The sequence below is a fragment of the Aplidium turbinatum genome, chromosome 8 (assembly GCF_918807975.1).
Source record: "Aplidium turbinatum chromosome 8, kaAplTurb1.1, whole genome shotgun sequence".
NCBI lineage: Eukaryota > Metazoa > Chordata > Ascidiacea > Aplousobranchia > Polyclinidae > Aplidium > Aplidium turbinatum.
The window spans coordinates 21243933-21388111 of record NC_137479.1 but is presented as its reverse complement, the minus strand read 5'-3'; the positions used below and the strand labels follow the sequence as shown (position 1 = coordinate 21388111).

Sequence of the window (144179 nt, the reverse complement as noted above, 5' to 3'; positions counted from 1 at the left end):
ATATCAGAACCGTTGGAGCCTCATCTTGTTCTGCATAAAAGTGGTATGGGATGCTTATATGACTTTCTATTAGCTGTATTATAGTTGCTATTAGCATCCCTACAATTGAATAATTAAATTAACGTTATCCTTCAACTAAAAAAGCTTCTTTGCAAGCTTAATCTTGGCAGTTTTGCACACTGAATAGGCTTTGAACCATGTATGCACTGCAGGTCCAGGCACCTACATTGACACTGTGATGTTTCTGCTTACTGAATATTGAAATGTCATTGTCTAAATTATCCACCCACAAGGTGCTGCTGAATGGAGAGCTGTCCACAAAATAAGTTGCTCAAGTGCACACCCCTAAAGTTGAACCATCATTGCCTGATCTTGCCATTTCTTTACTCAAAAGTTGAGAGCAATCAATTGGCTTATCGGGGCATACCACATATAGAGTAAAGGGCCACTGTATTATAGTTTTTTACTACTTTGTTGAATGTGAATGTTGTTTATTCAATTCATGTGTTTTTATTATTAATTATCATATTCCTAATAATCATGAAATTAATTAAGTAACCTGATTTCTATATTTTTTTTTTATTTGCAAGTAGATAAACTGAAAGAGTTGAATTCAATTGATTAAACTGCTATTATACGATTAGTATATATATAATTAGTCATGCTTTGTTTCAGGTTTCTCAAAAGTGATTCCATAAACACTGCTGCCATTTATTGTTTTTCTGTTTGTGAGAAACAATGTCCGATCCTATAATGTTGCTTAATTTTGTATGTTTATGATACAACATAGTAATAGTAAAATCAATCATTTATTAGTATATCAATTAATCATCTTCATTATTACTTAGTTTCATCCTTGGAAAATATTTTAAACTGGTATAATATGTCAACATAGTGTATATTTGTGAAGGAGCGTTTTTCCGCGGCTATCAACACAAGGCTGAGCAGTGTGAGCACTCACTGGTACAGCGAACAGTTGCGATTCGCTAACCATAACGATGTAGCTTCCACGTGAGCCATTTTTGTTTTTCTATTAGTATATGTACTATATATTTTATATTATTTCAGCTTGTTGATAAATTTTTCAGAAACTGATACAAATGATGAAGCTTCACAAATTCGACCACGACGAGACATGTATGGTTCATATTTATGGGAAAGAGCAGGCAACCCCACTAGATTGCAGCAGCTCATTGACGAGAAAATATCACAATTTGTGTTGCATCCCAAATCTTATGATGAAGACGTTAGTAATGCCGTCATGGAAACTGAAGTGAAAGCTACAGCAGTAAGTGATTTGCATTGTACTGCATTGCTTTAGCTTCCATTTCTTTCAGCTTTACCACCTAGGGTCAAGTTTGTATGGTTGTCGGAATTGTTGTTCATTAAGACTTGCGTCAATTATATTACGTGCAACTATGTTCCTCCTTCAAAATGATTTTAAGTTAGTGCATTAAAACATTTTAATGAAAAATGTGAGTGCTTTGAGAAATACAATACTCAGTCAATTTATAATTACGTATTAAAAACAAAAATTGATTGTAAAGGAGATGGCGTATATATTCATAATGGTGTAGAGCAAAGTTTCTCAATATGGGGTGCTATGAGTCCCCAGTGGGCTACTGGGGACAAGTTTTACTCACAGGGTTAAGTTTATAACCAATTGTGTTAACCACGTATTTTTGACTGATTTTGATGGGCTTGTTGTTTTTCATCCATTGTGGCACACAAACACACAAATCATGGTTTGGTGCTACTATGACGTGAGGTCTATTGCCTTATGTCACCTGACCTGCCAATACAAAAAGAAAGCAGATGAGAGATGAATCACGCACTCACAGTAGTAGACTTCACGCTACAATAGCACCCTTAGTTTTAGTTAATGAGCGGAAGGCTGTTTACAGTATGTATAATGTCCGGAAGCCATAAGTCACGAAAGGTTGAAAACCACTGTTGTTAAGTTTAAAGATATGGTTAGGAAAACCTACATACCATTTAATCTCGGATTATTGTTTCTAGGATAGTGTTGTGAACTTCCTTACGGTCTGTCTTCACATTATTCTCAGAGATAACAAACTGGTATGTTAACGCTCCTTGTGTGTTTTGCTTAACAAAACCTCAGTTGCTATTGGATTTCATAACCGCATGATAAAACCATAAAAATAAAAAGCATGAAAAGCATTATTGAATTTTGTTTGAGCTTTTGAATTTAATTGTTTAAATTTTAATTGTTTAAAATTAAACAATTTTAATTGTTTAATTCAGAATTAGTTGTTTCTACACTTCCTCGGGTCTTTTGTTTCTTTCTATTAATTATTAAAACTTATACAATTTAGCTAAGTCCAGAAGCTAAATGGCAAATGTATTCCTGCGTGGAATAACTGACTCCTTGAAATATTGTTACACCTTAAATAGACGTGTAACATATATTTCGAGCTCTTGTATATTCCAAAGGTAACTTATAGGTCTAGAAGATTGATTCAGAAAATGTTAATGTGTGTACTTTTTTTTTATATCATATAACTTTTTTTCGCGTGTCATATTCTCATTGGATGATGTCAACTTCATTTCATGATAGTGTAATAATGCACATTCAACATAATTGGTAAAAAATAGTCTTATCTTTCTTACTAAGATAACTCATCAATGGTAATGGCCGACTCTCCAATTGTTATTTCAGAGAAAGTTGTCAGAGGCAGCGAATCAAAGAGAACAGATAAAAACAGCTATTGAGGTAAACATCTATGATTTCGTTTAATGACCTGCCTCACAACTGTTGTTGGTAATGATTAACATTGTTTCATGCGGTGTCATCACCACTATTTCTCAGTCACCATTCTCATTATGTATATACGCACTTGAAAAAGAATAAGGCTCACACCAGACAACAAAATCTGTCATTTGAACCAATGCAAAAATAATGGATTTTTCTGTCTGGAACAACACCACTGATTCAGCAACAAACCATTAAATTTTTGTTACGATTCCAAAGAGCTTTGTATAAAGTTTGGAACTGAAAAATAACAAAAACAAACGAGAAATATCACCATAACCACCTCATTAACTGACTGGCAGAACAACACGGAGTGTAACACACAAACACAGAAATGCGAAATTCGTTGTGAACAAGAAACAAAAAAAGAGTCGCTTGGAGCAAGGCAACCAATTACGCAGAAATACGACAACTTGTTTTACACAAATATTAATTGATTATTGTACTACAGTCGGTGTCTTGTGCAAAATCACGTGCTTCGTTTGCATGCAATTTGCACGCGTTGCTTTTGTCACTTCTACACAGGAAGTTGTGAGAGTAAGGACGCTGTTTTAAGATGAGAAAGTCTAAAAAAAAGATTGGTAACATTGCTTCACATACACAGACATGTATCACACGTATCTCCTATCGATTTCATTCGCCAATTTATATCATTAGCTGTTCGTATTGTTTTGCAGGGGTATGTTCTCCACGGGATTTATAGAACCTTAACCAATCAATTGAATGACATTCTGGCGTGTCAGGTAGGATTGTTTTGTCATAATGCGTGTACATTGTACATATAATCTTCGAATTGAATCATTTTGTAATTTCCTAAATCGCGCAAGTACTCGAGTTGTATGTTCCAAGACTTGTAACTTAATCTACGTCCATTCGAGTTCACAAAATATTTGTGAGTGCTTGTTCTTTCAGAATCTTTGTTAATTCCAATTAGTGATAATTTTTCGGTCTACTAAAGTTTGATTGCCAGGGCACGTTGCAAGTGTATGCAGTATTTGCTCCGCAATAATCATGTTGTTTCAATGTGCCAGGATAGCTCTTTGAACAAAGTGACGAGAAGTCTCTCTTCCATCACGCTCGGTGATCTTGGTGTTGGAGAACATTTCTGGTATATATGTTAAAAGTTCTTAATAAATTGAGCAAAAACCTATTCTATTTTTTTTCTTACGGAATTTTTTTGTTAACATGTCATAAGTTGTGGCGAATAACATTTTCAAATGAAAACTGAAGATTCGAAGAAAATGAAGGGGTGTACCAGCAAACATCTATAGGATTGGCCCATGATACAAGAGAAGGATCCACAGAGGATACAAGCTGATATGCATAAATCAACAAGTGAATAAAAATTCATTTGAATAAATTTTATTTACTCGAAAACTCTAAACCTTAGGTCGTCCGTGCCTCGTGCAAGAAGAGAATTATCTATGATCAACCGATACAGAACTCCTAAGGAAAAGCTGACAGCTTTGCAAAATGCAATCGCGTGTTTATCATCCAAGCCAAAAGATCGTTCTCTATTGCCGGGTATGTATTGCCAGCCACGAGTGTTGCTTTCATTGTGGAATAGCGTCAGTGGACAGCACTTTATTGTGCAGCAGTGCCATGCGTACTTCAATGTCTGACACCACACATATTCTATCACCCACTGAATTGATTCGTCATGTGTTACTTATACCTTGCTTTATAATATATAAAGTATATAATTATTTAGTAATGTTGTTGCCCCAACTGCCAAGGTCTATCTTCAAGCGAACTTTCGATGGTGATTAAGTTGCCCCGCCAGACATTATTGTAGATTTCACTAATGTAGATACAGGCGACCTGTTTTTGCCTGACGCTGTAGTAGTAGAGGTTTGTACTAGGTTAAGAACACAGTCATTTACTATGACGAGTCAGTGTGTCGTTGTTTTATCTACATTTGTGAAGTAAACAATGATCATGCTGCTAAAAGCGAGCGAAACTCGATCTATTGCATTATTGTAACTACCTAAGTTTGTTCATGTTGTGGTCAGGTCGCTGATTTGTCGAATTATTTCACATCTGGTTTCATTGCAGTCGAAAGTCCATCTACTCCGGTGGAAGACAAATCGATAGGACAGGATGCCGTCGCCATGCACAGCCGATCAAATGGTAGCCCGAAACCCAGACACCAAAATCCGTCTTTTTACATTGATTCAACATCTGCAGACGTTGAATCAATGTCAAAATGACGGATTTTACTGTCTGGGAAGTTGTCATCGTTTGTTAAATTACGTTAAGCTTACATTAACATGTTACTTTAATTTCATAGCACTGAATATGAAAACAGTTTAGTTTTCTAAACGTTTTGGGCCCGGGTCATTCCATGCCAAATGAGCAAATTTTTTGGAAAAATTACACTACATGTCATAGATTTTATTGAAATTTGGCATACTTGTAGATGTCAAAGAAATATAAAAAATGCAAAAAAAAAATTGAAAAATTTTAAACATTGGTGGAGCTACCGGCATTAGAAAAATCACCATTTTTGCCTGTTCCGCTTCAGTGATTTTGTCCAATTTGTTATTATATTTCTAATTTCTTAACCTACGATCATACAATTTGGCTGAAAATTGCTAGACAGATATTTTAAGACCCAAGGAGTCCAAAAATATAGATTAAAAAGTCGCCAGAGAAATGCTTGATATGATTATAGAGATTTCAATTTGCTACATGCATTTTTCGGAGGCCAAACTTTGGGGGCCTATAAAAAAAATGGGTATTATATAAAAATTAACAACTGAAATTCACATGTTTTATACTTATACCAATACTCTTTCATGTCAAATAAAAAATATGAATTAATTTTGGTAACTACTATGATAAAAGCTAAATTTTCTGACTTGCAAATTTTGAACTTTTTTACACTCATTGTTCAAGATTTTTGTCTATGACATCACAATTTACATTATTGCTTGTTGATGACATCACAATTTACATATTGTTTGTCATGACAATTGTTATGCAGCTCATGAATGAATTGAATACTGGTAATGCACTTTAGTGTTGTAGGCCATGCATTATTCCTAACATGCTCATTTCTCAACAGATCTTGCAACCAGGAAATATGCTTTTCCCACTGTTCAAGTGTTCAAAGCCCATCTATCTGCTTGAAGCAGAGAAATGTCAATGTTCATAATAAACATGTTGATCTGTTTCTGCAAGTCCACCAATGTCCACAAACCCACTGCTTCGAGCAAAGTGAATTTTATGGCACTATTTCTTCATTTTTTTCCAATGTCGCATTGCTGTGATGAATAATTGTGTTATTGTAAAAGTAAAACTAATGTAGTACTAATAGGACAAGCTAAAATTGCACACTAAACCTAAGTGCATTACCAGTATTCAACTCATTCATGAGCTACATAACAATTGTCATGACAAACAATATGTAAATTGTGATGTCATCAACAAGCAATAATGTAAATTGTGATGTCATAGACAAAAATCTTGAACAATGAGTGTAAAAAAGTACAAAATTTGCAAGTCAGAAAATTTAGCTTTTATCATAGTAGTTATCAAAATTAATTCATATTTTTTATTTGACATGAAAGAGTATTGATATAAGTATAAAATATGTGAATTTCAGTTGTTAATTTTTATACCCATTTTTTTTATAGGCCCCCAAAGTTTGGCCTCCGAAAAATGCATGTAGCAAATTGAAACCTTTATAATCATATTAAGAAGTTCTCTGTCAACTTTTTAATTTAATATTTTGGACTCCTTGGGTCTTAAAATGTCTGTCTAGCAATTTTCAGCCATTTTGTTTGATCGTAGGTTAAGAAATTAGACATATAATAAGAAATTGGACAAAATTACTGAAGCGGAACAGGCAAAAATGGTGATTTTTCTAATGACCGTAACTCTATTAATATTTAAAATTTTCCAAATTTTTTTTTTGCATTCTTAGTATTTCTTTGACATCTACAAGTATGCCAAATTTCAATAAAAGCCATGGCATGTGGTGCAACCCATTTGCTCATTCGGCATGGAATGACCCGCTGTTTATTTTTTGATTAAATGCTATTTTTTCTTAATGAAATCTATATCATGTCAGACTATTGTCTTAATTTTAAAAGATTCCGTATTATGATATATATACACGTTTCGTTGATTGATTGATTGATTGATCAGCTAATATGTATTAAGTGTACGTTGTTCAACACGAATAAAGCGTACTTTGCTCTTATAGACAGTGCAGCAATGTCAACCGACGATCTTTTACCGATTCTAATTTATCTGGTCATCAACTGTGACGTGCCCAACTGGCTATCCAATCTTGCATATTTGAAGCATTTCAACTTCAGCAAATCCACGCAAGATAAATCATGGTTTGTGCTGTTGTAGCCTACTTAAGTTTCAATAATATCTGGGAAGAAACTGATAGTTCAAGAAAAACATTTTTTTTAAACGATTTAAATTTACTTTCAGCAATTTCATGCTCTAAACGTCTAAAGAGTTTAAACTTATTGGATCCGCACAAAAGTGAAATTTGGCTGTCGAAAGGTCATTCTCCTTTTTATTTCTTTTATCAACATTTGTTTGTGTTGAAAAAAGAAATGTAACCATAGTTGTAGCCAGCGGCCGATATAATCTATCATGTTATCTTGTCAGGTTCTATATTGCGACGCTAGAAGCTGCGTTGGAACACGTCAAACATGAAAGCATTGAAGTATCAAAGGTAAATTTTTCCACAATTACTACTTCACGACTCACGTACTAGTAACAACAGTGACTACAATGTAGGCCACTACCACTCTCAATAACAATTTACTTGACTTGCGTAGTATATTTGACTACATACTACACCTTGACAGTTTTTGTACACTCTACTGATACTTCTTGCTTCCGTATTTATATTTTTACCTTTTGCTTGTTTAGATTGGTTCTTTCAAGAAGCAGAGTTCCTCCGACGAGTTGGAGCACTTTTTTAACGTAAGTTTAATGTTCTAATCAAGTATTTTCAGCTACCGTACCAGATTGTGTTGTAAGATTAGGATTCATTAACTTTGAGTTCCGTTGTCTTGCTTTACACAATAAGTAACTGTTGAATTAACATTTGTATCATTGCATTGCTGTATATGCAAAAGATTTTGCATTCGGCTACGATTGCAGTAACATTGGAAGTTGGTATGGTCCAGTGATTATTGTCTAGTTTTCACAAAAGTAATGTCCTTTTCCCACTTGCTCAACAAATGTCTGTATGTTTCCAGATCCTAAAGAACGGCGAGATTGATTTACTCAAACGCACCCTGCGACAAGCGGAAGCCTTTCGCAGCCTAGAGGAGCATGATAAGTGCCACCCTTTGTGCGAGTGCAGCAAGTGCTCACAACTGACTGAAAGGTAATAGTTTGGATCTTTATCTCCACTTAAAGACAAGTTTGTTTTGTCAGTTACTCTTTCAGTCGTATAGATTCACCTAGCTCTGACTCGTGTAGAAAAGCTAAAGTGTGGTAGGTAGATCTTAATTTTATCTTCCACAAGATTTTTACTGACGGTTTTGCAACGACAGAAAACTGACCGGTACCAGTCGACGGGATATCAGCATAGCAAGTCGAGATGAAAAAGGAAGAACTCCTCTGCATATCGTGGCCATAACAGGTAGGTGGTTGCTTCCCAGCGAATCAAATCTGTCCTTTTTACATTGATCTGAAGACGTTAAATCTAAGGTGGTGAAGTTGGAAATTAACATTTTGTCACTTTATCTCAGGCAAGCATGAGCTTGTTGACGTGCTCGTCAGTTTTGGAGCTGATTTGAATTCGTCCGATTATCACGGAGCTACACCTTTGCACTTGGCGGCTCAAGAAGGCAATCAAAGTGTCATTGTACGTTTTATGTAGTCGTTCAATTACTAGTTATATTCCAGGCGGTCATGCTTAGGACAAGTTCGTGATTCGGCAGAATAGAATAATGTTTACATTCACTGCGCTTTTACGATCGATGTAGACAATATGTCGAAACTTTGAACACATTTACATTGAGAATACAATTATTACATTAGTTGTTGATAATTTGTTATTTCAAGACAAGTATTCTCTTTTCACACTTTGTTCACTTGCAAAACATGTTCGACAAGATATTATTTACATTTTCTTGTTCAGTTTCTTCTACTTCACTACGGTTCCAATCCCAATGCAGAAGACAACAACAACAATACCCCTCTACATCTCGCCTGTCTTGGCGGGCATGAAACAGTGAGTGCTGTAGCAATAAATTTTAATTCCAAGAATTGTATTTTAAATAGTTGTGGTTACTGTGTGAAAGAACTTGTGAATGTTATACCGTGTTATGTATAGATTCAACTTTTTTAGCTGAAGTTGTTCAGGTGAAAACAACCCACAACGCAAGAAGTTGTATTCACTGAATTGCTTACCAGAAAGTTTTGTTAAAGCGTAGTCTTCCCCTAATGTACGTAATAACAGCATATGTTCATGGTTAGATTTGTGCGGAGGCTTTCATATAAACCAAAATATATAACGTCATTTTTTAAACTGCAGAAATGCCAAAAGTTGATGTTATGTTCAGATTTGGCAAATCTTTGCATGATATTTTTCTAAGCTTTCTTTTATGGATTGTAATCGTAGGCCATGGTTTTATATTATCCTATTTTATTCCGTTTTCACCAACATGTCGTTGGATCACTGAGTCCTTATCATATTATGCTGATTGATTGGGATAGTCTTTATTCTCTGATTCAGAAAGCTTCATCTACGAGGTGGCTTTCACAGGCACACGTGCCCTAATCGCAAGCAGCCGTAGCATTGTAGAACTCTAGTTTTTCTTTGATTATGCTTTGCGGTTGATAAGAAAAAAATGCGTATTTGTTTTCCAGTGCGTGAAAGCATTGCTTTACTACGATCCTGTTTCAACCGTTGTGAAAGTGAACGCGGTCAATGACGTTGGAGACTCGTCTCTGCACATAGCGTCAAAGTGGGGTTATGGTGGGTAGTTACCTTGCTAATAAATATCAACGAACAGTTTCATATTTGCTTAAAAGTCACACTCGGATGTTTGCTTGCAAAGCGTTGTTGCGACTAAATACTCTAGTTATCAAAGTATCTTTGGTGATGTTAATATGTGTGTTTTGACTGCCTTTATTCAGCCAGCAAAACTTGCAATTCACATCATCTTAACGTCCTTCACAATCGTATCAACATATCGCCAGGCATTGACATTGAAACGGTTTAAAAACGGCAACTTTCTTTCTGTGGGCAACAATCTCGCATTTTCCGTTACTCCAACAAAACTTCACCTTGTATTCAGTCAGCATCGTGATATCGCTGATGGAGTACGGTGCTGACCCTCATCTTACGAACAAGCGGAAAGTGACTCCATTCAACATCAGCCACAACTCGAAAGTGTCACAGGCGCTCAGGAACACTGACGTTAATAACCCTCGACTTGATGGACCGGTCAAGGTGTTGTTTTGAATGTGTTTCAACGTTGAATGATTAACTGCTGTAAATATTGAATAAATCCGATCAATTTTAAACGACATTGTCGATGTTGTGTAGCGTTATGCAAATTAGTATTTTCAGTAGTTTGGTTGAAGAAAATGTCATTGCTACACTGAGTCACCAACCATAAAAAGCGCGTGTTTTCGCATTCATTTGCAGAAGTCCATCCAACACACAAGTTTCATGCCCAACAAAAGTACCTCGAAGAAAGTCGTGAGACCTCTGATAGTCGCAAAGCCTAATCTTCTGTCTGACGAAGATAAAACGTACAAACAGGTGAACATTGTCAGCGACATTGAATCCTACTTTCAAAATTGTTCCTTTTTACAGTAGTACCTCGACCGTCTGAGCGAAAGAACGAATGGCTTCCTGTATCAAACATATGTTAAAGTTTCCAGCTTGAGAATACATTCTTAATTCGAAATAACGTGACTTTCCAGGTAGAGAAACTCCTCAGAGCAGTAGGTGACAATGACGTCAACATGGTGTCGTATGTTTGCGGGTGGGATACCAACACAACTGGTCACACAGACAAGTGCCATCCGCTGTGTCAGTGCTTCAAATGTCAACCTCCATCGCAGGTTAGCGCAACAGCACTTTCCAACCTTACTATTGACGCGTGTACAAGAGAATGTTGGTTTTGTGTTTGTTTATTGTACAAAAGATCATAAAAGCATTTCTTTCTAAAGGGTTTTCTGAAGTGCTACAAATCTTTGAATGCCAAATCCCCCATATCTTAATGTAATATCAATGTCTCTTGAAAGAATAAAGAGGATCTCTTTCTCCATTTTGCTTCAAAAAGTCTGGTCTTTAACTCTTTATCCCGGAAGACGTATTTTTTATTGGGGGGTTTGCAATCAAAGATCAAATGTAGGACTTCGAAAAAAAAATTGCATTTTGAACCAGCCAGCATTTTAACCGAGCCGCCCTCTATGATATTCTTGATGATTGATGTATAGTCTGGGTCACTAGTGTCGATGTCACATTTTATTGATTTTGTTTGTTTAAATTTTTTTGCTTGAAAACTTCGCGGCTCAAGAGTATTCAGAATTTATGAATTACATTAAATTTGTCTTTGAAGTTCTGTGTCTGAAAAACTGTAAGAACCATTTTTACAGCCTATTTTTTCAAATGTTTAAATTCAACAGTTTATGTTACATTTCTGTTGGAAAGAATGACTTTGCCAACCAATTGTGTTGTTTATCAGGAAAAGCATTTGACTCGTCCATTGATGAAGCGAATAATAGTTTTATAACTTTTTGTAAACCATGAAAGAAAATTTTATTTCTGCTGTATTGTTGATAGGATGTGTGCCTGCACGCCAACTCGACCGACAAAGAAGGGTGTTCACCATTGTTGCTTGCTTCAAAGCTGGGGTATTTGGAGATGGTTGAATTGTTGCTGAGTCACGGAGCAAAAGTCAATGTGAAGACCAAGGAGAAAGCGCACTCGTGTTTGCATCTTGCTGCTCAGTATGGACATAACGAGGTATGGTGAATGAAGCATGCAAATTTTATAAGGTTAATCTGTTTGATATTCAGAAGAGGCTTGTTAAACTTTTTAAATGTAAAATGGCTGGATGCTCTTACAATGTTAGTGGAGTTGATGTAATATGTGTTGTCACGACTGATATTCATTCAACTGTGTAATCACATTTTTAGATTTTAAGCAAACTGCTGAACAAAGGTGCAATGCCTGATGCCAGAGACACAGACGGTAATACACCAATCTACATGTGCGCTATGAATGGCCATCTAGATTGCACAACAACGCTGTTACAGGTACCTTAAGTTTTCTTGTACAATCGCTGCATAGTTACTGCTGATTATTTTATTTACCAGCTTTTGTTCATTAGAGTGTCAGAATTTTTATGAGTCTTGATCCCACGATTAGAATTAGATTTTAACTTCAATAGAAACTTGTCGAGGGTTTAAATTAAAAATTGATGGGTGATTAAACTTCTGTTGATAGATTGCTTGAAGACTGCGCTCGTTAAAGTGCTATTGTCAATAAACTGTTCCATTTATTAGCTACATGTTTATTTTTTTAATTCTATACAGCTTTCTCTTATTAAATAGAGTTTACAGAGAGTCTATGGGGTGCTTTTGAACTCAGGCCAGGATGATGTTGAGCACCCGACAACTTTATATAATCACCGCTTATTCTTTTGCTATTGTCCGCTGGCATCCGAACCACTTTGTTGGCGACAGCCCCAGCTTTGTTGGGGATAATTGTCTTTTTCGTTGTTGATTTTACTTGTGTTTTTTCCTGCTTTAAGGTTCTATTATATTTAAGGGGTTTCGCATGTTTGTTTTTTGTTGCCCGGACAGCTCATTCCCAGACAGCAAATCAACCATTTTTTACAATCATTCAGCGTCTGCACACGAATCCTTGAGTGAATGTAAAAACGATTGATTTGTTGTCTGGGTTAGCACTGGGCCCAAATTGTCCTATGAACAGTCTTGCACTCATCATCCTCTCAAATAAGAGGATAGACATGATGCATCCACGTAACTCGCAACTACTGTATGACTTTCAGCATGGCGCTTCAGTGAACCTTCGCAATCATCGAGGGGATTCCCCACTTCATGAAGCCGTTCGGTGGAAGCATAGCGACACCGCGTGCTTGCTTATTGCCAATGGAGCGTTGGATTACTACCAAAACAATAAAGGATGTACTGCCTTGGATATGTCAATTGATGTAAGGTTTTAAAGAAACGGCGTAGTGAAAGTATTCAAAATTGAAACAAGATTGTGCATTCACAGATCTGTTTATTGACCTTTTGGTTGGATAACAATTTCAGATATTTTTAGAAGCGCGTTTTTTTAAAAAACATCCATTGTTTTACCTTGTACGTGATTTACAAAAAAAGAGACAGTTTAAATACTGGTTTGATATTTCAATGTTGATTTGCAAAGCTTGAATTGTCCGTCACATCAGTTAAAAAATCTGTCCAACTCAGATTTGTTTATATCCACCAGGAGAAATTCCTGGCCAGGGTATGTCCTCTCCTTACCAGCAGGTTTCTTGAAATTTTGATTAATTTGCACAAACAGTTGATTTTAAAAGCAACTATTTTGTCGATGAATAAAAGTCATGTGTGTGAAACAACATATCAATTTTCAAAATATCAATTTTACTTGTGAAATTTAGGACAAGGAACTCAACGATTGTCTGACGCGAGCTTTGAAGGAGCATGAGAGTTTTTCTGGAATCGAATCTACGAATAATGAACAATTGCAAGGGAATTCAACGAATCAGATAAATGAAGACGTCGTTCATTGTAAAAGCTTAAACAAGTCTGAAGCTGATGAATTGATTGCGGACAATTTGTATGAATCTTTTCAGAAAAGCGATACTCCGTCCACTCCGCCGATGATCGAGGAAGCCATTTTTGACGATGACGAAACAAACTTCCATTTTGCGAACGTATCAGCCGAAAACCTAACTTTAAATTTACGTCAAAACTTGAATTTGGATCTCACAAATGAAATTTTCTCCGGTAGCCTTTCTGACAATGATTCGGTTTTGACTGATCGAGGTCTTGGGGTATCTTTCCCAGAAACTGGAATTCATTCATCTGTAAAAAGCGAGCAGTCGCACGCCAAACCAAATACTGTGCATCCAGCACACAGTTCAGGGGATAGCAATATTCTCGCAACTTCAAATGAACTTGAAGAATCAACTATCCTACCAGTTTCACCTGTGAATGACAATCCACCTGGGGTTGGCAAGACCTCAAAGTCCTCAAACATTGTACTGCACGTATTGCCTCATGTCACGGTGGCGAGCAACCTGTTTAGCAAAAAGGTTGCTCCGACATTTTCAAAGTCTAATTGTGATGAAACGAATAACGTTGAACTTTCAAGCAATTCTGAAGGGAAAGCTTCATATTTTGAAATTTCTCCAAAAATACCTGATTACGTTTTGGGCAGCACACCCAAAAGTGACATCACTAACGAAATAGTAGAAGTATCGCAAAACGAGATACCTGTAGTGCAGGTGATTGAAGAGAATAAATTAGCGCAGGCGGACAACACTTATCTTTCATTGAATGATAAAAAGCTTCGATAAACCTTGGAACAGTTTGAAAAAGTTGGTGCAATTACTTTCCCTTTAAAAATAAAAGTCTCTTCAAGCTGTGAAGGTGAAAGCAATTAATTTTTTTAAATTCAAAGTTGAATGCAGGTTCACAGCTTGCCGTACTTCTGGTGCTGTTGATTGTCTGGGAATGTTTATCGAACTTACATGACGAATATTTTGTTCATTAACTTAATTTTGAATTCTTGATGAAATGCATGATTTGATGACTCGACACCATTGGCAAGTCTGCTTACTTCTTATTATTAACTTAATACTATTAGGATGGGTTGAGCCGGTGAGATGGCGCAGCGGATAAGGCGTTGTCTTTCCAATAATGAAACCCGGTTTAAGTTGATTATTAATAAACACCGCTCACCTCTACACAGGGTGTAATAAATTAGTTGGGCATAGTTACTGAAAGAAAGGCGGCCGAGAGAAAGGAACTGGCCACCCTACTCTTGTGGGTGTCGAAGGCCTTGTGTGATGAGAACCTTATCTTTTCATTCCCCAAAGCTCAGTAACTGAGTGGGACTATTTTTACCTTTTCAATTCTGTTAGCTTTGTTTGCACTTTGTTTAATGATTACATTGGGCACTGATTGAAGGATGTTTCTTACCGTTTCTTGTCCGAAAGTTGCATGGTAGTTGGGTAGTTACCACTAAGTGTTCGTAGTTAACGTTATAATCACTTCAAGTGAACATTATTTGAGCATTATTTTTCTGCATTGCAATCTCTGTAATTGTGTTCTGTTTCAGTGTTGTCGTCCGTGGGTGTTTGTTGAATACAACAAGTAAATTTTAACAAAACGTTCTAATGTAGGCTACTTAAAGTACGTCACATACTTTTAGTCAGATGTGAATGGTATTGCCGGCCGCAATTCTTTTTAACTGATTTTACTAAACGATGTTGTTTCAACGCCCAGATTTTTATAAAAGAAAGTGGTTGAGTTGCAAAATGAACGCATTGAAAGAGGTAGCTAGCCTACCTAGTGAGAAATGGGCACGTGACACCATATGATTATGAAAAATATGAAGTTGTGCAGAAAATAGTTGTGGTTGTTCAACTGCTCTACAATTTTCTTGGCTCAGTGGAACATCTTGCTGATGTGCACCTGTCAAGACTGCACTTATTTCTATTATACACTATAGTGAAATTGTTTTCGGATATGTAGATCAATTTGTGGATGGCGCAACGTATAAGGCGTTGACTTTTCAATTATGCAAACCTGGTTCGACTCCCAGCTTCAGCTGGTTGTTGAAAACACCGCTCACCTCTACCTGGGGTGTAATGAATGGGGTGTGCATAATTGCTGCAGGAAAGGCGGCCGAAAGAAAGGAACTGGCCACCCTACTCTCCTTAGTGCCGAAGGCTTAGTACAATGAGAACCTTATCTTCTCATACCTGACACTTGAATCAAGTATGGGACCACCTTTACCTTAGATCAGTTTCTGAAAAATTCATGTAGCTTATTTTTTAAGCTTATAGCTTACAATCCAGTTCGTTTACTGTAGCCTATTCAATTCGTCACCTCTTTATCACCACGGCAAATATTTTGTTCAGCGATTTTGTTTATTTGCATGTTTGATTTACAGTATTATTGATTAATAGGGTCGGTCAACAAAATTTTTTCTTCCAAAACACGGCGGCAACCCTCTCAGATTATGAGGTTGGTCCTAAAAACTCCCCCAAAAAAAATTTGAGCAGGTTTGTTCAAGTATTCGCCAAGCAATGGCCATTTGAAATTTTCAGTATAGGAACATGATGGACCATATGGGAAAACGTATGTTAAAAAAAAAATTTTTTTTTTTGGGAGGATTTTATCTGATTTTTTTTATCTCTATGCCCTTGCTAACATCTAAAATAATTATTTCTGACTGAAATCACCACATATCTGATATCAATCGATGTTAAAAAATACAAGAAAAGTTTAATTTGATTAAAAAATAGTAGCAATATTATGCCTATTTTGTAAGGGCAATCTTAGTGGAAAGCCTGAACACCGCGTCAAGGTGTTGCTCGTCATCCAGGTTTCTCTTATTTGCTGTTACTTCAGGCAAGGGAATCCTTTTTACCGTTAACATATAATTGCGGTGATGAGGCAAACGAAACTGAACTAAACTCCTGTTGTATTTTTAGACATGTACATAAAATAATGAAGCAAGAAGGTCGCAGTGACAAATAGACTGTCGACATACAACGTAGCAGTAACAATAATAATAGTAGCCAACCAAGTTAGTGAAATCAATTTACCTCTTGTACTTACTTAACTCTGTACAAAAAGGAACGCAATATATATCCACAAAGAAACGCAAGGCATGCAACTGAAAAACGTGGTACAGAACGCTTAATTGATTACGACGCGCAGTGCGGTAGTATTCAATTCCAACGTCTGTAGGCCTACCAGAAAACGCTGAAGGTGATTATGCAGTGAGGCTGGTCACAAGTTACATAATCTCAACGTAAATTACATGGCGACTATAACAACTCCCAATACGTCAATAATTACATCTTGGAGGATGACAATGTGGCTTTTTTGAAATCTGGATAATCCGCCTTGCCCTTTCTACGCAATGAAGAATTACATTTCTTTCTTCTGCATCATGGGTTAAAATCCGTTTGTACTCTTCCATAATTCTCACTCCTCGTTCTGCCACATCGTTTACAACTTTGATACTCTGTATCAATTTTTCTAACCTTTTATAATTCTGAAACTTCGGCCATCTTTCTACTGCATACTTCAAGAAACCAATGTCTCCCATACTGAATTGTAGCCTATAAAACAATAAAACAGATCTTGCGCCAACAAATTCATGCAATTTTGTGTCAGCCGAGACCGAAGGAAACACTGGCTTTTGTGGAGCCAAATGAACATTATGATTTTTTTGGTAGTCGTGATACACCTTGTAAGCAAGTATTTCTTTATCCTCCATGGAAAGCTGATGTGAGCATAAAGCGAATGGTACCAGCTCTTCTGTCAAATACCACATGTGGCGCGTGAAGGCTTGTACGGCGACATTTGTAATTTCTGAGAATTCAGTTACAAAGGTATACTCAAGCATTTTCTTATAAAAACGTAAATCATTGACAGCCGCTTCAGAAGCAATGGGACACTGGAACCAATAAGGAGCATAAAAAACAGCAACAAATTTTCCGAGTTGTTGAAGACCTTGCAAAATATGTGACTCCAAGTTTAGTTGGTTTTGCAACAACAGCATCTTCAATGGTGTTGACATCCACCTTGCTCGGTGTTGCGCTCCAGGCCGGCGAAATGGAAACTTTGCAAAGGTTGTCTTATCAAGATAAAACAGACACAAGTTCAGTAACTCCTCATAATCATCACGAGGGATGTATGCACTTGAATCTGATTTCAACTGAGCTAATTTAATATTTGAAAGTTGAATGTCAGTTTCCCACTTGACAGAATCTGATATGAGATGGACGGTCTCAGCATCCAGATCGAGAGTAGGCCAATTTCTTTTTAAAGTTTCAAAGAAATCAACTTTGGGACCACTGGATGCTCCAAAAAGATTTTTGAAAACATTTGACAAAATTACTTCCAGGCAATGATGACGACAAGCAGTCCATAAGAGCGGGGTTTCCATCAATGCCTCCAACAAAATACAAGCACCACTAAATTTCCCAGTGTTTGATGCTGTAGTATCAAAGCACATCGCCACACACATGTCTTCAATTTGCCACTCACTTAACATCTGCTTGATTGCTTGAGCTTGATGTAATCCTGTTCCTGATTCTAGTGTCAAAGCACCTAACAGTTTTGTCAAATTACCATGGCTCGAAAGTATAGCTATGTGCTCTTTATGCTCAAAATCTCTCCCTTCCTTTAATAATTTTTCATCCCAATGAATTGTAAAGAATTCGTCTTTTACATCTTCCTTAAATTTCTGTTTGATATTTACAATTCCTTAGCCCGGACGAATCTGCGAGATCGCAAAGTGGTACTTTTGCTGATTACAAATTCGTCAACATTGCCATTTGATTCTCGTATTAAAGCAGCCAATATATCATTCAAACCATTGCTAGATATTTTATGTCGGTCTGCAGCCATTACCACCTGTGGCAAGGATGTAATATTCCTTGGAACATTAAGATTAACATATTGCGGCTTGGCCAATGAGGTACTACAGCAAGGTTCTTCATCTGAAGCTGAATTAGATTCAGCCTCACTGCTTGAAATTCCAAACAATTGACCAGGTTTGGAAAGCTTTGTCGACTCAGTAAAAGACCTGGACAACCTGTTTGCTTCAGACTCCTCCAATTTTCTTTTTCGAGAGATTTTATTCAACAACTGATAATCCCTCGATCCAAATGTGAATTTCCGATCACCTCGTTGGTCCAGGATGAAGGCATAATCCTCTTTGCTTTATTTTTCCTTTATATCAGGTTTCGCAATGTCGAACAGCAAATTCAGGGTTGTCACAAATGCCTGTTGCTCCCGTGTCTGAATGGTATTAGATGTTAAAATTTGTTCCTTCCGTGCCAAAGCAAGTTTATGCCGGTCCAGTAATAAATTTAATTTTTTTTTAATTGTTGTATTCGATTGGAAACAGGTGTATTTGGCTATTGCACCTTCAGACACCTTTTTCCAAATCAATACAACCGCCAGACATGTTAAATTAATTGCGGTTTGTTTGTTGTTCTTCAGAATCTTGACATAGTAGAAAATCTTTTGAAGAACATCTTTGTTGGTTGGAAGACATAATGGAGAGAATGGTTCATCCATTGGCTTTCCAATGTATTTAACGTCCACTGCTTTTGATCTTGTTGCCATTGTACTCCAAACTCAAAACTAATGTTAGGCTTCAAGCTTTAGTAGTACCGTAGACTAACTTGTCTAATGTCTGCAAAACAGAAACGGAACAAAATGGTCAAGTTAGCAGTCTTAAAAATGGGTGTTGAATAGATATTTGGTTAAATAAAATTACCTTAACAGTCAAAATGAGTATTTTAGATGTTAGCAAGAACACAGAGATAAAAAAAATCAGATAAAATCCCCCCCAAAAAAAAAAACTTTTTTTTACCATACGTTTTCCCATATGGCCCATCATGTTCCTATACTGAAAATTTCAAATGGCCATTGCTTGGCGAATACTTGAACAAACCTGCTCAAACTTTTTTTGGGGAGTTTTTAGGACCAACCTCATAATCTGAGGGGGTTGCCGCCATGTTTTGGAAGAAAAAATTTTTTTTGACCCACCCTATTGATTAATTATAGCACCATAGATCAAGGGTGTCCAAATCCGGGCCGCGACACGTTTTTGTATGGCCGCGCTTGTTTTTGCACAGCGTTTTATTTTTAGCCCGCAGACACACATAAATCATATTAATTCAAATTGCATTGTTTTTGAAACAACTGACAATAGAGAAATTTATCATAAACGGAGCCCTGCACAACACATATTCCAGCTTTTGGGATGCCACTGTGGGGATGTTGAAACAAAATATATGCAGCAGTCCTATAGCATCTCTTGCTAGCGAATTCAACGACCGCTTTCGAAATTTTGTCGTAATTGAAACGACTTTATTGTTAGCCACGTCTGCTTTGTCTGCTTGGACCCTATCTGCGCGAGCAATTCCCGCCTGCGTAATATTTTATGCTTGTCTGCCACTAACCTTCAACCAGACTTGACCTGGGTATTGAAATCGCCAATTTCATTCTTCACACCAACACAGCTGTGTTTTGCAAAGTTTCTGGATGTGTTAATTTCTCATGGAAGAGCAGATAACTCAAACAGCCTAACTTATTAGTTATATCCCATGACAGCTTATGTGAGCCTATCTAACAAAATACTTAAACCTGCAGATTACGTAGTTGTATGAAAATGACTTAAATAACACAATATTATTGTATAGCCTATAGGTCTATACTCTATCTATACTAGGCATCTTTACTCGGGTAGGCCTATCCCATTATTCGACGACTTTTTAGGAAAACTAAGCTTTGGCCATCTTCTGAATGAATTTTTAACGCTGAATTTAAAATTAAGTTATTTATTCATTATGACGTCATCTTGAGGTTTCACTCAGCGGGTTGATGCAATTTTGGCCGTATCTCGAGAACGGTAAAAGATAGAGAGCTAAAACTTGTAGCAAAATAATAGCTACATTTCAACACATGGTTAAGCGCTAACTGTGACAGAAAACGAGTTATTGAGAAAAAATGGCCTTTTGTTCACTTCCGTTTAATTCAACCGACTAATCCAATTTACAACTATATTTGGCAAAGTCAATAGACCTTTTGCATAACAAACCAACAGAGCGTGACGTTGGAGTCGTGAACGACTAGCCGCTGTTCACAATGCTGTGCGATAGGGTTAGTGGCGTAGTTTGCAGGCGAATAAATTGTTTAACGTTTGCTTGAGCTGTTGTTTTGAGGTCTTTACAGGCGTGTATCAGTGTTTCAGTATAATTTGCCAGAAAATAAAACTCTTTTAAGTTGTAAACTTAGGCTACAGAAGTGTAAACCTTCGACCAGTTCTTTGCTGTATTGGAAGCGATCTTGCCAGGCAAAGATAGGAAGAATTTCTTGTATTATACAGCTTCAAAAGCTAAGCATGCAAATCAAAATATTGATGCAGAACTTAATGACGAGGCTACTTGATTGATTGATTGATTGAATTTTTATCCTCGGACTGGAAAAGCTTCTTGCAGAGCTTAATCCTGGCAGTTTCGCATACTTGTAGAGGCTTTCAATCACTGACGCAGGCCCGGTCACCATGATTGACAGAATGAAGTTTCCGATTGTTGAAGTCTTGTTGCCGGAAAACTATTCCATCCATTAGCTGCCGCTGAATGGAGAGCAGTCCTTAACGTGCGTTGCTCAAGTGCACACCCCGAGAGTCGAACCAGCGCCGCTTGATCTTGAAACTTCTTCGTTCCAGAAGTGACGCGCTAACCAATTGAGCTTTCGAAATACCTCAAAATGCTGCAGGAGCACTGCATCTACATAGATTAGCGGTGGAAGATTGAATTTTTGCTGGTGTGGAAGCTTCGCCTGGGTTTGTTTTATACAGACTTAAAGCACAAGGTTTGGTATTAGTTCTGCATTCGTATTGTACTGTACACCGTATTTTTCATTCATGAATGCACCTCATGTATTTAAGGTTGATTAGTTTGAACATATTCCCTCATCGTGACGTTATCATAGCAACCATGAAGCCAGACTTCAAAAAAGACTACCCAAGCACCATAATCATCATCGACTGCACTGAAGTAGGCCTACGTCTCGAAACACTGTCCTCACTTCACCGTCAGTCGCAAACGTACTCGAACTATAAAAGTACAAACATTGCAAAGGCATTAGTCATTAGTGGGAGTTGATCCAAATGGGGGTAATATGTTTGTATTTCAGTTGTACACTGGTAATGTGAGTGACAAAGAAATATATCAGAGGAGCGGATTTTTTCACCTTTTGAAGCAGAAAATAGCTGCTAATGAACTGCACTTCATGATGCTGTTATGGCCGATAAAGGGTTTCTTATAGAAAAAGACTTAGCCTACATGGTATTGGTCTACATTTGAATATCTCACCGTTCCTAGGTAGAAGGCCTCAAATGAGTGAGGACGAAGTGTTGAATAAACGAAGTATTGCACGCCATCGCATTCATGTAGAAAGGACCATAAAAAAAATCGTCAATTTCACATCTTCGAAAGGAAAATACCAGTGACTATGCTTGGTATCATCAATAAAATGTGGTTGGTTTGTTGCATATTATGTTATGCAGAATGAAAATAAAATGTTGCAAGACAAGGTGCCACTATCGTAGTCCATAATTCCCGATCAAAATGCACACGCTTCACAATGGCGTCCTAAATTGCCTTTCCTAGTCTGTTAGCCAACACTATGATTAAAACGAACAAGAATTGAAGTGTGCCGATAATCTACAACAATTCATAAACACAAAAAATTTACTTTCACCTGCCACCGACCTCACGCTTGCTTGCAATAACAAGAAACGCCTTCATAAACCGTAGTAAACCAGCGATTCTCAACCCTCAGACTCCGCGTAACTCAAACGTCACGCTCTGGTGATTTTGAATGTGCAAAAGGTCTATTCGCATTAGGATTTGTAAATTGTCAAATGCAGTCTATTATTGACAACCCGAACTAACGAAAATAAGATGAAATGAAATTCATAAACTACCGTAGCCTACCTCTCGTCATAAAGTAATCGTCACGCTCAGCAGTAGTCTGCTGTCATCATCGTCAATCATCCATTCATCGTCTATCAAATATTTGTCAGGAAAATAAAACAGGAGACCCTGCAAGTTGGTAAGCGCTTGATTTCATAAACGAAGAAACTTAAAGATCAAGCAACGCAGGTTCGACTATCGAGGTGTGCGCTGGGGCAACGCATTCCAAGGACTGCTCTCCATTTAGTGGCACCTGGTGAATGGAATAGGTAGCCACTTTAACAAGTCGAAATTCTGCCACTGCGAATGACTACAATGCAACCGCCAACCAATCAGAACATGTTATAAGAGGCTACCGTCCAGTTGTGACCCTTCTATCACTCATCCAGAGAGTTAATGCTTGTTTTGAACTTTATTTGGTAATTACAGAAGAAAAAGAGCAATAGCAGTGGTGGGAATCGAACCCGCGTCAACGAAATGACTACTTTCTAGCCCTAACCCTTAAGCCAACAAGCTGACAAAAAATCCATCACTTAATTTGCTTTCTATCATCTTCTTTTCTCCATTTTTTACGTCACTTAAACCGTAGCTTATGATTGGTTGGCGGTTTCATTCTAGTCAAGTTTAGTGGCAGAATTTCGACTTGTTAAAGTGGCTACCAATGGAATAACCTAATTCAAAAACAGCATTTCAACAAATAGCGGAAACTTTGCTTTGTCAATCTCGGTGACAAGGCCTGCGTAAGGTCAGTGGTTCAAAGCTTTTACAAGTAGGCCTAGCCTAGCCCTAGACTATGTAAAACTGTCAGAATTAAACTTACGAAGAAGCTTCCTCAATCAGAGGAATGAAAATTCAAACAATCAATCAAGTTAGATCAAATTTTAACACTGATCAATATTCTCACTCCTTTAGCCTACTGTAGATTACAATTGGCTCTGCCTGTAGCTTACATTGATGTGTGACCTTCCTGGTAAACTCTTTTATTTTGTCGCCTATTTTGAACTTTACAATACAAATGCAAAATAATAGAAACAGCCAAAATATTTGTTTTTGGTTTTTTTCTTCGTACGTACGGTAGCCTATAAACCTTCTTTGCCATTCCAAGGTTCGAGGGGCTTTGCCTTTCACCACCCTTGGCAGTGACGGCAATTCGGTCTATACTGTAGAATGTAGATGTTTAAGCAGGTGTCGAGCAACCACTGAAATGTGAATTGATTTGTCATCCAATAGACCCAAACCATTTCGCGCAGTTACAGATGGTGTGGTCTGGGGCAGAGATGAGCACAAACCGGAGTGCATCCGAATCGGAAGCCGGTTTTTGGTATTTTTAGAAAAACAGGATCTGGATCAGCAGTGCCAAGTATTTGTGAAAACAGGAGCCGGATCAGGATTTTTTTCAAACAGATTGATTAATAAATCTAAGCACCCATGCACCAATGGGGAATGGCCTCTTCCTCCTCCTGTGAATGTGGTGCCGAGGAACAGACCGCAGACCACATTATCAATGACTGTTCCATCTTCAAGTCACCTAACGGAGTGGAAGGTCTGCGTGTCATGGACGATGAAACCAAAGACTGGCTGCTCTCTAGTAGCTGTCCAGTGTAGTCCGGGTACATCGTGAATCTGGGGTGGTATTGGTAAAAGGATAGACCCTCGGTCCCAGAGGCTCACACGAAGACGACGAATAAATCTAACTTGAAAACAGATCCTCTTCTTCTTGCTTATGAGGATGTGTATTGGATGGTCTTCACTGGTTGTTCTAAGATGTCAATTTTAGACTTGGTCAGGCCTTCCACATTCAACTGCAGCAAGGTGATGGCTTCTCATATGACAACCGAAGTTGCCCGCCCTGAACACCTATTAGATATGAATGGCGCATGCTCTGGGTCGGCATCACTCTGTACAGGATGGAGCTCTGGGAACTACAATTGCTGTCTCGATTTGTTGTCATTCGCTTGACTGCAAGAATCAATTACCAGGGCTCACCACTAGGAGGTTGACAACTTGAGCCCTTCATAAAAAAACCTTAATAATAAATAAATTGAATTTTAAAGTGGCAACTTCACTTTGACAATCCTCGACTTCAGAGTTGCCATGTTCACGGTATTCCCTTCTAATTGGGTTCCTTTTGATCTTCGCTGGCGTTTTAATTTTCGATTTGGCGGGTAGCGATTTTTTGGGTTCTTTTTTAATATACCATTTTTTAAGTATTGATGTTGCATTTTTATTTATAACAAGTTTTCAAAATATTTACTTTTGCAACCGTGGTTAATTTTGATTTAAATGCGTACCGTAACCGTACGTATAAAACATGTTTTTTTGCCAACCTGAGTAAAATATTGAGTGCTGAAGGTTTAAACTAGTCCAAACTTATACATACGGTGTACAAAAATCAGGTTGTCAAGCATCAGTAGTCACTAGTCATCTCTTAGACCATGGTTGGGTGACCGCCGGACCAGTGAGTTCACTCAGGGTTACCAGGTTGGCTTTTTTCAAGCCAAATTTCTCAAATCTGGCTCTTTTTTAAGGCCTTTGGCTGGAAGGTTTACGGTTTGGCTTTTTTTTGTAATTTGGCTTCTTTTTGGCTTTTTTTTAAGTTTGGCTTTTTAACCAGTTACGTTATAGATTTTTTTTAAAGTTTTTAAGTAGGCTACTGAACATATAGGCTACATCTGCAATTTTTCTCGTTGGTAATTCCGTAAAATCCTGACTAAGTGTGAACATCCCAGACAGCAAAATCCGCCATATTTATGTTGACTTAACATCTGCAGACGTTAAATCTGTAACATGTACCATGTTTTTAAATAACAAATTTATATTTTAACATTTTACCGAAATTCATCATTATTGCAAAATGCATTTCAATGCTGCAAATTCAAAACCTAACGTTCTCATAGAACATAAGTCAAGCTTCCTGTTAACAAACGCCACTCACACAGAATCTAGCTCAACACATCTGTATTTCTAATGCGACATAACTATGAAACCGGTATAGCGTTTCCCTTGATTCTTACGATAGCTATTATTCATGAAAAGGCTCTACCGGGATATTATGATATAAGCGGGGAATTGAAAAATGCAAACACTCAGACTTGGCATTCGAAATTAGACTGGCAAAACGAACGGACTGAATTTTAGGAGGAGAAGGTTAAATTCACGCCGGGAGAATGTCACTCATCCGACACCCGTCTCAATAAACTAGATTAGTTAGTCAATTTTCTCAACTCCCCGAATACTAAAACTTGTAATATTGATAAACAATAAAATGTATGATTCTATTTAATTCGTTTGCTTTTTTGTAGGAAATCATACCCCTAGACTAGACAGCCAGAAGCCTAAATTATCTTTTTAATTAGAGACAGAGAGCCTCAATATCCTTTTAAAATATCCTTTTTATTTTCCTTGTAAAAAATAATACGACAGTAAGTTAGGCAAAACCCTACACTAAGGGGCTTCACACACGCGAAACCCTACAAATCGATGTAAAAATGAAGGATTTTGCTGTTTGGGATGTAGGCTACCCTATAGGGTGACTACTGACCAGCCTTGTTTAACTCTCGATTGTCTGGAAAGTAAAAAGCTAATGACGGCAAACATGTTAGATGAAACAGCAGAACGTCCATCAAGGAGATGAAGCGTCAAAGTAGATGCGTTTCTTGGCAATAAAGGTCTAGAACAGTTTTGCAGCTCTAAATTCAAAACGGCTTCTTCAGCTGTTGGGTGTAGATGAAGCAATACTTTCGAAGGATCCTGCTCATTGGACTGAATATGGTGCAATTATTCAAGCTTTACACATAGCAAAGGGACTTTCAGCAGTCAATGACAGAGCAGAGAGAGGAGTTGCTGTAATCTAGGATTTTAACAAACCCAGACTAAAGATGAGGTCCAACTTCAGTTTCTTTTGCAAGTTGTTATTGAATACAGGAAACTGTTTTCCAAATTGCAACAAGAACAATATTGTCGATAATATTATCGCTTCTCGCAGTACAGATCAGAATTGCATTTTGAAATGAATATCGTCACCAGTGTTCCCTAAGGTTCAAAAATTGAGAAAATAAACGAAATTCTGTAGACTGTTTCGTGGTCATAAAAAAGATGGTGAAATAAAGATTTGGACAGATTTCACGAGTCCTAATTTCTTAGAGGGAACACTGATCGTCACATATTTTTATAGAGCTAATGCTATCATACCTTTTATGTTAAAATGTGTTTTTTCTAAATAACCGCTTTTCTACTTAAGATAGATGCATTTAATGTTCAGAAAGCAGATAGGAAACTATGTTTTCTGCATCTTTTGACACAAAACCGTAGCCTACAGTATCTCTATCTCAAGTGGTTTTTGAGATATCCAGATTTGGTATTTTGAGGGAGAGCACAGTAGCCTACTTTAGGGGGGAAGGCCACCGCCACCCTTAAATCAACTACAAATTTAAAAAAGTTTGCAGGAGTTATTTTTTCTGACAATCTCACCATTTGAAAGGGTGTCCCAAGTAATATTCAATTTTAAGAGCCACCCTTAATGTACACGAAAAGTGAAATCGTGCAAGACTCAACTCTGATGACTTGTAATTTTTTTCAAATATGATTCATGATTTCATGCCAGCACCTAATTTTTCCGCTTATATGTTTGGGTGCACCTTGCAAGATGAAGAGTGTAATTGCCCCTCACGTCCTAAATTGTATTATAAGTTTATTTTGAATGTGCAACAGTTTTCTAAAACAGGCTTTCCAGGTCTTCAATCAATATTTCACACTCTTTTTAAGAGTGCTAGATTTCTTACTGTTTAATTGATGAATATTTTGAAGAGCCTTTTCTTAGCCAAACATACTTTTGTTCTGGCTATGCTCTCTGCAGTGCACCCTATGAGGTAAAAAGTGCTTTGTACTGTTAATTCGTCCATTTAATAACACCAAGTATGTGATGATAACTTGTTTTTAGTACTTGATAGTCATGCTTTGTTTGGCTTTTTTTTGGCTCTTCTCAAAAGATATTTGGCTTTTTTATTTTCATTTTGGCTGGAGTGTTAGTCAAGTTTGGCTTTTTTTTGAAATTTTGATCTGGCAACCCTGAGTTCACTTATCACTGGTTCTCTCTCTGAACGCAAGCCGCACAGGACAAATAAAACTCACAAGTATGAACAAAACCTGTTTTTCCAAGCGTTTGGTCATTTTAAGTGTACGTAAAATACAGAGTTGCTTTGAGTCCTTTTTGGACTACTTGCAAAAATTTGCACCCGTAAAACTTTACCACTCCAGTGAGAGGACAAGTCATTTCAAAGCAACGTCTGCTGCAAGTTAGAACAGGTGATGTGTGTAACCCATGCGTTCAATAGTGTTGACAATTCTTAATTGAATCATCAGCTATGTTGATATTGTACTGAATTGTCTTCTGTCTAAGTAATTTTTGCTGCTGTTGCTGTGTATGTGCAACTATATGGACATTCTTGTCTAACACAAATCAATAATAGCCTAATATTATAATTACATAACATGGAAATCTGAGATAAAAATGAAAACATAAGTCCAAGAATTTGTTATAGCAACATTTACTTTTTGAAAACATGATCCCAAGAATTGTTTTGCAACTATTTCATTTCAAAATATATATATACCGGTATACCAGTAATAGCAGTCAGAGTTTGCATTTTACAAAATTTTCGAGTTGGATTCGGAGTCTATTTTTAGTCAACAGTAGGCCTATCTGTGTTGATGTCAAAACTATGTGACTCCACTCATCTGTGGTTTGTTCCACCTTGCCACACTCACAGATCTCACATGGAGCCATCCCCTGTTTGTTGATATAAGTCTAACACCAGTATGCAAGTGGTTGAGCTGCATCCAGGTGTTTTCATAACTGGGAAAAGTATTATCTAAAAGTGTTTCGAGTAATCTGACTTGGCTAAAAATCTAACTTGATTTAACCCAATCAGGATCCGAAAAAATTACTCATCCGACAGAATTTGAGTTTCAACTTTCTAAAGTCCTGAACAATTTAGAGAAGGCTGGCTATGTTAAGAGTGTGTGCACGCATTTCGTATCAACTTATTACCCTTTTCGGTGACAAAGCATTTGTGCGTTTATTGTTGAGTCTAACATCGTATTTAAATTGCCTACATTCTTTGAGAATTTTTTAAAATTTCAGAGTGCTGGTGGGAAGAGAGCAAGGAGATTATTTCCTCAAGCAATAAACTTCACTCTGCATTGTTATACAGACTTTACATTAACTGTCTTAAAAATTTGAATTGATTTACATAATGTCTGATTTCGAAAAGCAATGTGTGTCTGTTTATGAGGAACTTTCTCAAGCTCCATCTTTGGAAAAATTAATTGTATCTAAAAATAAAGAAACTGCTGATACTTTCTACTGGGAAGCTTTTTGGTCTCAACGAGACATTCCACGAAATTGTCCTATTAAATACAAAACTTATGGCTTCATCAACCATTCCAATGAAACACTTGTGAACACAAAAAGTTCAGCTGCCACTGAATTGAATGATGAAAAAATAATAAGTGTTTCTTCATCAGGAAAGCTTAGAGCTGTAATAAGAGAATGCAAAATCAAAGACGAGAAGCATGATTTTTTGGAGATTTGGAATTGTTCAAGAAAATTAAGAAATATAGATCTCACTGATCAAAATAAACATGGTGTAGTACATACAAATGCTGCATTTTGCAGTTTAGAATGGTCTTATGATGACAAAAAGATTGCTTATATTGCTGAAAAGAAAATTCCAAAATCCAAGTCTTTTTTTGCAAAATGCACTGAAGAGACTGAAAGTTCTGGAAGGAAAGGTGAACAGTTTCTTTACAGAGAAGATTGGGGTGAACAGTTAGTTGGAACATTTTACCCTACTGTATTTGTATATGACATTAGCAGTGGCGATATCACAGACCTTTCATCAAAATTTCCAGAAAATGTTTGTATTGCTGAAGTTTTATGGTCTGCTGATAGCAAAAGCCTGTTTGCTTTGGCTTGGCATGGTTCTCCATGGAAACTTGGCTTGATTTATTCCAAAAACCGTCTAAGTTCCTTGTTCAAACTGAATGTTGATGATGATGAGTTAAGCGATCTGACAGGTGGAAAAACATGTGTTCATTCTCCCACATTTAATCCAAGTTGTACAAAGTTATTCTATTTGGAAACTGTGCCATTTTCGACTCATGGTCAATGCTCTAAAATGATGTGTATTGATGTCACTAGTACCGGAAACGGTAATCCAAGGATAGTTATTGATCGTGTTGGAATGGCTCAAGATTCCTCTCATTTTCAAGGTTTGTTCATTGATTCTATTCCAAAGAAAACATGGTTGTCAGATGGCAACCAAATTATCCTGCACAGTATTCATCGGAGTAATATTGCATTGTTGGGTGTTGATGTGACAACTGGTAACGTGGAAATTTTAGAAAATGAAGGTGTATGGAATATTCTTTGTGTTTGTGATAACATCTTGTTTGTTTCTCACTCAACCCCAAACAAGCCAGCTACCCTTAAAGCAGGAAAATATTGTAATTCCAAGATTGAGTGGAAAACATTGGATACACCTTTTTCTCAGCTAGATGATATAACATGGTCCATACAAAAACATGAGCCAAAGCTTCAAAACAAAGATTACCCTGATTTAGATTATGAATCTGTCTTGGTAAAGCCAAGTGGTAATGCTCCTGCATTAGGCTTGATTGTAAATCCTCATGGTGGACCACATATTTGCTATGCTGCTGGGTTTGATCTGTTTTCAGCATGCTTTTCCAAGCTAGGGTTTGCTGTTTTGAGAATAAATTACAGAGGATCATTGGGATTTGGGCACAATAATGTCCTTTCTTTGCCAGGCAATATAGGAACACAGGATGTCAGCGATGTGCAACAAGTAGCAGAATCAGTTGTAAAGGATTTAAGCATTTCTCCTGACAAAGTATTTGTGCAAGGTGGGTCGCATGGAGGATTTTTAACTCTTCATCTTGTTGGACAACATCCTGAGTTTTATGTTGCTGGAGCAACAAGAAATCCTGTTGCAGACATTTCATCATTGCGTTCCACTAGCGATATAATGGATTGGGCTTATTGCGAAGGTGGCTGTGATTTTAATTATGGAGTTGTGCCATCTCCTAAAATATTGGAAAAGTTTGTAAAGCTTTCACCAATTGCTCATGTATCTCAAGTGAAGGCGCCACTTCTTTTCATGATTGGAGCACAAGATGTTAGAGCTCCACAACAACAATCAATTGAGTATATTCATGCATTACAAGGACTGGGAAAGAAAGTGTGTGTAATGAAGTATGAAAATAACAACCATCCAATATCAAAAGTTGATGCTGAAGCCAACTGTTTTGTAAATATGGCTATGTGGTTTCGTGATAGGCATAAGGAAATATAATCAAACTACAGTGTTGTTGTTTTTATTAAGTTTATCATGTTTACCAAGTACTAGAATAATTTAATTGCCTGTTGCAATTGTTTGGACATGTCAAATGTCTTGGTTTGGACATGTCAATGTCAAATTGTTTGGACATGTCAAATATAAATGCAAATGTATTGCGTTTATAATGTATATATATGCTGATATAATTATATAATATATATAATTAAAACAATGAAAATTAATAATACTACAAAAAGTGCTCAATGCTAAGCAAAAAGGCAAAGCAGAGCGCATTAAATCAAATATAATTACAATATAATTATATATATACATAGGCGTCGACTTTTCAAAAAACCTTGGGGGGCGAGAAAGGTGATGACGTCATTACCATAACGCTATTTTACTCAATTAAAATAGTCTTTGATTAAGCTTACTGTTTATATTGACACCTAGGTCGCAAACCGAATTTATTAGAACTGCTGCTTGAAACGATTAGTTTTACGCATACAGTAGCCTACGTCTAGTAAAAATTTTGATATTGTTAGCTCATAATTGGAACAGTTGGAAAACAAGCCGATTTATTTCCTTTTTGTGCAAGTGAATAGCAACGATCAAGACAGTGAAGTTATATATTACGAAATAAAACGCAAAAAAATCATGATCTCAAGCAGACTGGAAACCCGCAGAATGGCCCGTTTTGGTGAGTCCGATTCGGTGAGTCCGATCCCTTAACGGGGAATTTTTTTTAAATTATCGGGTACCGTAGCCTAATTATCATTGCCGTTTTAAGGTTAGGGGTTAGAGGTTAGGAACTCACCGAATAGTAGCAGACCCGGAAACCCGCTATGAGTTTTATAGCTTCGTTTTGCTAATTACTTACCTTCAAAGCGTTAACAACGGCAAAGTGTTTTCTCTTATGTTTTTTATCTAAAGTCATTATAGTCTTTTATCGAATCCCGAATAGGTTGAAATGTTTGCAAGTGATTTTTACCTCAAAAAGACAAGTTCAACTTATACACGAGACAAGCTCGGCGGTTTTCAAAATGAACACATTTTTACTGTGGCAAAATCATTGCCAACGTAGATTACGGAGTGTGCAATGGCGTCGGTGGAACTAATAGTTTTGAATACGATTATTTGCAGTGATTCAATCATTCAAACTTAATTTTCAAATGTAATGATTTCTATCAATTTTAAACTTTAATTTTTTTATTTTTGCGTGTAGGATATATATAATCGTTCTAATTACGTGTATAACATTCCATGATCATGGAAGTCGGTGTTAAACCTTAATGGCTGCATAAAACAATGATGTCAGGTTAGTTAGGTGATAATAGCGGTAAGAGACGTTGTTAATGCAAGCAATATCTGCGACCAATTTAAACACCTTTTCTTTTATCGGTTTTCGATTTAATTCTCACACATCGTGAAAAAAACAATGCATTCTGTTGAATCATAATTGATCTCACAGCGGGAAGACCTCTGCGCGTCTAATTTGGCTGGTTTACTTAATATTGCAGTGATTAGTTACGTGACTATTCCAGCAGCGTAAGTTACTCTACCTTCTACTTTGAAATTTCCATACCGTATGAGAAAGCCATGCGATCAGCTGCTGTTTTGCGGGCAAGAGCAACGTAGGCTATATTTCGCTTTCGGCATTTGTTAAGTCGGTTTAAATGATTTAAATCTCTTTCGCGAAGTGTTTTATCTTTGAAACACCACTTGTAATCATAGGCGTCAAAATAGGGTCTGCTACTATTTGGTGAGTCCGATTCGGTGAGTTCCTAACTTCTAACCCCTAACCCTAAAACGGCAATGATAATTAGGCTACGGTACCCAATAATTTAAAAAAAAATGAAAAAGTCACCGAATAAAGACCGGACTCACCGAAACGGGCCATTCCGGTCGAAATAGGGTGGGCCGGGTGGTCGGCGCCCACCCTGTCGTGAAGCGAGGGTGGTCGGCGCCCACCCTGCCGTGAAGCGAGGGTGGGCGAAATATGTTTCACGCACCCTGTCTTCATGACACTTATGAAGAGTTTGTTACAATTATTTCTGTTTATGTTAGATGCTGAATTATCCAATCAACTGCAGCGCAACTTCTTGTTTTACGCTATGTCTCTCGCTAGGTCTACGACAGAACAAAGCAATTCCGCAACAGCACTGCGTTGAAAAAAAGGCGTTTGGGCACGATTTGATATCAAGCCAATACGCTGTAAAACCGCCGAACTCATCTCTGTCTCTCTCTCTCTCTTGGGACGTCGCACGTTGAAAACCTGTCTAGAGCAGAAAGCGAAGACAATTAAAATCTGCGTGGCCTAGCTTTTTGTGGTAATCGAAATTGCACTGACAAACGTGTCTGTACTTGAAACGCTAAATCGGATGCGCGCGTTTACCGCAATCTTCTCTTCTAAAAGGACTTGTCGTACGTTTCCTCTATTTTCATATTGAATACCGGTATCGTCGCGGTTAGAAACGAAAATCAGCATCTGCAAACCATTTTCGGTACTCACTGCATTGTTGTTTCTCCGGCAACTGCCACACGCTGGTAATTCCTGGTGAGAGAAAGCCACGTTTGATCTTTTCCCCGAATGGTCTCCTTTCGTTACGCCACAATCAAACTTCAATTCTGGGTCAGCGTAAGGGAATGTGAATATGACATCATAATGAACATGACAATAAAATAACCGATACAAACTAAAGACGTACTGAAACAATCGCTTTTTACAAATCTTTCCTCACAAACTTGTTGCTGGGTATAAATTGGGGCACCGCGCGATGTTGTCATTTCATCATTGAAAAGTTGAACATGAAGCAAAGTCAAACATCTATTCGCGCATTCTTAAAACCAGCTTCCAAAAGGCGTCGAGATGATAACGCTGAAGAAGCCACGTCCAGCACGAATGAACATAGAGATGACATTGATGAAGAAAGCAGTGCTTCAAGGATGGACAGTGGTGAAGTCTATGTCTCAGGCAATGCACCGGTAGTTGTAGAAGACAGCATGAGCCATGGATCTCTACCTGCTCCATTTGACGTTAGCATGCTGCCGGATCAGCTTCCGGCTCGGGAAGGTCGTTCGTTGCAAAGGAAGCTTTTTTACGAATTCCAGTGGATGCGTCTTAACCCTGATGGTAGGCCTAGCCTACTTGTTACTGTAGCTGCTGTTTGTGGGTCTCGGAAAACATTTTGCGACAAATCCGAAGGCGCCAGTTTAAATATAACAGGTCATGAGTCACACGCTTTTTAGGTCGCAAAAGAAAACATGAAAGTTTAGCAGCGCTTCCCAGATAGAAAACCAACCGTTTTTACATTGATTCAACGTCTGCAGATGTTGAATCAATGTAAAAAATGGTTGGTTTGCTGTCTGGGTTGCTTAGTTTAGCAGCGCTCATAAGATCGCATGGCGCAAGAAAGCAAACATCAAATCTATTAAAGCTTAATTGCTGCAGCGACGCTAAACACAGTCTTTGTGAGAAAGACTAACCATTGCGAATTTGCGAACATACACATTGAATGAAGTCTGTTTGAAAACTCTCGCCCACCCAGAATTCCTCTCTTCTAAGAAAAAATCGACGCCTATGCTTGTAATAACCATTTTTGTTGCTCCGAAACCATAAATTTATGGGGGTGCTGGCCCCCCGGAATTCGGCGCGTATGTATATATATACTATATAGTTTATGCATTAATTATTTAATTTGTCGTTGCCAACAAACTATCTTGTTAAAGTTTGTTTGGGTAACTGAAGAAAATGCTATAAAAGCATTTTCAAGTTTGAAAGTTATCAACAAAGTCATTAATTTTGTTTCAGTTGTATAAATACGCATTCAACAATTAGTTCAAACAAGAAAATTTAAGTATTTTAGTCACATGATTTGCAAATATTCTATTCAAAGACAACTAACACTACTGGATAGATTAATGAATGGAAAACGTAATAGTGGCAGAGCACCACTAATTTGGACTAACGATCTTAAAAACTGGTCAGGACTTGACAAAGCTACAATATAGAAATATCCATAGGCGCCCCCTTTTCAAAAAACCTTGGGGAGCGAGAAAGGTGATGATGTCATAACCATAACGCTGTTTTACTCAATTAAAATAGTCTTTGATTAAGCTTAGTGTCTATTGTTTATATTGACAGTTAGGTCGCAAACCGAATTTATTAGAACCGCTGCTTGAAACGATTAGTTAATGAAGGCAATATCTGCGACCAAGACCATTGAACACCTTTTCTTTTATCGGTTTTCGATTTAATTCTTACACATTGCAAACAAAACAATGCTGTTGAATCATAATTGATATCACAGTGGGAAGACCTCGTTGAAAATAGCGCGTCTAATTTAGCTGGTTCACTTAATATTGCAGTGAATAGTTACGTGACTATTCCAGCAGCGTAAGTTACTCTACCATCTACTTTGAAATTTCCGTATCGTATGAGAAAGCCATGCGATCAGCTGCTGTTTTGCGGGCAAGAGCAACGTAAGCTGTTTTTTGCTTTCGGCATTCGTTAAGTCCGTTTAAATCAGAGATGACGGGCCGCATGTGGCCCGTCAAAGAATTTTGTGTGGCCCGCAAAACAATTTGACAATCGCTTATGCATTAAAGACAAAAGACACCTCAAAGCTGTTTTATGCCTTTGTAGCGGACAGGATATAGTTTAGCGTATCCGCTCATACCTAGCTGTAGAAGCTTAAGCTACAGCGACATTCCGAGCGCAGTAATCACAGAGAATGATCGAGAACAATCAATGTACTGTAGACTTCTTGGTTATATGTATGCTTTTATTGTAGAAAGGAACTTCACGTCACCTTATAACTTAGGAGGTTGCAACCATCTTGATTGTAATCGAACACAATTCACCACAACCAAACTGGAGCCATGACTTTTATATCCCAGCAAAAAGAACTTGATTACAAATTGAACACACTACAGGCCTCGAAATTTGTACTTTTTTCCGGCGGTCATGCATGTCCTATCGGACTGGCCCTTTCAGCGGACATTTAATATCTCAACCGGACATATTTTTTGCATGTAGTAGAGTTTGCACGAAATCACACTACAGTATTGTGTAGTCATGTTTGTAGAAGATTTTCTACAACAGAATAACTCTGCAATGGTTGATGGCTTAATTAACCGACCTTGAAGTATACTGGAGCAGATTGCTTGCAAATAAATCATAGCGTTAATGACAGTCGTGTAACGACGCAATAAACGCAATTGAAAACAACAATCCAAATTTCCTTATTACAAAAGCAACTACGATCACTTATTCCGTGGTTTTTGCGTTATAGAATCGTTGTGCCAAGCGATTACTGCCGGCGCGGGGTCGTAAATCTCCAGCTCAGGACCATCCAGACAAATCCGCATTAGTGACTCAATAGTGTTAGCCCTCAATAGTGTTAGTGTTAACTAAGCTAACTAACACAATAGTGTTAGTCTAACACGCTCCCTTCCGTGCAGAAACTCTATTTCTATCAGTATCAGCGTGAATAAGGTCGCCACATTCGCCTAAGCACGTGCGGAACCCAGCCGAGACTTGCTTCTCTGTGACATTTCTTTTTAACAAACGATCAATGTAACGCAATAATCCTCATTGTTAAAATTAGAATACACAGTCCTCGAAATTAGCGGCGGCACACGGCAATTGCCGTGGTAAATGCCGTCGCAAACGTCATAATGGCCATTCTGCTACGGCAATACAAATGCCGTCGCAAAATGAGCATTTAATTCGGACAAAAATTGTTCAAAATTTCTTCCTGTTTGATTTACTCGCAGCGTGAGTTTAATCAGCAGAAACATCGCACCAAGACCTCACCTCGGACTATTTTACTTGCTGTGAACACTCACACAGTCTTCAAAATTAGCATATTTCTACTTCGCAAAAACGTTCACGAGGCCAAACGGCAAAAGTTGAAATTGCCTCGGCAATTGCTGTGAACGTTTATTACGAAAAAATTGTACCAAAACATGTAAAACGAGAAGAGAAAAAAATAATCGAATAGTCTATCACGACCGCACTGTTTGATTTGTTGAGATGTAATAATACGAAAAGTAGCGATCAACGCGATACGCACGCTGTTATGGTGATTCACGTTATAACTCATTGGGGGGAAAAAGTAAGTTAATTTTGGGTTGATTCAACGTTCGAGTCAGCACAAATCGATTTAATTTTCCCAGCGAGTTATATCGCGCAACAATGCCCAATAAGAAATTTACGTTTGTTTTACATTAATTCGATATCTAGCGACGTTAAATTATCATGAAATAACGTTAATTGCTCAATCAGGTACCCATAACAAATCAATAGCTCCCTGCGAGAAGATTGCCTCGATTTACGTATACAGTACACTAACATAATTTCGGCACAATTAGGACACTGCGAGCAACACAAAGTCTGTTTGATAAACTAGTCAGAATCGGAAACATCGGAGGATGAGGTTGTCGCGTCGTCACTGGAATACTTGAAGACGTAAAACTGCCCGTTCATGAACGCGCGATGCCACATGATCGGAAGCATTACTTTTCTTTACTGCCGAAGAACCATTTATCCAATTTTGTACCACTTTTTATATTCGCAACGACACCGGTCAAAAATAAGCATTCCCTTCGATGAAAGAATAACTTTTGCGTAACAATTAAGCCAGTATTTATAAGGAACTTGCAAACTTTTTACAGTTCACAAGAGCATTGTCAGCGCATAAAATAGCTTGCGTGATGCTCTTGGCTACCGCCGTGTGACAGACAATGAAGAAGAACCGCATAAAATTTCGTTTGATTAAAGCATACGGCAATTGCCGCCGCAATCCAAGGTTTGTTGATTTGGCGACGGCAATGTTTTTGCCGTCGTAGATGGCAGCTACTTTCGAGGGCTGAATACATATCCTGCCGAAAAGTTCAGATAACTTTATTTCAAGGCAACATTGCAAGGCGTTGAAATGATGTAAAAATGGCTACTTTTGCCATCAGCTCGTTAACCACGCCACTTTAATGTGATCTTTAAAGCAATTGCCTGTACTATTATTGCTTCAGCTCCGTATTTGTTCGCGTTAAACAAACAATTGTAACAATTCAAATTTAAAATATATTTTTGCTGCATTAGCTCTATTTTTGTCAAGAATTTTGCGGCGGTCATTTATGACCGACCAATGAGTCGGCTTCGGCAGACATTCGAGGTCATTCCGGAGGTCATGTCCGCCATGACCGCCGGAATTTCGAGGCCTGCACTAGAAATTATATCACTACTGGACCAACCATGGTCTTCCAATCGCACCAAAATAACACCTCTACTGCCCAAAAAATTATACTATTACTGGTAGAATTGAACGCTAGATGCGGTATACATAGTCGCTGAGGCATCAAGCATCTGCAGGCTATAACGTTGAAGAGACGAAAAACTACGCATATGTGATTGAAACTGCTGGTGCAAGAATGCGTTTAGCTTATTGGCATGCAATTTCTTGAGTGGCACGCAAATTCCTAATCACGCTTCAGAATCCTGAAGCACAACTGCATAATCACTTGAATTCCTGGGTAGCGTTACATATATGCAAAAGAACGACAATTTCACGACGGTAACAAACGTTGAAAAGACCTAAGGTGAAACGCAAAGCGCTACACCTTCACTGGTACACCTTTCCTTTGCTATTTCTTTGCCCTAAACACTAACTTTCAGGGTTTAAAGTTAGAAAATAGGAAAGCTATAAGGTAAAGTTGTGAAAACACTATTCACCAACTTCACCTCGTATTTTTGGTCAATTTTGGAATTTTATCTTGTATGTTTACCAAAGCAAGAGTTTCCAAACTTGAGAGCTCACACTCTCAAATGGTCATCTGTTTTCGGCAGCATGTAGGCTACCTATGCGAACATCAGTTTTTTTCTAAAATGCACTTTACAAAAAGTCGTTACAGGTCGAGGCTGACAGATGAAAATGTTAGTATGCAGTTGAGAGTTGCCACATCGTCTGTTCGACTTAATATTGAACGCTTGGTCAAGCAAAAAACTTTCCAAAAATTCCACTAAGCAAAAAAATTTAATGCTTCAATGTTATTTTTCAATATTTTATGCTTCAATGCTGCATTATATAGCTTCAGCTGCATGAATCGCATGGGCTTTTGTTTGTTGTTCGAAAAAGTAATTTTATTAACTGATTTGTTGTTTCGGAGCATAATAGTCGAAACATTCAGTCAACTTGTACAAAAGGGATACGGTAGAGCTAAAAAAAGAAGAAATCATACTCATATGAATGCAAACGCTTCGAAAATTAAACTGTCGTCATTATCAGTGCAAGTATGCTACTGTTGCTCTATTCTTTTTGCTCAAGTTGATTTGTTTTTATTTTTACCTGTTGTATGTTTCGATTCTGCGTGAGATAACTTCAACTGTGTGGAAGAAGAACTGTGTGGGTTTTATTACTTTCATATGCCGTTTGTTACTTTTCATGAATAATATCTTGAGTCGCTTCTAAAAGATTTCATAGTAGGTTACGATTAAAAAGTTGTGTGGCTCGATAACTCGGGTCTGCTACTATTCGGCGAGTCCGATTCGGCGAGTCCGATTCGACTAGTCCGATTCGGCGAGTTCCCTATTCGGCGAGAGCCCTTTTCGGCGAGTGCCCTATTCGGCGAGTTTTTGAAATTTTTAAAAGGAAATTATCGGGTACCGTAGCTTTATTATGATTGCCGTTTTTACATCGTTTTAACGTCGCTAAACGTTGAAATCGTGCAGAAAGGAATAAAAATACAATGTTTGAACTATTAAATTAAAATTCGTCATGTCAGTTCAGTTGTTTTTATTTCTGACCATCATGTCAAAAACGATTTGTTCCACGATTTGTTCCAAGAACCCATTTAGCATAGCATTTCATTTGTACATTGATTCAACGTCTGAATACATTATCTTAAAAATGCAACGTATCGTAGGGCTTCTGTGAATGTTTCTCAGTTTCAACGTATCCTAGTCAACAAAAGCACCCTTTTCTACACGATTTCAACGTTTAGCGACGTTAAAACGATAGGCCACACATTTGGTTAGCCTTTTCATTCTGTTACTACAATGTAAAAATGAACTGTTAGGCTAACTGGGTTCTTGGAACAAATTTTTGCTGGTCGGGATAACTAGGCTACGGTAGCCTACCCAATAATTTCCTTTCAATCTAAGCTGTAGGAGTGTAGGTCACACATTTGTTGATCCAAACTAATCATTTTAACCATAGGCGTCTAAGCCGTGGGGGCCAGGCCCCCACGCGTATTTCCGCGTGGGAGCAACTTTTTATGCGGCATTGATACATAAAACAATAGATGAACTAGCGATCGGCAGCAGAAAAACATTTTTAAATGCAAACCGCAACAGCTTCGCAGTAAATAATCACTAGAACGAGTAGCGATGCTACAATCCCATCCCAGACAAAAAAAGCTGTCATTTTTACGTTGATTTAACGTCTGCAGACGTTGAATCAATGTAAAAATGACTGATTTTGCTGCCTGTGACATAGCAAAAATCTACCATTTTGCGTCGATTCAATGTCATCAGATGTTGAATGCACCCAAAAACAACATAATTTGCTACGTTGACGCAGTGTGCGTTTAACTTAATGCGCTTGCAAACAGCCTCCTGTCGCTTTCGAAAGTTGAAACCTCTGCAGAGAATTGTCGCCGCAATGAATCGCTTGCTGTGAAAATGAACTTGAAGTCTCGGCCCGAGGAAACCACTAACCAACGTAACAAGGGCTGGTATAAACCGCACTGCCCAGTGCCCACAGTCGCACAAGCGGCATAATCAACACAACAACGGACTCGCGCAAACTGCATGGCGCACACACGTCCGTTGCTATAGAAACCCGATCAAAGGCGGGGAATATGCGCATCTTTTGTTTCATCTGCAACACGAAAACGGGCGTATTACAGCAAATTGAAACTTGAAAGCTGGTCAGCCATAAGTTGCGATATTGTAGTGAAAAGGGAGCAATGTCAAGTCGAAAACTTAATCAAACGTCTCTCTGTAACTATTTTTCAAGGGCTGTTTACGGATGTCAGCAACTTTTAAATTTATTAAAGGTGACGTGCTGTTGAATTGATGTAAACATGAATGATTTTGCTTTCAACAGGTATATTTTCAAGCATATGATCAAGTTAGTATTTTCATTCCATTTACAGTATACCTTTTAGTAAACCTTTTCGTCTCTTGTTTCATGCTAATAAATCTAGTTCGTTGCTAAACTTTATGTTGTGCTTAGCTTAAAGAGTCGCAGTCCATCAACCGCTAGCCAACGCAGACGCATAGCATGTGTTTTGGTCGAGCTTTGTTTATAATAATTAACGGTAGGTCGAACGTAGCGATAACTCCGAGTGTGGCAATAAAAGCAATCCTAGTGTGACGACATAATTACGTCATCCATCTGCGTGACATTTCGCCGAAATTACCTTGCTGCTGATGAAACACGCTTTCGCCCCCACGGCCAAAAAAATAGTTAGGCGCCTATGATTTTAACTATTCAAAAGTACTAACTTATAGACATAAACATTATTTTTTTTGTAACATTTTCTTCGTTTTATTTTTCCTTCATATCTTAAATTTTTCTGAAGGTGATGCACTGATGCAACCTTGCCAAATTTCTTTCAACTCAATAACTTACTTCGGTCACAAGCACGTTTTAACGTTCGCGTTTTGTCGCTTCTACCTTTTTCTACACCTTTGCTATGTTGACGTGAATTGTTTTTGATATCATGATCAGAAATAAAAACAACTGAACTGACATGACGAATTCAAGCACGTTTTAACATTCGCGTTTTGTCGCTTCTACCTCTGCTATGTTGACGTGTATTGTTTTTGATATGATGGTCAAAAATAACTGAACTGACATGACGAATTCAGGCACGTTTTAACGCTCGCGTTTTGTCGCTTCTACCTTTGCTATGTTGACGTGTATTGTTTTTGATATGATGGTCAAAAATAAAAACAACTGAACTGACATGACGAATTTTAATTTAATAGTTCAAACATTGTATTATTATTCCATTCTGCACGATTTCAACGTTTAGCGACGTTAAAACGATGTAAAAACGGCAGTTGTAATTAAGCTACGGTACCCGATAATTTCCTTTTAAAAATTTCAAAAACTCGCCGAATAGGGCACTCGCCGAAAAAGGCTCTCGCCGAATAGGGAACTCGCCGAATCGGACTAGTCGAATCGGACTCGCCGAATCGGACTCGCCGAAACGGGCCATTCCGCGATAACTCATGTGTAATTGACAATGTGGCCCGCGACCGCAAAAAGGTTCGTCACCCCTGGCTTAAATGATCTAAATCTCTTTTGCGAAGTGTTTTATCTTTGAAACACCACTTGTAATAACCATTTTTATTGCCCCTCAACCATAAATTTATGGGGGGCGCCACCCCCGGGAGTCGGCGCATATGGAAATATCTCACAGTAACAGAGAAATTTGACGTTTCATTGCCTCCAACCCTCGACAAGAGGAAAGAAGTTAATGAAAATGATCTATTTCGTGTCAACGCATGGGCCAATTCTGTGCCTCCAATTGGGTGACACTGTTTCAGAGAATCCACTTTAGAAATTGTCATTTAAAGATGACCATTTCGGTAGACATTTGCTGTTATCGTATATTTCCAGTATATGGTTTAGTTCAATTATTTTAGGTTAAATAATTTACTGTGCAAAAGTGTGCATCATACACCATGTCTGCCTCACACTGAGGATCAGTGCTTTTCAACCTTTCTCATGTAATTTACTATCCTAGTTATCGGATATGACTGAATGTACGCTAGGGTGGCTCTTATTTGGCAAAAAATGAAAAAAAATTTGAATTTTATGTGGGACACCCTTTTAAAAGGTGAGGTTGTCAGAAAAAATAACTCCTGCAAAAAATTTTTGAATTTGAAATTGATTTAGAGGTGGCCCTCTCCCCCTAAAGTTTTGTGCCCTCCTCCCAAATACCAAATCTGCATATCTCAAAAACTGCTTGAGCTAGAGATACGGTTTTTGTGTCAAAAGATGCAGAAAGCATGATTTCCTATCTGCTTTCTGAACAGTGATTGCGCCTATCTTGAGTAGAAAAGCAGTTATTTAGAAAAAAAACTGTTTTCGGTATTCTAGCACAAAACAGTGCTGAATAAGTATTGTGGCCCAAGCTATTCAATAAACAAAGTTCATAAACTAACCTGTAAAACTGGTAAAGCAATGAACGAAATAAGTATTCCTAAACTTTTATGCATTCATGCATAGCTAAAATGCCCGTTTTTTGGCATATTCCTTGGAGAAACTTCTGAGCGTGGAATCCGTTTTCAAGCTTCAGGTGCTATGCATCGCACTTGTTGGATGCAAAGGCGATTTATGCAAAAAGCTTGGTCTGCATTTATGGTATCTGTCCGAAGAAATGGTAGAACTAGCCTTGTTTGACTCTCGATTGTCTGTGGAAAGTAAAAAGCTAATGGTGGCAACCATGTTAAATGAAACAGCAGAACGTCTACCAAGGAGACCAAGCATCAAAGTAGATGCGTTTCTTAGCAATAAGGGTCTAGAACAGTATTGCACCTCTAATTCAAAACGGCTTCTTCAGCTGTTGGGTGAAGATGAAGCAATAATTATACTTTCAAAGGATCCTGCTCATTGGACTGAAGATAGTGCATTTATTCAAGCTTTACACATGGCGAAGGGACTTTCAGTAGTCAATGATAGAGCAGAGAGAGGAGTTGCTCTAAGTCTAATCCAGGATTTTAACAAACTCTCAACTGAAGATGAGTACCAACTTCAGTTTCTTTTGCAAGTTGTTACTGAACACAGGAAACTGTTTCCAAATTCCAACAAGAACAATATTGTCGATTCTTCTTCGTTTAAACCTTCTTTGTTACTCCAGGGGTCAAGGGGCTCTGTCTTTTACCACTCTTGGGCAGTGGCAATGCGGTTTGGATGCTTGAGCAGGTGTCGAGCAGCAGTTGCATTGATTCGTCATCCAGTTCAAGCAGACCACGCACACTATTTGGCGCAGTTACAGATAGTGTGGTTTGTGGTTTGTTCCTCTTTGCCACACTCACAGATTGCGGATGGAGCCATCCCCCATTTGTGCATGTTTGAGCGGAATAGTCTGACTCCAGTAGCCCAGTACGCAGGCGGTTGAGCCACACCCAGGCCTTCCTTGGCAAATTATGCATTCCGGTTGGATGGGGGCTGGTGTCGGAGATAAAACTTTAGAGCCTTGAGTTCTTCTTCCACTCTGAGCTCCATTTGTTGTCCTCCCAGGTAGCCGCGCTGATGGATTGGTTTTCAGCGGTTTTCATCAGGAGTTGTGCATCACATACAAATGGGTGTCTCGATTTCAGTTGCCGAGGATGCTCAATTGCTCGCTCACAGACTCGTAGAGACTTGAGTGGAGCAAGTGGTTGGGGTTCGTAGTGCCGAGAAAGAGACAGGATGGCTTCTTCGCGACGAAACTCAGCTGGTTGGTTGCCTGCAAGGACAGGGAAATTGTCCGATGGTATAGGTCGCAGACATCCTGTCATGATACGCAAGGCAATATGTAAAATATTGTCGATAATATCGCTTCTTGCAGTACCGACCAGAATTACATTTTGAAATGAATATCGTTACCAGTGTTCTCTCTAAGGTGCAAAAATTAAGAAAAAAAAACGAAATTTTATAGACGGTTTCGTGGTCACAAAAAAAGTTGTAAAATCAAGATTTGGTCAAATGCGTTTTTTCTAAATAACTGCTTTTCTACTCAAGATAGATGCATTCAATGTTCAGAAAGCAGATAGAAAACCATGTTTTCTGCATCTTTTAACACAAAAACCGTATCTCTAGCTCAAGTGGTTTTCGAGATACGCAGATTTGGTATTTCGGGGGAGGGCACAGAACTTTAGGGGGGGAGGGCTACCCCTAAATCAACTTCAAATTAAAAAAAAATTTGCAAGAGTTATTTTTTCTAACAACCTCACCATTTGAAAGGGTGTCCCAAGCAAAATTCAAAAACTCAATTTTAAGAGCCACCCTAATGTACGCACAACATTTTTACTGATAATGAGTAAGTTTGATGGCTGTAAAACTTAGAATACTTATTTCGAAAGAAATATATTAGAGTTTTGGTTTTGCCGTTTTTTGTTTTATTTTGCCACCTTCATACATATATTATAATATGCATGCGTGACTTTATGTTTTGCCAAAAGATATGATGCTTGTGTAAACAACATGCTTGAGCGCATTGAGCTCAAACGTCTTGCTTGTGTAGACACATAAATACAGTCTCAAAAGCTATGTTCACTATATATATGGTAAAAATAGCCTCTGCTGAAAGTTTTTACCTTTTTGAGAAAAAGATATCTTTGAATGACCATAGTAGTCCCTGGTGAAACAAAACTGTGAACAATCAAAAGTAACAAAAAAGTTGATGATTCCTAAATTGTAATGAGAGTGTGTGTCTTTAATTAAGACATTTTTTGTCATTTTCAGGTAGGAATGACTTATTCGCACGCAATGAAATAGCATGACAGGAGTGCTTAAAAGTGTTGTGAAGTTTGATGTGCATTGTGCATTTTATATTGCGTTTCACCATATTACGTCTATAGACAATATATGTGGCCCTTAAACAGTTATACAGTACTGTATATCATACAATTGTTAATTATTTAAAAGTTCAAATGGGCCATCATCATCGAAAAAAACATTGTTCCAGTCTGATTGTGTTTAAACACTTGCTCTAGGTCAGTGGTTCCCAACCTTTTTGTTGTCACGGACCCCTTTAGACAAATTATCAATTCTACGGACCCCTACCTAAATTTTGCCTGAAACTCAATTAACATACTATTGACTATTGCAAAGAAATTTATTTTCACACGAGTCAGTTCAATCACAGTAGGCTACTATTAACTATTGTAATAATTATGCTACTCAAATACTGTACGGTGTCATGTTGCATTGCCGCTGTAACTCCTGCGGCAAATATCAGGTTAAACAGTTGCTCAAATAAGAAAATAAATGGATTGTTCAAGAAATGTCAGCAGTATTTGAATATTAAGATGACCCAAAGTGTCATGCCGAAACTTTTTTAACGTAAGCAAATTTAATGAGATGGTTGTTGTTGCCTTTCCTGAACTGAACGACTGAACTGTGCTTGAATTTTTGACAATGCAACACGCATGTCGTCTTCAACGTCCACTGTCCAGGCGATTTCGATGTTGTTTTTATTGTAACAAGAGCTGAGAATCCTGCCTCGCAAAGGTTAAGTGGTTATGAATGGTAACAAAACAATATGTAATCGCTTGCTTTGTTAAGAATGGGTAGGTTTGCAGTTGTGAGTACCAAAATTCTTCCACAGTTTTTGAATGAAACTCAATGCGTAATAACTCTTTTGATCTCAAATCAATTAGGCCATCTTCACTGAGATCGCTAATGTTGTTTAAGTCAAAAAGAAAAGGATTTCGAATCCATGTTTCAACTTTGTTCGGCAGGTGTTCTGAATTAACATAACGTTAAAATGAGATTTGCAGGGTTTCAAGTGTGCGCAAAATTTTTCTCTCATAGAGATCACAAGAGTACATTCTCTTTGAGTTTCATCAATCAAGATAAGATCTTCTAACATTGGAAAGTTAGCGTAATTACCTACCTCCAATCTGCGTTTCCAAACCGGCAACTTGGCTAAAAACGCTTTCAGTTTTTCAGCTGCATCAATTATTGACATTGTCACACCTGGTCCTTGAATGCCACGATTAACATTGTTAATATGACCGAAAATATCGGCTAAGTAGGCCATGCCGTATAGAAAACTTTTACTCTCGAACAAATTTTGAGAGGGGACTTCCTTTTGCTTTCAAAAGAGTTGATACCTCATTTTTTAGCTGCTGCAGTCGTTTTAAAACTTCTCTAGATAACCAACGTAGGCTACCTCAGAATGATACAAAAGTACTCCGTCATCTGACCCTATTTCTTGACAGAGCGCTTTAAAAGTACGGTGGTTTACAGCTCTGCTTTTGATGAAATTAATGACTTTCACGCAATTTGTCAGAAATGTTTTGAGACTTGCTAGTAAAGTTATTGCTGCTAAGGCGTACCTGTGCAAGAAGCAATGGGTAACAACTAGAGATGTAAAAAAACGGTTTTTTTTGTTTTTAAAAAAACGAGCTCGTTTTTTTTGTTTTTTATCGTTTTTTTTTGTTTTTTATTCGTTTTTTTTGTTTTTTTTACCTATTTTTTTATTAAATGTCACAATATGCAGCAATTAGGGTAAACTCATTGCAATAGCGTCTCTTTCAACAAAAAAATAGTCTCATAACTCGTATAACATCTTTCAAATGAGACAATATGTCTCAAGTCTCAACACACGAGCCATAAAGGTTTCTCATCGTCTCAAATAGTAACACAGTGTCCTATGGTTGGCACATCTCAAGTATTGTCTGTAATTTGGTTCAGCCAGTTGTTAAATGCAGTACCACACTCGTGTACAGTTTCGAAGCCACCTGGGATTTTGGTTAATGGGCATGTTACGTTAGGACCAGGTGGTCAGGGTCCTGTTTCTCTACTTCACAAAGGCACTTTTCACCAGCACACCATTACCAGTACAACGTCAAGAGATTGTTCCAGTTGATGTGCATTTGGTGCAAACGTGATGAGAATCACACAAGCGATTCTCGAGTTATAAGTGAAATAACCTTAGCCACTAAGTGGCTTTATAGATAAGGAGCAATAGAAAAACGGCCATATCTCAAGAACCGCTCAACATATTTACATAAGTTTTAGCTCTACCCCCATGTTTTATGGGGTGGGCTATCTGTTTATGAATATTAAAACAAGTTTTGGCTACTACTTTTTGAGCTAAAAAGAAATTAACCTCTTGTCGTTACGCACCAATAAAACCATGGTGCGTAAATTAAAAAAAAAAATAATTGGGTAGAAGAAAGATTGATGACAAGTTTGGCAAAAGCAGTGTAGTGCTTAAGTCCCCAACTTTTAGCCCAAATCACATTTAAATGTAGTGAAAGATGGAAACGTTTTGATGTTTTTTTATTTTCCCTGAAGAGATTCAATAATCCTTTGTGACGTCATAGTCATGTTTGTTTTCCCTTAATCACACCATTGTGCTGTCAAAGACATGTTTAAAAGAAGTATGGTTATTGGTTGCACTTAATCCATCCAATTTGAACTAGTTTGCAGAACTTTGAGACTTTAGCACTTTTTTTGTTTTTGCCTAACTTTTCGTCAATCTTTCCTCTGCCCAATAAAAAAAATTAAAGTTTGCATCATGGTTTTATTGGTGCGTAACGACAAGAGGTCAATTTCTTTTTATCTCAAAAAACAGTAGGCCTAGTTCTCAAATAAAATAAGTTTTCATCTTTGATGTTTGTTTTGTATCTTTATCCTGCATTGTGGGAATATGGGTAAAACTTTATTCTTGTCAGGAAAAGCATTATAAAGCATTTATTCACTATGTTTGGTTTTTTTTGGTTGGTTTTTGAATCTTTATCCTCGGACTGACAAAGCCTTGATAGGTTATTCCTGGTACTTGTTCGCATACTTGTAGAGGCTCTTGACGCAGGGCCGGTTACCGAGATTGGCAGAGTGAAGTTTTCCGATTGTTGAAGTGTTGTTGCCGAGAAATTATTCCATTCACTAGGTGCCGCTGAATGGAGAGCAGTCCTGAAATGCGTTGCTCAAGCGCACACCCCGAGAGTCGAACCAGCGCCGCGTGATCTTGAGCCCGACGCGTAACCACTGAGCTAACTATATGAACACTGAGCACTGCTGAAAAACTCCACTTTAAAGGAAAAATTTCTTCATTCAAGGTTGGTAGAATGGGTCTGCTACTATTCGGCGAGTCCGATTCGGCGAGTCCGATTCGACTAGTCCGATTCGGCGAGTTCCCTATTCGGCGAGAGCCTTTTTCGGCGAGTGCCCTATTCGGCGAGTTTTTGAAATTTTTGAAAAGAAATTATTGGGTACCGTAGCCTAATTATAATTGCCGTTTTTACATTGTTTTAACGTCGCTAAACGTTGAAATCGTGCAGAAAGGAATAAAAATAAAATGTTTGAACTATTAAATTAAAATTCGTCATGTCAATTCAGTTGTTTTTATTTCTGACCATCATATGAAAAACAATACATGTCAACATAGCAAAGGTAGAAGCGACAAAACGCGAACGTTAAAACGTGCTTGTGACCGAAGTAAGTTATTGAGTTGAAAGAAATTTGGCACGAAAATGTTACAAAAAAAAATCATGTTTATGTCTATAAGTTAGTACTTTTGAATAGTTAAAATGATTAGTTTGGATCAACAAATGTGTGGCCTGCAGCTTGGATTGAAAGGAAATTATCGGGTACCGTAGCCTAGTTATCCCGACCAGCAAAAATTTGTTCCAAAAACACAGTTCATTTTTACATTGTAGTAACAGAATGATAAGGCTAAACAAATGTGTGGCCTATCGTGTTAACGTCGCTAAACGTTGAAATCGTATAGAAAAGGGAGCTTTTGCTGACTAGGATACTTTGAAACTTTCACAGAAGCCTTTCGATTTGTTCCAAGAACCCAGTTAGCCTAACAGTTCATTTTTACATTGTAGTAACAGAATGAAAAGGCTAACCAAATGTGTGGCCTACAGCTTGGATTGAAAGGAAATTATCGGGTACCGTAGCCTAGTTATCCCGACCAGCAAAAATTGCCGTTTTTACATCGTTTTAACGTCGCTAAATGTTGAAATCGTGTAGAAAAGAGAACTTTGCTGACTAGGATACGTTGTGTTGTAAAATTACGTTTAGTCTACATTATGTTCCTACGTTCTGGTTTCCTTGCCTAGAGCGCTTCACGTTGATTGTTTTCTCAGTACGCGTTCAGTTCTCAGGTTAGCGCTCAGTTCTCAGTTTTCTCATTGTGTGAAACAGACCTACTTTGTTCGCTTTATATTTATGGTTTGTGTTTTGTAGGTACACTTCGTTTCTTAGTTTTTTAAAACTCAATAAATGGATGTTACACGTTGAAGCTGAGAAACATTCACAGAAGCCCTAAGATTTGTTCCAAAAACCCATTTAGCATAACATTTGATTTGTACATTGATTCAACGTCTGAATACATTATCTTAAAAATGCAACGTATCGTAGGGCTTCTGTGAATGTTTCTCAGTTTCAACGTATCCTAGTCAGCAAAGTTCTCTTTTCTATACGATTTCAACGTTTAGCGACGTTAAAACGATAGGCCACACATTTGGTTAGCCTTTTCATTCTGTTACTACAATGTAAAAATGAACTGTTAGGCTAACTGGGTTCTTGGAATAAATTTTTGCTGGTCGGGATAACTAGGCTACGGTACCCGATAATTTCCTTTCAATCTAAGCTGTAGGTCACACATTTGTTGATCCAAACTAATCATTTTAACTATTCAAAAGTACTAACTTATAGACATAAACATGATTTTTTTTTGTAACATTTTCTTGGTTTTATTTTTTTTTCATATCTTAAATTTTTCTGAAGGTGTTGCGACCGTGCCAAATTTTTTTCAACTCAATAACTTACTTCGGTCACAAGCACGTTTTAACGTTCGCGTTTTGTCGCTTCTACCTTTTTCTACACCTTTGCTATGTTGACGTGAATTGTTTTTGATATCATGATCAGAAATAAAAACAACTGAACTGACATGACGAATTCAAGCACGTTTTAACGTTCGCTTTTGTCGCTTCTACCTTTGCTATGTTGACGTGTATTGTTTTTGATAGGATGGTCAAAAATAAAAATAACTGAACTGACATGACGAATTTTAATTTAATAGTTCAAACATTTTATTTTTATTCCTTTCTGCACGATTTCAACGTTTAGCGACGTTAAAACGATGTAAAAACGGCAATTGTAATTAGGCTACGGTACCCGATAATTTCCTTTTAAAAATTTCAAAAACTCGCCGAATAGGGCACTCGCCGAAAAAGGCTCTCGCCGAATAGGGAACTCGCCGAATCGGACTAGTCGAATCGGACTCGCCGAATCGGACTCGCCGAAACGGGCCATTCCGTGGTAGAATGGTAGTTACTAGCAATAGTCAACATGGGTGGTGGGCATTTGAAAGGAGCATTAACCTAAACCTTTTCTGACAAATGCACTAACTTTTGACAGCTAAAAATATCAGTGATAAGGTCTCTTGCATTATATGTCCCAAATAATCTGCAAAAAGCATCAATGACGAAGTGTCCAATCCAAGATCTTACAACACACGAAAAGAATACTTCTGTTTCAACATTTATAAAGCATATACATCGTTGGCAAGCTATCAGTTACAAAACATGTTTAAACAAGCTATTGGCAATAGCTTGCATTAATAAATTACCACGTCCACAAACAAGGTAAATGTGTGTACTGAATACTGCCACCTTGTTTTGTCAAAATTTCGTCAACCCATTGAGTGTGTACAAGAATAACCAGTACCACAGTATACTAACATCATAGGCTAACTTCCATAAAAGGAAAAAAAAATTAACTCATCTACATTATGTCATGTATCAAATTTCATTAATTCAATGTTTGTCAGGTCTACTGCCACAAACATGCCAGAGAATGAAGAAGAAAGCGAAACAACATAGGTCCTCATAGGACTATGCAAGAACATATGCTGCCAAACACAAACACTTAAGAATTTCAGCACACCAATAAAACTATTTTTAGTAATTTAATGTTTTTCAAGAGCACTATAATGAAACTAAGCTGTAAATTGCAAAAAAATTGCAACTTTTTCAGAAAAATATGAAAAAAAAACAAAAAACGAGTGTTTTTTTTGGCTCAAGTTTTTTTTGAAAAAAAACACGTTTTTTTTAAAAAAAAACGGTTCGTTTTTTTTGCATTTACATCTCTAGTAACAACCATGCGAGGAACTTCGTTTTTTACTAAAGCAGCAAATCCGGATTTGTTCCCGAGCATAGCTGGTGCTCTATCCGTGCATATAGAACAAAGTTTTTTTTTTCCAAAATTCATCAAGGTAATCACGGACCGCCAAATGCTTTCTCACGGACCCCCAAGAGGTCCGCGAACCCCAGGTTGGGAACCACTGCTCTAGGTGTTGTGGATATATTTGGCCTCTTTATAAATTTTATGTCCAGTTGTCCTTGTTTGTGACAAACCATCTTTGTTGAAATTTCAGTATTAGTGCTAAGAGAGCAAGTGATTCATTTCAGCGAGCAACAAACTGAGCTCTGCGTTGCAATACAGACTTTAATAAATTGCTTTAAAATTTTGATTAAACTTGATTTACATAATGTCTGATTTTGAAAAGCAATGTGTGTCTGTTTATGAGGAACTTTCTAAAGCTCCATCTTTGGATAAGTTACTTGTATCTAAAAATAAAGAAACTGCTGATACTTTCCACTGGGAAGCTTCTTGGTCTCAACGAGACATTCCACGAAACTGTCCTATTAAATATAAAACTTATGGCTTCATCAACCATTCCAATGAAACACTTGTGAACACAAAAAGTTCAGCTGCCACTGAATTGAATGATGAAAAAATAGTAAGTGTTTCTCCGTCAGGAAAGCTTAGAGCTGTAATAAGAGAATGCAAAATCAAAGACGAGAAGCATAATTTTTTGGAGATTTGGAATTGTTCAAGAAAATTAAAAAATGTAGATCTCACTGATCAAAATAAACATGGTGTAGTACATACAAATGCTGCATTTTGCAGTTTAGAATGGTCTTATGATGACAAAAAGATTGCTTATATTGCTGAAAAGAAAATTCCAAAATCCAAGTCTTTTTTTGCAAAATGCACTGAAGAGACTGAAAGTTCTGGAAGGAAAGGTGAACAGTTTCTTTACAGAGAAGATTGGGGTGAACAGTTAGTTGGAACATTTTACCCCACTGTATTTGTATATGACATTAGCAGTGGCGATATCACAGACCTTTCATCAAAATTTCCAGAAAATGCTTGTGTTGCTGAAGTTTTATGGTCTGCTGATAGCAAAAGCCTGTTTGCTTTGGCTTGGCATGGTTCTCCATGGAAACTTGGCTTGATTTATTGCAAAAACCGTCTAAGTTCCTTGTTCAAACTAAATGTTGATGATGGTGAGTTGAGCGATCTGACAGGTGGAAAAACATGTGTTTATTCTCCCACATTTAATCCAAGTTGTACAAAGTTATTCTATTTGGAAACTGTGCCATTTTTGACTCATGGTCAATGCTCTAAAATGATGTGTATTGATGTCACTAGTACCGGAAGCGGTAATCCAAGGGTAGTTATTGATCGTGTTGGAATGGCTCAAGATTCCTCTGGTTTTCAAGGTTTGTTCATTGATTCTATTCCAAAGAAAACATGGTTGTCAGATGGCAACCAAATTATCCTGCACAGTATTCATCGGAGTAATATTGCATTGTTATGTGTTGATGTGACAACTGGTAACGTGGAAATTTTAGAAAATGAAGGTGTATGGAATATTCTTTGTGTTTGTGATAACATCTTGTTTGTTTCTCACTCAACCCCAAACAAGCCAGCTACCCTTATAGCAGGAAAATATTGTAATTCCAAGATTGAGTGGAAAACATTGGATACACCTTTTTCTCAGCTAGATGACATAACATGGTCCATACAAAAACATGAGCCAAAGCTTCAAAACAAAGTTTATCCTGATTTAGATTATGAATCTGTCTTGGTAAAGCCAAGTGGTAATGCTCCTGCATTAGGCTTGATTGTAAATCCTCATGGTGGACCACATAGTTGCTATGCTGCTGGGTTTGATCTGTTTTCAGCATGCTTTTCCAAGCTAGGGTTTGCTGTTTTGAGAATAAATTACAGAGGATCATTGGGATTTGGGCACAATAATGTCCTTTCTTTGCCAGGCAATATAGGAACACAGGATGTCAGCGATGTGCAACAAGCAGCAGAATCAGTTGTAAAGGATTTAAGCATTTCTCCTGACAAAGTATTTGTGCAAGGTGGGTCGCATGGAGGATTTTTAACTCTTCATCTTGTTGGACAACATCCTGAGTTTTATGTTGCTGGAGCAACAAGAAATCCTGTTTCAGATGTTGCAGCTATGCGTTCCACTAGTGATATAATGGATTGGGTTTATTGTGAAGGTGGCTGTGATTTTAATTATGGAGTTGTGCCATCTCCTGAAACACTGGAGAAGTGTTTGAAACTATCACCAATTGTTCATGTGTCTCAAGTGAAGGCACCACTTCTTTTCATGATTGGAGCACAAGATGTTAGAGTTCCACAACAACAATCAATTGAGTATATTCATGCATTACAAGGACTGGGTAAGAAAGTGTGTGTGATGAAGTATGAAAATAACAACCATCCAATATCAAAAGTTGATGCTGAAGCCAACTGTTTTGTAAATATGGCTATGTGGTTTTATGATAGCCACAAGTAAAAATGTTGTCAAGAGCATATTCTTGTGTCTGCTAAGTAATTTGGTGGTTAATTTAATAAGTGCTGAGATTTAAAGTGGTCAGTGATGAGATGGCTTAGTACAATTGTTTCGACCTTAAAGTCTCATTAGTGCAGTAAACGTACGCTATACTTAAATGCCTATTACTATATTAAGTAATTCAGCGTGGTGATTTTTCGATGTATTATATAGTATATATGCAAAGAACCACATTTAGATACTTTCACCCACCTTGCTCAAATTACTGGAGTGGTGAGGTATGTGCAGTGCAACATATACAGTACACTTATACAGCATATAAAGCACCAACTGCCACTATTGTGTGCCAATGAGTGTATTTGGAAACTCATCAGTTCTTTCTCAATTATAGTACCGTATTGCGATACATTACATTGAACTGCTCTAAATTACTTCATGTTCTTATTCGTATCTCAAAAATCTATGATCATAAACATATAGTGATTCATCTAATGTGTTTTAATTGTGTATATTATTTGATGTGCTACTAATATTTTGGGGTATACGACTTTCTGTCTTTGCCAACCTCTCGCAAGACAACTGACCGCTGCCAACCCAACTACTTGACACGAATTCTACAATTTTATTTTTGCTTTGTATTTTATTCAAGGTCTAGACATCTTGTTGACCTTACTAATCTGATTAGCACTTCCTTATCACAGCATGCCTATGGCTTTTTTGGCTGGATTGGTAGATATATATTTGTCTATTTTAGAAAATATGAAGTAGAAAATACGCTCAAATGCTTGACCCATTGTGCTGCGTAATTTTTCTGTTATTATTTTGTGTGAGTACTGGGTAGGTTAAGCAGTTTCTCAAATGTTTAGATTTGACCATATTTTTTTGCTGTGATACTGTATGATTTTTTAGTATTTGTTTTAAAGATATTTTTCTTATAGGCTTGAAAAGGGTTGTATGACTAGCCGAAAACGCTCACTTATTGTTTTTTTTTTTGGTTTTTAATGTTAATTGTAGTGTATATAGTTGCTGAGTTATGTATGTTTATGGTTTCAAATAGTTACCTCTCTACCCAAATTGTATTTTAGAAAACAACAACAAACTAATCTTAAAATTTCCATCCTTAATACCTGTTGAAGGACTGTTGTTTTTAATATTGTAGTTTTGATCACAACATATAAGCCGCCCTCGAATCTAAATTGCACAAATGACGAGAAATAAAAACTTCATAAATTACGGTTTACAATCGAGTAAATACAACATGTTATCAAACGTACACTAACATTGAAGTTAGTAGCTCAGTAGGCTGGTAGTTTTCATTATACCTCTTCTGCATACCAAAAGTGTGTGATTTCAGTTTCCGTCAACAGTTATTCCAATTTTAACCCACACAATTTAAACCAATATTTGGGGGTATAGGCCTACCTCTATTATAATAAACAATTCTGGTTATTTTTTTGATGTTGAAAAACATACATACAGTAACAACGTGCAATTACAGTTGCGACAAGTTGGCCAGGAGAGAATGTCCTGGTCCCAATATTTTGTTGACTACACAACATAAGTTCAAATCACATGAGGTTGTTTTTCTCGCTGAAGCTTGTAATTGTATAGTATATATATATATATTCTTTCAAAATTAATTTCATAGCATCCCGTGTGCCAAGTATAAAATATCATCAGCAGTTGTTCAGCTATCATGTAATGCCATTTTCGACTCATATTGTTTGCTTGATTGCCATTGTTTGCATGTTCGCCATTGTTTGCTTTTCTTTATAACTCATAGAATGAGTTTTGTCATCAACAATCGACATATTGATGGCTCTTTCTCACACTCTTGAGGTGACATAATATAAATATTTAAGCACTTAGGATTGGATGCATCAACCGTGGATCGTTCTTGAATTTATTAAGCAAATTGATCAATTTAGAAATTGTTTTCATAAACCACATTTTTCCTTTGTGCACCATTGATTGTGTAATTACTGTTCTACAGATCAACTACACACAACAAGTTTTCGAATAACCAATCAAAGTTCAGTTAGCTTAATTGGCTATTGAAAAGCTTTGCTGTTGGCGCATCTGACCTTCAATTTGAGTTTTTTAAATATATATTATAATTGAAGTCTTGCATTTTCAAAACACTAATCAGTACACTTTCTTTCTAACTAGCAAGAGTACAAGAATACATAAGTTAAAGACCATTTGATGTGTATTATATGCAATTTCTATAATCTATATTGTGCAAACAGGTCATTCTTGTTATTTATCCTATTGATGTGAATTTTAATGGATAATTGTCAGCAATTTATTGTAAATGTATTAAAGTTGGAAGGACCTTTAGAGGCTCATGCATTACTAAAAGCATGCACCACATCTACTTCCAATTGTCCAAAAGCATTAAAAGCATCTGGCTTTGATAAGTTCTCAGATTTTTTGAAAAAAGAAACAGATTGTTTCTTGTATAAAGATAAAGTTTATCTGACGCAATATGAAGAAAAGTTTAAGAAACAGCTGTTGTTAGCTCTGGAGAATGCCCAAAAAGATAGCTTGAACTCAGAGAAAGTTGAACAAATTTTAGCAACTTGTGGCCAAGGAACAGTTAAGTACATTCAAGCTCAAGGGCAACAACAAGGAATTGAAGATTTTTTTGCACGAAATAGTGAACTTTTTGTGTATAGGAATGAAAAAGTATATCTTGCTTCTCAGTGCAAAAACATTGATGATGACAAAGCGGTAAAATATTTTCTAAATGTTTTATCAAATAAGGGATCTTTAACTATCTCAAAACTTTCTGGTCACTGGAATCAGGCACCAGATGAAGTTAAACAAATTGTAAAGTCCACCCATCCAGGTGAATTCAAAGATTTTTTATTGAGAAATTCATGTTACTTCATGATATCTGGTGAAACAATTGCGGAAAGAGCTTTTGAATGTGATGTTTTGTCACTTGATATCGAAGGTGATGAGTTAGAACAAAAAACAGCCACTTTCTTCATTAAAAAACTCAGAAAAAGTTCCCAATCACTCCAACAGCTTGTTAGTCTTTTAAATTGCTGTGATGATCCTCAAATAGTTGGAACAGTTGGTTCAAAAAAGCCTTTGGATATTCTTATGTTTTTGAAAAAGTATCCAAACATATTCAGCATCGACAGCAATGATGAAGTTAGACTATTTGATCCAGTAGACGTGGCAAAATCAGCGTCTTCACAAGAAACATCCTTGAATGAGACAGGTATGACCTCCATTCCTTTACATTAAGTGTTTTTGACATCTATTTGCACCATATTATGAAGTAAAATCATGATCTGATACTCAGTATTATGCACTGTAACAGGTTTTTCTAACTACTGTAGTTATAAGTTGCTTGGTAGAACTGCTATGTTTGCTGCGTAAATATTGAAGGAAGTTAAGTCTTTATTGAATTTTGTGCATCATTGGAAGTTGATTGATCTAGAAATAGAACAATGTTATGTCCTTGATAGTTTTAGTTAATCGCTTTAAACGTTTTTTTACATGGTTCGTTAAGCACAATGCTTGCTAATTTTGCATTGTGTTTAAAACAACGTTGGATGTGTTGCAGATGAAGGTGATTCATTGGAGAATGTTAAAGATAATTTGTGTCGCGAAAATAATGGAAATAGAGGAAATTTTTTTTTGCGTATGTTTGGCGATGATTTTTTTGCGGATCTCAACAAATTGTTGTGTGCAACGAATATCAAAGATGTCGGGAATGTGGAGATGTTGTGGTTTGATCTTGGAAAACATCCAATGATAAAGTAAGTCCCCTATACTGTAGTGTAACTACAGAACGGCCCGTTTAGGAGAATCCGATTTGGAGAAAGCCTTTTCTGAAAAATAAACAAAAACAATTCGGTGATTTCCTGAAAATGCAACAACTAATACATAACCGAAAATTAAAACTATGTGAATTTTAGAACTGATCAAAAATGGGAAAACTAACTGGAAAAGGTGATCTGGTACTATGACCCTTCCTAATTATGGGCGCTTTCCCTAATATAGAAAGCAATCAGTAAGAAAACAAATCAATAGCTTTTTTCCTAAACTCTGAACCTTAAAACAGATGACCAGGTTAACACTCACAATAGTATTTAAAAAAAATTTTTAGAACTGCTCATATACGTTGAAATGTTGAGGTGACTTATGACTTTGCGATTAAAGCAATTGTAGCATGAGTTTACATATTATTTTTTGGTAGAGTAATGAAGAACATGCATTGCAATGTTGTAATAAAATTTTTTTACATAATTTTACATACAGCCAATTCCCTTCACGCTGTGAAACAGTTAGGATTAACGAGGCATGGGCCAAATTAATTACTTTCATCCAGCTGGTGGGAAAATTTTGAACAATAGTATATGAAATATTTCAGAGGATGTTCTGAGAAATGCCTTCATCATCATCATCATAATCGATTGTCTTATATCTCTCAATTTATAAGCTTTATTTGCTCAAAATTTCAGCTCAATTGAGATGAATAAAAGTTAGGAAAAGTCAAGAAATCTCGTAGTTGCAGCCTCAGTGGTTTTAGAGATACAACTGTTGATACAACAAAGTTGAATTGACAGCCCCCCAACCTTCAAAGGGTTAACAAGATACAATTCACTCTAAAACTACTCAAAAAATCTGAAAGTGCTTATAAACTTCACCCGACTTTTAAGCGCTAGCCCACTGTCACGCAATTTTACTGTTTGAGAAAGTCATATTGTTACATCACATTGTCTCGTCTCTTGCGCTGTCGTTATCATAATAGAAACCTTGGTAGCCTACTTGCGGCAGTAATTTCTTACAGGATTTCTTTTTTTTCGCGCAGTTTGAAAGTCGGCAGCAAGATTTTTGCTCTCCTGGTTCAAGTCGTTCTGATTTCTTTGTTTTTCTATCTCTTTGTTCTGACTACTATTTTTTGCGATCTTACATTCTTACCACGGTCTTCTTTTATGGCATTCTTTTACTATTATTGGTTACGATACCTCTTTTATTGCATTTTTACTGTAGTATTTTGTTTATGGAATGGTGATGAAGATCTTTTATCAGCATCGACAACGCACAGGTACAAATAATTGACACTGCGAGACGAGCACTATAAACACAGCCACGTTAGAGACCTCAAAGAACCAGTTTGCAACTCCCACGGTGGCAGGGAGTGGCGATGCACCTGGGGAGGAGGTCGACCAGCTTAGGTTGCAGGCGCCAGGTTGAGAAGTTGAGGTACCTATAGAAGGAGAGTGTGGATCGAAAACTCTGTAGGACGCATCGGCAAATTTAGAAAATTGGAACGGCCAAGGAGACAGGCTTAACTTTCCTCAACTCAAAATGGTGTTGCGACCCTCGGGCTAATTACAAGTATTCGTTTGGCCCTCAGAGCAATTTGAGTTTGAAACCCTTGATTTAGCAGGTGCCACTGATTAGAGAGCAGTCCTAGAAATGTATTTCTCAAGCGCACACCCCTAAAGCCGAGCCAACACTGCTTGATTTTGCGGTTTCTTCGTGATCTTAACTACGGATGTGAGTTGTTTTTTGTGCTGGTTTTTTGTTAAATAAACATAAAAAACAACCTTTTTTTTTGCTCAAACAATCAGTCTAAAATTTAAATGATGGAACTAAATTTACACTTTGTTTCTCCGAAGTATGTGTTCTGAAATAATCCATACATCGATATGTGTTATGAAAGTATGTGTTAAGAAATAATTCTCATGTCGAATAGACAGCAGATTCACCAATTAGATTTTAAAGAACATACTGTACAATATGCATCATCATCTGCCAGCAGTGGCATGACTGGCTTGTATGATGATGATGAATACAGACGAAATCGGTTAATCGAATCACCTATTTGCCAGACGTTTTGATACGATTATACGATTGATTCGTTTAACCAATTTACTAAAAAAATGTTTATTGTGAATGGGCGTAATTGTCGGTACACGACAAGTGGGCGAGACAAGGTGGGCGATACCCACTTGGGCGAGACCAGGTGGGCGATGAGTCAAGTGGGCGACGAGTCAAGTGGGCGACGAGTCAAGTGGGCGACGAGCCAGGTGGGCGACAGACCAAGTGGGCGACGGCCAAAGTGGGCGACAGTAGCGCAAGAAGCAACATTTTCATTATTTTTTGTAGTCTAGTAATAACGCTTGCTGTTTGATCTTAATTTGCATTGTGACATCATCTTGACACATTATTTTGCAATTTGCGGCGTCACGGTTTATCGTGAAACTTAAGCGAAACCCCTCAGAAAAGAAACAAACGAATGGCCAAAGAGTGGTTAAAGTCATCGAAGCTTGTCGGTCGTTATAAAGTTATATTTTCTGTTTTAGATCATAGAATATGACTTTCAATTTTTACTTTAAAATACAATGATTGAGGCAATGAAAGTTCTTACGCTGAGTTTCACGAAGCATTGGAAGCAAAATTTTCATTATATTTTGTAGTCTAGTAATAGCGCTTGTTGTTTGATCTTAATTTGCATTGTGACATCATCTTGCTTTGATGATGATACGCTACGCTTGTCGAAAACATGCGTATATCCGCCATCTAAAACTTGTTCGCGTTTTCTCTGACTCAATAGTGGCTCGGAACTTTTTGCCATACTTCGTACCGAAGTATTTTTCTGACTTGTTTGTTAAAGTACTGGTAGCTGAGTATCGTTCGAAAGACGCTTTCGATTGTGATGACAACTACGACGACTTGCGTTGCATGTTTTATACCAAGTATTCAGGTCATTTCAATTTGTGAGCATGCTTCTTCAGAATGTCGTGGCCTACATATATATATATAGGTCGCCAATCGAATGATTGTCCGCAATGGGCGAAATGAAGTATAAAGGTGGGACAGACGCATGCGATCAAAACAAAGACAAGTGTCTGTAACCCCAGACCACAATCTTGTGTGCTAAACGTTGCACTGCAAACAAAGACGTTGTAAATCTATGTAAAATATTGCAATGATGAATCTAAAACTTTTGAAAAGCATTTGGTGATCTGCTTTGTTAAGTCAACATGTCAAGCAAATCTGTAAAACGAAAAGATCTGGCTTTAGCTGAAAGAGTAATTGTAGTTAAAAAGGAAAACGTCGCAGAGAGTTGTTGCAGCAAAATCTGAGGTGGCACAGGCGCAAATTTCACGGATATGGAAGGCACGGGAAAAGCTCTTAAACAACCATCGTAACAACATCGACAAAACTCACCATAAGTAAGTAAAAGTTGTGTTTTATTTCCAGCAAACACACAACTTCTTCTGTCCATCCTTCAGACCAAGGTATCATCAAGAATTTCAAACATCATTAATTCATTATCGATGGAGTATGTTGCAAAAACTTCCGGCCACCATTGATGCTGATGAAAACGCTACAGCCACCAACATAGCACGCGCAATCTGTTTTTTTTTTCGCTGAGACTTTTCGGTCATTTGTCCGAAATGACTTGTAAAAATTCGGTCATTTTTTCTGAGGAAAATATTTCCTTTCAAGTGGCTGATACAAACCAAAATTTGCACTTCCTGACTAGCTACAACATTAAGTTTCGCTGAGAAACGTTGTCGTGTTTTATCTGAGAAAAATTGGAAAAGACAAACGTTTGTTCAACGTTCATATCGGTCAATGACCGATAAATGACCGAAAAAAACACAAAAAAAACAGCGCACAATTAGTGTTGTAGAGTAGACGCCATAAATCGTATGTGCGCGGAAAATCCAATGTCTCATAGAGACTTGCTATTAACTTACATTTACAATGTTGTATGTGAAAGTACCAATAAAACTTTAATGGACAGGATCCACCACAGACTATGTGCGACTTCTCAAGAGGCATAAGTCATAATTTTAACTTGGGAACTTAAAGTCAACTGATATTTTTTAATCCGAATGCTCTAGTCTAGACGCTTCGTAGCTGCATCAGCAGTATACAGAAAACATTTGGACTGACAGTCATTACTAGGGCCATTTTGTTTATGACCTAAAAATTGAAAAATGTGACTTTATTTTTAGAGCATCAAATTTATACTAATCTCCGTAGTTAATAATTCGTATGTAAGTTTTTATGTATTTTGAACAATTACATGTATTTTGAACAATAACACACTCGAACAACTAACAAAACACTTCTGTTTCGCTTGAAAGTCACTACAAAAATTCAAATGTCTATTGCATGTACCTACCAAACCAGCTACTTAGTTGTTAAGATCTCAGCACTGGCTGACCTAGTGACCTACCGCAAGTGTTTAAAATATTCAAAGACTGGATTGTGTGTTGCAAAATAATGTGTCAAGATGATGTCACAATGCAAATTAAGATCAAACAACAAGCGGTATTAATAGACTACAAAAAAAATTAAAATGTTGCTTCCAGTGCTTCGTGAAACTCAGCGTAAGAACTTTCATTGCCTCAATCATTGTATTTTAAAGTAAAAATTGAAAGTCATATTTTATGATCTAAAACAGAAAATACAACTTTATAACGACCGACAAGCTTCGGTTGGCCATTCGTTTGTTTCTTTTCTGACGGGTTTCGCTTAAGTTTCACGATAAACCGTGACGCCGCAAATTACAAAATAATGTGTCAAGATGATGTCACAATGCAAATTAAGATCAAACAACAAGCGTTATTACTAGACCACAAAAAATAATGAAAATTTTGCTTCCAATGCTTCGTGAAACTCAGCGTAAGAACTTTCATTGCCTCAATCATTGTATTTTAAAGTAAAAATTGAAAGTCATATTTTATGATCTAAAACAGAAAATATAATTTTACAACGACCGACAAGCTTCGATGAATTCAACCACTCTTTGGCCATTCGTTTGTTTCTTTTCTGAGGGGTTTTGCTTAAGTTTCACGATAAACCGTGACGCCGCAAATTACAAAATAATGTGTCAAGATGATGTCACAATGCAAATTAAGATCAAACAACAAGCGCTATTACTAAACTACAAAAAAATAATGAAAATTTTGCTTCCAATGCTTCGTGAAACTCAGCGTAAGAACTTTCATTGCCTCAATCATTGTATTTTAAAGTAAAAATTGAAAGTCATATTCTATGATCTAAAACAGAAAATATAACTTTATAACGACCGACAAGCTTCGATGACTTCAACCACTCTTTGGCCATTCGTTTGTTTCTTTTCTGAGGGGTTTCGGTTAAGTTTCACGATAAACTGTGACGCCGCAAATTACAAAATAATGTGTCAAGATGATGTCACAATGCAAATTAAGATCAAACAACAAGCGCTATTACTAGACTACAAAAAATAATGAAAATTTTGCTTCCAATGCTTCGTGAAACTCAGCGTAAGAACTTTCATTGCCTCAATCATTGTATTTTAAAGTAAAAATTGAAAGTCATATTCTATGATCTAAAACAGAAAATATAACTTTATAACGACCGACAAGCTTCGATGACTTCAACCACTGTTTGGCCATTCGTTTGTTTCTTTTCTGAGGGGTTTCGCTTAAGTTTCACGATAATCCGTGACGCCGCAAATTACAAAATAATGTGTCAAGATGATGTCACAATGCAAATTAAGATCAAACAACAAGCGCTATTACTAGACTACAAAAAATAATGAAAATGTTGCTTCTTGCGCTACTGTCGCCCACTTTGGCCGTCGCCCAATTTGGCCATCGCCCACTTGACTCGTCGCCCACTTGATTCATCGCCCACCTGGTCTCGCCCAAGTGGGTATCGCCCACCTTGTCTCGCCCACTTGTCGTGTACCGTAATTGTTGAGAAGATGTCTGTGCTGACTAGGCTGCAACACACATTACAACTGATACTTCCTACAACTGTTTACAGTTCTGGTTAAACTTCAAAGAGTTTCCTAGTTCTGTGTTATAGTACTACAGTACATACCACTAGCTGTATGTCCTAGCCAGCAAAACTTGTCCTTTTTACATTGATTTATCGTCTGCAGACGTTGAAACAATGTAAAAAAGATGAGCTTTGCTGACTGGGAGAGCATGTACCATCAAAGCATTTTTCTGCAAACTGCAGCAATCGGACTGCAAATCGGCAATCTTTCATATTACCGATCTCTGTGACGTCACAACGCGAACTTTGAGGTTGAAGTTTTTGATTCAAGCGGGCTATTTTTAGCTCCGTACCAGCTGTGTAGTTTTGAGTATGGAAAATGGCCTACGAAAATAGTGGTATGGTAGAAAAACACAGCTCACACTCATTGTTTGTTTTGAAATCGTAAAGGTTTTTTTTCAGGTGTTTTGCGCTGTCTGGTAAAATAATTAATTTGCAATGTTCTTCAACTGAACAAAACTGCACAAATGAAATTACGCACTGCATTTCACAACAATAGGCTACTTTTTTTCAGCAATTTAAAAAAAAATTCTCCACAGTTTTCTGGTTTAAACTTTTAGACATGCTTTCCCACACTTCCCTCTCAAGCCGAAATAATTTGTCCGTGTCCTTTCCTTGGAAGGCCAGTCGCCGACGGATGACATCAAAAGCATTTAAACTTCTTTATTGGGAAGTGTGATTATTCCTTTTGTGTGCTTTTCTGTTTTAATGCAGCCCAGCTGCGCGAAAATTGGTTCTTTGTAGTGCGATGTCTAGCACATAAGATTATGGCCTGGGATTACAGACACTTGTCTTTGTTTTGATCGCATGCGTCTGTCTCACCTTTGAACATTGTAGACAATTATGCGAAGCAAAAAAGAGACATTGTCTTTTCGCTAACGGGTACGTACAATTATACGATTAAATGAATGAAGTAGGCAAACTAGAAGCAAGTCCTGACACTTTTATCCGACTTTTTCTTTTAAGCGGTATACGCTTAACCGATGTTTTTACTTAACATTAGATTGGATTTGGTTTGGGATTTCAGGTTTTGATTCAAATAAACGATTTATACGTTTAAGCAGTATACTATTAACCGATTTCGTCTGTATATGCAATAAAAGAAAAGAATGAAAGAAATAAAAAAACTAAAAAGAATTTAAGACAAACAACAAATGGGGTTGACTGTTAACATGGTTACCCTTGGGACAGCATTTCTCAGGATTCATCGTCTGAACACTGAACAGTCCTCATCATTAGTAGCACTTGCAGTTGGGTGGTTTATTGATACCACTTGCTAAGCATGCTGCCACACTTTGGACTAACAGAGCCAAGTCAAAACTACAGTAAACTAATTTATAATAAGTATTCAGCAGATATAATTTTACAGTTTCATTTGCAGTTCTTTATTATGATTAATAAAAACACTTGTAACTTGAAAAGTGTATGAAGCGATTGGAAATAATATAAAAAACGTAAAAAAACTATTAAAAAAGCAACTAAAAAACGTTTTTTTGACATCCTTACGCTTAACCAAACAAGATGTCCTAAGATATAAATATGAATAGTTTTCTACTTATATTTAACTTGTATAAAAGTTAGATTTTTTCTGTTATATGGAGGCCAATAAAAACAAGTCATATATCAAATAAAAGAAAAATGTATTGCCTTTAATAACATCCAAGAATTACTCAACATATTATTTAACACCTCTTCAACAAATTATTTAACACCTTTCTTCTTACCTGGCGGAGACAAGGGATCACACGGCATGTGCAGTTCTAGCGTCAATTTCTGCCCAGAACCTCATCACTTGAGTGCGGAATGGCCCGCTTCGGCGAGTCCGATTCGACGAGTCCGATTCGACTAGTCCGATTCGGCGAGTTCCCTATTCGGCGAGAGCCTTTTTCGGCGAGTGCCCTATTCGGCGAGTTTTTGAAATTTTTAAAAGGAAATTATCGGGTACCGTAGCCTAATTACAATTGCCGTTTTTACATAGTTTTAACGTCGCTAAACGTTGAAATCGTGCAGAAAGGAATAAAAATAAAATGTTTGAACTATTACATTAAAATTCGTCATGTCAGTTCAGTTGTTTTTATTTTTGACCATCATATCAAAAACAATACACGTCGACATAGCAAAGGTGTAGAAAAAGGTAGAAGCGACAAAACGCGAACGTTAAAACGTGCTTGTGACCGAAGTACTGTAAGTTATTGAGTTGAAAGAAATTTGGCACGGTCGCAACACCTTCAGAAAAATTTAAGATATGAAGGGAAAATAAAACAAAGAAAATGTTACAAAAAAAATCATGCTTATGTGTATAAGTTAGTACTTTTGAATAGTTAAAATGATTAGTTTGGATCAACAAATGAGAACCCATTGTAGTAACAGAATGAAAAGGCTAACCAAATGTGTGGCCTATCGTTTTAACGTCGCTAAACGTTGAAATCCTGTAGAAAAGAGAACTTTGCTGACTAGGATACGTTGAAACTGAAAAACATTCACAGAAGCCCTACGATACGTTGCATTTTTAAGATAATGTATTCAGACGTTGAATCAATGTACAAATGAAATGTTATGCTAAATGGGTTCTTGGAACAATTCGAAGGGCGTCTGTGAATGTTTCTCAGCTTCAACGTATCCTAGTCAGCAAAGTTCTCTTTTCTACACGATTTCAACATTTAGCGACGTTAAAACGATGTAAAAACGGACATTTTTGCTGGTTGGGATAACTGGGCTACGGTACCCGATAATTTCTTTTAAATCCAAGCTGTAGGCCACACATTTGTTGATCCAAACTAATCATTTTAACTATTCAAAAGTGCTAACTTACAGACATATATAAACATGATTTATTTTATTTTTTTTTGTAACATTTTCTTTGTTTTATTTTCCCTTCATATCTTAAATTTTTCTGAAGGTGTTGCGACCGTGCCAAATTTCTTTCCATAGGCGCCGACTTTTCAAAAAACCTTGGGGGGCGAGAAAGGTGATAACGTCATAACCATAGCGCTATTTACTCAATTAAAATAGTCTTTGATTAAGCTTAGTGTCGTGTTTATATTAACAAATAGGTCGCAAACCGAATTTATTAGAAGCGCTGCTTGAAAGGATTAGTTTTACGCACGCAGTACGCCTAGTCGTAAAAATTTTGATATTGTTAGCTCATAATTGGAACTGTTGGAAAACAAGCCGATTCATTTTGGAAAACAAGACAGTGAAGTTATTGAAAAAAAACGCAAAAAATCAAGATCTCAAGCAGAGTGAAAACCCGGTATCAGTTTTATTAACCTCGTTTCGCTAATTACTTACTTTCAAAGCGTTGACAACGGCGAAGTGTTTTCTCTTCTGTTTTTTATCGAAAGTCTTTATAGTCTTTTATTGAATACAGTAGGCTATACTCGAGTAAAGGTCGAGATGTTCGCAAGTGATTTTCACCTCAAAAAGACAAGTTCAACTAACACGGGACAAGCTGTTGTCTCCAGCTCAGCAATTTTCAAAATGAACGCACTAAAAATCATTGTCGACGTAGATTACGGATTGTGAAATCGCGTCGGCTTAAGTGAAAGTTTTGAATACGTTTATTTGCAGTGATTCAAACTTAATTTTCAAATTCAATGATTTCTTGTCAATTCTAAACTTTATGCACTTGTTGAGCAATATGCAAAGCTCACGAGACAAAACAGAAAGAGGAGACCATTTTTTTATTTTTGCGTGTAGGATATAATCGTTCTTATTATTACGTAACATTCCATGATCGTTAAAGTCGATGTCAAACCTTAGCGGCCGCATAAAACAATGATGTCAGGCTAGCTAGGTGATAATAGCGGTAAGAGACGTCGTTAATGCAGGCAATATCTGCGACCAAGATCATTAAACACCTTTTCTTTTTTCGGTTTTCAATTTAATTCTCACACATTGCAAAAACAATGCGTTCTGTTGAAGCATAATTGATCTCACAGCGGGAAGACCTCGTTGAAAATAGCGCGTCTAATTTAGCTGGTTTACTTAATATTGCAGTGAATAGTTACGTGACTATTCCAGCAGTACTCTACCATCTACTTTGAAATTTCCATACCGTATGAGATAGCCATGCGAGCTGCTGTTTTGCGGGCAAGAGCAACGTAGGCTTTTCTTGCTTTCGGCATTCTTTAAGTCCGTTTAAATTATCTAAATCTCCTTCGCGAAGTGTTTTATATTTGAAACACCACTTGTCATCACCATTTTTGTTGCCCCTCAACCATAAATTTACGGGGGGCGCCGGCCCCCCCTGAAGTCGGCGCGTATGTTTCTTTCAACTCAATAACTTACTTCGGTCACAAGCACGTTTTAACGTTCGTGTTTTGTCGCTTCTACCTTTTTTACACCTTTGCTATGTTGACGTGTATTGTTTTTCATATGATGGTCAGAAATAAAAACAACTGAACTGACATGACGAATTTTAATTTAATAGTTCAAACATTTTATTTTTATTCCTTTCTGCACAATTTCAACGTTTAGCGACGTTAAAACTATGTAAAAACGGCAATTATAATTAGGCCACGGTACCCGATAATTTCCTTTCAAAAATTTTAAAAACTCGCCGAATAGGGCACTCGCCGAAAAAGGCTCTCGCCGAATAGGGAACTCGCCGAATCGGACTAGTCGAATCGGACTCGCCGAATCGGACTCGCCGAATAGTAGCAGACCCACTTGAGTGGGATACAGCGCAGGACTTGTGCTCCAAGATAGACTATATACCAAGTCCATTGGATTTAAATCAGGATACGCTGGAGGTCATAGCTCCTTAGGCTAAAACGACTTGAAATTGTCTTTGTACCAGTCCTGAACCAATCTGGCTGTGTGAGAGGTTGCTCTATCCTGCTGAAGTGTAATTTCTTATATCCAGCGACTTTCCTTACCCAAGAAACAACATCCTTTAACATCTTCATATACTCAGAAGAATATTTGATCTTTCAAACTTCTTCTTTGTAGCATCAGAAACAAGTTGTCGTTTGGTAATTTTGTAGGGCTTGACCTTAAGATCCCTTACCATGAATCTCTGGACGGTTGAGCGACTAACATGTTCCTCTTTATAGCAAGTTTTCTTATGCTTCTTCCAGAATTCCGATACAACTTTTCCCTAATGTTCTTAATGAGTCTTTCGGTTCTTACGGACCTCTCTGGGGTGCTACAGATCTTTGATACGCAGCTACCAGTCTCTCTGATCTGTGTTTACTCCCTTGTATACACCAGAACGGTATCACGACAATTCAAAACCGATGATTCAAAGACGAAATTTTAAGGCTAGGATCTCTGAATGAAAGATCTCTGTTCTTCAGAGATCCCTGGGTTAAGGTTAGGGTTATTGCAGTGGTTCCCAACCTGGGGTTTGCGGACCCCTTGGGGGTCCGTGAGAAAGCATTTTGGGGGTCCGTGATCACCTTGATAAATTTTGAAAAAAAAAATTGAAAAACAATCTTTTTACTTTCATTTCTCTCTTTAAATGTAAATGTATCAAGCTCAAGCCCGCGAGAATAAACTGTACCGGTAGGCCTCTGCATTAAAATAAATCTATGCTGCTGCCTACAGTGTGTCCATTGACCTTAAACTTCATCTACCACAACGCATGTCGATTTGAAAAGAAAAAGGAAGTCCCCTCTCAAAATTGTTTGAGAGTAAAAGTTTTCTAATCGGCATGGCCTACTTAGCCGATATTTTCGGTCATATTAACAATGTTAATCGTGGCATTCAAGGACCAGGTGTGACAATAATTGATGCAGCTGAAAAACTGAAAGCGTTTTTAGCCAAGTTACTTTTAGCCAAGCCAAGTTTGGAAACGCAGATTGGAAGCAGGTAATTACGTTAACTTTCCAATGTTAGAAGATCTTATCTTGATAGATGAAACTCAAAGAGAATGTACTTTTTTGATCTTTATAAGAGAGAAAATTTTGCGCACACTTGGAAACCCTGCAAATCTCATTTCAACGTTATTTCAATTTAGAACGCCTGCCGAACGAAGTTGAAACATGGATTCGAAATCCTTTTCTCTTTGACTTGAACAACATTAGCGATGACGATCTCAGTAAAGATGACTTAATTGATTTGAGATCAAAAGAGTTATTACGCATTGAATTTCATTCAAAAACTGTGGAAGAATTTTGGTGCTCACAACTGCAAACCTACCCATTCTTGGCAAAGCAAGCGATTATTGTTTTGTTGCCATTCATAACCACTTAACCTTTGCGAGGCAGGATTCTCAGCTCTTGTCACAATAAAAACTAAACATCGAAATCGCCTGGACGTTGAAGATGACATACGTGTTGCATTGTCAAAAACTCAACCACAGTTCAGTCGTTTAGTTCAGGAAAGGCAACACCAGCCCTCATTAAATTTGCTTACGTTGAAAAGTTTCGGCATGGCACTTTGGGTCACTTTCATATTCAAATACTGCTGACATTTCTTGAACAATTCATTCATTTTCTTATTTGAGCAACTGTTTAACCTGATGTTTGCCGCAGGAGTCATAGCGGCAATGCAATATGACACAGTACAGTAGTAGTCCAGTTTTAATCCTGTGATGTCCCCGTTACCGAGGGTGGCCGGATTCACCTCCAAGTGCCGCAATTGCCTTCACACCCTACCTCCACATCGATCTGTCTAACGCGTCCTCTCTTGTCAAGCCCACTTTGCTGCTTTCCTCTTCAACTTACCTTTTCCACGTTTTCTTGGGTCTTCCTTGTTTTCTACGACCCTCCATTTGCAACTTATTACAATAGTCAATAGTATGTCAATTGAGTTTCAAGCAAAATTTAGGTAGGGGTCCGTAGAATGAATAATTTGTCTAAAGGGGTCCGTGACAACAAAAAGGTTAGGAACCACTGGATTGTTGTCTTTATCGTAAATAAATTATCGGCTTTGAATTGACGCATAACCCAACAGAACGACTCACAATCCCTTTCAAAACTTTGAAAATCTTAGCAGGTGATAGCCCCTTATAACAGTACGCTTTAATGATCTCATTTAAAGTGTTCGCCGTGGGTGTAACTTTAATTTTCCAGAAAATTCACAGAATATTAATAAACTAGGATGATTGTGTTATAAATCTGTAATAAGTACAAATAACTTAGTACTGTAGCTGCAAAATGTGTTTAAATTTAATATAAAATTTAGTCCATACTTCGCTAGACTACCATGTATTTTTAGGGTCTGCTACTATTCAGTGAGTCCGATTCGGTGAGTTCCTACCCTCTAACCCCTAACCCTAAAACGGCAATGATAATTAGGCTACGGTACCCGATAATTTAAAAAAAAAATTGAAAAAATCACCGAATAGGGATCGGACTCACCGAAACGGGCCATTCCGGTATTTTTAAGTGACTCTTTACTTTCACTCTGAAAGTTTGTAGTGTGATCTGCAGTTATTGCACAATTTTGAGGATTCCTAAATACCTCTTAGCCTACAACTCTCAGAATGGGCACTGAAACTGTATTTATGTTTTGATACATAGCCTACATTATATGCACTTACCATTGTATTCTGTTTCCAAGCAGGCTGTACTTGTAACGATGTCGGTATGTTTGTGCAGGATTCGAACGGATGACTGGAAAGCTACTTACATTGTTCATGAATTAAAGAGCCAAAGAAAACTGTCTTCTGAAGATTTACAAACTCTCTTGGACCACAAAAGTGTCATATCTGTAACTGCTTCAGCATGTGGGATAGTAGGATATTTGCATACCCTCAGGTAATTCCTGATTTATTGCGATGTACTTGGATAGAACTTCAGTTCAACATTTTTTTTTTGCAGAATAAACTGGCTGGAAGAAACACGTGTTGGTGTGACTTTGTTTCACCAGACACACTCGTTAAACACCTCTCGAGTATTAAAAGAAACCCACTTGGGCAACTTACGTGTGATACTGTATGATCAAAAGGAAGTGTCATCAAACGAATATTGCACTTTTCTTCGAAATGTCAGTCGTAACTTAGCAGAACATCACCACGTCGTAATTGTTGACCTCAATGGAAAGGTAAAATGCCAAGCAAAGTTAGTTTTGTTAGTTGTTGCAGTATGAATGATATCCTGGCTCACGGAAGTTGCTGTCGCGACTCATGTTGGTTGACATCAGAACTTAATTCTGATGTCAAATAACTACAAAAGGATATTTAAGTTCTAGATAGGTCTAAATCGTTACTTCAACTATATCAGTGTTTCATTAACCACGTTTGCTTCATCAGTAATCGAGAACAATTTATTGGTGTAAATTGTAACCTCAGTTGCCGATCATCCAAGTATCACGACCGCTTGAGTGTGGTAGTCGAGGTATTAGGGTTTTGCGATATTGGCATGTTATATGTAAATAAACACAGTTTATTATGAGCATTGAGATATTTTAGATCCTAAAATTGCATTTAATGAAAAATCTTTGGTTCTTGTTGAAACAGGGACTTCTACCATCCCTAAGTTCTTGTTGCACACTAAATTGGGCAATGAACAGTTTTTATTACTAAAAACTCCTACCCAATAAATAGGATTCTTTTTGAAGATTACAGGTTACGACAGTACTATACCGAATGTAGTTGGTAAAGCTCGAAGAATTAGCTGCACATCGTTTGATCGTCGAAGTGCAACCTTGATGGAAGCTTTTTCTCACTGCCCTGATTACATTGTTACCAATTGTCTTGATGTTGTGGATACAGATGTTATCAACATTCTCAAGCAAATATCTGCTCAAGGTGAGCCTTCTAATAAACAAAACCAGAACTCACTGGTTCAGTAACTAATCATCTCCATCTTTATTTTTTCGTGTGCAGCGTACATTTGCGCAACGATTTGGAAGAAAAGGGCCAGATGGAAAGCAAATTTGGACATAGCATAAAAAGCTCGATCAAGAAGGTTGCTTGTGCAGAGTAAAAGGATCTGGGCGGAAGTCAACGCTAGTAAAGAAGATTCGCAGAAAACTTGTGAACAGTCCAACAAAGTCCATAAGAATAACGAATTTTCTGCGAATCTTCTCTACTGGTGTTGACTTCCGCCCAGAACCTTTTACTCCGCACAAGCAACTTTCTTGTTTGAGCTTTTTATGCCATGTCCAAATCTGCTTTCCATCTGGCCCTTTTCTTCCAAGTCGTTGCGCAAATGCACTCTGCACACTGCACAGTCTTATTCGACTGTGTGTTAGCATACTCCAGTACACAAAATGCCTTTTCTACGCTATTGTATGGCATTTCTACATCTAAAAAGAAAAACGCCTGAAAATTAAAAGATAAAATTTTATTTAAAAATTTGAGATCGTATAAACGTTAATTGGCAAAGTTACAAGACTGTACAACAGTACTGTCAATTTTTTTGAAATACCCTGTATATTGAAGTTTCTGGGTCGTTTTCTGAAATAGGAATACAGTACACTAAGAAATGGAAGCTTGAAATTGCCTGTGGTTAGTACGTTGAAACTGGGCAAGTTCACATGGAGCGAACACCACTTTACGAAAGCCGAGAAACGAAATTGAGAACACAGCTTTTGCAAAGGAAATTAAGAATAATAGTTTTAGAATGAACTTTGAAGAGGTGTGCAAACCGTGGCCCGCGAGCCAAATGTGGCCAGCGAAATTTTTGGCTTGCGGAAAGGTCTGGAGTTTAAATAATGTGAGACGATCGTCATTTAGGCTGCCTCAAGTTTGCAACATTTAATAAACATTATTTTTTGTTTGGCAACCTGACTAGTCCAACCAGTGTGAAATCAAGCTGAATTAAGTAAACAAATCTTTACCTACGTCCCTTGTAGTTACATCTTTTGATTGCAGTCACATTTTATCTGTGGTAGCCTAATTTTATTCACTCGCACGCAGCGCAAAACTTAAACGAATTTTAAGTCGTCCGCACATCGAAAAATCAGACAAAATCCGCTGCTGGTGTGCGATTGAATAGCCTACTCGCGTGTTGTGTGTGAACAAGAAGTAAACGTCCATCCGCTGAGCATTCCTATATAATATAATAATGTAGTGAACAATACTTGTTTCCAGTTGTGGCTCGCGGACCAAGCTGGTTATGTGTATTTTGCCCAACGGTGATGTACGTTTGCACACCCCTGCTGTAGAGTGTTGAAAGGTACTAATTACATAGCTCTGTTATATCAAAAATGCCTTTTTCTTCTTGTTTTCCTTATGCATTGTAATAAAGAAAGCTCTTTATTCAGGAATTCGAGTGATTGTTACTGTAAATCAAGATTGCCAACAACTTCTCGAAGCATAAGTTCTCCCAAATCGATGAAATTGAAGTTATTTCTTTTATGTATATTTAAAAATTATTTTTAAATTATAACGGTTTGTGTATATTTCTACAGTAGAATTCGCCTATAACGGCACCTCTAGGGGATTTGCAAAAACTGACGTTATAGCCGAATTGACGTTATAGACGAACTACCGCAAACTATTCCACAAGTGTTTTTTGATTAAAGAAAGAGGTGTATAATCCAATCAGGGTTACTGTGTACTGTACCACCAAACTGACAAAAGGCACGCAGAAAATACAGTAAACAAAGAAATTGTTTAAAAAAAAATAACCTACAGCGAAAGGTACAGGAAATTTGCGCAATCCAGCTCGTTACATACAGTAGTAGAAAAGTTCATTGTTTATTAGCAAAAAAGGCATTGATCTTGAGCTGTTTCGGTTTTGACACGGATTTGTCACAGCTGTAGAGCTGCTTTTTACACGTGATAGTTTTTCACGCTGGAAAAAAGTTATATAATTAGTTTATACAGTACTGCACGTACATTGTACAACTGTTGCTTTGAGTTGTTTAAAGGTCAGCTGTAGAGCTGCTTTTTACATGTGATAGTTTTTCACGCGGGAAAAAAGTTAATTCACTTAAAGTCCCTGCTGAGAACGACGTAGCGAAATAAAGGGAAGACATTTTGCAAGCAGCAGCGCTAACTGGATTAAAAGACTGACCGTTCGTGGTGAAGGTGATGGCTTGAAGTGACGTTATAAACGAACAAAAGACGTTTGGGGACCAATAAAGGGTGCCGTTACATGCGAATTGACGTTATAGGCGATGCTGTTGTAGCCGAACTACAATGTATGTAAAAGATAGGAATTCTGCCGGGACCGAGCGAAATGTGACGTAATAGGCGAATTGACGTTATAAACGAAGCCGTTATAGGCGAATTCTACTGTATAATGAGAAGCTATATATATAATATATTTTGTTATGTTTTATTGTGTAAATGACCAAATTTATAAATAATAACTTAGAGCTCCTAAAGTAGCCTACATCGAGTTTTATTCGAGTCCACAAACTATTTGCGATTTCAAGTTCATCTCTATTACCGTATGAATCTTGTGCGAGTTATTTTTTATAAATTTTAACGTGGTGTTCTGCAAAGCGTGAATGTTTCCAGATCGGTCCGACATTTTTACCTGCCAATTTCTGCTGCAGCCTGCAGTAAATGCAAAATATTCCATTTAAAAAAATATGATGCTAAATTAGTAAAATCAAAATTGGTGATTTAGGAATGTTTAATTCTACACACAAAAAAAATCGTAGCCATGCATGTGTGCGATATAATTTTTATAGGCCATCTATCGTTTGGGCTTGGCGTAGCCAAAGCTGTCGGTTCTGTGCATAAAAACGATTGTAGGGCAGCACATTAGCCTAAAGCTTATATAATATATGTCTGACTACAAATTCAAAGTGCTTTTTAAGTTGCTATATTCTTTGCTGCCGGTGCTATGTGAATTCCTGGTCATCAGGGGATGTTGTTGTATGGATCATGTTTTTCTTGGAGTAGCTATAATTTATGAAAGTTTTGGAGAGCGAGATAGCTACAGTAGGCTATCACCTATTTTGTATTCGCATTGAGATTGTTTTTCGAAAATACATATAATATTGTTACTATGAACAATGCTATTTTATATTTTCTACCTTACTGAGGGTTAGGATAATATTAAAGTATCTTACATGTTAAGCAGTTTCCCCAACAGCTTTTCAGTCTCAATGTAAGCATCATCTTGCCCCCCCGAAGTCCACTAGTGGGCCTTTATGTTTAGTTATGGCTCTTAAAAATAAGTTAGGACAAGAATGCGTTTGGTTATGGCCGCAAACTCTTTCAATGTAGGGAAAAATTCATCATGTCAGCAAGGCCGGATTTATCAGTAGGTAGAGTAGGCAGTTGCCTAGGGCCAGTGGTGGCCTTTGGCGTCAGAAAGCTGGGCGACTGCCCAGTACCCGCAAATTCATGGGGCCCGCGCGTACCCAAAATATGCACAAATAAAATTTACATCAAGCACTAGCAGAAAGCAGTAGGCTAACTTAAAATTTTCCACCGTAGTTCATAGCTTGCATCCCTATTTTTTTTAGAGCTGGCAATGGTGTTTGAAGGTGTTTCGTTTTTTACTTTTATAGGTGTTTTTTTTTCTCATGATAGTCAGTTCGGTGATCCCAATGAGAAAGGTGTATTTTGTGCAAGTGGTGACGGTGGTGTAGGACTCGGAGAGCACTGTGTGTGGTGGTACAACATAGAATCAGAGCGATGTGAAAACGTCACAGCATGAAATACACCTTTCTCACTTACCATCGCTATTTATTGTTATATCATGCAGTGGCATAGCCAGGGGTGGGGGTTTGAACCCCCTTGGCACGCGTGTGATGTCACGATATTGAGAATGATGCTTTCAGTCTCTTTATGTCTGTAAAACAAAGTTTGCCTAATTTTAAACGAAACTGCAGTAAAAGAGCGAGTTTTGCCAATACCAAACATTCAAATATCTCAGCCAGGAATTAGCAACAAGAAAATATAGAGACTTAGCTTTATTTCCGAAAAATGCGAAGAAAACATGATCTTATCCTTTTTCTATGCCACCGGACAGCACCATTTTACAGGAATATTCATACCCACATTTTTGTTGAAAATGCTCTCAGAATGCACAAAATTCAAAGTAATTTTTCAAAATTTTCTGGGGGAGGCCCCCCAGACCACCCGCCGCTGGGTGTCGTCTTAGGCGAACACGTCGTCTGCCGGCTGTCAAAACCCCCCCTTTCAAAACGCACTGCTGGTGTCATGTTAATTCCTTTTTGTGTTATTGTGATTTATGGTTGTTACCCACTGCTTCCCAACGAACAAGCTGGATTCCGACACGGGAGGTCAACTGTAGACCAAGTCACACTACTAACTCAGGATATTGAGGAGAGTTTCTCGGCAAAAAAGAAAGCGGGGGCTGTTTTTATCGACCTAACAGCAGCCTATGACACTGTTTGGCACCGTGGCCTAGTCTACAAGCTACTCCGCCTACTCCCTGACAGGCACATGGTCAAAATGATCATGGAACTCATCCACAACAGGAGTTTTACCCTTACCACCGGAAGCGGAAAACCAAGTAGACTGCGGCGACTCAAAAACGGTGTCCCACAGGGATCAGTCTCGGCTCCCCTCCTTTTCAACGTCTATACGCATGACCTACCATCAACAACATCTCACAAAAAAAAATATGCTGATGACTTGGCCATCTTGCACTCTGCGAAAGACTGGCAATCATTACAAACGACGTTGAGCCAAGACATGACGACCATATCTGGATACCTTCATCAATGGAAACTGAAGCTCAGCGAAAGTAAAACTGTGACGGTAGCCTTCCATCTCAACAACAGGGAGGCAAAACGTGATCTGAAAGTGACCGTTAACGGCAAAATTCTGCCGCCCTGCCCAGAACCAACATACCTTGGGGTTACACTTGACAGGTCACTCACATACCGTCACCATTTACAGTCACTACGCAAAAAGCTGACATCTCGCGTCGCCCTGCTGAGACGTTTGGCAGGCACAACTTGGGGCGCAGGTGCTGACACCTTGCGCACTGCAACCCTGGCTTTGGTTCACTCCACTGCTGAATACTGCGCCCCTGCCTGGTGCCGCAGTGCCCACACCCGCCTCATCGACAGCCCAATCAACGACGCATTGTGACTGGATGCCTGCGCCCAACTCCAACAGAGTATTTACCAATCCTTGCAGGCATCCAACCTGCTGAGCTTCGCCGAAAGGGAGCCATTATACACCTGGCTCGCCGGGCGGGGGATCCTGACCACTTGCTCTATGCAAAACTCAACATCCCACCTCAGGAATCTCCCCGGCAACTAAAGTCAAGACACCCCTTTGTGCCAGCTGCTGTTGAATTACTACAACCATTCAGCGATCGTGCCATCAGCGCAGCACACTTCATGGAAGACACTTGGAATGCAGCATGGTGCGCCACCGACACCAAACTACATGGTTTTATGCCCCACCCGGTGGCGCGCCCCCTTGGTATGGACCTTCCTCGGCCGACTTGGGTCAAGCTCAACAGAATCCGAACCGGAGTCGGTCGCTTCCATTCCAACATGCACAAGTGGGGTCTGGCTCCCTCATCGGCCTGCGAATGCGGTGCGGAGGAACAAACTGCTGACCATGTCGTTCTCGAATGTCCCATCTACAAGGCACCAAATGGAACGCATGGTATAGCAACGCTGGACGAAGCTACACTTACCTGGCTCTCCACCACCTACCCTGAAATTTGATCTAGTCTCAAACGAAAGAAGATGGTTGTTTGCATACTTTAATTTGTCGATACCGGGCTGTAGGGGGCCCACAAAACCTTAAGGCCACCACTGCCTAGGGCGGCAAAATATACGAATATATTACATTGATAATAGGCTGCTGTACGTGAATATTATAATTCACAACAGATATATGGGAATTAATAAATATGTCATCACATCACACACATTTATAAACAGTGCGGCAAGTCATGTATGGCAAGTCATCGCCCCTAGAGTACTTCACGCTTGATTGGTTTTCAACAATCCTATGTGCTGCTTAGCGCTTCTTTTATTTATCTGTCTCGCTTAGTATGGAGGACTAGGCTTTGTCTGTGCAATTTTTATTAATCTTTATTCGGTTTGTTTCACTGTTAGTAAATTTAAAGGAGCCTAAAAAAAATGTTCTTAGGCAATGTTAGGTTGATGGAACAGTTGCAGGCTATTTTGTGTAGGCCTTCTTGTGTTGATGCTTAAAGTATGTAAATAATGAATGATCTCATGCAGTGTTTTTTTAAGGTGTTTTGGGGGACCGAAACGGTCCCCCAAATTTCACCAGCGGTTTCCCAAAATTTGGACTTGCAACTACAGTAGAAAAGTAATGGTTGTTTCTCGCTGTCATCAGCAAATATCTGGCTATTTTTTGGTACCGTATTTAAATGAAACACTTGCGGTCTCTTAAAACTACTTAGCGGTCACCCAAACCTAAAAAAAAACTGATCTCATGAATGAATGATCTCACATTTTTGAGCATTAACTCATCTTTACTTGTTTCTACAGACTTTGAAGAAATTATTGATTTGTTTGCAAGAGAAAAAACCCGCCGGAAGCGATTTTAAACAATTAGTTCATTATACACTACAGTGACATTCATTGATGTATTCAAATAAACAGTGCAAACTACTTTTTTGTAAGGAATTAAAAATACAAATCGTAGCGCATCATCAAAAAATTTTTTTTTGAGGGGCGGCGTTTTTCTTATCTGTCTAGGGGCAACACTTAGGCTAAATCCGCCACTGCATGTCAGCAAAGAGTAGCCTAAACAAGATTTTTTAGAAAAAATGCTAGGCTAAGCATGGGCTCGTGCAAACCTAAAATCCGTAGCCTATCATAGTAGAACAGGGGTCACCAACTGGCGGGCCGTTTGCGGCCCGCCACGCTGTTATGTGCTGCCCGCGGAAGGTAGCCTATCAGCGTACAAATACAACTAAAAATACTTTTCTTGAAGAGTTAAATAGCACAAAGGCAAAAAATACTTTCTGGAAAGCATATTTTCGCTTCGTATACGATTCCACCAACCGACCGATCGGATTGTAGTTCTAGGTTGGGGTCGCGTAAAGTTATTCCAATGCGATGTTCAGCCACACTGTGAGCATAGGGTTGCTTATTTTAAGTTTGTAAATGTCATGTAAACACTAGTGTGCGTTTCAACGTTATTGTGTTTCACGAGCAGTGTTTCCTTTATGCAAGTTTTTGTTGGCAAAATAATATAAATTCAAAAATTTTTTCTGGTTGTAGCCTATTATGAAATAAGTTAACTGTAGCCTATTTAGCTTAGTATTGCAAACTATTGTTAATCAACAATTCTTGCCATGCTGATAAGCACCGCAAGTGACAGTTGTCTAATAATTAGCCTAATCAAAGAAAGACGATTTTATAGACTCTCACAAAAAGGATGAAAAACTATAACTCATTGCCTTTTTAGAGGGAACACCGTTCATGAGTTACGATACAAACGTCTTTTCGGTGATTTCCACAAGTGTTTGTTTCATGGTGCCTGGTTTCTTTCTCTCCGTTATTGGAGCTTATTTTTCGCTGATATGATTGCAGGTCACTATTGTTGCCTGTATTGCGATGTGTCAAACATTTCCTTGTTTACTGAAACTGTTAATTGCAAGATATCTTTTGTGAAGCGAAGTGACAACTCCACTCTTGCTTGGCGATGAATATTCTGATGAAACCGTTCGCCTCGCTACAAGTTAATGCGCAAAACAAGTAGCCTCGTTTATTAGGCATTGTTAAAGAAGTCAAAAGTGTTGAGGAGCTTGATCTGGCGGTAGCGTTGTTCGACTAATTTTGTTGTTGCGGTATTCTAAGACAAATATTAACAACATGTAGGGCCTAACGCTGGATACTAGATACGAAATGCGTTCTTTTCTGGCATAAGAATCAATTTTATTACCTAAAATTTTATTAGTGCGGCCCGCCACAGCTCTCCTTAGTGCTAAAGTGGCCCGAAAGTAAAAAAGGTTGGTGACCCCTGTAGGCCTGTAGTAGAAGATGTATTAAAAGTCTTTTCATTAGGCTACATAGAATGTAAATTCATATCTCCAGTAGCAATGAAAGATAAATAAATTGGGGAATTAGCCAAAAAAGTGTGCAAAAACACCCCATTGGTAAAATAAAAGCTTAGCTGGCCGGAAAACCCTGATTTTCTGAAAAACTGAGAATAATACAAAAAAAAATCCTTTTAGATCTAAGATCTTGATGATATTTCCAACATCTGGTTAAAAAACTGAGCTGAAATACCATCAAACGGCTGAGAACCAGATAGAAGTTGGAACACAACACTTCACCATGCTGTTTTGCTAGAATCACTCATTTATGAAATTGTGCACTGGAGCGTGAAGTAAAGTAAGTCTCGAACCAAATTTCCAGACTTAATCGAAAGTAATTTTATCATGGACTACGAAAAAGTTACTTTTAACCCGAAGTTCCACTTTATTAGGAGGTGATTAACAAAACTATTACCTTGTCAACTAATTTTGGGGAACTGTTCAAAGTTTACCCCGGTTTCAAAGTATCCCCATTTTACGGTACATTATTTAACTGCCTACCGATACGCCTCGCCTATGAAAAGCCGTCTGCGACAGAGTTTCCAGAATTTGTTTTATTTTTCCACATCATCAACTATTTCCTCATTTTAAAAACTAATTTCCTCTTCTCACAGTACTCAATTCACACTCACACAATTCCAATTCACACAATACATCTTCACGGGTTATAGCCTACATGCTATTGACCAAAAACACTTGCGTATTTTTCGACAAAACTTGGAAGTGCTAAACATACAAACGTAGGCTTGTTAGTTTTACAACTAAACATTCAACAATGAGCATGCTGATAAAACACCATTGTAACAATTAAAAAGATAGAATTACTTGGACAGAAATATGATACATGGTAAACTGAAACGTGACAAAAAATTGACAAACATGGCGACTGGCATGGTTATTGAAGTTAATGAATTTATTTCACAATGTAAACAAAAAATAACTTACTATTAGCGTAATACCAGAGTGGTAATACCGTACTACAAAAAGTGCTCAAAATGCCAAGCAAAAAGCTAAGCAAAGCGAATTACATTAAATATACAGTAGTTCTCTAAAACCTCTACTGCCTGTTTCACCCTAAAAGGGGGATCATCAGAAGGTCCTTATTCAAATAGAGTTTTATCTGATAATCCCTCTTTTAGTGTGAAACAGGATGTAGAGGTCTTAGAGAGTACAGTAATACTAATAACTATATTTGATGTATTTCACAATGTAGATATTAACGACCTGTTTTAGCCTGATAGAGAGAGATTTTGTTTATTGTTTTGTTTACTGATGCTGCTAGTTCGCTGTGGTAATAGCGAATTGCACTAGCTTTCCAAACACAGTTCTCTAATCATGTAGGTGTAACATGTACCATGTTTTTAACTAACAAATTTATATTTTAACATTTAACCAAAAGTTATCAGTATTGCAAAATGCATTTCAATGCTGCAAATTCAAAACCTAACGTTCTCATAGAACATAAGTCAAGCTTCCTGTTAACAAACGCCACTCACACAGAATCTAGCTCAACACATCTGTATTTCTAAAGCGACATAACTATGAAACCGGTATAGCTTTTCCCTTGATTCTTACGATAGCTGTTATTGATGAAAAGGCTCTACCGGTATATTATGAAGTAAGCGGGGAATTGAAAAAGAGAGGCATTCGAAATTTGACTAGCAAAACGAACGGACTGAACTTTAGAACAAGAAGGTTAAATTCACGACTGGGGAATGTCGCTCTTCTGACAACGGTCGCACTAAATTATATTGATTAGAGATATTTTTCAATTCCCGAATAGCAAATTTGAAACTTTGATTTAATAAAAAATGATTCATTCTATTTAATTCGTTTGCTTTTTTGTAGGAAGTCATACCCCTAGACTAGACAGCCAGAAGCCTAAATTATCCTTTTTATTATCCTTTTTAATTAGAGACAGAGAGCCTCAATATCCTTTTAATATATTCTTGTAAATTCTCCTTTTATTTCCTTTTTATAAACAAAAAATACGACAACTAGACAGCCAAACCCTACACTGGGGAACTAAGTTAAGCAAAACCCTACACTAGGGGCTTCAGACACGTAAAATCCCTACATAGGCCTTCTAATGACCAATATCTACACAGTGAAGTCAGCCACGATCATGCTGCTAAAAGCGAAACTCAATCTATAAATGAATTTATGTTTGGTCAGCCAGGCCTAGCCTATGCTTTGTAGCCTTACTTGAAATTTTCTGATATTGCAATCATTAAAGTTCCTTCCGCAAGCTAAGTTTTCGTTGACTTTTTGCTGGCACATAAAGTTGAGTGCATGATTGGTTGAAAAGTAATGCAAAGTAATCACAATCATCAACACTCTTGGTACCTAACGCAGCATGGCTAAACTACTTATATATTTTTATATTAATTTTGAACATTTTTTTTCATCACCTTGAAGTTCTTCCCAAGATGTTGCCTGCTGGGGCTATGCTAAATGCTAAAGTTTAAACTTATTACATTTCTCGTCCTCAAGCACGTCGCAACGTTTGTGTTTTGTTACTTCCACCTTTTTTGGATTTCTGCTATGTTTAGCATATGTTTTTGTTGTTGTGATGTTTAGAAACAAAATAAAATTGAATTGATCAATTTTTTTAGTAACTTCAAAACAAAACTAATCATAATCAAAAAATAAAGAGCCCAAAAAAATATATAATTTTTGATTAGATTAACCAGGCGTTCCAACCATTTTGCTCCTAAAACTAATCATTTTTGCTAAACTGGCAACTCTGCGCCAGATGACAGTTTTGGAGGTTTCTGACTTTCTGGTATTTGTCAGTTTTAATTTTAACTTAACTGCCCAGTGCCCAGGTTTAGTAGTGCTGAGTGCATATTAAGCCTAAATATGAGTAATTGTTCACATGGCATGAATTGGATTTGTGCAAATGGAAATTCAACAAGCTGTTTGATCTGCATTGTGGAATACATGGAAAATGACGGTTTGTAACCTGTGTTTGCACTCCTTTATAACTCATATACCAATTTGTCCCTCGCGTTTTGAATGTCAGACTCAAAATTTTTCTTCTCCAGGTCCAAATGTTAAAACTGGATTTGTGTAAATTTAGGACCTCGAGATAATCAGGAGCGCCGGAATGATTTTTGACTGGGGGGGGCAAGATTACGAAAAAAGGGCACTTTTGTTTACTAAAAGGCCAATTTTTTTTCAAGTTTTAAGATAAGATATAGCGATTATTCTAATCTATCAGCTCACTATGTGTGATAGCCTACAAGTGTCCGGTATGCAAAGAAGGGCATCATGCTATGTTATAATAGGCTTGCCATACGTCCCGGTTTAGCCGGGACAGTCCCGATTTTAAGGCCTTGTCCCGTTGTGTCGCTCGGTTAACCAATTTGTCCCGGAGTTTTCAATTTGAAATTTGCAAAAAAGAATTCTTGAGCTAGTCATCTTAAACAATTCTTTCTCAAGTGGGTCTGCGGAAAATATCAACAAAATGTTTCAGAAGCAAATGATCAACATCGACTTTTTCGATGAGCACGTATTGGTAAAGAAATAGATGTCTAAGAGTGAGAGGAAAGAATCATGGCAAAATGCAACGACATCTCTTGAACAAAAGTAAACTTTTAACAAAAACATAACCATTCCAAACTTTCAAAACCTTGTCGAGTTTGTGTTTTGTTTGCCTGGGACATCAGCACCAGTTGAACAAATTTTTTCAATTATGAACAATATGTGGTCTGATGACAGAGGCCAAATGCTAGAACAGAATGTCAAAGCTCTCCTCAACTTGCAAAATTAATGTTGATTTGACATGTAGTGAATATTATGAAAAGATAAAATCTAACACTGTAGCCTACTTTCGAAAAAGGTGGCTAGCACAGAAAAATATTATTATGCCTGAATCATGTGCTCATAAATATTGTTAAGTTCCCTTGTTTTCGTTGGAGAAATAGGTTTAAATATATTGGTAATTTTCCCATATTAAATAATTAGTTGCATTACACATTATTTTGTATTAGGCCTACATTAAGATTATTTGCAGTTGTATATGCGTCCCGGATTTGCATTTCTAAAAAATGTCAAGCCTATGTTATAATGATGTAACCTACTGTCAATCCTTAAAGCAGCCTGTGGCCATGGCCGCTAAGTAGTGCTTGAATGACCGCCGGTACCTCCTCAATCGGCCAAGTTTGGCCGCCAGTCTCTTCTAGCCAATTATTTAATTTCGCAATAGAATGATCGTAGATTAACTGTCGAAAATATGTAGTGTCAAAGAGTGACGCAAAATTAGGTCAGCGCGTCATAATCGCCACTGTTGCATTGTGCGGGAATATTTGTTATTGCTGGAATATATCCATCTGTGATCAGCCGATCAACAGCGCTGTAAGTCTTGTTTGTAATTCCCGATGTATATTTGAACAAAGTCTTAATCCAAAGTGCTTATTTACATCGGCTGGCAATATTGTCGTTTTTATGTCGATTCGATGTTGTTGGACATTGAATTGTTGTTAAAAAGGAGAACTAAGTTAGTTGACATCTGAGGGGAAAACATTTTATTATCCTATTTTGCAAAAATATGCTTTTTTTAATAATGTCCTTCACATCATTGAAATACTTATTTTATTACCTTGCCGTCATCGTCAGCACATGTCGAACGTTGCTTTTCGTTGCTAAAAAAAATTTTAGAGGAGTGGCGAACTTCTTTAAAATCAGCCACATTGGAGACACTCGTGCGAGTGTCGTTAGATGGTCCCGCAGTACTGGATTACAATCCTGATAAAGCAGTTATTGCGTGGTGCAACGATTCTATTGTAGGACGTCGCCTAGTCCCAGACTTCAACAACACTAAGTGATGATTTTAGCATTGTTGCAAGTTTAATTCTATTTACTTGTGCTATCGTTATTTTGTATTTTGGCCTCCAAGCACGCAGATTTGGCCGCCGAGAGGGAGCTCCCTGTAGGCCACGATGGCTGCCGAAAAAAACAACGAGTTTTAAGGCGGATAGCAGAAATTGTTATATTGCAAAATGTGCAGTAGCTTACATGACTTTAAAAGGGCACCATTGCCCCCCCTGCCCCCCCATCTGCAGAAAAATTGAGGGCAGGGGGGGCATTCGCCCCCCGCTTCCGGCGCCCCTGGAGATAATCTAAACCAGTGGCGTATCCTTGTTGATTTTCTTACGCATGCAATGGAGGGAGGGTCATAGCCAGTGTAGGGAGAGAGAAACCTTTTATTTTGTCTGCTGCAAAAAATAGTATACGGTACAAATATAAACTGGTACAAATAATCAACAACAGACAGGAAGCAAGCAGCCTACCGGTATATTAGTCATAGAGTCAGCTGCTTCCCGTGTTTTTAATGTGACAAATATAAAGTTTCGGCATTACGTTGCAAACAAGATAAGCATAAGTTCCACAAAAATGTAAACAAAAAAGTGGATTCCTGTAGTTTTATTGAAACATCAAAAAATATCATGCCCTACAAAAGTAGTAGCCTATGAGAAAAAAAACACCTATGCAAAAACAACAACTGTTACCTGCTAGCATAAAGGACAAAGCAAAAACATTAAAAGTAGGCCTATCGTAGTTTATAAATTCATACTTTAACAAAAACAGTCAGTTTATAGGCCGACTTAAGTACAGTTAATAAGATTGCAGTCGTTAATAAGTAGTACGTAGCACAAGTTCGTGAGTAGTAGACCTACGTATAGTACAAACAATGTTTAATTCTAAACAATCGTCAATGTTGTGACGAAAAAAAATAGTTATGGCCCAAATTCATTCATGTAATAAATTTTTTTTTTTTTTTTGTGAAAGTTTTAATACTCTGGAGGTCTGGTAGCATGCCCCCCCCCAGGAAGATTTTGAAAAATTTGCCTTAGGTTTTATAGCCTTTCTTGCAATCTGAGCTTTACTTAGCTGATAATTGTTTAAATTGTGTAGCTTTGGAAATTACTCAACAGCTGAACAATAACATAGAATTACAGATTGCCTCTTAACACTTAAATATTAGTTTATCAGTTTGAGATCATTTCTACTTAGCTAATGTCACCTTTAGCATGTAGGGTTACCAGGGTCAGCAAAGTTTCCAAATTTTGAAAATGAACAGTCGTTTCGAATATTGAAATTAAGAGAGCCAGGATGTTCTGCTATTAACATTTTCAATTTTTACACATAATTTCGTTGTTCCTGAAAGATTTCTGATTTCATCAGAATTGTAAGGCATGCCTTTGCAGGCATGGAGAATACGCCACTGAACTAAACACAAGAAAATATAAAAGAAAAGTTTCAATTTTATCATCTTTAAAAGTTTACAAAGGAATCACAAAGTAGAATTTCAGAAAAATGTGGAAGAAAGAGAAGACAAGAAGTTGGCTTTCAAATGGGACTCTGGTCATATAAAAAAGTTGGCTGTGCTGGACTGAGATGTAATTAATTATTATTTATCATTGAAGAATAAGTTTAAATTGTACATATTAGTTATTCCATCATCAAATTCTTCATTATATTGAAAGTTGTCTGGTACCCTAATTGTATTTTTAGAAGCAGTCTTGCCTGATTTTTATTTTTTTTTACTAAAATGCATATCATCAAAACTACTTTACTTCTGTAACTTTAATGCTTTAAACAAATTGTTACGTTTATAATCTTTCTGCTTAATTTGCTTTTCAATACAATTTTTTCGCATTTTTATCACTTTGGCAGCCTTTTTGGTGAAATAATGAAGTCCTGCGTTTAAATTGCCAGAATATTATTTCACTTATAATTTTGTAAAGCTATTGGAAATTGAACCTGATTGATCAAAGTTTATTTGAACAGAAGTAGTATATATGTCTGTATGTTATTATATTTCATTATACAGTATGCTATCTCTACTTTTATTAACTTTTTTTTTAAATTCACACGATCACACTGAGCCGATATCCTGCAATTTTTACCTTTCTGAGTCTTTCATGACATCACAATTTTTGAATTTGAGTCTTTTAAAGTAAAACCTTTGGGTAACTTGTCACTTTTTAGATTTCTTTTCTGTTAAACAGCCCTTGTTAAATTGCAAGTGTTAATTGTAGGCCTATTTTACAACCGACAAAATAAAATTTTTCATTTTCTTTTCTAGGTTTGGTGGCTGTGCATACTTAATATAGGCCTATTGCTTTTCAAACGCTGTTTTATCAATGCATATTTTTGTTAAAGTATGAATGTTAATGTGTGTAGGGATTTTTTATGTTTTTTCTTATTCTTAGTTGTTGATAGCAGTAAATTTATAGAAAAATGCAAAAAAAGAAACTTTTTTGAGTTTGGACTGCTGTAATTATTGCGATAGCTGTTATACAATTAGCTGGATTCTCCATTATCAGGTTAACCCAAAAACTGTATTTCTATCAGCATGCTTGCAACTCTTCTTTTTACATCATCAGTTTAAACTGAAACTGAGAGGGTATGGGTTAAAATGCTTCAATTGAAAATTTATTTTCTAAAAGCAATGCATGCTTACAATGGATACAATGCTATATAAAAACACATTCCGGTTATCTTTATTATTTAACATTGTAGACAAACCTTTATCATGTCGAGAAACCTTGTTCCAAGAAGTGTTGGAAGGATTTAAGTGTGACCCAAATAGCTACTTTCCTGTGTTGGATCAAGATCATGAAATTATGAAACATGTGCTCCTTGTTTTAATGGATGTGTATCAAAAGTTGAATGATAGCAGTTTGCAGAAGTCAATATCTGACAGTAAGTAGGCTGTAAGCAATTTTTACGTTGTTGCTACATAAATTTTGATAGTTTTAAAAAGACATAGAAACGTCAGATGAAAAATAGTGCATGTTTTTACATTTTACTATTAAAGTACAGTTGTATTCCTGGTGTGAATGCTAAAACCAAACTAACAAGCATTATTTTTCATTTGAGGTTTTCGGGTGTTGTAGACTGGTGTGAACATTTGTGTGATACAGATTGTATACATTAGTGTGAACCTGACCTACTGCATCATTGTCACCATAACAATAAAAATATGTTATTGTGTTGGAGACATGCACATTTGTGCAATCTTGTTAAAGACATGACTTTTAAATCTTCTTGTTTGATGCATGGATGATATATTTTATGTAATTCAATTGAAAATTTCATCAAAACACTTTTTTTTCAGACTACTGATGATAAAGTATATATTATATACATAAATAAAGAGTGTAATGACATCTACAGTTGCAATGCAAACTGCATTTTTCCACAAATTTATTTAAACAACATAAACAAATTGTTCCTAAAGAAAATACAGTTAAAGAACTTTTCTATCTCAATCAAAATAAAAACGCTCTCATTAATCATAATTGTTCTTTTTATTAGTTATTGTGATGTTTCATCAATCATTTGGGGATGATGTAATTGAAGTTGTTGTCTCCCATGCAATTGAGCTTTGTGCTTCTTCAAGTTATAGAAACCACACCAATTTTTTACATGTTTTACTTACTTTATTTCACCATCTGCCAGAAATTATGGATGCACTTTTGGTTTCAGGTACTATTTGTTTAATAAATTTAAATGAATTATTTTCAGTACCATAGTGTATAGAAGTTGATGACTGGTTTGGCAGTGGTATTGAAACAAACTACTTGATGCCTTATACTTATTTTCTGATTATAAACTCATTGTTATGCAAAAAGTGTTCTAGATGCTAGTAATAGGCCTACCAGTGCTTTTGGAAGTGATCTATTCTTAAATCATCTGAAGCGTCATCATTGAAGTCAAGTTCTATAAGTTTTATTTTTATAACATTCTTGTTTTAACCCATAAGGGTCTGTAAATAGTAGGTCATGACTTAAATTTGGGTTGTGAAATTTTCCATTCTAAAACACACACAATAATTTAAATTTTTCATAAATGTGCCTTCAAGGTTGTTTACTGTACGTAGTTTAAATGGGTCCACGTCTTTTAGGCGCAGACAGTTAGGCGCCGGTCAAATAGGCGCGCACACTGTGGCGTCAGGATATTTAGGTGCGGAGCACTATGGCGCCCATTCATTTAGGTGCTATTCCTAGTAAAATCTGCCGATTGTGTGAGCTCAGCTTTGGCAAAACCTGGTCGGGGTTTTGACGGAAAACTAAGTTACTCTTCACTCAAGCCTACCACCAGCTTGAATATAGGCTACGGTATATTTTTTATTGATTTGTTGGATATGCTAGAGATGAGAGAGACCATAGACCAAATGGCAAGGGCAAATGGAGTAAGATGGTATGGACATGTGATAAGGAGGGAGGAAGGAAGTTTTCTTAGAAAGGCACTAGATCTAAAGGTGGATGGGAAGAGGAAACGCGGTCGTCCAAGAAGAACGTGGAAACAACAAGTGAAGGATGAATTTAAAAAAGTCGGACTGAAGGAGGAAGATGCAAGGGACAGGGTGAAATGGAGAAAAGGGATGAAAACAATTGCTGCGCGGAAACAATCGGCCACCCCCACTAGTGGGGAACAAACTGACGATGGATTATGATGATGATGATGATGATGTTTATTATTTAGTGTAGTTATTATTTGACTTATATAACTAAAAGTGAACTCAGTCATGTTCGGAAACTTGAATAATTTATTGATAAAGCTTTCGCCGACGCAAACCTGGACTAACAACAAATAAATGCCAAACACGCCCATTAAAAAAAACAATATATATGTATACGTATATTTCTCTTCAATTTCAATATAACATTTTGTGTGAAAAGAATTGCCCTACCTACCAAGCTGATACAATCTGCAGACTTTACTAGGAATAGCACCTAAATGAACGGGCTCCACAGTGCTCCGCACCTAAATATCCCGGAATGGCCCATTTCGGTGAGCCTGATTCGGTGAGTCCGATTCGGTGAGTCCGATCCCTAACGGGGGATTTTTTCAATGTTTTTTTTAAATTATCGGGTACCGTAGCCTAATTATCATTGTCGTTTTAGGGTTAGGGGTTAGGGTTAGAGGTTAGGAACTCATCGAATCAGACTCACCGAATCGGACTCACCGAATAGTAGCAGACCCAAATATCCAGAAGCCACAGTGTGCGCGCCTATTTGACCAGCGCCTAACTGTCTGTGCCTAAAAGACTTGCTCCCGTTTAAATATGATTGCATTGTTACTCAATCTTGAGTAATTGAATGAATACAATTTGTAAAAGGTAATACTAATAAATACATATAATCTTTTACTCTTTCCTGTGCCAAGTTTCATATAATTTTGTGCAATGAAAGTGCTACTGTCAAAAGAGTCTTAAAATTGATATTTAATTACAAAGCACAATTCACAAAAATTTATGCTTCCAAAATGTTTGGGTCACGAGGATTTTGAACTATTTTTTGTGGTTGTGCCAATAAGTATTTGCAAACCCCTGTATTGAAGCAATAAGATATGTTGTTTTAAGTAATTTGAATTCTTTTATGTAATGCTATTGCTTTTTTTTCAAGAAAACTTCATGGATAATATCGTATCTGGTCTTGGCTATCCGGATGACCAACTCAGAATTGTTTTCATTAATGTCTTTGATAGACTTGTCAACAGATGGGTGGATGGTCAAAGGTCTTTGCAGCACTTCAATAATCTTAAATCGCACTTACTAAATATATTGCAAAGCTCCGATTCCCACCAGGTGACTTTTATGGACAATATGTATTGGATTAGTTTTTGAAATCTTGACTCTTTTTAACAAAATGATGGATTTACTGTTAAGCCTTCTTGAGAATGACACTGCGGAATACTGAAAAGTTTGGGTGTTCATCAGGAAAATTATCGTTTCTACCACTAGTTGCTACGTTCATCTGATGAAATTGAAAGTAAAATTAACAACAAACAAGATGGTTTATTGCTTCACTGACGTTTCGCGCACCATGACAATGCGCATCCTCAGAGCGAATAACATACAAAATAAAACTTCACCAGGTTATATACTACTGTAGTGCGATTGAAGACAAGAAAAAATAAAACACGCAATATTTTAAAAAATTGGCCAATGAAAGTAACCGCTCACACATCATTGGACAATTTTTTTAAATATTGAGTGTTTTATTTTTTCTTGTCTTCAATCGCACTACAGTAGTATATAACCTGGTGAAATTTTATTTTGTATGTTATTCGCTCTGAGGATGCGCATTGTCATGGTGCGCGAAACGTCAGTGAAGCAATAAACCATCTTGTTTGTTGTTAATTTTACTTTCAATTTCATCAGATGAACGTAGCAACTAGTGCTAGAAACAATGAAACTGCAGCTAAATTTTCATCGTACCAATCTACGCTTAATCGTTAATCTAGTGGTTAAAGATTTAAAAGTGGCAAAAAGCTAATCTTCGTCTCCAGATTGAAGCATGTCATGTTGTCTCATCAAAGACAGCTACCCCGCATACTTTCATTAAGTGTCAAACTGATTAGGCATTGTTGGGGCGCTCTCACCACTTGGCCACGCAAATTTACTATTTATATTAACAATTTTGTTCCTAAAATATCATGAATGAAAAACTTATTTCTAACTGTAGTCGGTTATCAGTTGGTACATATGCATTGCATATAGCCAATATTAATGTGCGTTAATAGGCTACCTGAAATGAATATTGTGAAAACTAAAGATATCCTAATTTTTTAATAAACAATGCAAGATGTGTTCAAATTTGAGAAAATTTAGTCGTTGACAGGTTTTAATTGGAACTTTGCATATATTGGGAGAATGTGCAAGATCTCCAGATTTTATTGCATGGATGGTTAGGAATGCGATAGTACCTGATGCTGAATTAACTGCTGTTTTGGAATTGCTGGGTATGTTGTATTCTCAAGTTTGGGACCAACTGAACATTTCTCAATTACAATTTTGTGTAACCTAACCCGTTACTAAAAAGTTTGTAAAACTTTTTATAGAATTTTCAAGCAATCCCCCAATTTCTAATGTTATACTTTCGTCTTTTTCTTTCCCTGTTGGTGTTGTTCCTTTTTGAAGACATTCTAGAAAGCTACTGGCGCTGACTTCAGTCAATCAAGGATATTAATTATGAAGGAAAAGGTTATTTCCGCACAACACTTTTATATAGTTTGTTTAAGTCTGGTTGTGTAGCTTACAAGCTCGAGAGACCGACGTCAGTACACATAGTTTCGATACTTGCCAGGTCATGCGAAAGACTATAAATGTACATTAGGGTGACCCAAAAAAAACTAAATTTTGATTTTTAAACTTTTTCTTGTTTAGACCTCTGCATTATGGTCCAAAATGACACCTTGCCAAGTTTTGTTGATATTGGTCCACATTTGACGCCCTAGCAGTGGGCCGGTACCCCGCGCCGGGTCAAAATCGGCCAATCTGGCTGTATCTCAGCAACCGGTAGGCCTAGAATGCTCAAACTTGGCTTTAAAGAAGCAGAATGCATGGTTTCCTATCTAACTTCCAGAGGGTTTTGGGGTCTAAACCATTTAGTTTATAAAAAAAATGCAAAAAACACATTTTTGACCAAATGTGGCCCCCATAAACGTGTAATATTCAACTTTTAGTTTAATATACAACACTAATTGACTAATAACACAAAATTTAAAATACAAGCAACTTTTGTTTAATCATAGACAAGCTTTATTGCTTTTGCACTTTGGTTTACCACTTAACTTTCAACCACTGACCACTGTAATTACCCATTAAATAATTCAAGACAGTTTTTTTTTCATTTATCGTATTAGTTTACCACTTAACATTTCTTAAAAATGATTTTGTGGTTGTGTCCAGCTTTTGGTGGACAATGACTTCTTGGCCATATCTCAAACTTTAAAACGGTAAGCATGAGTGACTTTGATTGCTTTGTCCAACTCTTTCTCACTATTTGGGGCAGAAGCCCTTTCCTCAACATCAGTGACCATGCCCAAAACTCTCTCAACAACATGATTTGTAGCAGGCATGTTCTGTAGCAGAGTTTTGAACGATGAAAACTCCTCCATATGGTGCCAAGATCTGGGACTTTCATGAGTCAGACATTCAAACTTGGGAAAAACTCTAATGAGTTCAGAAGAGTCTGGTCCGATCAAGTCCAGCAAGCAAGTGGAGTTTAGAAATGCATTTGAACCAAGTCCTTACCAATAACGGCTCTCTCAGAACTTGATCGAAATGTTTGCATCTTTTGCCACATTCGGACCTTGGTGGATATGCTCACACGATCACTTGCACAAGCAAACACAACGTGGCGCTCAATGAGGTACCACAGGTGCAGGTTGAGTTTCGTGCGTGTAGTAACAGCCATTTCAAGGAAAAGGTCCAGGTAGCCTAAGTTGCTTCTTTTAGGAATGGCATTTGTGAGAGCATTCCACATTTCTTAGTCATTCACTTCAGCATTTGTCAAACTTGGGGATGTAAACCAATATTTAACATAAAAAAGCGTTGACAACATGGAAAAAAGAAGCCAGTTCTTGCAGTAGTACTGAAATGTTTAAATAATGAGGCAGAAGTGTTGGTTGATGTGATAAACACGACGGACTCAAGTGGATCAAAGAATGAAACAAGAAACGTGATTGAAGCACTGAATGCTGTCAATTCCCACATAAAAATAGTCTTGGGTCTTGTTTTTAACACAACTGCAGTAAATAGTGGTTAGAAAAGTGGCGTTACCGTTCAATTTCAAAGCCATATAGGACATTATCCTTCAACTAGCCTGCAGGCATCATAGCATGGAGCTTGTTTGTGGTGGAGCAGCTTCAGTGGTCTACGGTGATACAGAATCACCACATGAAGCTGTATTTAAAAGCTTTGCAGAAGTTTGGGTGAACAATATAAATGTTTAAGTTTATGAAACTTTCCGAACGAACAACAGAAAATTGAATAGAATTAAAGAATCAGTTCTAGATTTCTTGTTCAGTTGGCTTCAAAATGGAATAAACATACGAGAAGATGTCAAAAAGTTGGCTAAATTGTCCATTCTTTTTCTTGGTGGTACTTTCCGGTGTGGATACAATATTGTACGGTCAATGCTCCAAGTGTGTTTAGCACATATGATGGCGAAGATCATTTATACCATTCAAGTTGCCTTGTTCAAGCAGCAGTTATCAGAAAATCCAGCTTTTACAAAAGATTGTGGCCTTGGGAATATATATTCACTGGCTGCTTTTTTAACACTTTTTTATGTGAAATATTGGTTTACATCCCCAAGTTTGACAAATGCTGCAGCGTATGACTTAGAAATGTGGAACACTCTCAAAAATGCCATTCAGCTCACCTCTAAAAGAAGCAACTTAGGCTACCTGGACCTTTTCCTTGAAGTGGCTGTTACTACACGCACGAAACTCAACCTGCACCTGCGGTACCTCATTGAGCGCCACGTTGTGTTTGCTTGTGCAAGTGATCGTGTGAGCATATCCACCAAGGTCCGAATGTGGCAAAAGATGCAAACATTTCGATCAAGTTCTGAGAGAGCCGTTATTGGTAAGGACTTGGTTCAAATGCATTTCTAAACTCCACTTGCTTGCTGGACTTGATCGGACCAGACTCTTCTGAACTCATTAGAGTTTTTCCCAAGTTTGAATGTCTGACTCATGAAAGTCCCAGATCTTGGCACCATATGGAGGAGTTTTCATCGTTCAAAACTCTGCTACAGAACATGCCTGCTACAAATCATGTTGTTGAGAGAGTTTTGGGCATGGTCACTGATGTTGAGGAAAGGGCTTCTGCCCCAAGTAGTGAGAGAGTTGGACAAAGCAATCAAAGTCACTCATGCTTACCATTCCCAAGTTTGAGATATGGCCAAGAAGTCATTGTCCACCAAAAAGCTGGACACAACCACAAAATCATTTTTAAGGAATGTTAAGTGGTGAACTAATACAAAAAATGAAAAAAAAACTGTCTTGAATTATTTAATGGGTAATTACAGTGGTCAGTGGTTGAAAGTTAAGTGGTAAACCAAAGTGCAAAAGCAATAAAGCTTGTCTATGATTAAACAAAAGTTGCTTGTATTTTAAATTTTGTGTTATTAGTCAATTAGTGTTGTATATTAAACTAAAAGTTGAACATTACACGTTTATGGGGGCCACATTTGGTCAAAAATGTGTTTTTTGCATTTTTTTCATAAACTAAATGGTTTAAACCCCAAAACCCTCTGGAAGTTAGATAGGAAACCATGCATTCTGCTTCTTTAAAGCCAAGTTTGAGCATTCTAGGCCTACCGGTTGCTGAGATACAGCCAGATTGGCCGATTTTGACCCGGCGCGGGGTACCGGCCCACTGCTAGGGCGTCAAATGTGGACCAATATCAACAAAACTTGGCAAGGTGTCATTTTGGACCATAATGCAGAGGTCTAAACAAGAAAAAGTTTAAAAATCAAAATTTAGTTTTTTTTGGGTCACCCTAATGTACATAGCAAATGTTCTGAAATTGTCTGCCTTGTAAAGTGCTGAGAGCAATGCAAATCTATCGGAATGGCCCGTTTCGGCGAGTCCGATTCGACGAGTCCGATTCGACTAGTCCGATTCGGCGAGTTCCCTATTCGGCGAGAGCCTTTTTCGGCGAGTGCCCTATTCGGCGAGTTTTTGAAATTTTTAAAAGGAAATTATCGGGTACCGTAGCCTATTACAATTGCCGTTTTTACATAGTTTTAACATCGCTAAACGTTGAAATCGTGCAGAAAGGAATAAAAATAAAATGTTTGAACTATTAAATTAAAATTCGTCATGTCAGTTCAGTTGTTTTTATTTTTGACCATCATATCAAAAACAATACACGTCGACATAGCAAAGGTGTAGAAAAAGGTAGAAGCGACAAAACGCGAACGTTAAAACGTGCTTGTGACCGAAGTAAGTTATTGAGTTGAAAGAAATTTGGCACGGTCGCAACACCTTCAGAAAAATTTAAGATATGAAGGGAAAATAAAACAAAGAAAATGTTACAAAAAAAATCATGCTTATGTGTATAAGTTAGTACTTTTGAATAGTTAAAATGATTAGTTTGGATCAACAAATGAGAACCCATTGTAGTAACAGAATGAAAAGGCTAACCAAATGTGTGGCCTATCGTTTTAACGTCGCTAAACGTTGAAATCCTGTAGAAAAGAGAACTTTGCTGACTAGGATATGTTGAAACTGAAAAACATTCACAGAAGCCCTACGATACGTTGCATTTTTAAGATAATGTATTCAGACGTTGAATCAATGTACAAATGAAATGTTATGCTAAATGGGTTCTTGGAACAATTCGAAAGGCTTCTGTGAATGTTTCTCAGCTTCAACGTATCCTAGTCAGCAAAGTTCTCTTTTCTACACGATTTCAACATTTAGCGACGTTAAAACGATGTAAAAACGGAAATTTTTGCTGGTTGGGATAACTGGGCTACGGTACCCGATAATTTCTTTTAAATCCAAGCTGTAGGCCACACATTTGTTGATCCAAACTAATCATTTTAACTATTCAAAAGTGCTAACTTACAGACATAAACATGATTTATTTTATTTTTTTTTGTAACATTTTCTTTGTTTTATTTTCCCTTCATATCTTAAATTTTTCTGAAGGTGTTGCGACCGTGCCAAATTTCTTTCCATATGCGCCGACTTTTCAAAAAACCTTGGGGGGCGAGAAAAGTGATAACGTCATAACCATAGCGCTATTTACTCGATTAAAATAGTCTTTGATTAAGCTTAGTGTCGTGTTTATATTAACAAATAGGTCGCAAACCGAATTTATTAGAAGCGCTGCTTGAAAGGATTAGTTTTACGCACGCAGTACGCCTAGTCGTAAAAATTTTGATATTGTTAGCTCATAATTGGAACAGTTGGAAAACAAGCCGATTCCTTTCCTTTTCGTGCGAGTGAACAACAACGATCAAGACAGTGAAGTTATCGAAATAAAACGCAAAAAATCATGATCTCAAGCAGAGTGAAAACCCGGTATCAGTTTTATTAACCTCGTTTCGCTAATTACTTACTTTCAAAGCGTTGACAACGGCGAAGTGTTTTCTCTTCTGTTTTTTATCGAAAGTCTTTATAGTCTTTTATTGAATACAGTAGGCTATACTCGAGTAAAGGTCGAGATGTTCGCAAGTGATTTTCACCTCAAAAAGACAAGTTCAACTAACACGGGACAAGCTGTTGTCTCCAGCTCAGCAATTTTCAAAATGAACGCACTAAAAATCATTGTCGACGTAGATTACGGATTGTGAAATCGCGTCGGCTTAAGTGAAAGTTTTGAATACGTTTATTTGCAGTGATTCAAACTTAATTTTCAAATTCAATGATTTCTTGTCAATTCTAAACTTTATGCACTTGTTGAGCAATATGCAAAGCTCACGAGACAAAACAGAAAGAGGAGATCATTTTTTTATTTTTGCGTGTAGGATATAATCGTTCTTATTATTACGTAACATTCCATGATCGTTAAAGTCGATGTCAAACCTTAGCGGTCGCATAAAACAATGATGTCAGGTTAGCTAGGTGATAATAGCGGTGAAAGACGTCGTTAATGCAGGCAATATCTGCGACCAACACCATTAAACACCTTTTCTTTTTTCGGTTTTCAATTTAATTCTCACACATTGCAAAAACAATGCTTTCTGTTGAATCACAATTGATCTCACAGCGGGAAGACCTCGTTGAAAATAGCGCGTCTAATTTAGCTGGTTTACTTAATATTGCAGTGAATAGTTACGTGACTATTCCAGCAGTACTCTACCATCTACTTTGAAATTTCCATACCGTATGAGATAGCCATGCGATCAGCTGCTGTTTTGCGGGCAAGAGCAACGTAGGCTTTTCTTGCTTTAGTCATTCTTTAAGTCCGTTTAAATTATCTAAATCTCCTTCGCGAAGTGTTTTATATTTGAAACACTACTTGTCATCACCATTTTTGTTGCCCCTCAACCATAAATTTACGGGGGGCACCGGCCCCCCCTGAAGTCGGCGCGTATGTTTCTTTCAACTCAATAACTTACTTCGGTCACAAGCACGTTTTAACGTTCGCGTTTTGTCGCTTCTACCTTTTTTACACCTTTGCTATGTTGACGTGTATTGTTTTTCATATGATGGTCAGAAATAAAAACAACTGAACTGACATGACGAATTTTAATTTAATAGTTCAAACATTTTATTTTTATTCCTTTCTGCACAATTTCAACGTTTAGCGACGTTAAAACGATGTAAAAACGGCAATTATAATTAGGCTACGGTACCCGATAATTTCCTTTTAAAAATTTCAAAAACTCGCCGAATAGGGCACTCGCCGAAAAAGGCTCTCGCCGAATAGGGAACTCGCCAAATCGGACTAGTCGAATCGGACTCGCCGAATCGGACTCGCCGAATAGTAGCAGACCCCAAATCTATAGTGGATACAGTTTTGCATAAGAATGCATGTTGTTTGCTTCAGATAAGCTTTGCTTTCTCTTTGCTACTTGTCGGTTTGTTGTCATTAGTCGAATCCAGGGCTCACCACGTGGAGGTTGACAACTTGAACTTGAGCCCTTGACCCCCTTGCATAAGAACACACGTTGTTATTATTATTACCTTGAATTTGAAACGTTATTACAGCCCTGAATTCGGTCACACTGCACATTTCTCTCAAGCAACACTGGTTTAGCTGGTTATCATATAACTAATTGAGCAGGCCATAGATGGAAGTATGAATAAAAGCGAAATATTACCAGGCTTTATTCCCATCTGCTTATCCCTTCTGAAACAGACGCGGGTGCAGTCGGTGCATCTTAACTGTTTTCCTACGAGCGTCAATATTTGTTGATCAACCGTGCACTATTGGGCATTGGCACCTTTCTCTTCTTGCGAATTTGGTGTTGAGTAGCACATCGCATTTTTAACGATTGCACCATTTTCATCCCACTCACCGGATCGGAGAGTTTGCATGTCTTGGATGATGAAACCACTGGCTACTTTCTACGGGCATTTCGGTTTAGTCCGAGAACATCGTCAACTTGGAGTGAATAGACTCTTTGCTCCACGAGCTCAAGCGAAGATAGCACTTGACAGCTATTTTAAACGTGTTTCATACAGTGTCACCCAGTCATGACTCATGCCCTCACTGAATTTGGACTCATTTGCAAATACAATGCAACACCATGTTTGTTTTTTTTTAAATTTTGTTGAGTGTTGGCATGTGTTCATGTGCGTGTTGTGTGTTACCGTGTTGTGTCTAGTTAAGTGTTGATTTTGGATCAGTAGTAGGTCAGCAACTTAACGTGCTGTTGGAAGCGTAAAAGCGTGACCAAGGCATATTACAAGTGCAAGTATTGAAAGTTCCAAGGTTAAAAGCTTGATCTGCACTAAGATATTACTTTTTCCTATTTTTGGATCTACGTCTTTTAGGCGCAGACGATTAGGCGCCTGCCAAATATTGTGTGCATACTGGCGTCAGGATATTTAAGGGGGCGCACTGTGGCGCCCGGTCATTTAAGTGCTAATCGGTGTATCAAATTTATCAAAAATGCTTGATTATGCGACAGTTCGCCCCGCTGTGTTACAAAGTGAATTTCACTTTGAAACATGTCAATGTGCAGTGCCTGACTATGCAAGTAGCCTACAGCCTAGAACCCACTAAGCAAGCTCTTTAGCTTGAACAGGTGCACGAGGTGTAAGGAAGATGATTTTTATTAAGCAATAAATAAAATACGGAAATGTGCAATTAAACACTGCAAATGAAATACGTAAAAAACACAATAAACAGACAAAAGGCAAATTAACAGGTTTTTTTTTTTACTGAACATCAGTCTGTCTTGTTTCAATAAAATTTGCCGATGCTTGACATTTGTGACATTGAGAACAGAGAAGCAGCTGACTTGATGGCTATTATAGTCTTCTTCCTGTCTGTTATGGTGCTATTTTATTCGTATTGTTTATAATTGTGCCGTTCTATTCTCGCAACAGACGAAATAAAAGTTTTCTCTTTCCACTCAGGACGGATAGGTCATGTGGCGAGTATGTTCCTTTAAGACAACACTGTACTACTGTTTATATAAACACATCTCTGCAGGACATATGCAATGCATCCTGGCTACAAGTTGCAAGCATAATGATGCGACTCTGCTTAATCGGTACTGTTTCGCATTTCTACTTTTTTGCAAGTGACTAGCTGGTATGGAATTTACCAAATTTTTCACCGGCCTTAAGGTAGGCTGTGTTGTATCATCTTTAAACCCAGTCGCGGTTTTTGACGGAAAAGTAAGTTACTCTTCACTCAAACTTACCAGTGCCCGCTTGAACGTACGGCTGATGTTTAGTGTAGTTAGCAGGGCTGGGGAGTGGGAAGCCACTGCAAAAAAGCATAGGCTCCAGCTCCGGAGCTATCAAGCATTCATCCACTAGCTCCAGCTCCGGAGCTATAAATTTTTAAACAGCGGCTCCGGCTCCATACTTTATCCGACTTATTCTTTTAAGCGGTATTCGCTTAACCGATGTTTTTACTTTACAGTGCCGGCAAAAAAAATCTTTACATTCAGTCGGCAAAAAAAAACTTTACATGTAAAATCTGCAGAAGTTCTTGGCTTACTGTTCTTGCCAAAAGCATTGAGTCACAAAAATGCTTATAGTTACATCATTAGCTACTCTCTGGCATCACTTCGCCGTAAAGCCATTGCTCTTCGTGCGTAGTGTTGCTTTCCAGCTTCGTGAATAGTAAGGGGGATAAAATCGCACAATATTTTTCATTTTCTCAAAGTTTCGAGGTCTTGCAAAAAAATTTTCAAAAACTAAAATGGGTCGAAAGAAGAAGCAAATGGAAGAAAAACCTCGTGCCTTGACTTTGTTAGTGAAGATAGATTCTTTGATTGCTGTAGCCAGAGATATTGGGGTCTCAAGAGAGGCAATTTATCAATTAAAAAGGTGAAATATTTACTCACTGCAAAGATTTTGGTGATACATTGCCTCTCTGAAAATAACTTAAATACAATTTTGTTGAAGACAAAAGTCTGGATTTGGCTTTATGTTGTCTAGAAAAATTATTTTAAATATAAACAATAAATTGCACATATTTGACTTATTCATATTTTTGTAAAATGCGTTTGAAATTGCCCTTATTTTCACTTTTTTCATATTTTTAAGCAAAAAACGGTCAACGCCCCTTGTTTCTAGCCTCAGAAATAAAATCTTGGTGAAGATAAAAGCCTGGATTTTGCTTTATGTTATCCAGAAAAATGTTATCAAATACACACACTCAATTGAAGATGTTCAACCTGTGTAAATTTTTGGTAAAATACATTTGAAAATGACCTGATGCTCACTTTTGCTCAAATTCTATCATGTGACAAACAGGTTTTAATATCATTTTACTCAGCTGTATAATATTTTAATCTCATAATATCGTTTACTATATGGGTTAGTGTGGAATGTAATTGCAGTAAAGGTAGATTGCTTCAAAAAGTCAGAATGTTTAGGCAGGTAAAATACAATATTATACAGTTTTATCTGTCTCACAGTCACTTATTGTTACTGAATAGTTTACTTTGTGTCCAATATTTGAATAATTTGACCTATTTAACCAGAAGTTAACCTGTTTACGAAATTTCGAGATTCGTGGCATTTCATTGAATCCAAATCCGTGCCAATATTCACCATGAATAATGATGACTATATCTGCATTCATGATGCTGCTAACACATTAAAAGAAACAACAGTCATCGATCTTGAAACATTGGATAAGAAGTATTTACTTCGTGACGATTACAACAAATTAATCCAACTGACCAAATTGTATCTGAGTGAAAGAGAAAACAGTGTTAACTTTACCTTTCGACAACCAGGTGCCATTCACAAGGCTAGGTGGATGGCAAAACTGATATATGCAATTAAGATGGTTCTATTAAAAGACCAGGTGCTCAAATTGAACAAAAAAATAATTACCAGTAAAAGAATGATCAAGTTACAACGGTTTGTAAATTTTGGAGTGCTTGTCTATGCAAAATATTGGTTTAAGTGTCCATTGTCCAAGTGCCATGGATGCTCCAATAAACGATTTGAAATTATTCAAAGACATTCAGATGTACGATTCAGTTGATTCGAAGGCAGCAACACCCGCGATGAATGCATTGAAACGCCACTTATGGAGCTTAACAACAGAATTTGCACCAATCATTCTATTTAGTCAAGAAATAACAGTGGAAGAAAAGGTCACTGTAGCCAAGAAGTTGTCTCTGGTCAAGAATGACCAACAAAATGTAAGACCTCATGGTCTGGGATATGGGAAGCCCCTGTTCCCCTCGATAGATACCCTCACAAGCTCAGTATCGGATGTATCCTGTCTTATTGGTGAAGGTTCATGGATTTTCTTCCAAGCTCTGCGTGTACAAGACACTTCCTTTCTATCCGAGGATCCTGACAAATGGCCGGAACATAGATCATTCCAAGATTGTCAGAAACGAGCTAACAGTTTCATGGTTGTTAATGACGCCGCTGAACGAGGGGTGAAGTTGGCAACAGATATTATTTCATCCTGTCGGGAAGAAGAAAATTTCCAAAATACTCTTCAAGTAGTTGAAGAAAATCGACGATTGGTAACAAATATCAGGAAGAACATGGACATTAAATGCATGAATACAATGGAAACTTCATAAACCACCATTTATTGTGTCGTGCACTGTGCATTTAAAACCACTGTATGATTTGGCTGAACTATGTCTGTATATACTGTGTGTAGGTACCTAATCCTCTCCTCACCTCATGTTCAAAAATGCATAGTGTTGATAGTTGAAAATATTATGTTCCATTAAACATAATATTTATGGTTCAATTTTATTTTTTTAAATCACGAAAAAATGAAAAATTTATGGTTTTCATTCAAACTTTTGAAAAATTTAGAGCACGTATATTCATGGACATAATTGTTTCTAGTAAAGCAAATTTTTCCTGAGAAATAAAAGTGTAAAACAAGTCTTTGGTTGAAATAAAATTCATTTTATATTGCTTTAAATATTTTATATTTACTTTAAACATTGACAGTATTTTCACTGTTTTTCACAATTTTTGGAAAACGATAAAACGAAAAGGGCAAGTGTGAAAAGTTAATCAATCTTGAAAATTTTGATGGCAAAATACATTTCAGGTCTAGCCTCCACCATAAAAAATTTGTGGCAGTCCCAGGCAGTTTTTGAAATTTTAAGGGGCGTTTGAATCACCCTACCGGGCGCGCATCTAAATATTCTTACGCCACAGTGTGCGCGCCTTTGTTTTGTTTGTTGTTTTTTGTTTGCTTTGTTTGTTTATCTTTATCCTGCATTGCGGGAAAGCGGACTTGAGCGCTATGCATCGGTGTACGCCTTCCGACATACACCTGACCCACACTGCAGCCGACGGCAATGTCTGTTTCCGGTTGTCTACTCTACTTATGACTTAAATTTGGTACTACCCATTACTCGAAATCGATCACTGGGTAGAGACAATTATCGTAAAGTTTCTTGCCTAGAGAAACAACAGCAAGTGCGGGTGGCTGGAGTCGAACATGCAGGCTTTCGACTGTGAGCCCAACGCGCTAACCACTCGGCCATTGCTGCCGATGAATAAACGTTGGACTATTTGGCAGACACCTAACTGTCTGCACCTAAACTACGTACTCCGTCTATTTTTAGCATCACCTCATGCAAGTTTGCAATGCTTTGTTGTTTATCAGGTATCAACGAAGTATTCGCTTCGATGAAACGAGTACTGCTTCTTCGGCAGGATAGTTTGAATTTATCTGTTATCCAGACCACAGCTGTGTTGCTACAGCATCAAAGACTTGTTCAGCCTTTGCTGGATGCTGATCTTGCAGAGCTCATGTATGATGTCCTGTGTGGTTCTACCAGTGATGCCTTGATTTCGTAAGTTGTTATTTTGTGGCTTTAAGCTTTTGCTTTTTAGTTTCAATAAGCAAGTCAGTTTATACTCTTGTTGTGTAGATCTACGTACGCATGTATCCTGTTTTTGTCTGATCATGAAGAATTTTTCATTGGTTGTCACGCTATGTATGGTAAGCTTTTGTGAATTACTTTGGTGGACTTTTTGTAAGCTACAAACAATCTATACAAATCAACATTAAAATATTTTTATTCTTCACTTAAGTTCACTAGTGAGCTTTTGTGAATAAAAATGTTTTAATGTTGACTTATATAGACTTGCAACTGTCTGTGGCCTAACGTAGTAATGTTTTGTAATCATTGCCTGCATAACTTATGGATATGAAGATTTAAAATGTGAACAACTTGTTGACCAAGAGTTATTGCAAAACTGAACTTTAAGTACAAAAAGAGTCTTATTTTTTTCATGACACCACCATCACACAGCAGTTTCAACAACAGCGCAAGTTATGTAAATAAGCTGCGCAACTTGTAGTATTGTGATTTTGCTCCATGTGTGAATGGCGATACTGTTGAACCTTTATTGTCCAACGTTCATTCCGATTGATATTTATTTTTCCATCAAAGCTAGGCGATAAGGCAACACAATTGGATTAAGCATTACGACAATATTTTAAACATATTTGCAAAAAAATGTGAACAGTCGAATGTTTTCGTCATGTACCCTCCTACGGAATGGCCCGTTTCGGTGAATCCGATTCGGTGAGTTTCCTATTCGGTGAGAGCCCTATTCGGTGATATTTTTTTTAAATTATCGGGTACCGTAGCCTAATTATCATTGCCGTTTTAGGGTTAAGGGGTATAGACGAGTCAATATACGGAAAAAAGGCACCTAACCCCAAAAAAATTGATACAAAAGGTTTTTCAACGGATTCTGTTACCAATGGGCATACTAAATAACATACTAAAAGTCTACCAAAATCGGACCCCCAGAAAGGGGTCATTTTCAAGGAAATATACGGCATATTTCTAAATAATTTTGCGTATCGGGTAGATGGTGGTATTCAAGTTGTTATTGTTCTTGTGTTTGTGACATCATAATCACATGAATGCGTGCATAGTCGCATCACAATGCAAGCGAAGTTATGCCAGGCTGGCAGGGGATGATGCACACTATTTATCAGGGAAAGGAACACCCAGGCCAGTCTTTAGTAAGGTATCTGCCAATGATAGACATGTACTCCGGGGACAAGACGTGCATTCTGTCAACATTGGACTTCCTTTGTGGTCTTTCGTCCAAGCACAACCTTGCACCGGTAGTTACATTCGACCAACCATTATATTGGAAGGCATCAGAGATAATCCTAGATTCACCACCGGAAAGCCACCTTAAATCCATTGTCCTGCTACTTGGTGGTTTATGAATTTGCTACAAGTTTATGAATTTGCTAGGAGCGATTGGAACATTGATAGACGGCACAGGACTTCAGGACATTCTAGGGGTAGTTTACGGTGAAAATTCTGTATCCCATATGCTAACAGGCAAAGCAGTTCAGAGAGCATTCCGTGGTCATCTTCTTGTAGACAAATGTCTTAGCCGAATGATGGTATCAGAGATGGAAGATGCTAGACCCGAATTCGCAGCGATGGTTCAAGAGTCTGAAAGGATGTATATTGCACTATCAAACGGTGAGATGGCATTAGAAACTGTATTCATATCAGCGACCCTCAGTAAGATAAATGAACAGCTGGAGAAAAGGAGGATAGAACTGGGTGCTAGATAGGGACAGTAGAATATCGGGACGACTCGCTTCAGTGATTTTTTTCTGACATGTGGACAGCTGGAGGGTCAGTGCGAATTCGACAGTCAAAATCAGCAGTAGTGCAAAAGCTTTTCTTCGCCATTTCATAACCAAACAAATATTTTCAGCAAATAAATTTGTAGGTTTTGATTAAATTTTATTGAGCTTTCTTTGTGAAATCAGCCTACTGTGTTCTCAACATGTGTTAGCATTTAAATGAAATATAAACCTTGGTAGGTTGCAGACAAGCCTATATTTAAACAGCAGGTTTGAGCTAGGCCTACCAGTAGTTTATGTCATGGTAATGAGCTGAGTTACAATGGCATAAATACATTGAACTTTGTAAACACAAAGCAATAGTTCATACTAATTAGATAACAGCTTGAAAGATAACTTAGCCAACCTTTTGTGTTGTTGCTTACCAGCAAGCTGTATGAAATTGAGAATGTAATTTTTATTGTTCAGATTCATGTTTTAGTTTCGACCATCAAATCAAGTAGAAACAATATCACTTGCCATAACATAGCAGGGGTTAAGAAAAAGGTAGAAGCGACAAAACACAAATGTTAAAGTAGCCTATGACAAAATGCAAGGATTTTGTCATGGTGGATGTGCCTTTTTGTAAAAAGCAAGTGTATCTTTGTTGTTGCAGCATATTCTTGTTATCAACATGCTAATACAGTGTTTTTTGTAAAAGTTTGTTGACATGGTAAATACTTGCTGTGTACCAGGGTGTAAAAGTGGGTACAAATCATCGAAGAATGTTGAGAAATTAAGTCTATTCAGGTTTCCTACACTTCCTTCATTAAAAAGCAAATGGATTGCAGCTATCCCACGTAAACATTGGAGTGTGACAAAATATCACAGAGTATGTGCATTGCATTTCGACAAACATGATTATCAGATTACTTCTACTGATCATAAAGTCAACCGACGTAGTTCCAGACAAAAGCAAGATTTACAAAAACCTCGTTTAAAAACAACTGCCGTACCACACATTTTCTTAGGTTTACCAAAATACCTGTCATCCAACACAGCTCCTGGAAGAAGCACTGCATCAACATCTTCTGCACGATTGACGAAACAAAATGACAGAGTTGAAAGTGCCACTAAATTTTTTTTTACTTTGGATGAAATTGAAGACTTTGAAAATTTAAAGAAGAAGGTAAAAGACATGGTGTTACCAGATGGATATATTTTGCAAATTCAGGACACACAAATACTTTTTCATCTGATTGATTGTACTGATACCCCAAAGTTACTTGCCTCTGTCATTGTGTTTCAGGATTTGTCAATTTCGGCATTTGTTTCTGCAGTTAAAGTTGCTGGTTACCGCTTTGAACATTTGCTAACGCAAGAACACATCAAGAGCTATACTGCATTGAGCAATGTTTTGGCTCATTGCAAAGCTTTAGCAGACAAGAGTACTTGTCAGCAGGAACATTGCATTGAAACAGCAGTTTGTTTATTGAATCAACATGTGGCTCACTCTTGTACTGAAGACAATGATACATTTAAGAATACATTATTGCTTTTTTTGATCGAGCAATTACAGCTGCTCTCACGAAAAAAAGGAGGACGAAGGTATTCTAGCAAAACTACAACAATGGCATTCTTGTGGCAAATGACCAGCACAGTCTTGTACCAAAAATTAAGAGAAGTTTTCATTCTCCCTGCTGTTAGTAGACTTCGTGTATACTCTAGTGGATTGTCCGTTGGTGCTGGAATTTTAGATTTGCGTTATTTGAAGGAAAGGACTGGAGAATTGAAAACATATCAACAGATTGTAACCCTAATGATTGATGAGGTGTACACTGCCAAAAGAATAGAATACACTAATGGTTCTTTTGTTGGTCTCACAGAAGATGGTTCACCTGCTAAAACAGTGCTTGCTTTCATGGTTCAGTCAGCTTGTTGTAATTACAAAGATGTGGTTTGCCTTGTGCCAGTCAACAAGCTGGACACTGCCACACTTCATTTCTGGTTTAAAAAAGTGATGGAAGCTTTGAATGATATTTTTCTGGTAATTGCGGTGTGCGTTGACAATCATGTATGCAACAGGTATGTATTTTATTGATGTACTATGATAACAAGTTTTTTGACTAAATTGAAAGTTATAATACGGTATAATATGTATGGAACTTTCATGTGTTTTTTTAAATTCAACTGTTAATGAGTTCAGTAGCCTATGCCTACATTTCCGGGATACATTCATATAAGAAATGTAACAAAGTGTTTGGAAATGTTACAAAAACCCCTATACAGTATTTTTTTCTCACAAGGATGTCATCTATTTTGTTTTCAACTTAGTTTTGTCTGCCGCATTTATATGTTAGTGTAGTTTAAAGTAACAGTCATATTTTTAGGAAAATGTTTATTGATTTATGTGGTGGTGAGCTGAAGCCATATATTCAGCATCCTACGAGACCCGAAGAGCGTTTATTTCTACTATTTGATTTCACTCATAACTTCAAGAACATCTTCAACAACTTTGTATCCAAAGTTCGAATGAATGTACCAACTGTTGGATTTTCAAATATTCTTGGTGACTCGTGCAATGCCAGATTCGATCATATCAAGCAACTTTATGCAGTTGAAGAAAGCAAGACTTTGAAAGTAGCTCATGCTTTGAAAAAAGTTTCTTTGAATCCTAGTAACGTTGCAAGAACTTCCCCCCAACACGCTATGAGTAAGTATGTTGCATGCAGGACAATATTGTTAAGTGTAGTGTAAAAGTATTGCATCTTTACAGAATATAATCATTCACTATCTCCGCTTGCAGCAGATTGCGCATCAACGTGGGTTACTTAACAGGGTTTTTAGCGATTTTATGCGATTTTAGCGATTTTATGCAGAATGGCCCGTTTCGGTGAGTCCGATTCGGTGAGTCCGATCCCTTAACGGGGGATTTTTTCAATTTTTTTTTTTAATTATTGGGTACCGTAGCCTAATTATCATTGCCGTTTTAGGGTTTGGGGTTAGGGGTTAAAGGTTAGGAACTCACCGAATCGGTCTCACCGAATAGTAGCAGACCCGATTTTATGAGCCGTACTGCTTCCATGCTGGCTCAAGGCAGATTGGAAGAGGGTGATATGTCACCAGATTATCCATTAATGCTTTGACATTATTTAAGCATTTTATAAGTGAAGACGTAAATAATACTTCAGCTAATGAAACGATTTTTTAGGTATTTTTAGCGAATCAACTGCTTTAGGTCTGGAGTATTATGGCAAAACATATCCTGACTTTCTTGACACAGCCAGGTACATCAAATTTGTGGTTAATATTTGGAAGGTTATGTCCGTGAAGTCACCTTTTAAAGGTAAGTACTATATGTTTATTACTTGTACAGGTATTAAATATGGATATGTTGAGTGTACGACTGTACGTATGAGTTGTATGTATATATTTTGAGTCAACTTTATATTTTTATTCATTATTACTTGCTAGAGTTTGTGCTCAAATGCGTTTGTAAGGTGTTGTGTTTAGTTAGCATGTGTTGTTAGTTTTATAACATCATATGCTGCATTCCACATAACATGGATATTGATATTGGATAGCTCTTTGTACTGAGAAGTACAGCTAAAGACGTTAATTTTTGCATTGAATGAGTAAACATCATATCATGAAAGCATTAATGCTGTGAACAATTTCCAGGTCGCAACAAACGTGATGACTTGTGCTGCCCTTTGAGATCAGACGGAAGTTCACAAAATGTGCAGTTTCTGTGTCAAGCGAAGGATATTCTAAAGGCATGGAAAAAATCTGGGCAGTCTGGCCTCACCAAAGAAACTTTCACAGCTTGCATTCAAAGCATTGAAGGAATGATTGCTTTATCCAGCTACCTTGTTTGCAACCATGGGTTTAAGTACATTCTTCCTGGAAAATTTACGTCTGACCCTATAGAAGGACGTTTTGGCTGGTATCGTCAGGTAAACGGAGGCAATTTTTTTATGTCGATCAATCAGCTATTTCAGGCTGAAAGAAAAATTAGATCTCTAAGTTTGCTTAAAGATGGAGCATTTCATCAATTCATGAAACTTGTAGCAAGTGACAACTTCTCTGCAACAGAAGATCTAGATGCTGCTTCGGAAAATTTGTGGTTGAATGAGTATCTTGTGGGGGTGGACCTTGATGGTATTTCAGATGATGATGCTAGTGTGACGTACTATGTGAGCGGTTACGTTGGAAGAAGTATTTCAAGGAGAAGAAAGTGCCAGGCTTGCAGAGATTTGTTGGTGAAAAGCAACGAAATTATTAATGTTCCGAATGACATTGGAGACTACAAAACGGAATTGTTGCAAATGGCTGACCGTGGTGGTCTCTCTGCTCCTTCAGAATATTGTTTTGCCGTATGTTCACTGGCAGTTCAGCTGTATTCGTACATTGTGTCCAATCATGAAGCGCGGACAAAGCTGTTTGCTTTAAAAAACCAAAGATCTGCTTTTACTCATGCAGCCACCGTTGTAGCAAATAAGTCTGAAGGACACAAAGTGCTAGTGTTGCAAAAATGTCTTCAGGGTCATTCCAATTTTGCATTTATTCTTCAAGTGGTGTTTAACTGCTTTGCAAAAAATGAGCTGAAGCGATTGAACCAGTGTAATATTGACGAACCGATGAAGATGTCAAGAACTGTGCGAAAACTTACAGCTAAAAGTTCTAATAATAATTGTTAGGCAGAAAGCTACATTTTGGCACTATTTAGTTTTATAAAGTCACAATACAGGGATGAGTGCTTTTCAAGTGTACAGGTACATTTAACATTGGTACATATATCAACTTATTTTTGTTAATGACACACTTGCCGTATTTGCATCGATAAACTTTTAAAGTCTACTTAATATGTACTAATGCTTTCATGTCGTTAACTATATCGGCTGCGTGGAAGACTCCTGTTCGGCGCTCGGAAAACGTCTGCTTGTCACTGATTTTAAGATGACGATGTCGCCATGGCTTCAGAACGTAACCTCTTGCTGTGGCAAAAAACTCTTGCTTTCTGTATTACAGTATTTTTTATGTTGCTTACGTATTTGCCAACAGTGTTTTGTGTACAACTAAGATGTACAAAGGTATATCAACTTATTTTTTCTAAATGACACTTATGTAAGCTTTTATTTAATTTGACAACTTTACCTTTGTGGTTACCTTTACCAGTTTTGCTTATTGATATGAATAAATTACCTGCTGTTTATTTGTGTAGAACTTCTGACCAATTTTAAACTTTGTTACCTTACAAAATCGAAAATTAAAAAAAAATACTATGACCCTCCAGTTGTCCACCTTCATTTTCAGTGAGCGATCCCCTACTTCTACCATCCCTAGTGCTAGATCCAAGACAAGTCAATTGTGGCTGAATTACCAAAGCATGGTAAAAGTTGCCAGGTCACTGATAAAGGCAGATCGAATAGGTTCTTGGCAGATGCACCTACGTGCTGTCAGTGACTGCATGCCGATATTTGCCGCAGCTGGGCATTACAACTACTTGAAATCAGCATAGGCCTACTTCTATATCCAACAGATGGGACAGCTTCACATTAACCACCCAGACGTATTCAGGAAGTTTAAAAAGGGTTTTCATGTTATCCGTCGCAGCAGCCAGTTCTGAGCAGGCCTCAGCTCAGATCTCGTCATCGAGACGACATTGATGAGGTCGTTGAAAACCACTGGGGGTATGACGCACGAAAGTGGAATGGATGAAAAGCAGAGAGCCCTTTGGACCATCAGAGTACTTTTAACATCAGAGTACAACATCGCTATGCAGGATTTTACAAACTTGTCCTTCACGACATCTGAACACCACAAGGGTTTAACAAAGGCAAGGATGAAAAGGGACGCTGCTGACTTGGAGAAGATCAATTCGTTCAAGATCAAGTCGTTCAAAACTTGTCGTATGTTCACCTTTCTTGCAAGATGCTTTGTTAAGGAACGTTGTCACTGGTGTTGTAGCCGATGATAGTGTGAACGTGCACGAATATGAGACTGTTGGACAAAACATCTTGCAAAAAATGACAGGACAACCTGCATTCGCATACTCATTCAGTAGAAAGGATAAAGCCAGGACCCTTGGGCAAAAATCTGCTATCAAGGTCGCTCCTGATCGAACCATTGATAGTGCACTTCTTTTTCAACGCTTCATGGTGGTCTCCCAAGCTGGACATCTATCACTGGAGGAAGTTATGTGTTACGAGCTTAGTCCTTTCCCTCCTGCTCTCTTTGAATCGAGACATGTATTCCGAAAAGCTGATAAGCCACAGTTAGCACACGCGATCTGTGATCACGCAAGTAATGCAATCCTACATTCTGTGCCAAAAACGGAGTGCCACGTACTTGATGGCGGTTCACTCCTTCACCGCATACCATGGCATCGTGGACAAAGCTATGGTGAAATAGCACGGTCATATGCTGATTTCACCATCCGGCAATATGGATCCGGTTGTTCCAGACGGTTGTTCGCCTGGTCAAACGTCATGTAGAAACCGTTCGAGTCTACTGAATATTACGTCATGGAAATTCCTAAAACATGAGCCAAAATTGCGCCATCGTTCGTAAGACCTGTGTCAAACCTGTTGAAACCGGTTTAAACATGAAATATTGCGTCACACGAACTGCTCTCGTGCCTTTGAGTTATCACAAATTTTTCTGATTCATTCTCGAAGTTGTTTGTTGGAAGTCGGTCGCACATTTAACTGGTTTATTTGGTGCTTGCTAGCTGGACAAATTCTCCGTCTTTTATCCAAGTAATCTGTATCGTAGTGACAGTTTTAGAGGTGTACGGCATTGCATCTCAATTTCGATAGCCGCGGGCTAATTTTACAGGAATACACTTTAAGAATAGACGTTTCAAGAAGTGTTTCTTTTTCGGTCACTATATGCAGACAAACGGATCCGGGAACTTTATGTTACAATTTTCCCACGAAGAGATTATGGTTTACCGCTGTGACCATAAAAAATAAAAGACGAGTTCTTGTCAGTTGGTAGGTCAAGAAGAAATTAAAGCAAAAAAAATAAAAGACGATTTTTGTCAGTTGGTCGGTCAAGAAGAAATTAAAGCAAGAAAAATAAAAGACGAGTTCTTGTTAGCTGGTAGGCCAAGAAGCACTAGAAGCACAAAAAAAATAAAAGACGATTTTTGTCAGTTGGTAGGTCAAGAAGAAATTAAAGCAAAAAAAATAAAAATAAACGACGTGTTTGTTGTCAGCTAGTGCAGAAGAACTACTTAGAAGTACAAGAAATAATAAAAGAAGATTTGTTGGTTGGTAGTCTACACTCTTACAGAAGCAAAGAAAAGTAAAGACATTTCTTCTCAGTTTGGTACTGAAGAAAAATAACTTTGACATTCATTGGCAAGAAAGAAGATTAAAAGACAATCCATCTGTGCTTGTAGATTCAAGTGGAAGAATCCAAGCAAGTTTTGTGGACTTTAGGACTTCATACCCGTACAGCTACGGTATCGTGCATTTAAATTCTTTTTTGTATTTTTACGGTCTTTGCAGTTAAGTTTTTTATAACTACTGTAGCCTAATAATTTTGTGTGTTTGTGTAACTTAATTTTTTTAATTGTTAAATTTAGCCCCAACATTTAATATGTCTACACTCGGTGGCGACAAGGACTCGACCGCCGTAGACTCGACTGAGTTTAAGCCTGATGATGTTCTTTGCGGTCGGGCAGGTCATTCTGGGGAGGGGCCCAGTAACGATGAGGCTAAGTCAGTTCGAGAGGCCCGGCATCTTAGAAGGGATATTTTGACTGAAATTGGGGAACTTTCTGTAGCCCTAGGTTCTTTGAGTGATAAGCAGGAACTGTTAATTTTTAGATCTAAGTTATCTACTTTAGAAGAGGAATTACGGCATTTCCATGCTCTTTTGACTAAAATCTTTAACTCTGCAATCTTGGCAGAACTTCGTGATAGGGTAGATCCCGAATTTAACTCGTTAAAAAATAACTTTGAACAAAAAGAAAGTGAGTTCTCAGATATGTTGGATGCTGACATACATCCTGAGGATAGCGCCTCAAATGTAAGCACTAGGATGTCTAGGACTTCGTCTCGGATAGTGGCACAAATTAACCTGCAGCTAAGACGAGAGGAGCTCCAGATACAAGCTGAGGCCGAAGCGAGAGCTGCTGAGGCTGCCGCGAGAGCTGAGGCCATTCGAGCTGAGGCTGCCGCGAGAGCTGAGGCCGAAGCGAGAGCTGCTGAGGCTGCCGCGAGAGCTGAGGCCATTCGAGCTGAGGCTGCCGCGAGAGCTGAGGCCGAAGCGAGAGCTGAGGCCATACGAACTGAGGCTGCCGCGCGAGCTGAGGCCATACGAACTGAGGCTGCCGCGAGAGCTGAGGCCATTCGAGCTGAGGCTGCCGCGAGAGCTGAGGCCGAAGCGAGAGCAGCTGAGGCTGCCGCGAGAGCTGCTGAGTTCGCACTCAAAGACGCTCAGTTGAGGGCTGAACAACGTAAAGAGGTAGTTTTAGCTGAATATCGATCAGAGGTGGGCTCTCGGCGTAGCTCTAAGAAGGGCTCTTCTAGGCATTCCAGAAATGAACATCAATCGCAGTTTAATTTACATAACCTTTTCCAAACGCCCGTTCAACCTGTGAGTGGACCAGGGCAATCCACACGTTTTCCAGCTGTTTCAGGAGGTCTCGGGGCCGCGGCTAAGGGTCTTCCGAATGCTGTAGAGCCAAGGTCTGCGAATTACAACCGAACTCCTCCCCCAGAGCGTACAGGTCACGGGACCGCCATTAGTAGTAATGCTTTGCCCCCTTCACAGTTTTCTGCGCCGCTAGGTTTTGATCGCCCAGCTACACGTAATTTGGGTGGTTGTGAGAGGCGTATCGCGTCTCCTGATTTTAACGTGTGTGAGGATCGTGATCGGGCTGTGCATGTGACTGAGCCCACTCAGCCCCTTAAGGGATATAGCTTGTCTTCTCCCGCTAAATCGAGTTCTCAACAGCAGGATTGCTTTTTTGAATACCAAAATAGTAGGACGTTTTTCGATAAGGCGGCCTTGATTGGTTACGATGGTAATAATATGCCATTTATCTTCTTTAAAAATCGTGTTACGGCCTTAATGGCAGCTTCGCCCTTTAAGGGGACTTGTTTGACTTTGTTACAAGCAGCTTGTGTTAGGAGAGCTGCGCAAACGATTGCTAATTTGGTTTCTGACACCCCTGGCTTGTCAGAGGAAGACAGGATAGAAATGTCGTTAGCTCGCTTGTCCCAGCGTTTTGGGGTTCGTGGAGGTCTTTTTGCAGAACCGGAAATTAGAAAGTATCGCTATGGTAGCAAATTGACTTCGACCTCTTCCAGTGATCTGAAAGAGTTTAAAGATGAATTGTCGCAGTGTCTGCTTTACGCGCAAGCTTATGGTCAGCGTGACAAATTGGAAGGACGTTTTGTTTTGGATTTGGCTAAGCGACTCCCGTTTGACGCTAAGCAGCGTTATCTTGACTTTTTAGGTGATCAGTATGGTGGCACTAATGAGCCTACTTTTCAGAGTTTGTTCGATTTTGTTGTACGAGAGGAAACGCGTAAGTCGACTGATTTTAGCATTATGCTAATGGGCGATTCTGGTGAGTCGCAGCATTTTAAAAAGTTTGGCAAAGGAAAATTGCCTTCATGTCCGGTTAGGCAGACGTCCGTAAAACCCCATGATGATGTGATGTCAGGGAGTTCGCAGTACTCGACTGTTGTTGGCGCACCGCGCGGTGGTGAAGCCAGACGTAAAAACCTACCGGCATGCATTTGTTGTTCGTCACGTGGTCAAGTTGAATATCATTTTTTGTCTAATTGTAAAGAATTTTTGCGCTTGACACCTAAAGATCGGAGAGATGTCATTGTGAAAGCTGGCAAATGCTTGAATTGTTTGCGCCAGCATATGGTTAGGGATTGCGTTCATGCAAATAACTGTCGTAAGTGTGGGCCTAACAACGATAGGAAACACTATTTTCTTGGGAGCAAGTCTTTTAGGCGCAGACAGTTAGGCGTCGGTCAAATAGGCGCGCACATTGTGGCGTCAGGATATTTAGGTGCGGAGCACTGTGGCGCCCGTTCATTTAGGTGCTATTCCAAGCAAAGTCTGCAGATTGTATCAGCTTGGCAGGTAGGGCAATTCTTGCGAGTACGTGTGAGACAACGCCAGGGTTGTCGGTATTTTACCCAACCCAAAAAAACCCGGGTGGGTTTTTTTAAAAAAACCCACTTAAAAAAACCCAAAAAAAACCATAAAAAAACCCAGAGCATCATATTTGTCCAGTTTTTATTAGAAAATTAAAAAAATGAACAAAAACACTACAAGGCACTTAAAACAAACTTTAAATTAGGACACTAAGGATGTGATTTTGAAGTAAATTTCCAAGAATAAACTGAAAACGCAGTGGATATTGTACAGTAGGCTACACAAAAATCAAGTAATGCCACTTTGTGTATACTACACTAAAACTCATTTATGCAAGAAGGCCTTATAGTTAAACTGGTGAAAGTAGGCTACTACTCTACTGCAGTCTGTATATATGATGTGAAATGCAATTTAGGAGGCTATTTACCAATTGCAGATTCTGGATTCTAACGCATGGCTTGTTTCAGAGCATTTGCCTAAATGGCCATTGGCCACGCAATCGCTCATCCATTACTATATTACATTTATATAATATATATATAAATGATAAAAAATATTTAAACATGATGGCATAAATGCTCCTTGCCTTCAAATCTAAGGCAAATGATGCAATAATGTGATTTCTACCACGTCCACATTAAAATCAACTTGGTACCGGTATAGAAATCAGTGGATGATGCAACATCCAACTTGATCTTGAAATTAATGGATGATGCAACATTCAAGCAACAACAGCCTTAGTGCATTATTTTATTGAGTTATGCAAGCATGTAGGCCTACTGTGAGTGAAAGGCACTTCATTCGTAAAAAGTAGTTTTGAGGTGAAATAAGCACGAATCTATCTTTTTTGCGTCTTTTTTAAAAAAACCCAATAAAACCCAAAAAAACCCGGGTTTTTTTAAAAAAACCCGGGCGGGTTGGGCTTTTTAAAAAAAACCCGGGTTTTTCTCAACCCTGGACAACGCTCTACCACATGAATACATCTCTAAATAGGGCATATGAACTCTGGCTACAAGTTGCAAGCATAATGGTGCGACTTTGCTGCTCGTTATTAAACCTAGTCGGGGTTTTGACGGAAAACTAAGTTACTTTTCACTCAAGCCTACCACCTGCTTGAATATAGGCTACAGTATATTTTTTTTACTGACATTTGTTATCTAACTTTTTACTGTGTAGTTAAAAGTGAACTCAGTCATGCTCGAAAACTTGAATAATTTATTGATAAAGCTTTCGCCGACGCAAACCTTGACTAACAACAAATAAATGACGAACACGCGCATTACAAAACAATATATTTTTCTGTTCAATATTGGCTAACGTTTTGTGTGAAAAGCAACTTCACGCAAGCAAGCCATGACATATTTTTCTGTTCAATATAGCATTTTGTGTGAATAGCATTGCCGGTTTAAGCAGCTTCACTCACGGAAGCTATGAAATATTTTTCTGTTCACTATAACATTTTGTGTGAAAAACATTGCCGGATAAAGCAGCTTTACTCACTGAAGCCATGCCTAACAACAAATGAATGCACGTGCATTAACAAAACAACATATTTTTCTGTTCAATATGACAGTTTGTGTGAAAAGCATTGTCCTACCTTCCAAGCTCTTTACTAGGAATAGCACCTAAATGAACGGGCGCCACAGTGCTTCGCACCTAAATATCCTAACGCCACAGTGTGCGCGCCTATTTGACCGGCGCCTAACTGTCTGCGCCTAAAAGACGTGGACCCATTTTCTTCTGCATGATTTTTATGTGACGTCACGTGATTCTCTGGATTCTGTTGGGAAAGATGATGCTCGTGCCAGAGTTCCTGTGCGTAATGTTAAGATTGGAAATGTTAAAGCAGCCTTTAACCGCGTTACTGCTGCTCGTGTTTTGAATCCAATGACTGGCAAATCGAAGTTGGTGTATTGTCAGCATGATCCTGGTTCGCAGTTGACCTTTGTTTCGAGTGATTTGGTGTGTGAACTTGATCTTAAACCGTACGATAAAGCGTCGTTTAAAATGGATACCCTGGCTGGTCAGAAAGCTACTTGTGCTGACCTTGTCAAACTCAACATCCAGTCGTTAGAGACAGATGAACTGTTTTGTGATATAACTTCGGTGGTTAACCCAGCTTGGGCTGACGATGTTAAAACTTTACCGCATAAACAAGATTTAAATGGTTTCCGTCATTTTCATGACGTGAATATGTTTCATTTGAATGATTGTAGTACTGTAGATGTACTGATTGGCAACGACAACGCTTATTTGATGTGTGCAAAAAAAGAGCGTGTTGGTGAAAATCGTAGTGAACCACATGCTTTGCTCACTCCTCTCGGTTGGTTGGCTTGTGGTGGTAAGTCACCCTTAGATGAAAGCGTTGCTAAAGTGTGCAGAGTGCAAACGTCTTCAGAGTCGGATGTCATCTCTGGCTTTCAGCGTAAAATTGAGTCTCGTGATATGGAAACAGCAGACCTGAATAAAGTCATTCAGGATTTGACGTTGCAAAATGAAACCTGTGAATTGTCTCGCAATGATAAGTTGGCTAGAGAACTTGTTGAACCGAATATTGAGTTGAAAGATGGTCGATTTGAGATACCTGTTCCGTTGAAGGAAGATATTGATCTACCTAACAATTTTGTGTTGGCGTCAGATAGAGCTGCTGCTTTAAGAAAGAAAGCTTTAAAACAACCTGAACTTCGTGATTTCCTTACTGACACCATGAAAGATCTTAAATCAAATGGCTATATTGAGCGTACTGGTGAAGCAGGAAATGTCAAGGGATTTGAATGGTATTTACCATACTTTGTTACGTCACAATTAAAAAAGCGCATTGTTTACGATGGCAAGTCTGAATTTCGAGGAACTTGTGTTAATGATGTAATGTTTTCGGGTCCTGACTTGTTAAACCCTCTGGTAGATGTCTTGGCTAGATTTCGGCTTGGTAGATTTGGTCTCATGGCTGATTTGACTAAATGCTTCTTTCAAATAAAGTTACCTGAGTCGCAAAGGGATTTGTTTCGTATATTGTGGTTTGAAGATGATGACCTTGAAAATGGTAGGATGGTACCATTTCGTTTTTGTGTACACCCTTGGGGAATAAAGAGTAGCCCGTATATCGCTTGCTTGGCTATAAAGAAAATGATCGAGCAGAATCCCAGCAATGCTGGTGAATTGACTCTCTGCAATATTGCAACTAATATGTACATGGATGATTTTATATTTTCGGCTGATAGCTTAGAGGAAGCTCAGCAAATCACTCATGAATCAATTGCTTTGTTTGATAGCCGTGGGTTTAAACTTGGTAAGTGGAGTGCTAACAAGGAGGCTATGATTGTCTTGTCAAATTTGGATAATGAGATGCTTTCACCTTTGATTCGTGACATTGACTTTCAGACTGAAAATATGACTTTGCCATCAGCGAAGACATTGGGTTGTGTGTGGCAAACCGAGTCTGACGAGATGCGTATCGCATGTTCCTTAAAGCCCTTAGCTAAACACACGCGCCGAAGTATGCTCAGTCAGCTTGGACAAAATTTTGATCCGCTAGGCTTTGGAGCGCCATTTTTTCTAAAAGCACGCCTTATACTTCAGCAATTGGCGATAGACAAGTTTGATTGGGACACCGAGGTCCCTGATAGCTTTGTTAAAGAGTGGGAGTCGTGGCTTCGCTCTTTGGACCTGCTTAAGGATTTTTCGTTACCGAGATGGTATTTTGCAAACTCTGGTGTGTGCAGTCCGGATGATATTGTTTCATATCAATTGCATGGGTTTAGTGATGCTTCGAATCAAGCTTTCTCTTCTGTTGTTTACTTACGTAGACTGGTTAACGGAGTTCCGAGTGTGTCTTTCGTTCTGGGTAAATCTACCATTGTTGTAAAAAATCAGTTTTCTTGGCCGATAGCTAGGAAAGAGCTTGTTGCCGCTTTGAATACAGCAAGACTCGTGAAGCAGGCCTACGAGGCATTGAAAATGCCCGACTGCCTTAAGTATTTTTGGTGTGATTCTCGTACTGTGTTGCAGTGGGTTAAAAACCCTGATTTACGTTTGAATAAGTTTATTACGCGTCGAGTTGAGCATATTTTATTGTTGTCTGGAGCCCAGGATTGGCGTTTTTGCCCTACCGATATGAACCCAGCTGATGTTGGCACAAGGCCAAATCTTATTACAAAGAAAGAATTTCGAGAGTTGTGGTTAAATGGTTCTAGTCTTCTCTACCAGTGTGAGGAAATTCCATCTGTAGAAAATGCCACTCCAGTACCTGTCCATAGCCTATATCTTCGTGACGAAGAGGAGTCGCTTGACGTTGGACAGGGTGGTCTTCACAGATTGATCGAGGCCGCACCTTCTTTGTATGTTATGAAAAAGAGAATCGCTTATTTGGTTGCCTTTGTTGAATTTTTGTGCTGTAAAACGATAAAGCGTAGCTTTGTGAAGCCAAAACTGGATGCATCTTATCTTAACAGTGCTTCAGAATTGGCTGTGAAGTTTGTTCAGAAGAGCGTGTATGGCGATGTGGTACATTTAATGACCAAACGATCGCCGGATGCCCTTGAGGAAGTGATAAAGCGAGGTAGTGTTGGCGCTTCGCAACGTGAGAAGGAACGCTTGAAAGAATTACGTTCACTTAAAAAGTACAGACCTTGTGTAGATGACGCTGGTGTAATCCGCATTGAAGGGCGCTTAAGTAATTCTCCCGAGATCTCTCTTGAAGCAAAGCATCCGATTGTTTTGCCTTCGAAGCACCCCTTCACTAGGCTTGTTGTACTGTCGCATCATAATGGAAATGCGCACTGTGGAGTACAGCACACTTTGTTGTCTACGCGACAGAAGTTTTGGATCGCTAATGGTAATGCCTCCGTGAAGAGGTATCTTAATGTCTGTGGTGTATGCGCGATTGAGAAAGCTCGACCTATAAGGCAGCTCATGTCTGATTTACCTTTGTCTCGCACAACTGCGCATAGGAAACCCTTTTTTGATTGCGGCTTAGACTATCTTGGACCTTTAACCTTTGTTGAAGGTAGAAGTCACAAAAAAGCTTGGGGACTCTTGTTCACATGTATGGCATCTCGCGCTATTCATGTTGAGCTGGTTACGTCATTGTCGCTGAGTGATTTTTTACTTGCCTTTACAAGGTTTACAGATTTACGTGGGCAGGTTAATGCTATCTATTCCGACAATGGAAGTACCTTTCAGGCAGCATCTAAGAAGTTACCCGAGTTGATAGAATCAGCTGAATTTTACAACGCCCTGAGACAGAGAGAGATAAACTGGGAATTTATACCTCCGTATGCTCCGGCGCAAGGTGGCGCCTGGGAGGCAATGGTTAAACAATTTAAAATTGCATTTTTTCACATTTTGGACTCTTCAATACGTAAGCCCAATTTTATTGAACTGCTTACGTACACAGGCAGTGCCGTTCGGATCGTGAACGAACGCCCTTTGGTACCTTTGAGTGACGACCCTAGGGATTTTACTGTCATCACCCCTGCCTCACTTTTGACCCCATACTTAGACCTATACTGTGCTGTTGGGCAACCACATGATCGTGACCAATTAAGAAGGGATTATCGGTTCAATTTGTCACTTTCTCATCAGTTTTGGAGTAAATAAATCGATTTTTACTTGCCAGGTCTTCAGGGCCGGAAAAAATGGCTAAAAATGGCCGAGAATTTGGAGCCTGGTCAACTTGTAGTGGTAGGTTCTCTCCAGGACATTGGTAAACGTGGGAAGTATCAACTTGGGAGGGTGCATGAGGTAGTTCCACAAATTAGGAAAGGGAAGCCTGTGGTTCGTAGAGCTAAAGTTGCCGTCTGCAACTATGATGAGAGTACGGGGAAAGTGAAAGTAGACTATGTGTTGAGGGATATTTCGTGCCTCGCCCCCGTAAAGAACACCTAAGTGTTAGGGTTTGAGCCTGGTTTTGTCAGCGGTGGCCGACACTTGTCTGAGCCCAGAACAGTCGGTTATTATCGCAACCATTGTATACAGCGTCATTTTTTGCGTGTACCTACTACCTATGGTACCAATTTCATGTATCGTCGTGTTTATTCTTATTGCTGTTCATTCTTTGCATGCCCTTTGTATTTGCGTATTAACTTAAACGTGAGTGATTCAAACAATTTGTGTATCATGTGTTTTTATTCATTGGCTCACAATTGTCGTCAATTCTTTTTTAGTTATGCCATGTCAGACTGTCATAACTAGGGGCCGCTATGTTCCAGACGGTTGTTCGCCTGGTCAAACGTCATGTAGAAACTGTTCGGGTCTACTGAATATTACGTCATGGAAATTCCTAAAACATGAGCCAAAATTGCGCCATAGTTTGTAAGACCTGTGTCAAACCTGTTGAAACCGGTTTAAACATGAAATATTGCGTCACACGAACTGCTCTCGTGCCTTTGAGTTATCACAAATTTTTCTGATTCATTCTCGAAGTTGTTTGTTGGAAGTCGGTCGCACATTTAACTGGTTTATTTGGTGCTTGCTAGCTGGACAAATTCTCCGTCTTTTATCCAAGTAATCTGTATCGTAGTGACAGTTTTAGAGGTGTACGGCATTGCATCTCAATTTCGATAGCCGCGGGCTAATTTTACAGGAATACACTTTAAGAATAGACGTTTCAAGAAGTGTTTCTTTTTCGGTCACTATATGCAGACAAGCGGATCCGGGAACTTTATGTTACAATTTTCCCACGAAGTCGAAGAGATTATGGTTTACCGCTGTGACCACCGGTACGACCATTGTGTTTGACGGCTATGAAGAAGGGCCGACCATTAAAGACAACATGCATCAAAGAAGAGGACGTAATCTTCATCCCGTTGTCAACTTTACAGCTGAGACTATGTTCACAGGCAAGAAGGAGGAGTTCCTTTCACAAGATGCCAATAAACAAAATTTGATTTGGATGATAAGTGGTAAACTTCGGGAACAAAATTGCACCGTGGTAAATGCATCTGGGGATGCTGATGTAGAAATTGTGAAGGCCGCAGTGGAGACATCTCTTCCCCAGACAACAACGCTGATTGGAGAAGATACCGATCTCCTTGTGTTAATTGTTTACTATGCACAAGAAGATAGTAAGGGCCTTTATTTCAGGTCAGAAAAGTCCAAAGCTGATGGCAGTACCAAAGTATACAACATCAACCGTTTGAAAAAAATCTTTGGACATGACATGTGTCCTGAGTTGATATTTATCCATGCCATGACTGGTTGTGACACTACGTCTCGGATATTCGGTGTTGGCAAGAAGACTGCTTTTCGGATACTTGTGCATGGAGATCCTGTTCTTCGGTCTTGTGCTAAAGCATTCACTGCTCCAAACCAGACCACAGAGATAATAATCGATGACCTTGGGTGCCAAGTAATGGCTGTCTTCTTTGATGGCCAGAGCACAGATTCCCTTGCGACAATGCGATACAACACCTTCAGCAAGAAAGTTGTCTCTGCTTCATCATTTGTAACGCCCGAGCGTCTGCCACCAACTGAATCTGCTACCCAATTTCACTGTCGTCGGGTTTACTACCAGATACTGGTCAGGATGGGAAAAGCAGAGAGTATGGATGTCATGAATTGGGGGTGGAACCTGCAAAAGAATCGGCTCATCCCACTTATGTCAATGAAGGCTGCTCCAGAAAGTCTCTTGAAGGTCATTCATTGCAACTGCTCCACTGCCTGTAAGACACTCCGCTGCTCCTGTAGAGGATACGGACTACCATGTACCGCTGCATGTGGACTATGCCAACTGCAAGAATGTGACAATCCACATAACAAGTTTCTTCTAGACGAGTCGGAAGATGATGAATAGAGAGCCGTAGGCAATAAGACAACAAACGGGCTGATCACCCTGGTTTACGATTTACCTTTGTAGCCTACTGTTGTAATTCTGATGATTTTCTGAATGTGTCTGTGTCCAGACTTTAATGGTACGCCATTCTTTAGAACAGATTAATCCCCTGTATTCATCTACTGTAGGAGGCCAAGTATGAGCCTCCTGTGGGTTGCAGTTTTTCTTAGATGCCTGTATTGATAGTACCTGTTGTGCCGCATGTAATATTATGCTGTTATGATAATTCCATCTTATTAGGGGAGATTGGGGACACTACGGACGGATTTTCGAGTGTTTTGTTTTCGAAAAAATGTTTTATTTTAAAGTGTACTGGAAACCGTTTTGCACCAATACATATGGAATTTATTCAGATGAAAAGTGAGGAGTAGTCTCTGAAAATTTTACCACTGTTCGGCTTATCAAGCTGCCAAAAGTATAGAAACTGAAATGTTGGAAAACCACTTTTCTCAAGCTCGTGTTACATAATGGAAGTCAAGATGATTTTGTTTGCGGTTTATCTCAAGTCTCAAGTGAATTTGCTAATGTCGTGCTCTGCTCTGTCTGATGTTCGCCTATCGCTGCGTCCGAAATGTCCCCGGGCTCCCCCAGGTCGTATATTATATACAAATCATACGTATCTCAGTAGATAATCAGCCTATCGTAATTTAACCTATTTAATTCGATTCATTGACCCCGAAAACCTAGGGATAGACACCTAAACCGCCTTTCTAGCTTGAATAGCAATTGAGATATAGGCAATATAACATCCCGGCGGCCATCTTGAAAATGACCCCTTTCTGGAGGTCCGATTTTGGTAGACTTTTAGTATGTTATTTAGTAGGCCCATAGGTAACAGAATCCGTTGAAAAACCTTTTGTATCAATTTTTTGGGGTTCAACCTTATATTGACTCGTCTAGTAGGGGTTAAGGCGTTAGGAGTTACTGGTTAGGGGTTACGAGTTAGGGGTTACTGGTGAAGGATTAGGGGTTAGGGTCTTATTTCAACGTTTAGCGACGTTAAAACGATGTAAAAGCGGCAATGATAATTAGGCTACGGTACCCAATAATTTTCAAAAAAAAATGTCAAAAAATTACCAAATAAGGAACTCACCGAAAAAGGCTCTCACCGAATCGGACTCATTGAATTGGACTCACCGAATAGTAGCAGACCCACCATCCTAACCCTAATCAGGAATCTAAAATTTTCCTAAGCACGAATTTTTTTTCTGTAACACGAAATATTTTTCATTACCCACTCTTTAATTCTGAAGATATATTTTTTTGGTGGTAATCCACTTCTAGCTACTTGCGTCTACCTTGCAAAACAATTTATTTCAGGCTAAAACTCCATCAACTTCGGATATACGGAAGAAGATCGTGAATTGGGAACAGGATTTTCCTGGAAGCGGAAAAATCCCTAATGCGCAATTAGGCAATTCGTGGACACAACAATTCTTTCAATTGCACGTTTATTTTGGAATAAATTTGCTTCCATTTGACATGGTTAGCTCCTGCATATCTACTGATTATTTTCACATAGTTTCATCCGAAAAAAAAAACAAACCTTGGCGTAATGGATCCCGAAAATGATGTTGGTCTGTAGGAAAATATGTATAAATTACTGCGGATCCGCAATTTTCCTAATGCTTATTTATTTAGTGAAAAAATATCAATCCAAACATTTTAAAGACTTGAGAACAGAATAGCAGTGATTACATTACTCATCAATTGATTGATTGAATGTTTATCCTCGGACTGGGAAAGCTTCTTGCAGAGCTTAATCCTGGCAGTTTTGCATACTTGTAGACTAGAGGCTTTGAATCACTGACGCAGGCCCGGTCCCCGAGATTGACAGAGTGAAGTTTCCGATTGTTGAAGTCTTGTTGCCAGGGAATTATTCCATCCATTAGATGCCGCTGAATGGAGAGCAGTCCTCAACGTGCGTTGCTCAAGCGCACATACCGAGAGTCGAACCAGCGCCGCTTGATCTTGAAGCTTCTTCGTTCCATAAGTTGCGCGCTAACCAACTGAGCTATCGGGGCGGACACCATTACACAACGCAACAGTAAAAAAAAAAGAAATTTATTAAAGAAATTAAAATGAACAACACAGCATAAGAAACACGAAAACAACACGGAGGAATTAAAATGATTTAACAAAGTCTTCAAATATTTTGACTCGCTCTGCGTGACGAGTGCGCGCGAGACGTACTATGGCATCATAGTTAGTGCATTGCCATTTGTTGCCTTTAAGAGGCAGCATGGATGCAACAGGTATTACGTCACATGCTGGGTAAATGGAGCTGTCCGGATTTAAATCATCCGGGACATTTTGCATATTTCAAACATGTAGCCTACTATGTTCCTGTTACTGACAAATAAACCATTGATTGATTGACATTTGTAAATTTGCCTCCGGCTCTGAACACCCCCACACTAGCCTGTATAAGTGTATAATATACATGTTTAAATAAGTTTCTGCATTCTCTAATGCATATTTTGAATTATATCTGCATCCTAGGCAAAGGCCGCTCTTGCGCAATGGTAAAATTGCTCGAAACCCGACATTTACCATCGCCATCTAGCGGTTGCTGTTTTGAACTTTTATTTGCCACATAGCGCTAGAGTATTATTTTCCGATTTTATTGATGTTTCGATGGCAATTCTAGGTTCTACAGAAGAGATTTAACAGTAAAGTTAGTGCAGACGGTCAGAAAGTTTTAATTTTATTAGGGACAGGGTTTTGGGCCTAGGTGAAATATTTGCTGAAATCTGAAAAGCGGTTTTGGTATAATTTTTAGTGCAGAAATAGGGATAGCAATCTTCTTACCTGTGCCATTTCAGTTTTTGAGTTTAAACAAACATTAGCCTGTTTTATTTGAAATTTGTGTTTCGGGTTATTATACCAAAAATTTGTGTTTAGGGGAATCACTAGTATAGTAAATTTCAACTTCCTAATGATAGTAACTAGCTAAACTGACTAATATGCACAACACCGAGCAATACGCATTACGCAGTGAGCAAATACTGCAGGAAAACAGCAATTCAGAAAACAGAGAAACAAGCGAAAAGTATAAAACTGAATCAGAAAACAAATCTCTCTATTTTTCTGTGCACTGCTCGCCTTTATCAGACCTATTTTTCCTGCTGTCAGTGAGCTCCTTTCAAGCAAAGAGTATGTTGCGACAAAAATGTTTCACTTTCTTTTCCATAAGTAGTGTCGATGCATACATTTCAGGGGTGAAGTCAATATGCAAAAGCTTACAACACTTACTACCTGGGAATGCTATTCACATCATTAGTTCCGGGTAAGTTCGAATTGTTTTCAACGACGCAACTTATGTTTTCAATTATGGTTACGATCCCTTTTTCTGTTGGTTACAACACAGTATAGCCTAATTTTATAAGTGCTCGTGTTTCGTGTAAGTACATGCTCATTGCTCAGATTCAGTTTGTTTTAGGTGCATTACTGAGTTAGTTTAGTTGTTTGTTATTGATATACAGCATATATATAAAGTCTTGTTACAATTGACTTTAAACAACATTTCAAAATTGTAACAGAACTTTATGAACACCCTGTATATTGTTGGAGGTTAACTGATCGGTTTGCGAAAGTTTTAAAGAAAAGTTAAACAGTACGCTTGGTATTTATTTTCTGACAAGTTTCATATTTTAAATATGAGCCTAAAAAAAGTCAAATTTCTTGTTTAAAACAGTCTGAATTACTTGCAAAAAAAAAATATATCAAAAACAGTTAATCAACTAGCTTGGCAATATAATCTTTAAAAATGTAGCAATGAACCGAGAGAGGCTTTTCTGCAACGTAATTGCATTTTTAACGGTTCTGAATGTATGTAGCCTTTAGCCTATTGTTTCAAATAAAATGTGTAAAAATAATAAAACCTTTATTTCGGTGTTAGTTATAAAAGATCTGACTTTCTCAATAAATTAGTTCATTATCGTGTTGTTTTTTTTCTTAGATATCAAATTCTTAAAGTGTTTTTTGATCGGTAAGTTGTTTTTCACATTTCATGTCGAGTCATTAGGCTATTTGGTGTGATTTTAGGCCATTTTATCTTGCACATAGCAGTTTAACTTTGATGTGAGTAGTTATTCCGATTGGCTTTTTATATGCTGCTAATCACAAGAAAAACATCACGATTATCGCATAGCATACTGCAACAGTGTTGACATAATGATAAAATTATTGTTTTAAAGCAAGGATTGTTTTCAACTTAGACAACCTAGCCACATACCATTGCTACACACACTCAGCTCTTTTGACCAAGTTCTGCAGGCGATCAATGACGGGATTGCAACATCCCAGCCTGTGGTGGTTGGCAAAGCGATGGAAGCCTCAAGCACTATGCTTAAGTGAGACAATTTGAACAAAAGAAAATGTAACATTATCGTTTTTCTTCATTGTAACATCATTTTATAGGAGTAGGTAGTTCCCAACTGATTTGCTTGTGAACCATTGTAGAATAAGATATACGTGAGTTCTAAATATATATTATAAAAAGTGAAGCATCATGTTGCTACTAAGTATGTTAATATCACCATGGGAATAGGCATTTATCAAAGGAGCCACACGTGTTTGACAAAAGCAATCCTGCCCGGGCAGTTAAGTCATAATCACCTGGTTTTGTGTGAGGTCACGTCGTGATGGCTGCTCTCTAGTAGCCTTCCGGTGTAGTCCCGGAAAATCGTGAATCTGGGGTGGTAAAAGGATAGACTCTCGACACCAGAGGCTCACACGACGACGACATCGTGATGGATTGACCTAGCTTTCTTACTCCAAGAGCAAGTTTGTCTCGACGTACTCTTAGCCAGGTTTGCCAAATTGGGCATATCTTGATCATTCCCGTAAATCACTCATTGTTTTGTTTATTTTTTGTGATAGACATCTTCCTCATCCATTTCCTTGTCAGGACTTGTTAAGCTTGTTACAACACATGGAAAATTCTATTCCTGGCCTTCTTGATATTGTAAGACTTTATATCTGAGGTGCTTCATATGTATCAATTTGAAATGTAACATCAACAATCGTTATGCTTCACAGTAACTAGTTATTAGTAATAAAAAATGCTAGCCTATTCACCTTTTTGCAATTTCAATGGTTACTCAACAGAATTAATTTTCATTGCACAATTTATTTGAGACTTAAGATTGTTCAGGCTAGGTAGGCTGAGTCTGCTACTATTCGGTGAGTCCGATTTGGTGAGTCTGATTCGGTGAGTTCCTAACCTCTAACTCCTAACCCTAACTCCTAACCCCCAACCCTAAAACGGCAATGACAATTAGGCTACGGTACCCGATAATTTAAAAAAAATTGAAAAAATCCCCCGTTAAGGGATCGGACTCACCGAAACGGGCCATTCCGAGGTAGGCTGCAGTTCCGCCGCGTTACCTTAGGGCTTACGCGCTTGACTCAAGATCAAGCGGCGCTGATTCGACTCGGGGTGTGTGCTTTAGCAACGCATTTCAGGACTGCTCTCCATTCAGCGGCACCTAGTGAATGAAATAATTTCTCGGCTACAACTATGGAAACTCCACTCCATCAATCTCCGTGACTGGGTCTGCATCAGTGGTTCTTAGTTTATATTTCGCGCAACTGCCAGGATTAAGCTCTCAAAGAAGCTTTTCCAGTCCGACGATTTGTCAAATCAATCAATTTGTCAAAGATCAAATCAATCAATATTTCTAAAGATGATTGATGGTTTCTGCAATTCCAGTGTGGCACTGAAAGTCAGCGAATGAGTGAAGAAGTGTTTGACGGAGGAATGTGTTTTCATATGTTCGAGTTTATTCGGGAGTCTGTCAGGTTCCATAAAATTACTTTTTATGTACTGAGGGTATATACAATAGTTATCAGATTGTGTGTTTTAGTGCAAGATTTTACTCAAATATATAAATTTACGAGAACTGTTGCACGTTTAGCGTAGCACAAGTAGCCTATGTAGTTAACTGCAGTCGAGGCAGATATGACAGCAATAGGTTGAATTTGTATTAATTCTATTTGAGCACTGGTAGGCTAAATATAGCTATCTGTCACTCTTCCGGGTTTATAATTAATGTTACTTTTAGGATATCTGCTGATCTCCAACATGCTGACCCGCGCCATGAAGAGGAGTGTTTTATCGAGAGATGCATAACATCCTTGCTGAAAGTGTGGATTCCGCTTATAAAGGTTTTTTAATTTTACCAACATGTTTATTGGATATGCTTTTATGTTTGGTAATAAGCTATTAATTGTAAGGCTGGAAGATATAGAGTATTAATTCTCTTTAGATGATTGTGTGATTGGCAAAACCATCGAAATATAATCCCTTTCTATTAAAGAATTATTTCTAACTTATCTCACGATATTTTGTTGCTTGCTGATATTGCCACTAAGCTGGTCTTTATAGTTTTGCATGGTGAGAAGAGAGAAGAGTACTTTTGTTACAGCCCGTTTGTCAATGCGCGACCTTGTATAAAATTAGCGCAATTCTCAGAAACAAAACGCTATGACACATGTTTCCCTGATTTTAGACATATTCTACACATTTTTCTACTCTATTAAAATGACTTTTCATAGATTTTAAGATGGTCACTGCTAGAATTTACGATCTACAGTAAATCACAGTCTAGTTAGAACAGTTGGTTGGTATGTAAAGCACAGGCAATGCTTTGTGGGGGAGAAGTGAGAACAGCTGCCAAGCTCTCATATACCGTTCCATAACATTAGAAAACGCTTTTATAGTTACATGATGCTTGTCTTTCGTGTGCATCGACGATGGAGAACTTTTTCTTGTGCGTGTCACTGGTGTTGAGCTTACAGCGTCCTACATGTCAAGAGTTATGGAAAAAACTCGGTAAAGTAAACTAAACTGTTCTACTTATTTTTAACCAAATAACTCTGTCCAATTGTCTGTGTGTGCATGGCGAGAACAGCTTTACGTTTTTATCGTGGCATTTATCTACCTATGTGAAAGAAAAGTTGTTTTTGGTTACAATCCGTTGTTTTATTTTGACACTGACCTGCCATGTATTGGCAATTTTTATCTTCAGAGCATTGAACAAAATGCCTCACGACTATTTTTACATACAATGTCTCTGAGATAACAAGCCAATATTAGGGACAGTAGAATATCGGGATGCGCAACTACATCCGCTTTTGGCTTATCCGCAACACTAGAAGGGTTACGATTTTTTCTGATTTACAAAATAATGTACATTTTATAGGTTATATAAGAAGAATGAAGTGGGTTTTAAAGTAATTTAAGGTTTTTAGTTGAAAACAAGCGAGCAACAAAGCGTGAAAAAAATGTCAAATTGGCAATTGACCCTTCTAATATTGGCGGAACAACGGAGTTGCGCGTCCCGTAATCTACCGTCCCTAGCCAATATTAATAAAAGCATAACAGTTTTGAATAGATGCCATTGTTTTTACGTTTATTTACTATGCGGAGACATCAGAATGATGTGATGTTACTGTCATCGTCATCATAGCCTTGGTATCCAGAGTCTATCCTTTTTAGCATCCCAGTATTGAAGGTTTTTTTTCCGGATTTCACAATGCATGATAAACCAATTTCAACCGTCAGAATTAGTTAAGAAGCAGGGACTGTGATTTTATCTACTACTAAAATTCATCACGAAGTTGGTAGCACTGCTCTGATGTATCATGGGTTAGCGTGACATCCTTATCAAGCTTTCAATCTGCTGTTCGAAATTTGGGAGCTGGTCACTAATGTATTGTTGAATGTCTGTCTTTTAAGCTAAGCGTTGAAACTTATTCACTAGCCTAATAAACTTCATTTGAACTGTAGACATCCTTTTTTTGAAGGAAATTATTGTCCTCATCGTATCAGTCATGCGTGTATTTGATTTGAGTGTTTTTTCGTATTTTCAGTTTTCGAAAATTTTATAGACGTTGCTTTGAAGCTCAAGACAAAATATCATCGAGACGAAAAGTGAGTTCTATCATTTCATTGAACAGGCTCTTGTAATTCACGATACATCTTTTATTTACACTCTGATTGGTATAATTTTTCTGTTACACTATTATGCAAAGCCTGATAAGTAAAGGAGGCCTAACAACAGAAAAAAATCAGATTTTATTGCCGAGATTAATCAGAACCGTGCAAAGATTTTGTTAGCTTTTGTTGATATGACACTAAAGTATAGATTGTACGTTTTCACAGCTGTTCATCAACCGCCTGCGCAATAGTTGACTTTTTGTGCATATTGTCGGACCCTCTGCTTCACATTTTCAACAGTGCTGGCAGCGATGAAACGCTGAGGAGCGGCTACATAAATTTAACAGGTAGTTGGCGGTTGACGGTCACTATTTTGCGATGTGTTGTCAGCATCATCACGACTTGTTCCTAAATAAATGCAAATACATAAAATAATTCACAAAAGAAATAATTTCGTTTCGAAAGTTTCGTCTGTGACGTAGGCTACTTGCCATAGAGGTCTACACTACAGCTATTTTCAAATTGGCTAGTTGCAGCACTTACACAAGCTAGCGGGTGTGAGAGCGATAACGCCTGAACTTTTTCAGACCACGAAAAATTATTTTATATCACAATATTTCCAAACAGATTACAGTACTTCGCGGTCTGCGTGGCAGGGGTGTAAGGACTTGAACTGCAACATGCATGGCACGTGAAGAACATGAAGAGTTCACAATTCACATGCATACGTAGCTTGTGATGGCTTTGTCGTACTGTGTTAATTTAGCTGTAACGACGAAATATTTTGATCATTTTGTAGTTGTGTGTTGCAGGCTAGGTTGTTAGTTTTTTTTGTTTTTTTCTATGGACTACCTCAAGGATGTAACAATAGCAGGTGTTGATACAGGTGTTGAACACTTATCAAATCACAAGTAAGGGTAGCTCAAGAAGTAGCCTATGGCCTATCATAGGCCGTGAAGTGCTGATATTTACTCTTTTTTTTACTGTAACAGGAAAGTCCATGGATTTGCTTGTATATCTTGGAGAATGCGCCATTTCACCAAATGGACAAATTGACCGCACTACCTTAAGTCTGCAGTGTGCGACACTGACGCTACTAGCGCTGCTATACTGGCAAGAAAAGCAGTGAGTCGATAGTAGGCTAGATTTCGAGTTGTAGCGTCGTATTTCTAAACGAAAAATATTGTTGCGATGAAATGCAGGAATGCAATTCAACCCGTACTTGAATATCACGTGCTCTGGAAAACTTACATTTCTTCCCTTTATTTAGCTTCCTGCCGTTGGATGATGTTCATCTACTGTTGAAGCAACACTCTTCCGTTCATGGGGATTTAGCAGAATTTCCATTGTTTGCTGTCAAGTTTATCTTCTTTCTTCTTGCTGTAATTGATTTAACTGTCACGCTATGCCATGTGTCAAGTTTGAGATGTTCAATGGCTTTAATTTTTTTTTTTTTACCTTAAAGTTTACATGTATTTAAAGCCAGTTTTGGTGAATGTATTCTTTTGATCATTTAAAATTTAGATTGATTAATCATTAATACAGTGGTTGAAATAAAGGCGCAATCATGTGAATAGCTCCGCCTCGTAAATTTTTTTTTTTTTTTCGAATTTTCATGTGTTTTTGCTGATTTTTTTCCGCTTTCATTTTGCCACCAAGTTGAAACAAGCAGATGCTCGTTAAGCAGACAATTGCGCTTTTGCGACGTGATGGGATTCAATGCAGACTTCTGTTTGTTTCAGGTTTGTCAGCAAGAATCTGAACATCCAGGTAAACGCTTTTGCTTAATCACTATTTCGACTTCTGTTGGTAACCTACAACTTGTCTTATTATGAAATATCAGGTCGCTTTTGATGGTTACGAATAGCTATCTTCTTAATATCACCACAAAAATCAGATCATTATTTATTGATTTTTGTAAGAAACCAGATACCTGAAATATCAAATGGTCTTGCGTTGTTTCTGACTAATCAAATTAAGTTGTTTAATGTTTCTGGGAAGAGCCTTTCTATCTATAGGCTATGTGCAATGTCATGATAAAGCTTTTTATTTATCATCGTGTTGATTTACAAATAAACTTTCTCATTTGTTTGTTTCAGAGCTTCCCGTTTGTGTTGTTTCTAGGTTGCTTGAAGACGATTTTCTATTTTTTCATCACCCTGCTGTACTTTCGATTGTTCTTCAGTGCTCGGGAGATGTGATCAGCGAAGAAATGAAGCTTCGTGCGGTAAGTACTGAAGCGCCACGGAAGCAGCAGTTCACAGGTAGTTTTGCTCCTGCTGCTTGTCTCTATTCAACAGCCTTGTTCGCTTAATTTCAGGTTTTTGAATGGATATCGCCTTTAGATTTGTCTGATTTTGTTTCTCACCATGATTGCAAACATCTTATGGGTTTGATGCTTTTAAATCAAGAAGTTGTGGATCTAGTATTGGTAGGCTGCATTACGTATTGTTCATATAATTTGTATAAATGTTCAGGAAAAAAGTATAAATGTTTTATGTTTTTATCTAATACCAAATTCGTTTTCAAACGTTTTTACTCTTTCCTTTAAAATTTAAGCTTCAACAGCATCATGGCGTGCAGTTTATTGTATTAGTACCATGTTTTCGTCTGTTAAATTCACCTTAAAGATTAGAAAAATTAAAATAACACTATGAGAGAAAAGTAGATCATGCATGGTAGTTTACGTTAAAAAACAGTGAAGCAAGCTTTTCGACCTTTTATTACTCTCGTTGCATCTTTCACCTCCCGTTTGATCAGACTCTGCAATTGTACATTCGTTCATTTTTGCCTTTCAATATACAAACTGAAGAAATATGACATTATGTCTGTTCTTGTAATGCAGGATGCTCTCTCCTCCTCTGTTGACCAACTACAATCAAACAAGTTGATACTAATCTTAAGTGCAGCCATTAACGAGTCTGTTGGTAACGATAGCGATGATGAGCACACTTGTTCGTTCCATTCCATGGTTTGCCGACGATTGCCTGACTTGCTCAATCTTGATTGGGATTTTGTCGCAACAGGTAGGTTAGTTTCTTATATTATTAAATTGACTTTTATACCAAGAGACAAGGGATAAATTTGATTCATTTTTGTTGAACTATTATAAGCTGCTGTTAGTTTTTTTTGGGGGGTTGGGACCCACAAGCATATTGCTATGTGTTTTATTTCGAGTAGAATATTCGAAAAACCTATGGTGCAGAGTATTTGAATTTTCTATGGCAGTTTCCAGGGCTTTTGGTTTCCAGAGTTTGGAGTTTTTATTAGTTTTGATTCGATTCTACATGTTTGATAATTTCATTGTGTCAAAATCAGTTGTTCTATTAGAACTTTATTGTCTACTTTTGCTCCATTTTAATGGAAAGTTATATTAAGATAAATTCATCAAATTCACTGATTGCACTATAGTAGTCGACTGCGTTTTCTAAACGTGTCGAATCTTAAGTTTTTTCTTTCTCTGTAACATGTGTTCTGTGTTTATATATTTTGCATGCAAAGTTCCTACCCCGGTCACTTTGTCGCTTCTCAATCTTTTGCAACGGGTACTTGGAACAAAGGGGATGCCAGAAGACGACGCGCTTTACCTACATCGTATTTTGCGTAAAAGTAAGGCTTGTCGCGTGTTAATCTAGCTCCGATGCGACCGCGCTGCGGTGTGGCAACACGAAGTCACATGCAAAACATACTGTACGAACAGAATACTTGGCATGTCATACACGACGATTTTGTTACTTCTTTTTCGTATGTCACACCGCCGTTGCCCAGATCATTGTGCAAGCTTTTGCTCTCCCGTTGAACGTGACCACATCTCGTGCAGAGCACTTTGCTTTTAGATCAGGGCAATTGAGCAGTTGTTGCATCGTTTGCTTCTGTCCGTATTCCCAACTAGTGTTGTCTAAAGCAGGGGTCCGCAAATACTTTTTGGTGCGACCCAAAAAGCAATCGTTCGAAGTCTTCGCGACCCAAACGTTTCGGAAGCATATAATTTTGCGCAAAACACTTTGCAAATTAATATCAATTCCAATACGGTCGTCCCCACTTATTAGGGCCACATCGGGACCGGACGATTTTGGCTGCGGGAGACAATTTTCTACCACTCCTATACCTTCAGTAATTCCGGAATGGACCAAATGGGGCTTAATAAGCGGGTGGACCTATTAACCGTGCACTTCGTCGTCGTGCAAGCCTCTGAGGCCGAGGGTCTACTCTATCCTTTTACCAGCCCAGACTCAAGATGTTCCCGGACTACACTGAAAGGCTATTAGAGAGAAGCCAGTATTTAGTTTCATCATCCATGACACGCAGACCTTCCACTCCGTTAGGTGGCTTGAAGATGATACAGTTATTGATGATGTGGTCTGCAGTCTGTTCCTCGGCACCACGTTCACAGGAGGAGGAAGAGGCCAATTCCCCAATGGCGCATGGTTGACCGGAACAGCCCGACGCCCGTACGAAGACGGTTGAGGCGCACCCATGCTTGTCTTTGTAGTGTCAGGCCGATGGGGCATGTGTCGGCGTTGGGGATGAACGAATGAAGTCCGGTGGTACTTGACTTCCTTTCAGAATTCCATTTATAGTTCGCCCAAGTAGCCGCAGAGATGAAGTTCATCTGCTGCGTTGATCAGAAGTTGAGCGGCTGGCACGAATGGTTGTCTTGACTTCAGTCGACTGGGGTGCTGGTTTGGGGAAGCAGAGATCTTGTGGTGGAGAAGATGGTTAGGCTTTAGTGCTCGTCGGCTAAGAAACAGAGTGGCTTCTTCGTGACGAAGCTCAGAAAGTTGGATGCCAGCGAGAATGGCAAAATTATCCAATGGTGCGGGACGCATGCATCCGGTAACTGTGCGCAGGGCGCTGTTTATGGAAGTGCCGATGTTATGGCAGTGTGCACTGCAGCACCAAACGGGTGCACAGTACTCTGCTGAAGAGTAGACAAGGGCTAAGGCTGCTATACGCAAAGTGTCAGCCCTCGCCCTCCAGCTGTGGCCTGCCAGGCGCTTGAGTAGTGCAGCGTGGGATGTGAGTTTCTTGCGCAGTGACACCAAATGGTGGCGGTATGTGTACGATCTGTCTAGTGTCACCCCAAGATATTCTGGTTCGGGGCAGAAGGTCAGAGGTTTTCCATTGTTCTGAACATGTAGCTCACGATCAACTTCCCGACTGTAGGCTATAGGTGGAAAACTGCCGCCAAAGTTTGTTTTCGCTAAGTTTCAGTCGCCAGTTCTGGAGATAGCCTAAGCTGAGAGAGTTTTCATGCCCTGGCTCAAGCTGTCTTCCAGGCTATATATATAACCGTGGGCTTAACTACTGTACTACAATCGAAAGTATAAATTTTCTTGTAGCCTACCAAATTGTACGAAACTCAGCACATCAAAGACTATATGATTGTATTTATTTTTGCCATACAAGTTATATTTATGGTAATTTTAAACCGTTTTGCGACCCACTGTGAATGGTCTCGCGACCCAAATTTGGGTCGCGACCTAGTATTTGCGGACCCCTGGTCTAAAGGAATATCTCCCTGCATCAACGACTGATGCCACGTCATGCATTGGTTTGTTATTGTAATGGTGACATTGTTCATATTAACCTGCTCATACGCTGTTTTTTTTCTTCAGTGATTCTACTTGTTGTGAATGGAACAAAGGTATCATCGGAAAACATCATTTGTGACGAGATTTTGGTGTCACTATTAGACATCATCAACGCGATGTTGAACTGTAGGAATGATGAAAGAAACTGTCTACCAGGTTGTAAGCTTTGTGTAATCACGGTTCGGTTATTTCGTTTTTACAGAGTTAACATTTCCAGCTAACTAGTTTAGCGGCAGCACAGCAAGGGTATTTGTTTCTAGAGGATATTAGCAAGTTTGTACGGGATGAATTCGTACGAAAATTTATTCTGGACCGAGTAAGGAGTCGATATAAAAGTCAACTAAATAGAGCGAAATATCTGCGTGTCTTAGGTGATGAGACCAAACTTAAACTGATCTCCTGTCACCTTTCGGTGTATTTCGTGAGAACATGGACACTCCGGAGTGGTGTTCGGATAGAGCAGTGGTTCCCAACGTTTTTAAAATTTTGTGGCACCCCATGGCGGACCAACGATCTTTCACCTCGAATGCAGCAGGTTGTTGAAACAAACCTTATCTGTTTCATATCAAACACATTAAAATTGATATTCATAGTCTCTTTCCTTGACTTACAGCTCTAATGCAGTGTGAAGAAAAGTAGGCAAGTTCACTCGTTGTGTCTTTAGGAAAGGCAATTAAATATTACCACCTTTTGAAACAACATAATGATAGTAACGGCAATTTATTTGGAGATTGAATGGCACGTTGAAACGGCATTTTGAAAAAAATTGAAGTTTTCATTATTTTAAAGTTCGCCACTGAATTTTAATGCAGGCTGCTGCTCTTCCATTAGCACACAAAAGGGTAAAAACCTTTCTATGCATAGCATTCACCTACTAAATGAACAACATTCGACAGTCAGCACAGCTGGTACGAATGTACAAACATTGCATGTGACGTCACAAAACCGCAACAAGAAAAGGGTGCCACACTAGAAATTTGTAGTTACGATTCGTATACGGTACTATGTAACTACAGTAATTAACTATACATCGTATATGATAGAGCCTATGACAGAAAATAATCCTTAATGATGTAACAAAAACAGTCGTGCATGAAAATTTCACCAGCAACATTGATCTTAGCTAACCGTTTGAAGACAGATAAAAACTGAATATGAGAAAAAGCTCGCGGCACCACAGAGTATTGTAAATGGCACCCTGGGATAGAGCCTCAGCCCCAGAGGTTTCAACAACTACGGCTGAATGCCAATGATTTTCAACTTAAAACGAATGTTTGCAGAACTTTCCCTTGTGCTTGACCGCTCGGACTTTTTGATGACACTCGAGCAGCTTCTGTCCCGACCAATCAATAGTTTCATTGTTTGTGACGTTCATTATTCGGTTTTTCAACTTCTTTCTACTCTAATCTGCCATGAACGCGAATACACAGCCAAAGTAAGACTAATTATCAGTTTACATTGCAATTTAAGTAAAAATGAAATGGCCATCTCGTTTCCGACTTGCCCCCTATAGCGACGACGAGCACATTTGTTCGTTCCATTTCATGGCTTGCCGACTGCCGACGTTTCTTTTGTCAGTTCATGCGCTTTTTGATTGTACTCTATAAATCTGTTCACGCGCTTTTCTTATGAGCGCTTGAACTTATTTCTCGTATTTGGAAAGGCAGCGACTTATCCGCTGCGTCATCCCATAACAGAAATAGGTAGCCCAAAATACATTTTTTGTGAGTGTTTTTGGTTAATTTAAAGGTAACATTATTTTTCCGTTAACACTAGTTTTTGTGGCATTTAAACATACATCGATCAATTAAATGATTGCCAAAGTGGGCACCTCATAAAATCTTACTTTGCCCTCTCTGAAATCTGATTAGACCACATCATTGAGCAAGACCATACTTTTAGGTCTCCTTAATTTGACATTAACTCCTGGATTCTATGTAATGTGTTTTCTTTTTTGTTTAGTCATGTTTTGTTATAAATTTGTATTTCTTTTAAAATATGTAGCCTAAGCTGCAAAAGTTTTTTGTGTTGTAGATTGGATACTCAATAAAACAGAATCCTGAAGAATTACTCCAATATATCGAAGGTTATTTTGGACAGCGATTCCAATGTAAGTTGTTTGGCTTTTTGTGGAAAGACTCAACATCACGATGTTACAGACTTTTTCCATCGAAACGTACTACATCAACTGTAAGATACCTTTGATCTTATTTATTCCACTTATAGTGTTGTATCATGGACTTCTTTATTGTTCCGCTTTGATGAAACATGTAGCCTACAAGCACATCTTTGTTATTGCTAACTTAGTTCATTTATTATAAGTTTGAATTTAATTAGGCTACTATAAATTTTACGTGTCCATCATATTCAGGCGGAGTCTTGATGTGTTGGAGTTCACTGTTCAAAACCAAATTTAAATCAAGATTGTTTTGTTTGGAGCCGGTTGTCAAGCAATCAGATCGATTGCTCAACCGACATGACATCATTCTAGCTCCTCTCAACCGTGACTTTATTGTTCGACTTTATACTATGGCATTAAACTGCTCGGCCAAGGTATGTATGTGGCAGTATTATTGCACTGTCAGTGCCGGTCTTAGGGTATTTCCGGCCCTGTGCGGATTTTGCTTTGCTGGCCCCAATGACAATGATCCAATTCAGTAGCGTAGCTAAGTGTTTTGAAAGGGGAGCGGGGTGGTGGCGGCATGATCGCCGAAGGCGACACCCAGTGGCGGGGGGTCTGGGGGCCTCCACCAGAAAATTTTGAAAAAATACTTTGAATTTGGGGCATTCTGAGAGCATGTTCAACAAAAATTTGGGCATGAATATTACAGTAAAATGGTGCTGTCCGGCGGCATAGCAAAAGGATAAGATCATGCTTTCTTTGGCATTTTTCGGAAATAAAGCTATGTCTCTATGACATGTTGAGTCTGGATGCAACCTATTTCGTTCCCTGAAAAATTCGTACCCTGAAATCGTGTAACAAAATCAAATTTCGACCTATTTCGTCCCCTGAAAAGATCGAGTGAAACTTTGAAATGTTTGCGGCAACTCCGATCAGCGACTTCGGCTATGTTGTTTTTTTTTCTCGATTTTTTCAGGGTACGCAATGTTCAGGGGACGAAATAGGTTGCACTCGTTGAGTCCCTATGTTTTCTTGTTGCTAATTCCTTTGTTGACTTCACTTGTTGAATTTTTCCATCGGAAATGACAAAATTACTGCATTTTCTGAGTTAATTGCGTGCCCCTAATTTGCGGGCCCTGTGCGATCGCACGGTTTGCACACCCCAAAGACCGGCACTGGCACTGTAAAATACTTTCTACAATGTTTTAATCCTTAATTCAATGTTTGGATAAACCTTTTACTATAAATTGTAATTTTTTGCATTTAACAAAAAAATAAAGCGCTAGCCTAATCGAATATGCTCAATTGATTTTCCTTTTATTGGCTATAATCACATACTTAGTGCTTGTTACAGGGCTTTCCTCTCATTCATGAGATATCTCTGCGTTGCGTACACTCTATTCTAGTGTACGTGCGCACCGTCACTGACGACCTGTTCTCAGAATTATCGACCAGCCCTTGGTTATCATTTTATCTCGGTATGAAAGACGTCATCAATGAACCAGAGAAAACCGAAGCAACTCGTCTCCGACTTTTGGTTGAAGCTTTGAAAGATTGTTCTTAGTCTAACTTGAACATTGGGCGTAAACTAATTGATGCGCAAGCTTATGAACTTCGGATAGGCTATGATGCATTCATCAAGGTCCGATGTGTAGTGAAAGCTTTCGAGAAAATCTTAGAACTTCTATAGCCTAAATTGAAGCCATCTGGGCTGTGGAGTCGGAGGGATTTTGGCGTGTACCTAATCCGCCAGTTATAAACCAAGGATTCGTAGACGTAACTCGTAGCCTATATTTTTAAGTTTTGTCGCATTCCACCTTTTTCTAGACCTCTGCTTTGTTTGGCATAGCCTACATTATTTTTCGTTGTGATGGTCAGAAATAAAAACAAACTGAAACTGATTTTTCGCCCGACTCCACAGCCCTAAACTATAGGGCTAAAAGTGTTAAGTAGGCTAGGTTATACTAGGTCACTGCTGTATCAGAAATTTTGGTTCTCGGTAAACTCCAGGAGGTCTATATGAATTATTGTCAGTTAAATTTGCACACGATTGAAATATCCAAACATAGCCTAATGCTGATAATAATGCATTTTTGTGGTGGAATTTAATGTGTTTCGCAAGCTAAATAGTTATCATGCTGCCAAAGCGAAACTCAATTTATTGGTAATTATCCCAGACAGCAAACATTGAATCAATTTGTCAATCACGGATTTTGTTTCTGGGTGTAGTGGTTTCTCAATTTAGCCTATTGTTGATCAGTGGTTTCTCAAATCTTTTAAACCGGTGGTGGAAGTTGAACAGTCACATGTCACGGCACTTTTTGTGTTCTGACATGACCGTATGTTTTATTTAGTAAAGTTCTTCGAAGAAACTTAGGCTATTGGAAATTTCCACAGAAAAAAATAGCCTACTTTGGTTTTTATTATACTTTATAAGCTATTAAATTTTGAAAAAGCTACTGGCGAAGTGTATACTGTATAAGTATCAGCAAACGAAGCCAATTAAATCCCAATGCGCTTTATGCTGTCCTTAGAAACGAAGCAATCATTTGAACGCAAACCCATCAAAAATTTAAAAAAAAACTGACATGCTTTGACAATTTAATCCTTCTTTGGCTGACAATCAACAGAAAAACTTGATATCAGTAGGCTAACACTTGCAGGACTTTCAAGTTTTTTTTTTTTGTCAAGCTGCATTACTTGATGCCCCGATAGCTTAGTAGTTACGCTCCCGGCTCAAGATCACGCGCCACTGGTTCAGCTCTCGGGGTGTGCGCTTGAGCAACGCATTCCAGGACTGCTCTCCATTCAGCGGCACCTAGTGAATGGAATAATTCCCGAGCAACAACACTTCAACAATCGGAAAACTTCACTCTGCCAACCTCGGTAACCGGCCCTGCGTCAAGACAACAGCCTCTGCTAGTATGCGAAAGTACCATAGGAATAACCGATCAAGGTTTTGTCAGTTCGAGGATAAAGATTCAAAACCAAACCTATTACTGTACTAGAAAAGATTATCAAGAAATTTCAGAGCTGACTCTCATCTTTCTTGGTAAGTAGCCTAGGTATCCTGTTTTTACTTTGTACGTTCTACATTATTGCCGAAACGTCATGTTTCTGTGGTAGGCTTAATATAATAGCTCACGGATCATTGATGTTGCAGGGGAGTGTTGCCAGAAGGAAAGGTATTTACAATGAATAAAGGAACCTGGTGCAAGGTAGGCTATCATGCACGCTGGATGGCGAAGATAATCTACACCATTGAGATTGCCGTGCTTTATGTCAAGGCATGGTCAAGAGCAGCTTAACTCTTTCAAGCTCCTATCGAGGATTTGAATTAATCAAAATGTTGCTCATCAATGTAAAAGAACATAAATCGGAGAGATTTTGACAATTCAGCCAAGCCATGGCTAAAAAATTCGAAAATCGCTTTTGATATCTGACAGCGTTTGGTCGTACTTTCTCTTTTCAGAGACGCTGGTGTGCAACAAAAGAAAAGTAGCCTACGGCCAAGGTCATGAAGAGATAGCCTACACTTTTACAGCAAAGAATCTTCTTTGAAAAGTGCCGAGCAGCATATGTCTGCCATTCATGTAGCGTACCACGCTACTGAAAGACTTATTTGGCCCATAGTCTTAGTTGCTTTTTAACGTTATTAATCTTATCTTTCTCTCCAAACGGGCTTCTCTGGGAAAAAGATGAAAATTATAACCGCATCAAAGGACGCCTTGACTTTCTCATCTCAAGGTTGTGAATGACTCTTCAGAACGAGCTCTTGTTGGACTTGTCAAGACTACCATCAGTCTGCGGTAACGAAATCACAAGATCAAAAACAATTTCTCATCACGTGGTGGAAGACCTTCGTAAAAACAAAACAACTTCTTGCCGAAATCGATTTCAGAACGGTGTAGCCTACAAAGAAAATCATGTCTGAAATGTGGTAGAATTCGACATTTTGAAAGTAGGTTATTACACGTGCAGTGTTCATGGAGTTGCCTAATAAACCACTTTGCTTACCTCAAGTGTTTATTACTGCCTCTTATTGTCTCCATTAAAATGCTAGAGTGCATTAGAAGATATAGCGAGTGAGCAGTTTCAGGGATAAGCAAAAATTCGATATTTTAAAAAAATTTAAAACCAGGTGAAGCAGGGTTAGCCTACATGCTAATGTTTTTTGTGAAATTTAGTGTAGGA

General features: G+C 38.1%; 6 protein-coding genes across 7 annotated transcripts in view; all 6 read left to right on the top strand.

Annotated features, from left to right (window-relative positions):
• The window catches only part of LOC145775384 (ankyrin repeat domain-containing protein 27-like), a 21357-nt gene extending 6228 nt beyond the window's left edge, over positions 1 to 15129 (top strand). Inside the window, exons 3-25 of the mRNA XM_082586673.1 lie at positions 1 to 43; positions 1089 to 1288; positions 2020 to 2079; positions 2681 to 2734; positions 3451 to 3516; positions 3805 to 3881; positions 4164 to 4297; positions 4829 to 4903; positions 6984 to 7122; positions 7406 to 7472; positions 7673 to 7726; positions 8005 to 8135; positions 8305 to 8393; positions 8503 to 8618; positions 8895 to 8987; positions 9626 to 9734; positions 10057 to 10211; positions 10410 to 10526; positions 10691 to 10831; positions 11556 to 11738; positions 11912 to 12031; positions 12790 to 12951; positions 13405 to 15129. The exon at positions 1 to 43 is cut by the window's left edge and continues 183 nt beyond it. Coding sequence (XP_082442799.1) covers positions 1 to 43; positions 1089 to 1288; positions 2020 to 2079; positions 2681 to 2734; positions 3451 to 3516; positions 3805 to 3881; positions 4164 to 4297; positions 4829 to 4903; positions 6984 to 7122; positions 7406 to 7472; positions 7673 to 7726; positions 8005 to 8135; positions 8305 to 8393; positions 8503 to 8618; positions 8895 to 8987; positions 9626 to 9734; positions 10057 to 10211; positions 10410 to 10526; positions 10691 to 10831; positions 11556 to 11738; positions 11912 to 12031; positions 12790 to 12951; positions 13405 to 14325 — 3306 coding nt within the window. The 3' untranslated portion in view covers positions 14326 to 15129. The remainder of the gene's footprint in view (positions 44 to 1088; positions 1289 to 2019; positions 2080 to 2680; positions 2735 to 3450; positions 3517 to 3804; positions 3882 to 4163; positions 4298 to 4828; positions 4904 to 6983; positions 7123 to 7405; positions 7473 to 7672; positions 7727 to 8004; positions 8136 to 8304; positions 8394 to 8502; positions 8619 to 8894; positions 8988 to 9625; positions 9735 to 10056; positions 10212 to 10409; positions 10527 to 10690; positions 10832 to 11555; positions 11739 to 11911; positions 12032 to 12789; positions 12952 to 13404) is intronic.
• A 13610-nt stretch (positions 15130 to 28739) lies between these two features.
• Positions 28740 to 30857, top strand: LOC145776148 (acylamino-acid-releasing enzyme-like). The gene has a single exon (XM_082587549.1). The coding sequence runs from the start codon at positions 28740 to 28742 to the stop codon at positions 30855 to 30857; it is 2118 nt and encodes a 705-aa protein (XP_082443675.1).
• A 14022-nt stretch (positions 30858 to 44879) lies between these two features.
• LOC145775707 (acylamino-acid-releasing enzyme-like) lies at positions 44880 to 56431 on the top strand. 2 transcript variants are annotated; one of them, XM_082587055.1, is made up of 2 exons: positions 44880 to 45534; positions 51856 to 56431. In XM_082587055.1, exon 2 carries the CDS (start codon positions 52074 to 52076, stop codon positions 54183 to 54185), a length of 2112 nt encoding a protein of 703 aa, XP_082443181.1. In that variant the 5' UTR covers positions 44880 to 45534; positions 51856 to 52073; the 3' UTR covers positions 54186 to 56431. The 2 variants fall into 2 exon arrangements, with proteins under 2 accessions (XP_082443181.1, XP_082443182.1); XM_082587056.1 differs by having other exon boundaries at positions 44880 to 45555; positions 51876 to 56431.
• A 37-nt stretch (positions 56432 to 56468) lies between these two features.
• LOC145776147 (uncharacterized) lies at positions 56469 to 75861 on the top strand. Its single transcript, XM_082587548.1, has 6 exons — positions 56469 to 57414; positions 57763 to 57958; positions 71543 to 71701; positions 71765 to 71987; positions 72504 to 72693; positions 74154 to 75861. Exons 1-6 carry the CDS (start codon positions 56469 to 56471, stop codon positions 74207 to 74209), a joined length of 1770 nt encoding a protein of 589 aa, XP_082443674.1. The 3' UTR covers positions 74210 to 75861.
• A 7838-nt stretch (positions 75862 to 83699) lies between these two features.
• On the top strand, positions 83700 to 143518 carry LOC145775349 (meiosis inhibitor protein 1-like). Its single transcript, XM_082586636.1, has 29 exons — positions 83700 to 83816; positions 88391 to 88573; positions 89189 to 89359; positions 91282 to 91463; positions 92500 to 92620; positions 104416 to 104605; positions 104684 to 104754; positions 127544 to 127613; positions 128286 to 128315; positions 128545 to 128679; positions 129209 to 129293; positions 130041 to 130129; positions 130393 to 130495; positions 131051 to 131162; positions 132203 to 132263; positions 132495 to 132616; positions 133262 to 133394; positions 133540 to 133651; positions 134012 to 134039; positions 134369 to 134496; positions 134590 to 134700; positions 135115 to 135295; positions 135771 to 135878; positions 137888 to 138019; positions 139144 to 139298; positions 139898 to 139973; positions 140235 to 140416; positions 141340 to 141522; positions 143149 to 143518. Exons 1-29 carry the CDS (start codon positions 83723 to 83725, stop codon positions 143185 to 143187), a joined length of 3387 nt encoding a protein of 1128 aa, XP_082442762.1. The 5' UTR covers positions 83700 to 83722; the 3' UTR covers positions 143188 to 143518.
• On the top strand, positions 108281 to 109116 carry LOC145775401 (uncharacterized). The gene is made up of 2 exons (XM_082586692.1): positions 108281 to 108444; positions 108750 to 109116. The coding sequence occupies exons 1-2, from the start codon at positions 108281 to 108283 to the stop codon at positions 109114 to 109116; spliced, it is 531 nt and encodes a 176-aa protein (XP_082442818.1).
• Positions 143519 to 144179: the final 661 nt, after the last annotated feature.

What these genes read in the sequence shown, in the direction of transcription:
- LOC145776148 (XM_082587549.1), top strand. Translation starts at nt 28,740, where the DNA reads ATGTCTGATTTCGAAAAGCAATGTGTGTCTGTTTATGAGGAACTTTCT.
- LOC145775707 (XM_082587055.1), top strand. Translation starts at nt 52,074, where the DNA reads ATGTCTGATTTTGAAAAGCAATGTGTGTCTGTTTATGAGGAACTTTCT.
- LOC145776147 (XM_082587548.1), top strand. Translation starts at nt 56,469, where the DNA reads ATGGATAATTGTCAGCAATTTATTGTAAATGTATTAAAGTTGGAAGGA. An exon ending in AACATCCTTGAATGAGACAG is followed by an intron (nt 57,415 to 57,762) that starts GTATGACCTCCA and finishes GATGTGTTGCAG; the next exon opens with ATGAAGGTGATTCATTGGAG. An exon ending in CAAGCAAATATCTGCTCAAG is followed by an intron (nt 72,694 to 74,153) that starts GTGAGCCTTCTA and finishes CTCTTTATTCAG; the next exon opens with GAATTCGAGTGATTGTTACT.
- LOC145775349 (XM_082586636.1), top strand. Translation starts at nt 83,723, where the DNA reads ATGAGTAATTGTTCACATGGCATGAATTGGATTTGTGCAAATGGAAAT. An exon ending in GGAATACATGGAAAATGACG is followed by an intron (nt 83,817 to 88,390) that starts GTTTGTAACCTG and finishes TTAACATTGTAG; the next exon opens with ACAAACCTTTATCATGTCGA. An exon ending in AGAGTTATGGAAAAAACTCG is followed by an intron (nt 131,163 to 132,202) that starts GTAAAGTAAACT and finishes TCGTATTTTCAG; the next exon opens with TTTTCGAAAATTTTATAGAC.
- LOC145775401 (XM_082586692.1), top strand. Translation starts at nt 108,281, where the DNA reads ATGGTTCAGTCAGCTTGTTGTAATTACAAAGATGTGGTTTGCCTTGTG. An exon ending in GACAATCATGTATGCAACAG is followed by an intron (nt 108,445 to 108,749) that starts GTATGTATTTTA and finishes TCATATTTTTAG; the next exon opens with GAAAATGTTTATTGATTTAT.